General features: G+C 38.5%; 13 protein-coding genes and 1 long non-coding RNA gene across 22 annotated transcripts in view; 4 read left to right on the top strand and 10 right to left on the bottom strand.

Annotated features, from left to right (window-relative positions):
* Positions 1-27580: 27580 nt before the first annotated feature.
* LOC131017194 (uncharacterized) lies at positions 27581-29701 on the bottom strand. Its single transcript, XM_057945930.1, has 2 exons — positions 28923-29701; positions 27581-28834 (listed from the first exon to the last, which is right to left on the bottom strand). The coding sequence occupies exons 1-2, from the start codon at positions 29661-29663 to the stop codon at positions 27719-27721; spliced, it is 1857 nt and encodes a 618-aa protein (XP_057801913.1). The 5' UTR covers positions 29664-29701; the 3' UTR covers positions 27581-27718.
* Positions 29702-58780: 29079 nt separating this feature from the next.
* On the top strand, positions 58781-66773 carry LOC131018197 (uncharacterized). Its single transcript, XM_057946921.1, has 9 exons — positions 58781-58911; positions 60115-60811; positions 60914-60978; positions 61108-61248; positions 61371-61448; positions 61564-61635; positions 61724-61837; positions 62139-63092; positions 63445-66773. The coding sequence occupies exons 3-9, from the start codon at positions 60945-60947 to the stop codon at positions 66771-66773; spliced, it is 4722 nt and encodes a 1573-aa protein (XP_057802904.1). The 5' UTR covers positions 58781-58911; positions 60115-60811; positions 60914-60944.
* A 269-nt stretch (positions 66774-67042) lies between these two features.
* On the top strand, positions 67043-67904 carry LOC131017193 (replication factor A protein 1-like). The gene is made up of 2 exons (XM_057945929.1): positions 67043-67198; positions 67293-67904. Exons 1-2 carry the CDS (start codon positions 67052-67054, stop codon positions 67569-67571), a joined length of 426 nt encoding a protein of 141 aa, XP_057801912.1. The 5' UTR covers positions 67043-67051; the 3' UTR covers positions 67572-67904.
* LOC131018196 (uncharacterized) lies at positions 67688-69096 on the top strand. The gene is made up of 8 exons (XM_057946920.1): positions 67688-67698; positions 67847-67974; positions 68060-68138; positions 68222-68351; positions 68422-68585; positions 68666-68786; positions 68861-69051; positions 69093-69096. Exons 1-8 carry the CDS (start codon positions 67688-67690, stop codon positions 69094-69096), a joined length of 828 nt encoding a protein of 275 aa, XP_057802903.1.
* A 6353-nt stretch (positions 69097-75449) lies between these two features.
* Positions 75450-76226, bottom strand: LOC131018195 (F-box protein At3g07870-like). The gene has a single exon (XM_057946919.1). It carries the CDS (start codon positions 76224-76226, stop codon positions 75450-75452), a length of 777 nt encoding a protein of 258 aa, XP_057802902.1.
* Positions 76227-78046: 1820 nt separating this feature from the next.
* On the bottom strand, positions 78047-80093 carry LOC131017191 (uncharacterized). Of its 2 annotated transcripts, XM_057945927.1 has the most exons (5): positions 79934-80082; positions 79470-79554; positions 79169-79250; positions 78625-78672; positions 78047-78580 (listed from the first exon to the last, which is right to left on the bottom strand). In XM_057945927.1, exons 1-4 carry the CDS (start codon positions 80008-80010, stop codon positions 78638-78640), a joined length of 279 nt encoding a protein of 92 aa, XP_057801910.1. In that variant the 5' UTR covers positions 80011-80082; the 3' UTR covers positions 78047-78580; positions 78625-78637. The 2 variants fall into 2 exon arrangements, with proteins under 2 accessions (XP_057801910.1, XP_057801911.1); XM_057945928.1 differs by having other exon boundaries at positions 78047-78672; positions 79934-80093.
* Positions 80094-84043: 3950 nt separating this feature from the next.
* On the bottom strand, positions 84044-87362 carry LOC131018194 (probable disease resistance protein RF9). Its single transcript, XM_057946918.1, has 2 exons — positions 86456-87362; positions 84044-85758 (listed from the first exon to the last, which is right to left on the bottom strand). Exons 1-2 carry the CDS (start codon positions 87360-87362, stop codon positions 84044-84046), a joined length of 2622 nt encoding a protein of 873 aa, XP_057802901.1.
* A 5135-nt stretch (positions 87363-92497) lies between these two features.
* Positions 92498-98575, bottom strand: LOC131017189 (uncharacterized). Of its 2 annotated transcripts, XM_057945924.1 has the most exons (5): positions 97400-98575; positions 95871-96045; positions 94898-94951; positions 93211-93357; positions 92498-93111 (listed from the first exon to the last, which is right to left on the bottom strand). In XM_057945924.1, the coding sequence occupies exons 1-5, from the start codon at positions 97468-97470 to the stop codon at positions 92734-92736; spliced, it is 825 nt and encodes a 274-aa protein (XP_057801907.1). In that variant the 5' UTR covers positions 97471-98575; the 3' UTR covers positions 92498-92733. The 2 variants fall into 2 exon arrangements, with proteins under 2 accessions (XP_057801907.1, XP_057801908.1); XM_057945925.1 differs by lacking the exon at positions 97400-98575 and having other exon boundaries at positions 94898-94955.
* Positions 98576-99104: 529 nt separating this feature from the next.
* Positions 99105-100476, bottom strand: LOC131017190 (disease resistance protein RPP13-like). The gene is made up of 2 exons (XM_057945926.1): positions 100321-100476; positions 99105-100212 (listed from the first exon to the last, which is right to left on the bottom strand). Exon 2 carries the CDS (start codon positions 100098-100100, stop codon positions 99450-99452), a length of 651 nt encoding a protein of 216 aa, XP_057801909.1. The 5' UTR covers positions 100101-100212; positions 100321-100476; the 3' UTR covers positions 99105-99449.
* An 8695-nt stretch (positions 100477-109171) lies between these two features.
* LOC131018193 (F-box/kelch-repeat protein At3g23880-like) lies at positions 109172-109981 on the bottom strand. Its single transcript, XM_057946917.1, has one exon. It carries the CDS (start codon positions 109979-109981, stop codon positions 109172-109174), a length of 810 nt encoding a protein of 269 aa, XP_057802900.1.
* A 2107-nt stretch (positions 109982-112088) lies between these two features.
* Positions 112089-113041, bottom strand: LOC131018192 (F-box protein At3g07870-like). The gene has a single exon (XM_057946916.1). It carries the CDS (start codon positions 113039-113041, stop codon positions 112265-112267), a length of 777 nt encoding a protein of 258 aa, XP_057802899.1. The 3' UTR covers positions 112089-112264.
* Positions 113042-123136: 10095 nt separating this feature from the next.
* Positions 123137-124303, bottom strand: LOC131017188 (F-box protein At3g07870-like). Its single transcript, XM_057945923.1, has 2 exons — positions 124093-124303; positions 123137-123993 (listed from the first exon to the last, which is right to left on the bottom strand). The coding sequence occupies exons 1-2, from the start codon at positions 124188-124190 to the stop codon at positions 123207-123209; spliced, it is 885 nt and encodes a 294-aa protein (XP_057801906.1). The 5' UTR covers positions 124191-124303; the 3' UTR covers positions 123137-123206.
* An 11785-nt stretch (positions 124304-136088) lies between these two features.
* LOC131017187 (uncharacterized) lies at positions 136089-138970 on the top strand. 7 transcript variants are annotated; one of them, XR_009099467.1, is made up of 7 exons: positions 136206-136345; positions 136502-136631; positions 136884-137052; positions 137271-137366; positions 137447-137538; positions 137822-138193; positions 138294-138970. It is a non-coding gene; the product is annotated as an uncharacterized LOC131017187 (long non-coding RNA). The 7 variants fall into 7 exon arrangements; XR_009099464.1 differs by lacking the exon at positions 136206-136345 and adding an exon at positions 136089-136199 and having other exon boundaries at positions 136904-137052; positions 137447-138193; XR_009099463.1 differs by lacking the exon at positions 136206-136345 and adding an exon at positions 136089-136199 and having other exon boundaries at positions 136894-137052; positions 137447-138193.
* Positions 138971-142797: 3827 nt separating this feature from the next.
* LOC131017186 (disease resistance RPP8-like protein 3) overlaps positions 142798-144179 on the bottom strand; it is a 2589-nt gene continuing 1207 nt past the window's right edge. Inside the window, exon 2 of the mRNA XM_057945921.1 lies at positions 142798-144179. This exon is cut by the window's right edge and continues 474 nt beyond it. Coding sequence (XP_057801904.1) covers positions 142939-144179 — 1241 coding nt within the window. The 3' untranslated portion in view covers positions 142798-142938.

The following is a 144179-nucleotide window of genomic DNA, read 5'->3' as shown; positions in this document are numbered from 1 at the left end:
ATTTTCCTTGTGTTTTGTGTTTCTTGGAGGACTAACCATGCAGAAGAGTTGAGCTGGATCCTATGCATTGAAGATCATAATCCACTTTGCGAAGCAAAGTGTGTAGGTGGGGCCGGTGGAGACAGGAAGGTGGTCAAGGGATTACCGCATCAGCAGTATGATTGGTCAGGGTCTGCCCGACTGGAAAGACCTTTGCATTTTGAAGGATCGGGAAATTCATTCGCCCACTCTCCACCACTCCATAGCTGCTACACATGATCTCAACGCCATACTGAGGTCAAGAAAATTTTGTTGGATATTTGGGATGCATTCCACCGAGTCCTCACACTCCATGAATAAGTTTTCTCTCCCTAGTAATCTTTGTTTTTCTTTTGAGTCTTGAGTTAGAGTCTGTCTGCACATGTTGTTGGTATTGGTGATTCATGCATGCTATTTGATTTGACTGGTTTGTTGGTATGATGAGCATGATCACATGATAGCAGTAGTGAGCATACTGAATACTCCCACCGGTGAGATCTGAGCCAAAATTGCATTTATTTTCTGTGTGACTATGCTGCTTGGTAATCCTGGAACTTGTTTATGGATTTTAGCTAGTTGGTATAATTTACATGATTATGGCAATTTTCTTCAAATTAGAGCCCCAGAATTATTTCCTTGAGCATTAAATGATAAACCTTTGCTAAACCACTTTGAGACGAACGAAATTCTTTTGTAAACCCTTGAATTGAAATGAATGAAAAGGTGTGCCTTCCACACCATGCAAAAGATAAAGGGAAGTTTATTGCTCTAAGTGTGTAGTGACCCGCTCTTTTATATATTTTAAATCCAGTAATGAGTGTTTATTTTTGTTCATCAGTGAATGAAAACGGTTATTATCCTGATATGAATTCAGCTTATGATCCTGAATTTATATTGTTAAAGCAGTCAATGATATTATTTCAGAGTTATAACTGACTTAGCAAAGTCACGTTATTTATTTAAGCGAGATGAAATTTGATTTTATTTTTACTCAGATCGTGAATTATTTCCGACTCAGGAAGTTAATTAAATCTGCGGATTTAATTTAGATATCAGAACAACGAACGAATTAAATCTACGGATTTAATTTAGATTCATTTTATAATTTATCGATTTTAGCGAAAAATCACATGTCGAAATACAAGATTTATTTAAATAAACAGTACCAAGCAGATACGAGCACGCGATCCATTTTACAATTACAGAATCACCGAGACATAGAAAATACATCATTAATCCTACACTACATTATTATTATTATTTTTTATCTTCCACTACTTTGCTCCCCACTACTTTGCCCACCACTATATTTTGCCCACCACTATACTTTGCCAATCCTCTATTAATCATCATCTCCACCATCCTGCAATTATCGAAGAAAGACTTCATTTACTACTGCCAACTTCAAAGGAGTTCCAATTCATTCAACTCAGCAACAACAGTCAACCAACAATTATACTTCAAGGTATTAATTCTATACCAAATATTCATCCAGTTCGCATATCATCCAATAAGCTTGATTAATTAGAAAGAGCAGACTGTATAGATGTATATTTGCATAATGGACTTAGCAAAGTCACACACTTATGTAATCTAGAATGAGCTTGAGTTAGTACAGAAAGAACAGCATAATCGGTAGTCACCTAGAACAACCAACAACCTATAAGCTTCCACACAATTCAATTGCATTGAGAATTTGCATAATCAGTAGCAAAACCACAGCATTTCATAACAAGAGTATTGAATAACCAAGATTTCACGAGCTATGAGAATAGCAGCAAATCGAAGAGCATAATATATGATCGAAAATAGAATATCATAGGATTGTAGAACATAGCTTCGAATGGGAAGGGGGCGACTGCCCTGTTTAGTCGAGCTCAAGGAAGACGACGGCGAGCTGCCTTGTCGGAATCTGAGTTACAGCAGCAGCCGACCTGAACCATGGCCGAGAAGGGGCTCGAGCGCAGCAGCAGCGGACGCTCGGCAACGGCGTTCTGCCCTTTCTGAAACTTAGGGTTCGACGACGGAGAGAGATTTTGAGGGCAAGGGAGATGAACGGCGCCGCTCCCAGGCGTCGATATCTCGCCGGAATTTCAGAGCCGCGGAGGCGCAACTGATTTTATGGGAGCAAGAGGCGGCGAGATTTCTGGACGGAAGTGGCCGAGTGGTCTTTGCCGGGGAAGAAGAAGCCGAGTGACGACCAGCGACCGTTCGCCGTTCTTCCATGGGCGGCGGCGATTTTGATTTTGGGCGAAGAAGGGTTAGGGCTTGACCAAGTTGGCTGATATGGTGAAGTGAAGAGGAAGCGAGGCGAGGGGAGAAGGTACATCTCGCCGTCGACCTCGCCGGGCTCCGGAGCCGCGGCGGCGGACTCCTTGGCTGAGAACGAGAGAGAGAAGAGAGGGAGGGAGCCGATTTTGAGAAGTATAGAGAGAGAGAGATCGAGTTTGAGGGGGATGAGAGTTGGGCTCCTCCCTTGGGCTTTAATTAATTCATTGGTCCTTTATTATTTATTTAAATTGGGCTTCTCCTTATTTTATTTTAACTGGGCCTTGTCATAACTTGAGATGTGGAGTTACTGTAGACTTTTCTCTCAAGTGGAGTTACTGTAGACTTTTCTCTCCTCCGCGTGCTGCTTTGCGTGACATCCGGTTCCGCCGACCCCGAGGCGATCTGCTGCTCTCCTCCGCGTGCTCCTCCGCGTGCTGCTTTGCGTGACATCCGGTTCTCCGAGCAGCAGCAGCAGAGAGGCGATCGCACGTCAACGGCGGCGATTGGGGAGCGGAGTCGAGTCGGCGATTGGGCAGCAGCAGCGATCCAGCAGCAGTATCGCCGATCCAGCAGAGAGATCCAGCCTCATCGCCGATCCAGCAGCAGTTGAGAGAGCTCGCCGATCTACGGTCTGCCGCCACCACAGACGACCGGCACGCGTTCGGTGCAGCACAGCAGCGTCGGCCTCCTGGTCGAAGAAGAGCAGCAGCAGCGCGGCTCTCCGGTGAGAAATCGCAGTCAACGCTGCGCCCCGCCTTCTCCGGTTGCGCGTAGCCACGCTCGTCATCTCTCTCCGGTCTGCCGCTGCCACCAGATCGACGAAGATCAGTCATCCGGTGCAGCAAGCAGCATCAGCAGTGGCGGCTTCCAGGAGTTCGGTGGCTTCAGCAGCGTCCGGCGAAGAGTTCTGCGCGGCTCGTCCGTCCAGACGACCCAGGTTGTGGGTGTTGGCTGGTGTTTCTGGTGGCCCAGCCACCTGGCGTTCGCCACCTCCGCCTCCGCCCTGCAGCCATTGGTGAAGGTCCGCCCCTTCAGGAAAATGGATTTCTTTGCTGAGATCGCCGGCACGCCGTCGAACGACCAACCGATGCCGCCAACGTCGACGAGCAAGTCATCGACGCCAACCATGCAAATCAACCAACAACAGTTGTCGATAATGGTTGATAAGTCAGGGCTGAATCTGCCGAAAGTTTCCAATAATTTCTCTAGTCATAACCATGGAGAATGTCACGACAAAGAGAAATTTGCTGCTGAATCTACTAAGGGTGTGGCTGAGGAATCTACGCCGACGACATCCAATACTAGGGTCCCGAATTTGATCAATGAAAACAATTCTAAGAATGCATCGGCGACGGAGCTTCATCGGCCGAGCACCACTTCTTTTGCTTCGCTTCTGAGGAGACCCCGACAAATTGAACGTACGCCGGATGTGCTTGTTCATCGCTTCACTTCGCTGCAACCGGATTTCTCTGGTGAAATACCAACGCTTAGGGTGCCAAAAGAGCATCTGCTGCCCAAGATAAATCAATTTGAGCATGCTTTAATTGGTCGTCTTCTTCTTAGGAAAGGAGAGAAGCCGCGTCTCCTCACGGATCTTAAACGTGATCTTCAGGTGGCTTGGAATTTTGACAATGATTGGCAAATCATCCCCATGGGAAAGAGCTTCTACACTATTAAATTTAATACCGCTGAAGACAAGGCGTTAGTTCAGAAAAGCACCTCTTGGGAGTTACCTTTCGGAACCATGCGATTACGCGAATGGGTAAGATTCTTCGATCCCTATAAAGAAATTTCCTCACTTTGTGAAGTTTGGATGCGCATTTATTATTTGCCCTTAGAATTTTGGACTCTGGATGTCATTACGGGTATTGGAAGGGCGATGGGATCGCCTATTAAAGTTGATGGGGCTTCTGCACGTGGTGCTGCTGGTCATTATGCTAGAATTTTGTTGGAAATTGATCTCTCACGTCCTCTTCCGGAGGCTTTGCTGGTTGACGGGGAAGAACGTTCATTTCACATCGAATTTGAATTCGAACAACTCCCGGCCTTCTGCTCTAAGTGTAAGATCACTGGACATTCTATTGATAACTGCAATAGAATGAAGAACAATTACAAGGAGGACAGCAGGAAGGGGAAGGCCAAAGACATGCCGCTGGGTAAAGACAATGAAATAATTAATAAGGGAGCTGCCAAGGATGTTAGGGCACCTAACTGGAAGCCTAAATCTTGGGACCAGAATAGGACTGCCCAAGCTCACAGACCGCAGATTATCACTGAAAATCAGTTTGGGGTTTTGGAACAGGTGGCTGTCGAAGAAGAGCAGATTATAAATCAGTTGGGGGTTTTGGAACAGGTTGCTGTTGAAGAAGAGCAGATTCAGACACCGCGGGAAACAAAGAACCACAATCAGTCGTTGGCTTTAATTGATAGGAATATTGATTTTGAGGATGTCAATGGAGATAGATTGACATCGGGTCCGGATATCTTACAGGCGATCACTATGCCGGTTATGGAAGAGAGAGATTGGGGAGACGAGTCTGATGGGCAGTCGGATGTTGGCAATACACTGCCTGAAGCAAATTCACAACAGATCGTTATTTTTGAAAGTTCGGACAATCAGGATAAAAATTGGGAGAAACAGGAAAGGATGATGGAAAGCGCTATCAAAGCTCAGCGGATAGTGGAAACTTTCAGGAATTGTGAGGCGGAGGCGCAGGTGAAAAAAAGGGGGAGACCGCCGAAAGATTTGGCGGCAAAGAAACCGATGATTCGTGGGGAAGATAGTATCAAGAGTCGTCTCCGAAAGTCGGTGGAGCAGCAACCTAACCAGCAACCTAACCAACAGGCTGAAGATTTCATCAAAAATAAACTTTACAAAGCTTGGGAAGCAGGAGATAAACCTCGAGATTTCATTATTACGTCAGGGAGCTCGAAGAATGATAGAGCCCTGAATAATGTGGCGGCCAAGAGTTGGGCAGCTGAAGTGGAATCGGGTGAAAACCCGAACACGAATTCTCAGTCTTTATGATGAATGTCCTCGTATGGAATGTCCGGGGCCTTACGGACGAGTCCAAACGAGTTTTAAAGGAGCATTGCGACTCCTTCTCCCCTGTGATTGTTGGGATTATTGAGCCTAAGACGAATCTCAAGAAGACTTATTCAAGATTTTGGCGTTCTCTGAATCTTATTCCTTGTTTTCAAAATTCAAGACACAACATGAGTTCGAATATTTGGGTTTTTTCTCATCCTTCTGTTATTCATGATGTGATTTTCTCCTCGGAGCAGGTGGTTATCATGAACTGCAGATGGTCGACGTGGAATTTTAAAATCGCGGTGGTGCATGGCGTTAACACGTATGCTGGCAGACGTCGTTTGTGGTTGGATCTTCTGGATCATATTGATGGTAATGTTGTCTTTATTGGCGATTTTAATGCGGTGAAAGGCGCCCATGAAAGAAGTAGTGACTGTATGCCTAACTCTACTTCTTGTGCGGAGTTCTGTGATTTCATTGAAGCCTCCGGTTTCATTGAGGCGCCTACGGTTGGTCTGCATTATACGTGGTCTGGTCGTAGATTTATGCCAACCCATGTGGAGTCTCGTCTGGATAGAGCAATTTATGCTGACTCTTTTGCGAATCTCTGGAGTTCAGTTTTTGTTCAAGCTCTTCCACGTATTACCTCGGATCATTCGCCGCTTGTTCTTCATTGCATGGTGGATGCTCCTCCTCGCCATCGCTTCTTTAAGTTCCTTAACATGTGGACCTTACATCCGGATTTTCTCAATACGGTGGAAGGGTCCTGGCATATGGATACCGAGATTGGTTGCCCGATTTTTAAAGTTATGCATAAATTAAAGCGTCTTCGGCAGGTTCTTCGCGAGTGGAATCGGAATGTTTTTGGAAATGTGGATTCTTGTATCATGAATACTCAACAAGAGCTTTTGGAGATTCAAGATCAGATTGCCAGGGATGGTTACACGGAGGATCTCTTTGATAAAGAAGTGGAGGCCCAAGCTAAGATCAACGTTGTGCTTTCCAGGCAGAGCTCGCTTTTACAGCAAAAAAGTCGGGTGTCTTGGCTCCAAGACGGAGACAGGAACACGAAGTTCTTTCATGCAATGCTTAGGTTTCGTCGTAAACCTAACATCGTTTCTCACATGGAGATCAATGGTGTTATGAATTATGATCAGACGGCTATTGGAGATCATATCGTGGATTTTTTCTCTTCTTTATTTTCGACTAGCAGCCATTCTAATACTGATATTACGGCAGTAGAGGCGGTTATTGAGGAGATGGTTGAAAATCGTTATAATAATTCGCTCATTCGTTTGCCGGATGAAGAGGAAATTTCTGCTGTGGTTTTTCAGATGGAGCCGAACAGCTCACCAGGGCCAGATGGTTTCTCGGGTAAGTTCTTTCAGCATTGTTGGTCGATTATTAAAGTGGATATTTGGTGTGCTGTTCAAGCTTTTTTCAGGAATTCTTATCTCCCTCAAGGCTGTAATTCTAATACCTTAGTGTTGATCCCTAAGAAAGATGTCGTCAATTCGGTCTCGGATCTGAGACCGATTGTTTTGTCCAACTTTCTTTACAAGATTATTACTAAGGTGTTGGCGTCTAGACTGAGTCAGGTTGCTGCTGTTTATGTTTCCCGTCATCAGTTTGGTTTTATTAGCGGCCGTTCCATTCACGATTGTATTCTGATTGGATCGGAAGGAGTGAACTGTATGCATCGTACGAGCCGTGGTCAAAACATGGCTTGCAAGATTGACATCAAAAAAGCTTTTGATACTCTTAACTGGGACTTTCTGCTTAACGTTCTTCGTGTTGCTGGCTATGATCCAAAGTTCATTAGTTGGATTGAGATTCTGCTTCATTCGGCTAGGATTTCTATTCTGTACAATGGTCAGCTTAAAGGCTATTTTGCGTGTTCAAGGGGTGTTCGTCAAGGCGATCCTCTTTCTCCGATTCTTTTTGGAATCGCCGAGGATGTTCTTGGTAGGCTCTTTGCAAATTGTGTTAGCGCGGGCACCCTTACACCGATGCAAATGAGACAGGGAATTAATTTTCCCACTCATCTTTTATATGCGGATGATATTCTGGTTTTCTGTCATGCCACGGTCACGAACGCTAATACCATTCAGAAAATTATGGAGTATTATGGTCAAATTTCTGATCAAATTGTTAGCCAGGATAAGTCGCAAATTTTTTTTACTAGCAAAGTTCCATCTCAGACCTGCAGGGCTATACGGAGCATATTGAGGTTTTCTCAAGGCAATTTTCTGATTTCTTACCTTGGGGTTCCTATCTTTAAGGGCCGTGTGCGTGCTTCATATCTTCGACCGATACATGATCGTGTGATCAACAAGTTCGCGAGATGGAAGGGATTACAGTTGTCGATGGCTGGGAGGATGTGTCTGATCAGGTCGGTTATCCAAAGCTCCCTGACGCACTCCATGATGGTTTATAGATGGCCGACAGCTCTTATTAAGGAGCTCGATGCGTGCTGCCGTAATTTTCTTTGGACTGGCAACATCAAGCAAACGCCGTCTTGTTCTGTGAGTTGGAAAAGGGTCTGCTCGATTAAGGAGGAGGGCGGTCTCGGGGTAAGGTCGTTCGAGCTCATGAATAAGAGCTATCTCATGAAAATGGCGTGGAAGGTGGTTGGTGGGCGTGAGTTCGGATATGATTTAATTAGAGATAGATATCTCGATCGCTTTGGGTGTAGTAAATCTCTAGTGGCTGCTTCTACTATCTGGATGAGCTTACGTGAGGAAATTGATGGTTTGGTGGCGGATTCGTACTCGTATATTGGTGATGGCGCTTCTACTTCGTTCTGGTATGACGACTGGCTTGGGTATAATCTTTTGAATAAATGCGGTATTCCACATTTCATGCTTCCGTTTCTTACTCAATCGGTGGCAGATTACTTCTATGATGGAGTCTGGCATTTCACGCAAGCCTTTGTTAATGCTTTTCCTGAGATAGTGTGTGATATTTTGCTCACTCCTCTGGGCACTGACGGAGATGTGCGTTTCTGGAAACCCTCGTTGCACGGGAATGTCACTACTGCGCTGGCCTTCAACAAGCATTGTCATCATTTTCCGAAGGTGTCTTGGGGTTCTTGGCTTTGGGAATCCTTTGTTCCGATTCGACGTTCCTTGATATGTTGGCGTCTTCTTCATAATAGAATGCCGACTTATGATCGCCTTATCCGCTACGGCATGATCACGCCTAACGTTTGTTTGCTTTGCTTAAAAGGAAGTGAGTCTCAGGATCACCTTTTCTGGAATTGTGAGCGTGTGAAGAATATTTGGGTTACGTTCCTTGGGTGGTTCAATTTCAATCAAGGGTTGCAAGAGAGTGATATTCATAGTTTTTTGGTGGTAGCTTGGCAGTATAAACTTAGTCCCCTCATCGGTAATTTCTGGAAAGCGGGTATCATCACGGTCATCTGGGCCATTTGGATGCAGAGAAACAATTGTATTTTTGATAATCAAAAGTTCGAAGCACGTCGTGCCATCCACACTGTGAAAGTTGCTTTCAAAGAGATTGATAATAACTTTGCTAAATTAGGCTACATGTGGAATTCTTGGTCGGATTATCTGATTCTCCGGGCAGTGGGTGTTAATACCAGGAGTGCTCCTCCTACGGAGTTTGTGGAGGTACATTGGTGGCCACCGGTGGCGCCGTGGATCAAAGTGAATACTGATGGTTCAGCGACGGGAACTCCGGGCACTATTGCTGCAGGTGGGGTGTTTAGAGATAACTGGAATGTGGTGCGTGGTTGTTTTCACTTCAAAGGTGGCTCGGGTTTTGCCTTTGAAGCAGAGCTACTGGCAGTTATCTCGGCGATTCAAATTGCTCACAATCGTGGATGGCACAGACTTTGGATTGAAGCCGATTCCACCTACGTGATACTCATTCTTAATTCTCGTTCTTTGAATGTGCCTTGGCGTTTTAAGGCGGCGTGGAATAGGATTTTAAAGATGTTAGATGATTTCTCGCTGCAGGTTTCTCACATCTTTAGAGAAGGAAACAAAGCGGCCGATTTAATGGCTAACCAACAACGTTCGGAAGGGTGGTGGCCGCACGAGATTGAGGAGATTAGGGCTGCGGTTCGTCTTGACATGGCTTCGCATAGCCATCTGCGTCAGAAACGGTAGTTGGGGCTGATGTGTGGCTGTTTGGTTCTAACCGCCCGTTTAGTTTTTTTTCGTGGGGTGAGAGCCGGGATAGTTTGGGGACGATGGTTAGGCCGGAGTTCCGGAAACTTTCCCTTCCGCTCTTCCCTACTTTCGTTTTGTGTTTAGACGAGTACTCTTTTTCCTTTTCACGGTTTTTCCCTCTGGGTTTTCAGTGAAAAGGTTTTAATGAGGTTCGGCCCTTAGTCTGCTCCTTCTGTGCTTTCAAGGGTTTTTTTTTAGGTTTTTTCTTTCCTTTTTTTTTTTTATATATAAAATCGTCATTTAATAATTTTAACTGGGCCTTGTTGTATTTATTTTCATGTGGGCCTTTTTGTTATACTTCTTCTTGGGCCGATTTTAAGGTAATTCGAATGGGCCGACTGTTGGGGAAGTTTGGGCCTTTGTTATATTATTTCAGTTGGGCCTTATTTATTTTACTCAGATGAGCCTCTATTACATAATTTCATTGGGCCGAATTTATTTAAATTGAGGCCCATCTATTTTATTTAATTGGGCTGTTATATTCTTCGTTGGGCCTCGTTTGATTTATTTAATTGAGCTCAGCTAATCAAATTATTTATTTATTGGGCCAAGATTTATTTAATTACTTGAGCCGATGAATTATTTCAATTAGGCCTCTCATGTTAATTATTCAAGCCCACTTTTACTTAATTAATTATTAGGCTGCCTTATGTTGAGCCTTTTAATTATTTAATCTTATAACATTACTTATTCTTATTTATTAAGCCGATTAATTATGAGGTTATAAAGCGAATAAGCTGAAGTATTTATTTATTTTCTATTGACTACGAGGAGCGGGGTTTATTTAATTGACGGATTAGAACACCCCGAAGAGAACGGATTAATTTTTGTTAATTATCCGGCTTCATGAGACGAGACTTAGCTTTTGTTTAAATCCGATAGCCTGGATTAACAATAGAAATTCCCTGATTATTATCTCAGAATAATAGTTCATGCATACGAGATTCATGCATAGTTAAATTACGCATTCTCATTTAATTGAGAATTTTCCCTCGATTTAAAGTCTTACGTTATTTTCTCGGATTAAAGGTCGAGCGCAAGAATAAGAGCTCGTCAAGGAGTCACTAATCTGTAGCAAAGCTTTGCTATCAGGTGGGTTTACTTTCATATATATCAAATGAGTTTACTGTAATGTTTGAACAATTATTTCATTGAAAAATCATTGAACTGAAAATTATTTCAACTGTTGTCTTGCCATAAATGTTTCAATGTTTGGTATGATATCTATCTGATGTGGCTTTGCCAGTTATTATGCAATCGAATTCGGGTCCTGAGCAGTTGATAGCTATCCTGCCAGGGCTAGTGTACACCAGTGACCGTGAGTCATCTAGCGGGTTGGCCGGTCAAGTGTCCGTGAGAGGTGGCCACCTCTCCGGCACACAGTTCCAGATATGATAGATTACAAGAGAACTTAGTCTGCAGACGAACTTTAAGAATCACAAATGAATTTAGTAAGCTTGGGCCTTTTTAGCGAAAAACTCCCTTGCTGTACTGTTTATGATGGCATGACAATTTACAACTTTACGAAGCATGTTATATTTCATAATAGGCATATGTGCCCACTGAGTACTTTTGTACTCAGCCCTGCATATATTTCTAAATGTGCAGGTTGAGCAGCTGCCGATGGTGATGAAGTGACGAGCGGGACTCTTTTGTCTTATTATGTATTAATGAACTCTAGGGTTACATGTCTTCATACATGTAATCAGAACCTTATTTCGCTGCGTACTCAGAAGTTTTATGTTATTTTGGATAAGTCGGAGTTATCCGAACTTACTAGTTATTTGAGTCTATACGACTAAAACTCCGTTATATTATAAATATCCCTGTTGTTAACAATGATACTGCGATCCTTTCTTGTTTGATTATTCCCCTTTCTACCCCGCTTCTAATCTCCCTCCATTAGTCACGGTTTCCCCGGCTTAATTATCCTTAATTATGTCCGGTCGTGACAGAGTGGTATCAGAGCAGTTATTTGCTCTGAACCCTAGAGTTAGCCCATTTTTCTAGTATGATCACTAGTATATATGAGTCAGTCAGCCAAAGCTCATCACTTCATCACATCGTCATGCTCAGCAAGAAAGAAGGTGGTAATGATTTTAAAACATTGAGAAGTTCACGTTTTATATGAATGTACTGATGCTTACATTCAAGTTTTATGCTTTATTGATTGATTAGATATCTCAATGAACTTAGATGCGTTAAGAATGCATGATCACTGTTACGAGAAGAACAATAGAAGCTAGAAACTCAGTTATATTTCACTATAGCCATGGTGAAGAGCTAAGAAAGAAAAAGAGAATCCCATGAAAGCAGTGCAAGCGGAGTGCCACGCACGAATCACTGAAGCAGGCATAGTTCTTCATTCAGGTTGTTCACGAGTGACAGAACACCGAATCGACTATTGCCTTATTTGATGATAGATCACGTGAGTCATTGCTCGTAGCGACGAGTGTGACTTATGTAATCAGCTAGCTATCGCATAATGAGCTAAGACTCATTACTAACTCTCGATTATCACCAGTTATGGCATGAAGAGAACCTTCATGATTTATGTTTGAACTTCAGAGTCGGACTCATATGCAGTTATAACACTTTGTGTATGATGTTATAACATCGCGATTAGAACTGCCAGCTTACAGTTTCAGATATTCAGAACCTTTATGATTACAATTACCTATTATATTACACGTGAGCATGATTTAGAATCCCTATTGATTACGATCACCTGCTACAAATCGAAAGGAGGATAGGTGCCATGGGTAACTAGAAGTTACCAACCATTATGATTGACTAGAAAAATCTATACAAGTGCGTAAGACGGGAGGAGTTCCTGAAGATGGTTTGGAGTTTAACAAGAGCTAGAAATATCGACAATGGTTCGATGTTAAAGTTAAGAGATTGAGATTATGATGAGAGACTAAGCAGGTTAAGTATGCATACCTTAGTCGATCAGAGACATTCCCCAGTTAGAACATTTTAGACCAAACATTCAGTTTAGTAGCCAGAATGCAAGCATTGACTAAGGTCATTCCATGACTTAGAATTACACATGGGGACACATACCCTATAAAGGTACTCAGATGAGCAAAAGCTATTTCCTTATTGAATGCGTGATGATTCAGAAGGTCTTTTGCAATAACACGGAAGAGTGCTTCAAATTATATGGTTGCATTTCAAGAGCTATGTGAAGGAACACTAAGTACTAGAAGTACTACAGTAAGATCATATAGAGGAACATTGTTGAGTAAGGTCGAGCCTACCTTATTTCACCTATAGAAGATGTTTAAGGATTGCATTAAACTAGGAGGCAGACTCCAAGTTTGAGAAGCTCTAGAATATTCTCAAGGACATGTTCAAGATATTAAGAAGAAAGTAGTGATTTTAGACCAAATATACCTTTTGCAGCCAAGGAATAAGAGTTTCCAAGTTCGGAAAAGTATTTCCGAGTGACAGAGAAGTAGTTATGTCGGACCTGGCCAGTCCACATGGCCAAAATCTCAGTAGTCGTCATATATGGGTCTTTAAACCTATATATTTTAAACCTTCATCTGAAAAGCCAAACGGGTTCAGACTATTAGGTCATTTCGTTTCGACCTTTCAGTCAATTCATTTCTACCCTATGGTTATTCATTTTCAATTATTTGGCAAATTATTGAAACACTTTGCCTAATTGCCATTTGTGATTTGAATCATTGCGATATACTAGCTATTGGTAGATTTTCTGTGACCCAAGGACAAGCAGATACTCATCAGATTAAATCAGTCAAACACGTATGCTTCAATCCAAGGGTCAAGCACGTAATGCATACAGACATTCTCTTGTGCATTTAGTAGGACGTTATTTGTGTATTTCAAAAACGATGATCATTTCGATGCTTTTGTATGCCCCTATGTTGGCTTAGTTATTTTGATAAGTATTAGTACGAAAATGCTGGTTCATAGGGCATTTCGGAACTGAGCTCTTTCATGATGACCTTGCTAGATAGCTAGTTCATCGTGTATAATGCTTGGATAGATCACCAGATCTATATTCAATTGTTGATGAAATAGTCCTCATTGATACTAATTTCCCATGTCTATGTAGCGACCCTATCAGTCTTTTGCGGCAAGTTACTTCCGCTATGTTATTTATATACTTTCATGAGGAAGAGTATGAGCGAGATTTGAGAATCAAGAAAACAATTTACAGAATCGATGATATGCATCTGTGTATTACATTGGTGACTATATGTCGACTCATCGGAATGCCAACAAAGCAAAGGTGTCCGAGAGAAGTTGGATAGAACGATAAGAACAATAGTATGCCTTGTGATGTGGCATTAACAACTTGTGTTTTGACCTAATAGAATGCCGCCAAAACGAGGACGACCAAGAGGAGGGGGCAGGATTCCCCGAAATGAAAGAAGAGACCCAGAAACAGGGCCAGAACCAGAAACTGAAATAGTTCAACCACCTGTTCAGCCAAAACGATAGATTGAAGAATTATTCTTGCGACAGAACCCACCTACCTTCAACGGGACAGGAGACCCGGCAGAAGCTGAAACTTGGGTTCGCGCTATTGAACGCATTTTCAACTTCCTGCGTTGCACCGACCAAGAACGTCTGACTTGTATGTCCTTTCAGTTGACTGGGTCAGCTGATTTCTGGTGGGAAGCAAGGATGAAAACGATGACAGCAGAGCAGTTAGAAAACCTGACTTGGGAACAATTCAAAGCCGGTATATATGACAAGTATATACCCAAGAGCTACCGCAAGAAGAAGGAAGCTGAATTTTACAATCTAAAACAAGGGAAGATGTCGGTAACTCAATACGACAGGATGTTCTGCGATATGTCTAGATATGCGCCGGAACAAGTTGACACAAATGAAAAGATGGCTGAAAAGTTTTGTGCCGGTCTGAGGCACGAAATTAGGATGGCTTTGGCAAGCCACGAAGGATTGTCTTACACTGAGTCGCTCAGCCGAGCGTTAGACATTGAGGCAGCCATGCCAGGAGAAAGACTTGCAATTGTACCTGCGCCAGCACCTCCACATGATCAAAGATATAATCAGAATTTCAAAGGAAAGAGGAGATGGGACAACAGTAACCCGAACCAAGGCGAGAAGAGGCCATGGCAGGGACGGGTCTTCCAGTCACAGGGCTATGGAGGTCAGAGTGCACCGAAACAGATGGGAAATAACCAACAGAGGGCCCCACATTGCGCCAAATGTAACAAAAATCATGTGGGAATCTGTAAGGCCGGCAGTGATAGTTGTTATATCTGTAACCAGAAGGGGCACTATGCAAACCGGTGCCCGAATAAGCAACATGGAACGAGTTCAAGGCCAAACCCACCTATCCAGGCTCCGCATCTGCGAGCAATTCAAGCTTTGCCCCAACCATACCCAAGGCAGCAACCACAGTATCAGCAGCCACAGCAGCACCAACAGCTACAGTACCAACCACAACCTCAACAACAGTATCAGCAACAGGCCCGCCAACAACAGCAGCGACAACAGAAACAACATGAAAAACCTCGTCATGCTAGAGCCTATGCTATGAGGCAGAAACAGCCCGAGAACAACCAGGGAAACCTGGCAGGTATGGGCATGCTACTTAATACCTATGTCGTACTTCTGTTTGATACGGGCGCATCGCATACTTTCATTTCAAGTACATGTGTCGACACCTTAAAACTTAAAATGGAAAGAGCTGACCAGGAGTTGAGTATATCATCACCTATAGGAGGGATGACGATAGTCAAACATGTGTGCTTGAACTTAGAATTGAACATAGGATCACTCAAGATGGTGGTGCACAACTCATATGTTATACCGATGAGAGACGTGGACATAATTCTAGGAATGGACTGGCTGGCTGAAAATTACGCCACCATCCTATGTAATGAAAGACGGATATCATTTCGACCCCCAGGAAGGGAGCCGTCACATTTCCACGGAATTAGCATGGGAAGAAGAAAGATGATCATCTCCGCTCTACAAGCAACGAGAATGATGAAGAAGGGATACCCAGCTTACCTCGTATACTTGCACGGAGAACCGGGAACTGAAAGGAGCATAGAAGATGTAGCAATTGTACGGGATTTTTCAGATGTATTTCCAGAGATTCTGCCAGGGCCACCACCGGACAGACCAATTGAGTTTACCATTGATTTGGAGCCCGGGGCAGCTCCCATTTCGAAGGCACCATACCGGATGGCTCCTAAAGAGTTGGAAGAACTCAAGATACAACTGCAAGAACTTTTGGAACTTGGATTCATTAGGCCAAGTGTATCACCTTGGGGTGCACCCGTATTTTTTGAAAAAAAAAAGGACGACACATTGCGAATGTGCATAGACTATAGAGAACTGAACAAAGTGACACTCAAGAACAAATATCCTTTACCAAGGATAGATGACCTCTTCGATCAGCTCAAGGGAGCCAGCGTGTTCTCGAAGATTGATTTGCGATCTGGTTATCATCAGCTGAAGATTCGACCAGAAGACGTACCTAAGACGACGTTTAGAACTAGGTATGGCCACTACGAATTTGTAGTTGTGCCATTCGGGCTAACCAACGCGCCAGCCGTATTCATGGACCTCATGAATCGAGTGTTCCATCCGTACTTAGACAAATTTGTCTTGGTATTCATAGATGACATCCTGATCTACTCGAAGAACGAGAAAGACCATGAGGAACATCTGAGAATTGTCCTAGAAACGTTGAGGACGGAGCGCCTTTATGCCAAATTCAGCAAGTGCGAGTTTTGGCTCAGCGAAGTCACTTTTTAGGACATATTGTGTCATCAGAAGGGATTAAAGTGGACCCTGAGAAAGTGCAAGCGGTGCGCGAATGGAGATCGCCTACTAACCCTAATGAGATAAGAAGTTTCTTAGAATTGGCAGGTTACTATCGGAGGTTTATGGAAGGATTTTCCAAAATTGCAAGGCCAATGACGCAACTACTCAGGAAGGGAATAAAATTTTCTTGGACAGAGGAGTGCGAGAAGAGCTTCCAAGAACTCAAGGAAAAGTTGACTACGGCACCAGTGTTAGCCGTCCCAGCAGCTGACAAGGAATATGTGATCTACACAGACGCGTCCAAAAATGGACTTGGTTGTGTGTTGATGCAAGATGGAAGAGTGATAGCATATGCGTCACGACAGCTTAGGCCACATGAACTGAATTACCCGACTCATGATCTGGAGTTAGCTGCAGTGGTGCATGCGCTGAAGATTTGGAGACACCACCTATATGGAGTTAGGTGTGAGATATTCACATACCACAAAAGCCTGAAGTACTTTTTCGAGCAAAAGGACCTTAACATGAGACAAAGGAGGTGGCTCGAACTAGTGAAGGATTATGACTGCGGTATTAACTACCACCCGGGTAAGGCCAATGTAGTAGCTGATGCATTGAGCCGTAAAACTCAATCTATGTTGGGATGTCTTGTCACCCAAAAGAATGAGCTCATCAAAGAGTGGTGAGGAGCAATATATACAGAGTAGGGAGAGAGTACAAATCAGAGGAGCCCTCTCCTCCAAAGAAATCATCCACGCTGGAAAAGTCGTCATCGTCGGGGAAGTCATCGTCATCAGCAAAGCCAATTCCATCAGAGAAGTCATTACCGCCAGAGGAGACGCCCTTGCCAGAGAAGACGTGTTTACCAGAGGAGTTCTTCATGACAGAGAAGACGTGTTTACCAGAGGAGTCCCTCATGCCAGAGATGTCAATATCACCAAAGAAGACGCCTTCGCCAGAGAAGACATTTCCCTCAGAGGAGCCAATGAATGCGCGGGAAGGTCTCCCGCGTATTATCGAAATTACCAACGTACCCCTCCTCCACGCAGGACGCATGCACCGAAGATGTTTTTACTATTTTACCCCTCCGCTTGTAAATCTATAAATAGGGCCCGAGCTCGTGTATTACGCTTACGCTATCTCATATTTTGAATACAACTGCTATTTTCTCTCCTGCGCAAGATTTCCGATCAGCCATTTTTCATTCTTCTCGACTAGGTAGAATTTACGATTGCTTTCTATAGATTTAGGTGTTGGTTCCGTAAACACCAACTGGCGCCGTCTGTGGGAAGGCTACTGAATTAAGACGTGAGGTTACGGTCGCCGGCGTACGCAGATCTGTAAATCCAATCGGATTTGTGGGCGTCGGCACCGATGGGTCCGATAATCGGGACAACTAGTTGTTTTTGATTGTTTAAATTGTGTTTTCCGGGTCAATATGTCATTAATTTTCTTTAATCTGCGCTGATTTATGTTTTGAGTGCATGAGGAAAGGTGGCGACGGGTATGAAACATGAATCGGGGAAAATTTACGATTATTTACCGTTGATCCGGACTAGTTGTCCGTGAATAAGGGGTTCTCTCGTAGAATTGACGTTTTCTTCACCGATCTAGTGTTTTGCATGAAGAAATTATAACTTGGTGCTCTGTTCCAGTTATGTTCGTCGTTTTCTTATGGATCTTCGATATCTTGAGTATATGCCGCTTGTGTATGGGTGTTTTACGTGTCAATGTGATAATTGTGGGCGATTTATGTGTTTCCTCCGATAATCTTAGAATTATACTAGGGATTTACCGAATGTTGTACTGTTTTCAGTCAAGCGTGTGGCTATTACTGTTAATCCATGGGTTTGCGTCGATAATACGTCGATTAGTACTTTACTTCTGTTGTGCTTGGGTTCGTGCTGTTAGATCCGTGGGTCTTCTTTGCTGGGGTTTGATAATTACCGTTACTCCCTTTGCCTGAATGACAAATCTTCATTCTATATCGGTGGATTGGAGTTGATGCTCTGTTTTTGCTATATTGGCTCTGTGCCGGGGGTTTATAGACGTTTTTCGTTTAAGGGAGGGGGTTTATGGGTGTTTTTCGTGATTTTCGTGGCTAATCTTCGATTTCGAGGGTATTTACCGTCATGGATGCGTATTTGTTGTGGTGAGATTCGCATTGTTGTTTTGGGGGCGGTCTTTACTTATGGGAAATGATTATTTATGCTCTCCATGTTTTCCTTGACTAATCTTCATATTATAGTAGCATTTTACATAATTCCTTCTGTTATCATGTTTAATGAATCGTGCTAACATGTCTTCTGATGGTTGCCCTGCTTGTACTTGTCTCTGGGTACCTTGCATCTGTTGGATTTTACTGAGGGCTCTGTTTTCTCAATCTATACTCTGGGTTTATTTCTCAGAGTGTAGGGTTACTTGGAAGGGAATGTTCTAACGGTCTTCGTACCGGTGATTGGGATTTTTTATTGGGTTTCTTATACCGGAATTCCCGTCGGTAGCGGAGGGTTTTGTTCTTTCGTCCTCGATATCATTTCTCACTTTGTTTACATGTAGGTACCATGGGATCATCAGATGCTCACCGCAACTTAGAAAGGGAGTTCGACTCCGCTGCTCTCACCACTGAGATGCCACCTTCATTGTTCCCGGGCCTACAGGGCAATGCTACCTTCACTGCCCCACCAGGATTTCAGGCTATCCCCGCCACTCCGTTGACAGGGTTGAATGCAAGCCTCCAGAGATCTGCTCTGGTGACTCCAGGATCTGACATGCCATGCGTAACTCCCGCGTCTGGAGCGGGACAACTCACGTTTGGATCGGTGGAACAGATGATGGCGCTGCTTCACTACTCCGCTGTGCGTCAGGCACTAGGAACTCCCATGTTGTCCACTGTTCCCACTATAGCTCCACTGGTGGGAGCGGCTACTCCGCAGGGCGCTGAGGCCCTACCTCCCGCTGCTCAGGAGGTAAACACTTTAGCAATCAACAAACAAACTGCGATGCCTCTGGAAGTGCAAGGGGACCCGGCTGACAGGGAAATGGAAAGAAGACCAGAGGGAAGCCGAGTCAGACTCAACAGTGTTGTGAGAAAGGAGAGGGTTGACGAGTCTGATAGTCAATCCGTCTCTTTGGTGTTCGAGGAGGAGAGACCGAGGGAGAAAGCTCGGCTAAAAAACCAAGTGTCTCAGCTGAAACATCAACTCCAGGATCTGGAGGAATCACTGAGGGAGAAATCCCGAAGGGAGGACAGGGAACAAAGGTCAGGAAAATCGCACCGGGTGGAGAAGTCCCATCGATCGGAAAAATCGCGCTACACAGAGAGGTCGGAGGAAAGAGAGCCGGAGTATTCCTCTGGCAGACATGAATATAGAGTCCACAAGCGCCACGTTCATGAAGTACCCAGGGACAGGAGGGAACAGGGGAGGCATAAGGGGGACAAGAGAGCTAAGACATCGAGGTTCCACCCGATTCACAACCGCAGTCCTTTCTCGGACGATATTTTGGCAGATGCCTTACCTAGAAGCTACAAGCCCATCTCACTGGATTACGATGGCACTACCGATCCGGAGGTACACCTCAATCGGTTTGAAGGGTTGGTTACGTTGCACATGTACACGGAGGGCATCAAGTGCCGGATCTTCTCCACTACCCTTACCAGACCAGCTCAGTTATGGTTTGGGACGCTGCCCCCAAATTCCATTCACTCTTTCGAAGAATTACAGACTCGTTTTTTGCGTCAGTTCGCGAGTTCACGGAGGGTAGGGAAGTCAGCCCTTTCGCTGATGGATATTAAGCAGGAGCAAGGAGAAACGCTTCGGGAGTACACAGCAAGGTTTAATCTTGCCGCTCTGGAGGTGCCAGAGGCGGAATCGCAAATTAAAAACTGCGCCTATGTCAGAGGACTCAGGCCAGGAATCTTTTTTGACGAATTACAAATTCGACCAGCAAGGGATTTTGATGACATCATGGCAAGGTTGCCAGGTTATCTACAGTTGGAGGACGCCAAAATGGCGAGGAAGGCGGAAAATGAGAAACACAGAGGCAAGAAAGCTGAGGAAGCACCCGAACGACAGAGACAGCAAGATAGGGCCCCATTCAGAGGGTTGCCTCCTAGGATACTCCCGCCCCAGGGAGGAATACCATCTAATCAACAACGCACAGTGAATGAAGTAACGCGGTTTACCGAATACACGCCCTTGATTAAACCACAAGAGGAAATTTTTCATCTGATAAAGGATCAGCCGTTCTTTAGGGCACCGGGGACCTACCGGACTGGGCCGCCGCAGGAAGGGCCTAACAATAAGTTGTGTGAATATCACAATTCCTTCGGGCATTACACGAAATATTGTGGACATCTTAAGCACCAATTGGAGTTATTGGTGCGTCAGGGATGTCTCGACCACTTCATCGACAGGGGAAATGAAGGACAGAGGAGGACTGATCAGAGGGATCAGCGGGATCAGAGAGATCATCGAGATCAGAGGGATCAAAGAAATAACCGGGATCAGCGGCGAGAGCAGGGGAACAACAATAGAGATCGCAGGATCGATGATAACCAGGATAATCGCAGAGAAGGGGCGGATAGACAAAATCTTCCTCCCCCCCATATAGAAGGGAAGTTCACATGATTTGTGGGGAAAACGGGATGCCCACATCAAATAGGGCTAAAAAGCAAGTCGTTAGAGCAGTCAAAGCAGGGTATTATCCTAAGAGGGTCATGGAAATCACCAGCGCGGCAGAAGAGCCGGCAATCACTTTTGGAGCAGAGGATATACGCACATTAATGTATCCACATGATGATGCGCTGGTCATCACGGCAGACATCGCCGGCTGCATTATTCACCGTATCTTCGTGGATTCGGGCAGCGCTGTAAACATCTTGTACAAGGAATGTCTCCAAAATATGGGAATTAACGCTCATGTTGAGCCGACAAATGCTCCTCTGTTTGGATTTGGAGGAGAGATGGTCATGCCCCTAGGGTATGTAGAGCTGCCGTTGATTCTTGGCAGTACAGTGGCGGGTAACAAAACAAGGATGGTACGTTTCTTAGTAGTGGATATGCCTAAACCCTCGTATAATGTCATACTCGGCCGGCCCGCCTTGACGGCGTTCAAGGCGGTTATCTCTTTGTTTCACCTAAAAATGAAGTTTCCAATCGAGGGTGGAAGAGTGGGAGAAGTTTGTGGCGATCAGACGACATCAAAAGCATGCCACGTGCAAATGCTCACACAGTCAGCGGGGCAGAAAAGGGAAAGGTGGACAGAGGGGTCGAACGCCCGGAAGAGGGGAAAAGTGGGCGAGGTGCATGCCCCAGCAGAGGAACGCCAAGAGTTGGCGGATTTATTAAAAGACAGAGACTCCACAGAGAAAACCGCGCTGGTGTCCACTAGCGATGTTTGCAATATGATAGAGCTATTTCCAGGGAAAGAGGGTTTCCAGACTAAGATTGGATCGGCCATGAGTGATCAAGTCAGAGAGGAGCTCATTGGTTGTCTCCGACGAAATGCGGATGTGTTCGCTTTCAGCACCGCAGATTTGAAGGGAATCGATAGAGGGTTGGCGGAGCATTGCCTCAACGTTGACCCTAAGGTCAAGCCGGTAAAGCAACGGACAAGGAATTTTGGGGCTGAAAAGGACGCTGCCATCAGAGAGCAGGTCTATGAACTATTGAAAGCGGGGCATATTGTGGAAGTGCAATACCCAGAGTGGATCTCAAACGCAGTGATGGTACCCAAGAAGACCAACACCTGGAGGATGTGCGTGGACTTCCGAGATTTAAACGCCGCTTGTCCGAAGGACCACTATCCTCTGCCGAGGATTGACCAATTGGTGGACTCCACTTCAGGATGTGCTTTATTGTCCATGATGGATGCGTACCAAGGGTATCATCAGGTGAGGATGAACAGGGGAGACATCGCTAAAACGGCCTTTGCCGTCTGTTGTGGCGTATATGGGTGGAAGAGTATGCCGTTCGGTCTGAAGAATGCAGAAGCCACATATCAGCGGATGATGGAGAAAATTTTCAAAGAACAGCTTGCTAAGAATATCTCAGTATACGTAGACGATATGCTCGTGCGGAGTAACAGGGCAGAGGACCATGTGGCGGATCTGGAAGAAATCTTCACGCTAGTCAGAGATTACGGACTCATGTTGAACCCAGCCAAGTGCACTTTTGGGGTCACAACAGGGAAATTCTTGGGGTATAAAGTCACACCAGCAGGGATTGAGGTCAACGCCGACAAGGTCAAAGCTATTTTGGAAATGACACCACCTAGAGGAATCAAGGAGGTGCAGACTCTGAACGGGCGTATCACTGCCCTAAGCAGGTTTATATCAAGATCGGCAGAACGGAGCATGCCGTTTTTCAAAGTACTGAGGAAGGGAACCAAGTTTTTGTGGACAGAGGAATGCCGCGCGGCATTTGAGGATCTTAAAGTATACCTAGCGAAACTCCCAACCCTGACCAAGCCGGTCCCGGGAGAAACGTTGTATTTATACATAGCTATGGGGGAGGAGTCAATCAGCTCTGTGCTAATCAGAGAGGAAGGAAGTCATCAGAGACCTATCTATTTTGTCAGTAGAATTATTCAAGGCCCTGAGCTCAATTACACAGAGATCGAGAAGGCGGCTCTGGCGGTCATGATCACGGCAAGAAAGCTGAGGCCTTATTTCCTTTCACATCGAGTGGTGATACGCACGTCTTTACCCTTTAAACAAGTTTTGGGGCGCGCGGATTTGTCGGGAAGAATGGTCAAATGGGCTGTGGAACTAGGGGAATATGATGTAGAGTACGAGCCACGAACGGCGATCAAGGCGCAAGCATTGGCAGACTTCATACAAGAAACAACTCGTCGTCCCATACCAGAGTTCTGGGTGGCTTATGTGGATGGGTCAGTAACAAAAGAGGGGTGCGGAATCGGGGTTTATATTACTTCGCCAGGTTATGGGACGTACCAGTTTGCCATCAAATTCACCTGTCGGTTATCTAACAATGAGGCGGAATATGAGGCCGTGGTCAGAGGGGCTCATATCCTGTCAGAGCTTAAAGCTGAGTGCGTCATTATAAAGACAGACTCCCAGTTGGTTGCACAACAATTCTCGGGAAGTTACAGTGTCAAGGATCAGAGGATGAAGGCGTACCATACCAAAATCAGTGAAATGAAAGAAAAATTCATGGAGTTTAAGCTCGAACAGATTTCTCGGGAGGAGAACACGAAGGCCGACCTACTGGCGCGCATGGCTAGCGCAGTAGAGCAAACTTGGAGCGACGAGATCATTTTACTCTGTGATACCAGAGAGATGGAAACTTCGCAGGTGTTCTCGGTAGAGATCAGAGATGATTGGCGGGCTCCGATTATACACTTTCTGAAGACAGGGGAACGACTAAGCAGAGAATCCAACCAAAGGGCCCGCTATGAAAATTACTGCCTAATCAATGATCAACTCTTCAAAAGATCTTTTACTCAACCTCTGCTAAAATGTTTATCGCCAGAAGAAGCTAACTTTGCTCTGAAAGAGATTCATGCATGTTGCTGCGGCGGGCACACCGGATTTCGAGACCTTGTACGCAAGATCATTCGGGCAGGTTTTTACTGGCCTCACATCAACCAGGAAGCCAGAGAGTTTGTACGCAAGTGTGAAGCTTGCCAGCGACATGCCGGGAAAATCAACATACCAGGGGAGCCCATGGGTGTAATGTACGCCGCTTGTCCGTTTGATAAATGGGGCATTGATATAGTTGGGAAGCTGCCTACAGCACCTGGAGGGAAATGCTTTCTCATTGTGGCAGTGGACTATTTTTCCAAATGGGTCGAAGCTGAGGCCGTGAGCAAGATCGATGAAGTTACAGTGGAACGTTTTATCTGGAGGAATATTTGCTGCAGATTCGGAGTGCCACGCATCATCGTGTCTGATAATGGGACTCAATTTACAGGGCAACGGGTTGCGGACTTCTGCGATCGAATGGATATCACACAGCGTTTTGTCTCGGTGGCTCATCCACAGGCAAATGGACAAGTAGAATTGGCTAATAGGACCATATGTGAGGGCATCAAGAAGAGGCTAAATCAGAGCAGAGGGAAGTGGGTGGAGGAGCTGGATACCGTTCTTTGGGCTTACCGAACTAGTCCAAAAACGGCGACAGGGGAGGCACCATTCACACTGGTGTATGGATCCAATGCTGTGATACCAGCAGAAGCACGACTAGAATCATACCGGATTACCACGTACGACACTGAGCACAATGAGGAGCTCCGCCGAGCAGAGCTGGACTTGGTGGAGGCACAGAGGGAGGAAGCCCGTGTCAGAGCGGCCAAGTACAAAGGCATTATCAAGGCAGGATATGATAAACGGGTCAGAGTGAGGAAATTGTCGAAGGGGGATTTGGTGCTCAAGCGAGCTGATGCATTAAAGGCGGTGGGTAAGTTCGAAGCCAATTGGGAAGGGCCATACATCGTTACAGAGGTTTTGGGAGGCGGTGCGTACATATTGTCGGATTCAGACGGCAGAGCTCTACCCAGACCATGGAATATAAACACACTCAAAAAGTTCTATGTATAACTGCTTCTCAGCAGGAGTAATCACTTGTAGACCGGATACTCTTTTTCCCCACAGGGGTTTTAACGAGGTCCGGGGCCATAATATCAATAAAACAGATATGTGGTTCTAGGGAATTCCCTGGTGTTGTGTTTGTTTATTTCAATTTTTGTTTTCTTACATTACATATGCTACCTAACATGTTCGTGCAGAGCACTGCACATGTCACCAGAGGGGGGAGTAGGGTGTATACCCATAATCCTCAATTTTTAAATTCAAAATGCAAACTGCTTCTTAGCAGGACAAGGGAGAAATAAATACAAAAATTGCTTCTTAGCAGGCCAAAGGGAAAACAAGCATCAGGGATGGACGTCTCTCTTTCCACGATCCAACACTCCGAGTTCTTCTTCGTGACTGGGACACGCTCACCTTTCAGACCTACTCCAACTCCACTCTGTGTCTACAAAATACCAAGGAAAACAACAAGTCAAAAGGCCAAAAAGAAAGAATACAGAGGAGGAACAAACTAAAGGCCAGATCTGAGGAGCCAGCGCTCAGATCCGGAAACCCAACGCCCAGATCTGGGAAATCAACGTCTAGATCTGAGGAGCCTGGTTATAAAACACTCAAGCAAGGGAACTCCACTCGTTACAACCACAAAGTTAGAGATCTACACCAGAAGCACAGGGGAAAAGGCGGAGCCCTCGGGGATGTGAGTGTTTAGAGGGGAAATTCCCTTACTTGAGTGCCTTACAACCGATCTAGGGAGGCAAAACATCAACAGATCCAGGGTTTGAAGAATCGGAAGAGGATATATAAAGAAGCGATACTGGGATTAAGAAATGGGCTAAGGGGTAATGGGCCCGCATGAGCTTATGGGCCGGAGAAGGGAGTAAGAAATAATTGGGTCAACATGTTCATAACAGAGTATTGCACATGTCACCAGAGGGGGGAGTAGGGTGTATACCCATAGGTCCCAATTTTTAAATTCAAAAATTGCTTCTCAGCAAGACTAGGGCAAACCAGAGGAATTACGCTCCACCAGAGCAGAGGGGTCATGCTCAACCAGAACAGAGGTTGCTGTTAATCGTAAGCCGCGAAAGTTGGTTGTGCCGCCCGGGCCCTCCATGCTCCGCGCAGAGATAGCACTTAATCATAAGCCGCGAAAGTTGGTTGCACCCCTCGGGTTTTCCATGCTCCGCGCAGAGGTTGCTTTAACCGTAAGCCACGAAAGTTGGTCACACCCCCCGGGTTTTCCATGCTCCGTGCAGGGTGTTCCTGTCAATCGTAAGCCGCGAAAGTTGGTTGCGCCACCCGGGCCCTCCATGCTCCGCACAGAGATAGCACTTAATCATAAGCCGCGAAAGTTGGTTGCACCCCCCGGGTTTTCCATGCTCCGCGCAGAGGTTGCTTTAACCGTAAGCCACGAAAGTTGGTCACACCCCCCGGGTTTTCCATGCTCCGTGCAGGGTGTTCTTTCAATCGTAAGCCGCGAAAGTTGGTCGTGCCAACCGGGCCTTCCATGCTCCGCGCAGAGGTGGCACATAATCGTAAGCCGCGAAAGTTGGTTACACCCCCCGGGTCCTCCATGCTCCGCGCAGAGGTTGTCCTTAACCGTAAGTCACGAGAGGTGGTGTGCACCCCCCGGGTCTGCCAAGCCTCGTGCAGGGTGTCCACTTAACCGTAAGCCATGGAAGGTGGTGTGCATCCCCCGGGTCTGCCAAACTCCGTGCAGGGTGGACCTTTAACCGTAAGCCACGAAAGTTGGTCGCACCCCCCGGGTCTTCCATGCTCCGTGCAGGGGGTTACTATTTAATCGTAAGCCGCGAAAGTTGGTCGCGCCATCCGGGCCTTCCATGCTCCGCGCAGAGGTGGCACATAATCATAAGCCGCGAAAGTTGGTTACACCCCCCGGGTCCTCCATGCTCCGCGCAGAGGTTGTCCTTAACCGTAAGTCACGAGAGGTGGTGTGCACCCCCCGGGTCTACCAAGCCTCGTGCAGGGTGTTCATTTAATCGTAAGCCGTAAAAGTTGGTCGTGCCACCCGGGCCTTCCATGCTCCACGCAGAGGGTTACTATTTAATCGTAAGCCGTGAAAGTTGGTCGTGCCACCCGGGCCTTCCATGCTCCACGCAGAGGGTTATTATTTAATCGTAAGCCGTGAAAGTTGGTCGTGCCACCCGGGCCTTCCATGCTCCACGCAGAGGGTTACTATTTAATCGTAAGCCGTGAAAGTTGGTCGCGCCACCCGGGCCTTCCATGCTCCACGCAGAGGGTTACTATTTAATCGTAAGCCGCGAAAGTTGGTTGCACCCTCCGGGTCTTCCATGCTCCGCACAGAGTGCTCAAGCATGGAGGGGAAGCAGCGTGGATGGGAAGCACGAAATCGCCAGCAAAGAAATCAACCAAATCCTCGTCAGAGGAGGCGGTGAAATCCTTTCCAAAGGAATCAAACAAATCCTCGTCAGAGGAGGCGGTGAAATCCTTCCTAGAAGAGTTAACCAAATCCTCGCCAGAGGAGTCATCTCAATCCTCGCCAGAGGAGTCATCACAATCCTCGCCAGAGGAGTCATCACAATCCTCGCCAGAGGAGTCATCAAAATCCTCGCCAGAGGAGTCATCAAAATCCTCGCCAGAGGAGTCGTCAAAATCCTCGCCAGAGGAATCACCTAAAATCCTCGCCAGAGGAGTCATCAACAAGCAGCAAAAACAATATAAACAATAGAGATAAAGGAAGCGAGGAAGGGAAGGAAATTTCATTAAGACAAGCCCGGAAGGCAGAACTATACATCAAAAATGGGAGGTAAAATGTTCAGTTGGTACAAATTAAAAAGTTACAAAAAATTCTTTCTGATGAAATCAGGAGAGAAGTAAGGAGCATCAAGAGGGAGGGATAGAGGCAGCTGGGGCAATAGCAGAGGAGACGGGAGCAGAGGCAGATGGAGCTCGGGAGGGCACACCACTTGCAGAAGCACGACCAGAAATGGTTTTCTCTGAGAACACGGGCAACAGGCCAGTTTCCTTCACTTGGGGAAGACGAACTCCCAAATCCAGCAACTTTGCAGCCTCCCGCACATACAGATCCTCATTTTGATACAGGTCGAACAGTTGTTCCACTGCAGCAGGGGAAGAGGCGGAGTCGGTGAAGACAGAGGCCGTTAAGTCAGAGGGCAGAGGAGGCTCCAGGCCAAATTGGGAAAATGCTCGGGAGCTTTCGCCAGAAGGATCCCGCAGCCGGTTCACAAAGTGCAACAGGGAAGCAGAGAACGCCGGTGTATACACGGGAGCAGAGGGCAGCGAGTCAGATCCAATCCCAAGAGAAAAATAGGGAATGGCTTTCTCCAGTACTGGGTACCACCACTCTGGCTTCTTTGGAGAGTGTGCAGGGATCCCCATCCGCTTATTTATCTCCTCATCCTGGAGGTTATCCATCAGGGCTTTGAAATTCAAAGTGGCAAGTTGCTCTGGGGTGGCCCCCGCCATCTCCAATGCCTTGGAAGCTGTCTGCTCTATCACATAGGCAAAGAGGGGTCCGAAATCCTCCAAGTATTCGGGAGTCTTTTTGAAGGCCTCCAGAGTGCCTTCCAGCATCAACCCCAGGAAATGTTGACCCCGCGGAGACAATAAATACTCCAGGCGTTGATCTCGAGCCCCCAGGACGAACGCGCGGTTCTGAGCTTCCACAAGTATTCTCTTCCAGCCCTGCCTGGCTTCCCGGTAGTCTCTTTCATAACCAGCTTTGAACCTGGCTAAGCTTTCGTGGCTCTCCTTTGTGGCTCTCGACAACTCGGAGGCCAAGGACGCTCTCTCCACCTCCACCTGAGCTAATTTATCCTTCAAATCAGCGATCTCCGCTTCAGCTTTACTCAGGCGCTCTACTACCCCGGCAACATCATCATCACGCTTGGCGATGTCCGCCTGTTCTTTCTCCCGTTCTTTCTCTGCCACCTCGTAGTCATAAATGCATTTAACAGCCCCCCATATCCCTGACTCCGCCTGCAAGAAAATAAAACGGGTTATAACAAAACGATAAAGGGCTAATAATTTAAAATTTCTTTAACCAAGAGTATAAAATGCAGGATACCTGAAGAGCCAACCGACAGAGATGAGTAGCTAGAGCTGGCCGAGACAGTTTCTCCATTTTTTCCTGATCCTTCGAGTGGACACGGGCTATCAAGGCGTCAATCAATTCCTGCCCCGATAAGCTCGAGATCGGCCCAGGAACAAGATCCTCTGGTTCGTCAGTCGGGGGCACTACAGCTTTGCCCTTACCCTTTCCACCAGCAGAGGGGAGAGCCTTGGAACTACCAGCTGGCTTCTTGGCTGGCCCCTTGCCCTTGTCCCCAGCAGAGGGGAGAATCTTCACACCACCAGTAGACCTCCTCGCTGGCTCTGAGGACTTGCCAACCTTTTTTAGGCCCTCCTGCCTCTCCTTCTCACCCACAGAGATCAGGGAACCTCTCTTCCTCTTCTTCGAAAGATCGGCAAGGGTGGCATCGGGAGCCGAATCAGGCGAAGGGACCTCATCGGTAATATCCACGACTTGGACATCTTCTTCACGGGAGCCAGCAGCATCACCAGCACTGGAGCACCTACTTCTGTAAACAAGAGCCCCCACATCGACTTCCTCCGCATCAAAGGAGTGCGAGGCTTCCACATTCCCCTCTGGGATTTCAACCACAGGGGGAATGGGGATCAGTTGAGAACCAGCAGGCTGCTCCGAGGGACTTGTTCTGGAAACAGAGCCGCTTGGGCCATGTGCTCCGCTGCCAGCAAGAGAGGGGGTGTCAGGCAAATTGTCCCCACATTTCGATCTCCAAGACATATCTGCAAACCAAAATTACACATCATTAAAAGCAGGGTAACAAAAACTAATGTGTTTTCTAATGTATTTTTTTTTACCTATTGATCTCGCTGGATACAGGGGAAACAGACCATTATATGCCAAAGAAGAATTGTTCTCGGCCAGATACCTACAGTCTAGAGGCTGGGCCTTATTCATGGCATTAAGATGAGCTATAATACTCAGGTCGCGAGAAGAAGGGACTTCGGGAGAGGCTGGCTTATAAGTAGTGCGACTTGTATGCCATTCTAGTTCCAAAACGTGATAGTCGCGCCAGGTGCCGAGAAGGGTGCGCACATAACAATAATACTTCAGGAAACCCTTATCGAAAGAATTCAGAGAGGAAAGGAAGGTGGTAGGATATTTCGGGTGAGCAGCAAAGCTATACAAGGGATTGCCCTGCATACGAAGGGTCTGGGTCTGACAGAACAACTTGGCGGTGTCCCCAACACCGTGAGCCCGGCACAAAACATGAAAGGCATATAATCTCCGAATAGCAGAAGGAGCGACTTGAAAGAAAGGGATGTGAAAATAGTTACAAACGTCAACCAGCAGAGTAGGAGGAGGGAGCCTTAAACCAGCATCTATCTGAGCTTTCCAAACAACTATCACCTTGGGATGACGAAGGCTTTCAGGAGGCGTTGATTCCTTAGAGAAGGCCTCGAACTTCAAACCCTCAGGACGCCTACATTTGCTTTTTAATTTTTCCACCTCCGCGACATTAAGGCGGGATGGAGGAACTCTTCTGGGAGGTTGGCGGGGCTTTTTCCCTTTTTTCCTAGGTGGAAAAGGAGGGGGTGCAGTTTGAGATTCGTCAGAAATAGAGGGGGAAGGAAGATTTGCAGGATCTTGCCGCGATGGGGAGGAAGATGAAGGGTCTTGGGCAGAAGGAGAGGGCGAGCGAGAAGGTTGAAGGGCGGAGGTACAGGCCATAATGGGAGATGCCAACCCTAGGGTTTCTAGCACGCTCAATCAGAGCACCAACAGTTATATCACTACACTACGATTAAACGCGAAATTACAGTGAAGAGGATACGCGAGTTACCTAGACCAGGGAAAGATGGACGGTAAAACCTGGGGCAGAAGGGTCGTGGGAAAACGCCGGAACAGTGAGGAAATCGCCGGAAAATGCAGAAAATTCGCTCGGAAAACTTGGAGAAGAAGAATAGTGAAAAAAGGGGAGTTCGAATCGACTAAGTAAGGTTGTACGCGGGTAACTACCAGCACGCGGGATGAACGGCACGTGGCATACGGAAGAAATCAACGGATGGGAATTTATACGGAAAGGCGAAAGGACACAAAGGTTAAAAGTAACCTCGGGTACGGGGAAAATACTGTAGACGGGGCAGACATTTAATGCGGATGACGTCATCCACACGGGCGAGTCCTCTGACCAGTTGTACCTCTCCAGAGTGAACTAGCCAGACCAGGGAGCGGGAGTAACAGAAACACCAGAGAACAGTTTATAGGGCTCCTTTTTATTTTTCTCATAATGTCAAAATGCTTATGTCTTTATGATTTACAGGGGCCAAGGAAAATAACAAAGCTTTGATGCTGATAACACACCACTGGTTGAACACGAAAAATATCCGGTTCAACCAGACTAGAGGGGGGAGTGGTTGGTGAGGAGCAATATATACAGAGTAGGGAGAGAGTACAAATCAGAGGAGCCCTCTCCTCCAAAGAAATCATCCACGCTGGAAAAGTCGTCATCGTCGGGGAAGTCATCGTCATCAGCAAAGCCAATTCCATCAGAGAAGTCATTACCGCCAGAGGAGACGCCCTTGCCAGAGAAGACGTGTTTACCAGAGGAGTTCTTCGTGACAGAGAAGACGTGTTTACCAGAGGAGTCCCTCATGCCAGAGATGTCAATATCACCAGAGAAGACGCCTTCGCCAGAGAAGACATTTCCCTCAGAGGAGCCAATGAATGCGCGGGAAGGTCTCCCGCGTATTATCGAAATTACCAACGTACCCCTCCTCCACGCAGGACGCATGCACCGAAGATGTTTTTACTATTTTACCCCTCCGCTTGTAAATCTATAAATAGGGCCCGAGCTCGTGTATTACGCTTACGCTATCTCATATTTTGAATACAACTGCTATTTTCTCTCCTGCGCAAGATTTCAGATCAGCCATTTTTCATTCTTCTCGACTAGGTAGAATTTACGATTGCTTTCTATAGATTTAGGTGTTGGTTCCGTAAACACCAAAGAGTTTGGAAAAATGAGCATAGAAGTGGTTAAACCACCAGGGACGATAGCAAGCGTTGTTGCAACAATACCTAGCTTGAGAAAGATGATTGTAGAAGCACAAAGAAAAGACGAGAAAATGGAGAAACTACGGGAAGCAGTAAGGAAAGGAGGAGTCAAGAATTATAAAGAAGCATCAGATAATGCTATCCTCTTTGAGGGAAGAATATGCATCCCCCACGATGATGAGCTTAAGGATAAAATCATGAGGGAGGCTCACGATACCCTTATACTGCCCACCCAGGGAGTACTAAGATGTATCAGGACCTAAAGAAACACTTTTGGTGGGAAGGCATGAAGAGAGACATAGCGTCATTTGTGGAGAAATGCCTGGCATGCCAACAGGTGAAGGCCTTACACCAAAGGCCATATGGAAAACTACAACCGTTGGAAATCCCAGAATGGAAGTGGGAGCACATAGCAATGGATTTTGTGACCAGTTTGCCCAAAACAAAGAAAGAAAACACTGCCATTTGGGTAATAGTGGATCGACTTACAAAATGTGCTCATTTTATACCAATACCGATCACACATGGGTCAGACAAGTTAGCTAAGTTGTATGTTCGAGAGATTGTACGCTTACACGGTGTACCCGTGTCAATCACTTCAGACCGAGACTCAAAATTCACATCTAGATTTTGGACAAGCTTACAGAAAGAGTTAGGCACGAGGTTAAATTTCAGCACCGCCTTCCACCCGCAGACAGATGGGCAGTCTGAAAGGACAATTCAGACCCTCGAAGATATGTTGAGAACAGTGGTGTTAGACAGGGGTGGAAGTTGGGAAGCAGTGCTGCCGTTGATTGAATTTGCCTATAATAACAGTTACCAGGCGACTATCGATATGGCACCATATGAGGCATTATATGGAAGAAAATGTAGATCACCGCTTTATTGGGATGAAGTGGGTGAGAGAAAAGTTTTAGGACCAGACATGGTCAATGAGATGGTTGAGATAGTCCGCCAAATCAGAGGGCGAATAAAGGAGGCGCAAGATAGACAGAAATCTTACGCTGATGCACGCCGAACCGAATTACAGTTTGAAATAGGAGACAAGGTCTTCCTAAAGGTATCTCCTACCAAGGGGATAACTAGGTTTGGTGTCAAGGGAAAACTTAGGCCCCGATTCGTAGGACCTTATGAGATTTTGGAGAGAATAGGCCCAGTAGCCTATAGGTTGGCGTTACCGCCAAGCTTTGGAAACGTTCACAATGTTTTCCACGTATCACAACTCAGAAAATACGTTTTCGATCCAAAGCACATAATCCACCAAGAAGAGATGATCCTTTGCCCAGACTTGAGCTATGAAGAGAGACCAGAGGTCATTCTAGATCGAAAAGTACAACAACTCAGGAATAAGGCAATCACATCAGTGAAAGTCTTATGGAGACACCACGGGCAAGAGGAAGCCACGTGGGAGTTTGAAGACAAAATGAAGGAGAAATACCCCGAACTGTTTTAGAAGAAATATGCAAATTTCGGGACGAAATTTTTGTTAAGAGGGGTAGTATGTAGTGACCCGCTCTTTTATATATTTTAAATCCAGTAATGAGTGTTTATTTTTGTTCATCAGTGAATGAAAACGGTTATTATCCTGATATGAATTCAGCTTATGATCCTGAATTTATATTGTTAAAGCAGTCAATGATATTATTTCAGAGTTATAACTGACTTAGCAAAGTCACGTTATTTATTTAAGCGAGATGAAATTTGATTTTATTTTTACTCAGATCGTGAATTATTTCCGACTCAGGAAGTTAATTAAATCTGCGGATTTAATTTAGATATCAGAACAACGAACGAATTAAATCTACGGATTTAATTTAGATTCATTTTATAATTTATCGATTTTAGCGAAAAATCACATGTCGAAATACAAGATTTATTTAAATAAACAGTACCAAGCAGATACGAGCACGCGATCCATTTTACAATTACAGAATCACCGAGACATAGAAAATACATCATTAATCCTACACTACATTATTATTATTTTTTTTATCTTCCACTACTTTGCTCCCCACTACTTTGCCCACCACTATATTTTGCCCACCACTATACTTTGCCAATCCTCTATTAATCATCATCTCCACCATCCTGCAATTATCGAAGAAAGACTTTATTTACTACTGCCAACTTCAAAGGAGTTCCAATTCATTCAACTCAGCAACAACAGTCAACCAACAATTATACTTCAAGGTATTAATTCTATACCAAATATTCATCCAGTTCGCATATCATCCAATAAGCTTGATTAATTAGAAAGAGCAGACTGTATAGATGTATATTTGCATAATGGACTTAGCAAAGTCACACACTTATGTAATCTAGAATGAGCTTGAGTTAGTACAGAAAGAACAGCATAATCGGTAGTCACCTAGAACAACCAACAACCTATAAGCTTCCACACAATTCAATTGCATTGAGAATTTGCATAATCAGTAGCAAAACCACAGCATTTCATAACAAGAGTATTGAATAACCAAGATTTCACGAGCTATGAGAATAGCAGCAAATCGAAGAGCATAATATATGATCGAAAATAGAATATCATAGGATTGTAGAACTTAGCTTCGAATGGGAAGGGGGCGACTGCCCTGTTTAGTCGAGCTCAAGGAAGACGACGGCGAGCTGCCTTGTCGGAATCTGAGTTACAGCAGCAGCCGACCTAAACCATGGCCGAGAAGGGGCTCGAGCGCAGCAGCAGCGGACGCTCGGCAACGGCGTTCTGCCCTTTCTGAAACTTAGGGTTCGACGACGGAGAGAGATTTTGAGGGCAAGGGAGATGAACGGCGCCGCTCCCAGGCGTCGATATCTCGCCGGAATTTCAGAGCCGCGGAGGCGCAACTGATTTTATGGGAGCAAGAGGCGGCGAGATTTCTGGACGGAAGTGGCCGAGTGGTCTTTGCCGGGGAAGAAGAAGCCGAGTGACGACCAGCGACCGTTCGCCGTTCTTCCATGGGCGGCGGCGATTTTGATTTTGGGCGAAGAAGGGTTAGGGCTTGACCAAGTTGGCTGATATGGTGAAGTGAAGAGGAAGCGAGGCGAGGGGAGAAGGTACATCTCGCCGTCGACCTCGCCGGGCTCCGGAGCCGCGGCGGCGGACTCCTTGGCTGAGAACGAGAGAGAGAAGAGAGGGAGGGAGCCGATTTTGAGAAGTATAGAGAGAGAGAGATCGAGTTTGAGGGGGATGAGAGTTGGGCTCCTCCCTTGGGCTTTAATTAATTCATTGGTCCTTTATTATTTATTTAAATTGGGCTTCTCCTTATTTTATTTTAACTGGGCCTTGTTGTATTTATTTTCATGTGGGCCTTTTTGTTATACTTCTTCTTGGGCCGATTTTAAGGTAATTCGAATGGGCCGACTGTTGGGGAAGTTTGGGCCTTTGTTATATTATTTCAGTTGGGCCTTATTTATTTTACTCAGATGGGCCTCTATTACATAATTTCATTGGGCCGAATTTATTTAAATTGAGGCCCATCTATTTTATTTAATTGGGCTGTTATATTCTTCGTTGGGCCTCGTTTGATTTATTTAATTGAGCTCAGCTAATCAAATTATTTATTTATTGGGCCAAGATTTATTTAATTACTTGAGCCGATGAATTATTTCAATTAGGCCTCTCATGTTAATTATTCAAGCCCACTTTTACTTAATTAATTATTAGGCTGCCTTATGTTGAGCCTTTTAATTATTTAATCTTATAACATTACTTATTCTTATTTATTAAGCCGATTAATTATGAGGTTATAAAGCGAATAAGCTGAAGTATTTATTTATTTTCTATTGACTACGAGGAGCGGGGTTTATTTAATTGACGGATTAGAACACCCCGAAGAGAACGGATTAATTTTTGTTAATTATCCGGCTTCATGAGACGAGACTTAGCTTTTGTTTAAATCCGATAGCCTGGATTAACAATAGAAATTCCCTGATTATTATCTCAGAATAATAGTTCATGCATACGAGATTCATGCATAGTTAAATTACGCATTCTCATTTAATTGAGAATTTTCCCTCGATTTAAAGTCTTACGTTATTTTCTCGGATTAAAGGTCGAGCGCAAGAATAAGAGCTCGTCAAGGAGTCACTAATCTGTAGCAAAGCTTTGCTATCAGGTGGGTTTACTTTCATATATATCAAATGAGTTTAATGTAATGTTTGAACAATTATTTCATTGAAAAATCATTGAACTGAAAATTATTTCAACTGTTGTCTTGCCATAAATGTTTCAATGTTTGGTATGATATCTATCTGATGTGGCTTTGCCAGTTATTATGCAATCGAATTCGGGTCCTGAGCAGTTGATAGCTATCCTGCCAGGGCTAGTGTACACCAGTGACCGTGAGTCATCTAGCGGGTTGGCCGGTCAAGTGTCCGTGAGAGGTGGCCACCTCTCCGGCACACAGTTCCAGATATGATAGATTACAAGAGAACTTAGTCTGCAGACGAACTTTAAGAATCACAAATGAATTTAGTAAGCTTGGGCCTTTTTAGCGAAAAACTCCCTTGCTGTACTGTTTATGATGGCATGACAATTTACAACTTTACGAAGCATGTTATATTTCATAATAGGCATATGTGCCCACTGAGTACTTTTGTACTCAGCCCTGCATATATTTCTAAATGTGCAGGTTGAGCAGCTGCCGATGGTGATGAAGTGACGAACGGGACTCTTTTGTCTTATTATGTATTAATGAACTCTAGGGTTACATGTCTTCATACATGTAATCAGAACCTTATTTCGCTGCGTACTCAGAAGTTTTATGTTATTTTGGATAAGTCGGAGTTATCCGAACTTACTAGTTATTTGAGTCTATACGACTAAAACTCCGTTATATTATAAATATCCCTGTTGTTAACAATGATACTGCGATCCTTTCTTGTTTGATTATTCCCCTTTCTACCCCGCTTCTAATCTCCCTCCATTAGTCACGGTTTCCCCGGCTTAATTATCCTTAATTATGTCCGGTCGTGACAAAGTGAAAAAGCATAACTTGAGAAAGGAAGGTCTGGGCACAAAAATGAAATAATAAATTTGCTTGAATTGAAGAAGTTAAATTAATCCCTACTGAAAATAAAGGGAGAAGATGAAGCGGGTGTGTTAGTACTGAAGAAGATAGGTCGGTATGACTGGAACAAAGTTTTAAGCTAGTTATCCAGAAATCCTTACCTCCACTCCGTATGCCCCACTACAACCTTTAAAAGACCCTTTGATGAATTATACCAATTTGAACACTTGCTACGAATTCGTGATCAAGCCTATAGGTGAGCTAATGCAGCATAGTATGATAGTATACACTTAGCCATACACTTGAGTGTGTGAGAGAAACTGCTATCTCTACATGTGATTTTTCTGCTCAATGGTTTGCGGTATAACATTACGGATGATGCATGCATGTTTGATCTGAACTGATAACTGTGCAGTTTCGTGTCTTGAGTCTTTATTTCTTTTCTTTCTTCTCTTTTCGTCAGTGTCTTTTGTGAATCCATCTGCACACTTGAGGGCAAGTATGGTTTAAGTATGTAGGTGTGATGCGTCTTCGACTTTTGGGCCATTTGGCCCTATTTTTCTCTTTCTTTTGTTTTGTTTGAGTCGTCTCTGGGAGAAAACAGGTATTCAGGAGGAGGAAGCTTGGAAAAGGGCATATGCACGAAATGTGGTCAGAATTCCTACGGGGAGACGAAATGACGCAAAGGTTAAAAAGTAACCTCGAAAAGCAGAAAAGTACACTGTAAAAGGGGACGAGCATTTAATGCGGATGACGTCAACCATGCGGACAAACACCCTGACTAGGTTACTCTGCTCCAGAGCGAACTAGTCAGACCAGAGGGGGGAGTAGCTGATGAGGAGTAATATGTGCAGAGCAGAGGAATGGCCTTAGCCAGAGGAACGGGCTTGACAGAGGAGTGGGCTTCCGCAGAGAAGTCAGAGGGATGGGCCTTATCAAAGAAATAGGCTATGCCAGAGGAACCACTTTTGTCAACCACTTTTGTCAGAGGAACCACCTTCGCCAGAGAAACGGACTTCGCCAGAGAAACGGACTTCACCAGAGAAACGGGCTCTCGCAGAGAAGTCAGAGGGATGGACTCTATCAGAGGAACGACCTACACCAGAGAAGCCGCTCTCGCCAGAGGGATGGTCTTCGCCAGAGGAATCACCAGAAACGCGGGAGAATCTCCCGCGTGAGGGCAATTTTACTATTATGCCCTTGACACGCAAGGCACATGCTCCAGTGATGAATTTACCATTTTATCCTTTACGTGTAATCTATAAATAGTTGCCCCCGTGCTCTTTGTAAACTTACGTTATCTTCACTCTTAATACTACAGTAGTTTTCTCTCGGGCTCTGAATCTTACTTTTCTCTCACAATCTTCAAGCAACATTAGGTATAATTCGTAGTTTTACAGTAATTCTCCGGTAAAATCCGTCTCCGTTTAGTCATGCTTCACCAGAAGGAGATTCTCAAGCTGTTGGAATTGGGGATCATTTACCCCATATCCGATAGCCAATGGGTAAGTCTCGTCCATGTCGTACCGAAGAAGTCAGGAATACAGGTTGTGGAAAATGATCAAGGCGAGCTAGTACCCACCCGTTTGCAGACAGGAAGGAGAGTTTGCATCGATTACAGGAAGCTGAATGAGGCAACCAGGAAGGATCATTTCCCACTGCCCTTTATCGACCAGATGCTCGAAAGACTAGCTGGTAATGCATATTACTGCTTTCTCGATGGATATTCAGGGTACATACAAATCTCTATAGCACATGAAGACCAGGAGAAAACCACTTTCACCTGTGTATTTAGAACATTTGCATACCGAAGAATGCCATTCGGATTATGCAATGCACCGAGAACCTTTCAACGGTGCATGATGAGCATTTTCTCCGACTTACTTGAGAATTGCATTGAGGTTTTCATGGATGACTTCACAGTGTATGGAAGCTCCTTTGACACATGTTTAAAGCATCTAGAGCTCGTGTTGAAAAGATGCGTGGAGAAAAGTCTGGTCCTTAATTATGAGAAATGCCATTTTATGGTAAGAGAAGGAATAGTGCTGGGGCACGTGATCTCGAAGAGGGGGGTCGAAGTGGATAAGGCAAAGGTCGATTCTATTGCCAAATTACCCTATCCGACAACAGTAAAGCACATACGGGCATTCCTAGGTCATGCAGGATTTTACCGGCGTTTCATCAAAGACTTCGCCAAGATTGCTCAGCCCATGACCAGACTTCTTCAACAAGATGTGCCGTTCAAGTTTGATGACGATTGCAAAGAGGCATTCACAATTTTGAGAGATAAGTTGGTGTCAGCTCCCATTATTCAACCTCCGGTTTGGGACTTACCATTTGAAATCATGTGTGATGCCAGCAACCATGCCGTTGGAGCAGTACTGGGACAGAAGAAAGGAAAAGAGAGTTGTGTAATCTACTACGCATCTAAGACTCTAAATCCAACACAGTGCAGTTACACCACAATCGAGAAAGAACTTCTATTGCTGGTAATGACTTGCGTGATTAGGGCACATTTCTTTGATTAGGGCCCCAGATTTTTCTTTGTTGATGAATGTGATAAAATCCTTTGTTATGCCAATTTGAGCCGAACTTATTCTGTTTTGAGCCTTTCTAATTTCTATATCTAAAAGAAAGAATTGTTAGGGTGCATGAAATGGTAAAAAAACAACTGGAGAAAAGAAAGAAAATCTGGGCACAAAAAAAAAATGAATGAAAAATATTGCCAAAAATCAAAGAAATGGTGAACCCTATTAAAACAGGGGAATAAAAGGTTGGTTGTAGTTTTACTGAACATGTATGCTGAGTAAGGGTGATACTGAATTAGCCACTGAACCATATTTATCCCACCTTTGCTCCGTATACCCCATTACAACCAAACAAAGACCCTCTGATGAGTCATACTAGTGTGTTCCACTTGTAGTTTTCAATCAAACTCTTAGAAGAACTGGTACAGCAAAGTAAGAGTGTATACACTTAGCCCGGTACTTGAGAGAGAGAGAAACTACTATCACACTTTATGCATAATCATTACTCTATGATTTGTGGTTAGACTGAACTGAATGATGCATGTTAATATGATATGATCCTGATGTTAGTGCCAGTTTCGTGTCTCGTAGTTTTATTTCTTTCCTTTCAAACTTTTCGTTCGTGTCTTCTGTGAATCCACCTACATACTTGAGGGCAAGTATGGTTTAAGTGTGTAGGTGTGATGCGTCTTCGACTTTTGGGCCATTTGGCCCTATTTTTCTCTTTATTTGTGTCAGTTCAGGTCTGTCCAGGGGAAAACGAAGTTATTGAGGAAGGAAGGTCCAGTGGAGCGGAAACGGAAAGAATGTGGTTGGAATGGGCATTACCAAGTCCAGATTGCTATGTCATGTTTACCAGCATGGAGCTTCGGCCGCAGTACCTCTCCAATCTAACTTGGGGCATGGGAACCTGAAGCAACCCACCTGGTATGAATCAAACCGAAGGAAGCAATCCGTCTGACCACTACCATGAGAAGCAGACAGCCAAAGCCAGAAAAGAAAGGTAAATCTCGGGGATTTGGAGGAAGCAAAGAGAAGAAAGAGGAAGGAGCTAGAAGCATTAGAAGAAAGGGAAGGGTTGACTACAGCAAGCAGCTGGAAGCTATCTTCAATCAGATCAATCACGGATTGAGCTAAAGAAGGAAAGAAGATCTCGTTGAAGATATGAAGCTGGCACAGCTGGGGTTGGACCTTTACCATGCAGCAGTATATAAGGAGGATGTGTGCAGCGTGAAAGGACTCTTGGCCCTTTTGAAACTCTGTTTTATTTAGTTTACTACTTTGATCCTGCCGTGTGTGGCATTAAAACAATCTACAATCCAGTATTATTTTCTATTTCCGTTGTGTTTTTATTCGAACAAGATTCAAGGCTCGAGGCCGTAGGTACCATTTCTATTAATCAAGTATTTCCTTTTTGTTACATGATGTGTTTTATTCATTTTGCATTTATGAATTCTGCTATGTGTGAGTAATCCCTTAGGTGAGGTTTTAGGGGTGGAAATAATTGTTGTCGACATGTAAACATTCGTGAGGCATTTGTTCTTTCGGTTGAGTCTCGTGGTTCCGGAAGGATCTGTTCGAAACCATGGGCAGTAGGGGCCTAACGGGTGATCTCCGTTCGGTAAAACGCTGCCCATGTCAAGCAAAGGCCAGGGTGTACCAGGGCGTGACAACCGGTATACCCAAGACCGAGTAGCTGAGCAGCGTCAACAAAAGGCGTTGTAGATCCGGAAGGTGGGGAAAGGATTGATGGGATACACTGTCCCTCCTCAGACTTGGGCTTCTCTAGAGACTATCCATCAACTGTGACGAGGCATAAAGCCATGGTTATCGAACGAGGAAGGTAACTTCTGCGCTGTAGCATGTCTATGACTGGTCGGCTAACAAGCCGGAAATGGTTGTGTCCAGGAGGCATGTGTCACTCAAAGTGCAGAGTTGGGGACCTCGGGTGAGAAGGTTGGTGAGGGTCATACTTGGTGAGTAACGGGTATGACTACCATCTAAGGAGAAGTGAAGCACTGCCTTGTGACCGGGGAATGTGTGACCTTCGGACCAAGTGACCACAATGGGATCAACCATCCTAAATGTGAAGTATACCCCCTTGAAACGCCCCAATGTCTTTGGGCCACGCCTTGGGTTTATATGGATCATGGACGAATTATCCGTATGCCTATGACCGAAAAGAATGTTGACAACAGTTATGACCTAACCGAATAACCTCACCCCTTTGTTATTATTGATCTTGTTAATTTCTTGTGCAGAGTATACAGATTGAGACTTGTGACACCTCAGTTTGTCGTTGGAGAACAAAGTAGTTCCTCACTCTCTGCGGGATTCGACCCTACAGTTGCCACTAAGACTGAGTTCTTATTGTGAGACGTAGGAGCGTGTATCGTCTGTACTAGGCATACACAAGTATTTTGCCCGCACCGCACGACGGGTGCATGTCACAGGGTCGGCCCGCCGGTCCCGGTTGAACCGTAGCATCACTAACCCAGACAATCAACTTTCAAACTACAAAATCAGACAAGCTTCTTAACCCTCATCACGATGCTTTAGTTATTTCTATCTATATTGCCAATTGTCTTACAAAACGGGTATTGATTGATAACGGCAGTTCCGCCAATATCATGTTTATTAGTGCTTTCAGGGAGATGGGTTTAAGCGAGTCCAGCATAACAAAGAAAACTGCCGTCCTCATATGATTCAGCGGCGAGAGCAAGACAACCATCGGAGAGATCGACTTACCCGTCTATGCCGAAGGAGTCAATTTGTCAACAAGATTCCTAGTAGTTGATGCCCCCTCCACATTCAATGTTATCCTTGGTCGACCATGGATCCATGACATGGAGGCAATCCCTTCCACCTTCCACCAAGTAGTGAAGTTTCCGACCAAATGGGGCATCAAGGAGATCAGGGGAGAACAAAAAGACTCTAGATCCTGCTATCAAACTACCATGAAGTCCAAGCAGGCCTTATAGCAATTACAGCAAGATCGCTCTTCTTTCCCAAGAACGGAACAACCTCCCCAACCGACACAACATGTGCAACCGGACCAACCCAAAGAACCCGACAAACGGAGGCGGCCCGCTAGTTTTGCAGAAGAGGAAGCCGTAGAGATAGATAAAATCCAAGTCGACATAGACCACCCAGATCATAGAGTCTGGATAGGAGCTCAACTCGATCCTGAACTAAAAGAGAAGCTTATCTCATTCCTCACTGAACACTATGATTGTTTTGCCTGGTCCCATGAGGACATGACAGGAATTGATCCAAATATTATTGTTCACAGGTTATAGGTAGATCCGGACTACCCGCCAAGAAAACAAAAGCGAAAAAAATTCGCTCCTGAGAGGAACCAGATCATCAACGAAGAAGTCACCAAGCTCCTCCGAAACAAACTCATCCGGGAGGCTCATTACCCCGAATGGCTTGCCAACGTGGTAGTAGTAAAGAAGAAGAATGGTAAATGGCGGGTGTGCATCGACTTCACGGATCTCAACAAGGCATGCCCGAAGGATTCATTCCCTCTACCACACATCGACATGCTGGTAGATGCGACAGCCGGACATGAACTACTAAGCTTCATGGATGCATACTCGGGATATAACCAAATCCGAATGCACCCTGACGACGAGGAGAAGATGGCATTCCTGACAAGCCTTGGACTTTATTGCTACATCTTCATGCCATTCGGCCTAAAGAATGCAGGAGCTACATACCAGTGCCTAGTCAACAAGATGTTCGAGAATTTAATTGGGCATACGATGGAGGTCTACATCGATGACATGCTCGTCAAATCCATCCATGCACAGGACCATATCGATCATCTCCGACAGACATTCAACATCTTAAGGGAGTATAATATGAAGTTAAATCCTACTAAGTGTTCATTTGGTGTAACTGCAGGCAAGTTCCTAGGCTATATGGTGACGCAAAGAGGCATAGAGGCCAACCCCGCCCAGATTGATTCAATCCAAAGGATCCCGTCTCCTACTTGTATGAAGGACGTCCAGAAGCTCACCGGGAGGATAGCCGCACTCAGCTGTTTTATATCAAGGTCATCTAAGAGATGCCACCTATTCTTCAACACTTTGCGAAAATCCAAATCGTTCGAGTGGACAGAGGAGTGTGAAGCCGCCCTACAGGAGCTCAAGCGGTACCTGACCAGCCCGCCTCTTCTGGCTAAACCTAAGAACCACGAAACCTTGATGGTTTATTTGGCCGTATCCGACACAGCCGTGAGTGCGGTGTTGGTCAGGGAGGACGATGAGAAACAATCTCCCATTTACTACGTGAGCAAGTCTCTATTGGATGCGGAAACACGATATAGTCAACTAGAGAAGCTAGCCCTCGCACTAGTACAAGCCGCAAGAAAGTTGCGACCTTATTTTCAGTGTCATCCAATACAAGTCATAACCACCTATCCCCTCAAGGCCATCCTCCACAAGCCAGAACTCTCAGGCAGTCTGACCAAGTGGGCAGTGGAATTAAGCAAGCATGACATTACATTCAAACCACGCACGGCCCTCAAATCTCAGGTATTAGCAGATTTCTTGGTTGATTTTACTCCTAACCTTACCACGCAGGCCGACAAAGAACTTTGTTACATGACCGAACAACCTGACCAAGCTGAAACATGGAGACTATATGTGGATGGATCCAGCAATATGCGAGGTAGTGGATTGGGTCTTGTCCTCATATCACCACTAGGCGACGTGATAGAACAATCAATTCGATGTGAGTTCAAGGCGACCAACAATGAAGCAGAATACAAAGCCATGCTAGCCGGACTTGGACTAGCAAAAAAAATGGGAGTCAAGCGAATTAGTGTATTCAGCGACTCCCAGCTCGTGGTTAACCGGTACAAGGCGCCTACCAGGCCAAGGATGCCAAGATGGTTGCCTATCTAGGCAAGATCAAAGAGCTTCAATCCAACTTCGAGGAGTTTACTGTAACTCAAGTGCCTAGAGGCGACAACAGCCATGCCGACGCCCTCGCCAATCTCGGGTCATCCATCCAAGTCACAAAGCCTAAGACAATACCGATCATTTGCCTCAAATGGTCAGCTATTCAGAAGGACAAGGAGGACTAGGTCGTGGAGGTATCATCTGAGCCAAATTGGATGACTCCCATAATGGAATAATTGGAGCGCGACAAGCTACCGGATGACAAGAATGAAGCTCGTCGGCTTAAGGCCCAGGCCGCCAGATTCTCTATCATTCGAGGTAAGTTATACAAACGTTCTTTTACTGGTCCATACTTGAAATGCATTAACCCTACAGAGGTGAGATACGTCTTGTCCGAGCTACATGAAGGAGAATGTGGAAACCACTCAGGTGGAAGAAGCCTAGCTCATCGAGCCTTAACCAATGGTTATTATTGGCCGTCAATGAAGGCTGACTCGGCTGATTATGCTAAGAAGTGCGACAAGTGTCAACGGTTCGCTCACGTATCTCATCTACCCCCGGAGCCACTGACCGCCATTACATCACCATGGCCATTTATGAAATGGGGGATGGATATCGTGGGTAAACTACCTACTGCACCCGGACAGAAAGTATACATGCTAGCGGTGACGGATTACTTCAGCAAGTGGATAGAGGCGGACTCATTCCACCAAGTACGAGACAAAGAAGTGAAAAGGTTCATATGGAGAAACGTCATATGCCGATATGGGGTACCAAAGGAGATCGTCATGGACAACGGGTCACAATTCATCAGCGCAGACTTCCAAAATTTCTGTAAGTTCTGGAATATCAAGCTGAGCTTTTCCACCCCAAGGTACCCTCAGGCAAACGGACAAGCAGAGTCTTCCAACAAGACCATCATGAACACGCTAAAAAAGAGAATGGAAAAGGCTAGAGGAAAGTGGGCGGATGAGCTACCCGGCGTACTCTGGTCATACCGAACAACCACAAGAAGTTCGACGGGAGAGACCCCCTTCTCGTTAGCCTACGGAATGGAAGCGGTAATACCTACCGAAAGTAAAGTGCCTACCGCTAGGTATGAGCTCACCGGAGATGTCGACAATCCAGAGGCTATGTGCCTTAAGTTAGATCTACTTGATGAGAAGAGAAACAAGGCGAGCATCAGATTGGCCTCGTATCAACAATGCGTCGCCAAACACTACAACAAGCACATTCGTACCCGAACATTCCAACCAGGTGATTGGGTACTCCGCAAAGTATTCCAGAACACCAAGGAAGCAGGAGCAGGCAAACTCGCCCTGAACTGGGAAGGCCCCTACTTGATCACTAAAGTAGTTGGACACGGGGCATACAAGTTGCAAACGACAGACGGACGCGACATCAATAATAGCTGGAATGCCATCCATCTCAAACAGTACCATGTCTAACTCTACACTCTGTTACTTTCTTAGGTCTCACGAGACCCATTCGACATGCTACACGATTACTGACCTTTCTATGCAGGTCAGAACTACATTTGGGCTTGATCCCCTAACAGGGTATGTAGGCAGCTCAGAGGAGCGCAGCCCCCCTCCCTCTTCCCTCCCCCATTCGACTCTTCCATCCCTGATATATCTGCGAATGATAGAAATTTAACCCTAGTAGCGAATAACTAAGTCATTTATTCCTACTACCACTAGAAACTACGCCTCCAAGAAGTTATGAGTTAGTTTAAGCTTTAATACTACATGCCCTACCTAAACTGGGGGACATATATACCCGACCTTCGGCTCGATGTATAAAATCTTAGCAAAGATATCAATTTCACAAGTTTGTCTACACTTAAATATACCAAAACAAATGCCACACTCACATAAGACATAATATTCAAGGGCAATAACCCCCGACCAAGTCGCCCATACCAGAAAACATCAAACGAAAATACATAAGTCTTAGAAAAGTCACCAAGTCAAACACGAATATAACATAACAACATAGTCTAAGGGCACAACACGCCCATACATAGTCGAATAATATGAAGACAGACGATGCAGTCACTCGCCACCAACATCATCGTCACCCTCGGATACAGTGCCATCACGGATAGCCAAATACTGATGATATTCATCCACCCACGCATCGATATTCCACTGGCTCGTATCCCCGTTGCGGAACTGCTCGGCCATCTGCCCATGGAAGGTGACGAGAGTCCCGACACAAGCATCCTTCATTTCCTGCGCGAATGAGGCCTCCCTCGCAGCCATAGCAGCCTTCACCTCCGTCAATGAGGCCCTCGCAGCCTCAAGCTCCTGCTCCTTGGCAGATAACTGGTCACGAAGAAGACGCTCCAAGGAGGACCACTCCTTCCGGGCCTTCTCCTTCTCCAAGGCAAAAGAGGACCTCTCCATCTCCAGCTCGACAACCCTCCTCTCGCCCTCCTCCAAGGCGTTCATCATGAACAGAGAGTGCTGATAAGCCTACACACAAGGAAATATAAGAAAATATAACAAGTATGTTAAGGAATAAATTAGTATCCTAAAAACTTAACATACCGCCATGGAATGACCACAAGCCATGCGCGCCATCCTGGACGACGTGGAAAATCCGGCCAACCGAGCCTTATCCTCATCCAAAAAGAGTTGCCCGAGCTGCCCGGACAAAGCGTCATACCCAGTGTGAACAGAAGCATTGGCAGGAATGCTAAAGTTGACGGATCCATCTGTCCAAGTGGGCTCGCTCGACTCAGCAGTCCGCTTCCCACGTCTCTGGACAATCTGAGTGAGCGGCAGCACATCATCACTTACAGTCTCAACCTCGTGAGAACTGGAAGTCATAACCTGCTTCTTCTTCTTCTGCTGCTGCTTCTGTCTTTCCAGAAAGCCCTTGTACGATTTATCATTAGTGCAGTCAACTTGATACTTGGGGTTCGACATCCAACGATCTGCATAAGCCCGCTCATCCGGTGTCAATTGACCCAAGGTGGGATGATGGAGAATTTCCCCGTCATTCATGATTTCTAAAGCCCTATGACATAATACAACAGTAGAAGCATGGCGGGTAGGGGGAATATAGGTACCTTCTCCACACCCGGCCTGATGGTCCCAAATAGACGTCCGGCGTAGGTTATCGTCGACTAGGATAGCCTTCCACTTACGCTCGGCGATGGGAAAGCTAAGAAATCGGTCAGCCCGTTCAGCTAGTCGTAACGAGATAGGCGGATCTTGTTTCAATCGACCTATAGAAAAGAAGAACGAAGGTGTTAGCACCACGAAAAGGATAAACATGATACGACAAGCAACTAAAACAACTAGAACTACTCACTTTCATCTCTCCACGCGGACGGAATAGACATGTCAGCAGGCACACCCAAACTATCATAATTCACAAAAATATACTTTGATGCCCAATTTTTTTCACCATCACCCAACGGTGCAATAAGGGCGTCCTTGTTGGGTCTTACCTTCATACAATACCTACCCGTACCATGATTTTCGTATACAGAATATGAGTATAACACATCGTATATGTTGACATCAAAGTCGTGTAGCTCTGCAAATACTTGGATACACAATAGTAGTCACTATGCATTAGGCATGAGTTGGCCCGGAGACAGGCAGTGATAATCGCACAACTCCAACACAAGTCGTGGTAGTGGGAGCCGACTCCCCTGCGCGAAGATAAACTCGTAGAGACACACCATGTTCTCAACATGATAGTTGGCGAGCAGAGTTGCATCCGGAGCATGCAGTGTAACCCAGTAAGGTATCATATATTTTCTGCGAATCTTCCTTACCAGACCAGCCCGATTTATGTCCGATGTCGGATTCTCAATGCTAAGAAACGAAGCCATAGGAATAGCATCCAGTATAGGTCCCTCACTATCAACCCCGAGGCCCGAACCTCCAGACGTCCCCTGACAAACAGAGCTACTTCATCGCATCCGACCACTGGGGATGGGATACCCGACGGAACTTCTATATCGTTATCCCCCCTTCATCCACTAAATTATACATTCCGCTAGCAGATGCTGTCGACCATCCCCGATTTTGCGACATAGTGGTTTGACCCTAAAGTATGGCAACATCTAGGTTTAGTCAATCCAGACCATCCAGATCCAACCCGACAGTACAAGCATATCAAGTGAAAGAGAGGATAAAGTGATCTAGACCATCCCGATTCAACCCGTCGCATTATCAAATAGGCACGCAAGCTAACAGGACATACATGCTAAGTATACACGACCAACAACATCGATAAATAGAGCATATATGATTACAAGAACAAAGAGGTCCATCCGTATCTCTCCGACAACCCGGACCACCCCGGCAAAGCATTTAAAGGTCTAGATAAGCATACTCCAACAAACGTCATATACACAAACAATGAAACACATACGGATCAAATCATCTCTTACAAAAATAGTAGATCGAAGCTATCCTAAAGCAACACATAACATGCGACATAAAATCATGATCGAAGATATGCGAAGAACGGTCGAAGAACAGTAGAGAGAATACCAACCTTCCTCGAAGCCTTCAAAAATGCTCTCTCTACTCTTGACCTCTCCAAAGCTCCAAGCTCTCCAATCACTTTCAAAGTGTTTGTGAAAAATGAAAGGCAAGTCCCCCATTATATAAATGAATGGGAGCCCCGAATTTGCGACACTTGTCAACCATCTACAATGAATCACAATAATCGAGCTCTTCAAACTAGCTGTCTAGACCATCCAGGACGTCCAGGATAGCTAAGACTCCAACATAACTCTAGCCACATAGAGCATCCAGGACATCCAGGATGTCTAGGATTTCAATATATCACAATGACTCTAGCTATCCAGAGCACCCAGGACGTCCAGGATATCCAGGATAGGTAAGACTCCAACATAACTCTAGCCACGTAGAGCATCCAGGACATCCAGGATGTCTAGGATTTCAGTATGTCACAATGACTCTAGCCATCCAGAGCACCCAGGACGTCCAGGACATCCAGGATAGGTAAGACTCCAACATAACTCTAGCCATCTAGAGCATCCAGGACATCTAAGATGTCCAGGATTCAATGGCTCCAGCCATCCAGAGCATCCAGGACTACCCGAACACCCAGTACATCACGAACACACGCATAGTACAGAGGCACCGTGCCACCCCGGATATGCTGAATTACACACATAATTTTGATGACTGGGCGTCTAGGATTACCATGTCATCCAGGACTACCCGGACGACTAGGCATCCAGGATTCCCCCGCCATCCAGGACATCCCAAATATCCCCAAATTATACAACACATTTGGTGACTGGGCATTGAGGACCACCCAGCCATCTCGGACTGCCCGGACATCCCATAAACATCTACATTGCAAAACACGAAATTAGAGTAAAAGGACAAATAGTCCATCTATTCCATACCAACACTTTTTACGAAAAGTTGAGTCAACTTCTAATATCCATTAACAAAATACATCTTCATGAACAAGATAAACAAAAATCAACAGAAATACAAGCAAATTCGGTGAAAATTCAGCAACAAACGAAAGAAGAACAACAAATTTTTTAGCTTCATATATTCTTGATTACTACAACTTTCCAGAACACTTATCAACACCTTCCCTCAAAACTGGGAAATACACCAGTAAAAGAAGAAAACATGAACAAGAAGAAGAAATTCCTCAATTTCCCAGCAACTCTCAGCCGTTCTTCCAGCCAAGTTTCCTCCCCTTTGCAGCATACAGTTCTTTTCCTCGATTTTACGACCAAACTTCGACATTATCAACCACACACCTCAACTCCATACAAAAATCTCACAATCTCGACAGCTAAAAAAAAAAAATGAAAGAGGGGGTGAAAAGTCTCTGGAATCGCGCACAGATCGTGGGAAAGCCCTTTTCCTCTTCCTCGAAGCTTCGCTCATCGTCTCCCCCAGATGCCCGGCGGACATCGTTGCGTCCGACCTTTGAGCCGCCTTCTGATCTCCGGCCAGATCCAACAGATAAAGGGCGTCCGCTTTTGTTATCCGGACGCCAATGCTTCCTCCTTCTTACAATCGCCGTCGTCTTCTAAGTACAATACCTCAAACCGTCTCATCTTTTTCTTGTCCCGTCGAGCCGCGCGAGAGTGGCTTGAGATTCGCAGCAAGAGAACCTGCCGCCGCCGCGACACCACCGCCGGAAGCCATTGTTGCCTCAGTCGTCGATCTCCCCCTCAGACCGCCACAACAGCCACTTCAGATCTGGAAAGACGTCGCTCCCTCCACCTCAAGAAATGCCACCGCCTCCATGAACGACCCACCACCGCTGCCTCTGAAAAAGCATGGAGGCCGACGGCACTTCAAGCCACCTCCTTTCTCTCTTGCTCCGTCGAGAGCAGCACGAAAAATTGCAGAAGATTCGCCGCTGCCACCAGCCGGACCGCTGGACTTCGTCGTCCGCTCCAAAGCTATCGGAGCAACCACCGCCGATAGCCACCGCCCAAGAATACTCCACCTCAGCTTTTCGCCCTGAAGCGGCGCTTCTAGGGGCTGAAGTTCCCCCTTCATTTTTGTGTGAAACCCTAGATTCTAAAAAGGGTGGATACTAGGCCAAAGACTTAATTACTAGCATGGGTCATGCCCAACACATTAAACTTGAGCCTACGAAATCCACAAGCCCACCATTGTTAGGCTAAAGAGCCATTGAATATTTTTAGTCCAAATCAATGTACATAATTGCAATACAAATTGTACCAACAATATATTTTGGAGTACATACCACGTTGAATCTCCAGATCCATATAATATTTTTACTGATTCGGGGAAATCCCCGCTCGATAATTTATACATCATCTCCCGACAACGAAGTAAATTATCCCATAATTTTACTCTCTATTTTGATAAATACCAAATTAGAGAGTGGGGGACAAACTGTAATGGGAAAAATTCGTATAGCTCATTTAAATAAATATCATAGTCCAAATAATCAGCCCAGTCCAAAAATCGAGTTAATTCTAAATTAATTCGGCCCATACGCCAAGTTATTAAGGCCCACCCGCACTAAACCCTAAAAAGGGCAGCGACTGGGAGGAGAAAGAGGGGAAGAAGACGAGCCCAGAAATATCGGAACAACTAGGGTTTCACGGACGTCCCGGAAAAACCCTAGCCGTCAAGACACCATACTATATAAGAAAACCAACTAGGTCACTCGGCGCATCCAATCATTCACGCCTTAACACATTCTCTCCGCCTTCTCTCCTCACGTGCACTACTCCGCCTCCACGCTCTCAATCTAGGATCTCAGCGACCAGTTGATCCAGGACGCCCCGGCGACCCCGGCTGATCGCTGAACGACTCTCTGATCCACCAACCCGATCGATCCGATCTAGTCGTTCTTTTTAATATATTTCAATTCTTTTCAATACGATTTCTTGTGTTGTTACTGACTTGAGCGTTGGAGGCCCTTCCATCGACACCCCCACCGGTGTTCCTAGAAGGGCTCTAACGTATCTGTGGTTTCAGGTTGCTAGTGCCCACCGTCCAGGACGACCCCGACGTCCTTATCCGTAGTTGTTGGACGTACCCCCAACATATATATATATATATATATATATATAGGGGGGGCGGTTATTCCGCAAACCCCTCTTAGTATATAAATTAAGAACTTATATTAACATTAGATCTTATACTCTTTAACGGCTGAGATCAAGTTTTATAGATACTCCTTAATTCATTTTATGTCAAAAATGAATTCACGCTTAATTTGGTACGGAGGGTAAATTTGGCATCACCAATTGACTTTCGAAATAGCCAATTACCAATTTCCGAAAAATACGTCTAATTTATTTCTAAGAGATATTTGATGTGATTGTAATCTATTATTGCGTGAATTAAATGGAACGAATCTGTGTAAATATTCTTAAAAGGTGGGATATGATTCATTGGTGAAATTTAATGCATATCTACCTAAATCAAGATAACACATACGTGAATCCCAAATCAAGGGCGGTGGAACCTATTCACTCTCTAATCAAAAAATTGAGGAAAAACTAGAGGGGACGACAAAAGAGTTGGGGCGGCGCATATGTGAATCCCAAATCAAGGGCGGTGGAACCCGTGAGATAACCCTGTTTACGCAGTTCCGACGATGGCACGAACTAGGGCAGTGGAACAGGTGAGATTTGCACGGAACGTTGATTTCATATGTTCTTTATTTATTTCTTTGTAGGGAATCCTAACAACTGAGGAAAGGGGAAAGCTATGACTGAAACTTCTGATTTTGTCGAGGATAGTACAGTCTAATTACTTGAATTATTTTCTTTCTTGAACTAAGAATATTGTGGATCGAATATATCAAGAAATGTATGAATTTGGGTTAATTTGTGCATGAATTTTTCTTTTAAATGGAGTTATTACATATTGGTATATGTCACAGTCATACGATGGGTTAGTTAATTGAACATATTATTGAAATTATAATGCTGAAGTTATACTAACATATATGTTATTTATGAATTATTTTAATTTTTGGATTAAAAAAACTTTTAGTTTATTTTGATAAATGTTGTTTAAAAATGATTCTTGTATGATTGATTAGTGACTTAAATCATGTTTGTGCTGAGATTATATACATTAACTCTGTAAGAACGTATTAATATGTATTACTAATGTGAGATTTTAATGAGTATAATGCATGAATGATTTATATTCGTCATTGTTGTATGATTGATTAGAGAGAGTTAAGGAAAATTTCGTGACTTAGATCCTGCTTTGTGCTGAAATTATATGTTTTATCTTGTTTTTTAAAAAAACAATTTTATATATTTTTTGGTGATTAATTTGCCAAGTTTTAACCCTATTTGAAAATTTTGAAATGTGTAGCTAGTGGTAGAGCTAAGGAAAAGGGTAAGGCAATTGTCGATGGGTCTGAGGTAGCCGACGGTGGCGCACCTGTGAATGAAGGTTATAGTTATTAAAATTGTTTTGACATTTATTTAATAATTGTGTTTTGCTTTGATTATTGAACTATGTGGTAGTTGCAGAATATGTGACGTATTCTGCAGTATGTATATTTGATGTAGATTCATGAATTCGTATCAGAGTGAGAGTGAATTTTATATAATGTCGTGTGAATTGTAAGTATATTGCGTGTGACTGCTTCATGTATTCATGTCTAGTGAAATAAAATTCATGTACATATGCTGAAATAATAAGTTAAATAATTCCCTTTTAATTACGCATGTTATGTATGTAATGAATCTTATATGTGTGCATTTTGTAATATGTCGTGTGAATTGTAGTTATGTTATGCATGAGTAAATCATTAATTCATGCTAATTCAGAAAAAAATTCATGCAGCAACAGAAGGAAGCTGTGTCAACTTTGGGATTCAGTCATTTGATTGGTCTCACAATTCAGGAGTTGCCTGGAAAGTTAGATTATTTTGTAGTTGATTGCTTCAATGCCATGAGGTCACAGATTGTGCTTCCATCGGGCAAGTCAATAGAGATAACGGAGGATGATGCGTACAGAGTACTTGGGTTTCCTCGCGGTGATAAGGAGATTGAACTTTTGTCAAAGGATGAGACCACTGATTTATACGATGAGTGGGTTAGCTATTTTCCATAAAAACATCGCAAGAACATAAAGATTAGCGATGTTAAAGATGCAATGTTGGCCTCCGTTGATGGTAGATGTTGGTTTAAGATCCATTTCTAGGTGATGGTTACCCACTGCCTCATCGAGAGCACAAAAAATGGAGACGTTATACCTAGAGTAATGTTTGGTACTATATTTCTCGTAGCATTTTGGCATATACATTGCTCATACTTGGTTTTTTAATTGCAAATTTCTATGGGACATAATAAATTTAATGTTTAGTGGAAAGTTATTTTATTGATGTTAAGCATGTGTTTTTCTGCAAACACAGTTACATGATGATTCTGATAGGTATCATAATCATTCATACAAATAGTACAAGCATAGGCATATTTTGAGTGTTATGAAAGAATTTATTCATTTTACGCACATATGCTGAGGAATTCATGTAGTTATAGAAATTTATTCGTGCAATCTCTGTGAATATCTTAATTTTATTCGTAGTGTAAAAGTGAATCTCTATAGTATGCCCATCATTAGGCATTAACAAAACAAAAACGAAGACTGCATAGGTGTATTTTGCCAATTATGCTGCAATAACTTATTGTAAATATGAAGGTAAACTGAAATGTTATACATGAATCTATATATTAAAAGACAAAAATGAGCATTATTATTTACTATCTTTGAGGATATGTAATTATATGGACTATGCAGCTTTACAAAAGGAATAAAAATTCATTTTCTTTTCCTCTGTTTTTGTGTGAAGAGGCTGTAATTCACTTTTAGAAAAAGTATGGAAAAGTGTCTCAATTGTGAAAAAAATGTTTTACTAACTTCCGGACTTTCGTGAACTAATGTGCTTGTTAATTTCAATTTATATGAATTTTTTGGGGGTCAAAACTTCTGCCAACGTCAATTTTACATAAATTAATTATATGAAACCTTTTATTTTATTAATAAAAGTAAAATAAGTGTCTTTTTAAAGTAAAATATGTGAAATTCTATATTTGTTTAAATGCACACAAAAGTAAAGATAGTGTCAACCAAAATATAACTCATTTATCCTCTTAAAAAAATTCCTCAATTTGTACGTGAATCAATATGGGTATCCTCTTAGATCATTTTTTTTAATGTTGTTTCTGTGTTTGCGTGGGGTGTTCTATAGAAAAAAAATATAAAATCCTTAATTGCAAATGAATAGTACAATCCCTTTAATTAAGGAATGGATTATAACAAAAAATTCACAAATTACTTTTCTATCCCTTTAATGTAGTCAGCGGTATTTTTAACGTAATTGTTAAGATCAAATCTAGCCATAGATTTAAATTGATCCATTGGTTATTAATGGTTCTTAATTTATATTATAAATCTAGTTCTTATTTTAGCCTAACCCTATATATATATATATATATAGGGTTAGGCTAAAATAAGAACTAGCTTTAGGATATAAATTAAGAACCAATATAAACCATTAGATCTTAAATTTTGGACGGTTAGATTGTTCCTATAATTAAATTAAGAATCAGATGATGATTTCATATTAGGGGTTAAAGGTAATTTCATGTTTTGGTGTAATTATTCTTTCCTTAATTTAAGGAATCGTGGGATTCAGTTTTAATCCCAATTCTTTTCTATCATTCATACGCCGGCGGACTCTATACTAAGAACTTAAAAAAAAAAAAAGATTTGTCTGCCCAAGAATTCAGAGAAGTATTCTCCCAAAAAAAAAATGATACCAAGGCTGTTCTTAGAGTTCCAGAGTTTCCACATGGAGAATGAAGGTACGTGATTATATTATATAAACTCCATTCATAAATGGTGCTCTGGGAGTTGTAACCTAAATTCAAATATTAGGTAGAATTTAAAAAATTCATGCACATAACCCATATTGATTCTCACACGATTACATTATATTCACGTAAAAATTCATGCACATAACCACATTGATTCACACACGATTACATTATATTCACGTAAAAATTCATGCACATAACCACATTGATTCACACACAATTACATTATGCCTATATAAGTTTAATTATGCACATTAAATTAGTGCGGATAAATTGAATGGTTCAGGCAGCCATTTCGATATACAAATATTGTAAATGGTGCTTTGGGAGTTATTTCATATGTACAGGCAGCAGTAGTAGCCTAACTTCAAATATTAGGTATAATTTAAAAAATTCATGCACATAACCATATTGATTCACACACGATTACATTATATTCACGTAAAAGGTGTGAAATGTTTTTTGGCGTAAATGGGTTATATTTTGGTTAACACCATATTTACTTTTGTGTGCATTTAAACAAATATAGAATTTCACCTGCTTCAAGGTAATTAAGACAATTTATTAGGTGGTATTAAAATAAAAATAGATTGAATATTTAAGTAAGAATACAAACATTTTCGAAAAACTACAATTATAGAATTATTAAAAGCCAATTATTTTTCTTGTACTAAATAACATACATGAATTAGTGATTTATTCGCCAATTCATATAATGGGCATACTATAGATATTCACTTGTCCATTACGGAAAAAATGAAGATACTCATACGGATTGCACGAATAAATTTTTATCAATACATGAATCGCTAAGCACCGGTGCATGAAACGACTTAATGACTTCATAACACTCAAAATATGACTATATTTATACTATTTGTAAGAATGACTATGATATCTGTAAGAATCATCATGTAACTGTGTTCGAAGAAAAACACACGCTTTACATCAACAAAATAATGGATTATACGCCATAAATAAAATAACTTTCTACTAAATATTAAATTTATTCTGTCCCATAGAACGCTTTGAACAGAACGCATGGGATGCTACGAGTGAAAAGTGAAGGGTAATCGTCGTCACTTTTCACCACCAACTTTTTGTAGTTTTTTGGTACAAGTTTGCGCTTGTCAATCCTTTTCTTCTTTGTAGGAACTACCGGAGAAGCTAAGCTAACAGCAGGGAAAACTGCATCTTCAGCCTGAACTGTGGTAGATGTCACCTTGTTCTTCAGTTTATCACCTAATTGAACAATAAATATGAATTGAACAGTTAATCCGAGGCCTAAATGAAGGTGCACGTTTCCTAAACACAATACTATGAATTAATTTAAACATAATATGACGTACCATCTACCATCAATCGCAAAAACTCAGACAAAGTTGGATCATTTCGAAGCTTCGTACGCACTTAAATATTCACACATAACACAATTACAATTCAGATAACATTATATAAAATGCATGCATATACAATTCATTACATACATAACATGCATATAAAAAAGGGAATTATATTTAACTGATTGTGGCATAGGTACACGAATTTTTTCTGAATAAGCATGAATTAATGAAATATTCACACACAATATCATTAAAATTCACACGACATTATACAAAATGCACGCTCAATGCGATATGAATTTATGCCTCTACCTACAATATCCATATTGCAAAATATGTCACCAATGTCATCTAGTACCACATATTTCAATAATCAATGCCAAAAACAAGTCTTAAATAAATGTTAAATCAATTTTAATAAATCTCACCTTCTTTCACAGGTGCGCTACCTTCACCTTCCGCAGACCCATCGACAATTGCCTTACCCTTTTCCTTATCTCTACCACTAGCTACACATATCCAATTTTTAAAATAGGGTTGAAACTTGACAAATTAATCACAAAAAATATATATATATATAAAAAATTGTTTAAGAAAAACCAAGAGAAAAGCATAGATATAAATCAGCAATACAGTATACCCAACAAGATTGTCGCAGTTCATGCCACAACATAGACCCAACTGTTATTCCCAATTTCGTCACACGAACTCAACATAAATTTTGATCCACGCAATAAACAATACCATCACTGTAATGCGTGTGAATAATTAATAACTACAACATGAACCGAAAATAAACAGCAAAAGATACACATCAAAAGGTTCAGCAACAAAATTTTATATTAAACCCCATTCTTAAAGCAGACAACAACATATTTCAGCAACATAGTGATATACTCAATATTAAAAAATTCATGCACAAGTGATGACAAATTCACTTAGAGACCACAAAAACAGTACCACAAAAAAAATTTAGTACCCAACATACATTAATTCATGTTAGTACAACTATAAGAACACACCACAAAGGTTAAGGAGATTAGGTTAATCTCACACAAATCGAAAGAACAACACAGATGATCTATAAAATTAAATCTAACCTTGTCGATTACGTTTAGTTCTCTCCATTCCTAAGTTCAGTTGCTATAATTGCACGGACGAACTAGCCGGAGAATCGAAGGAACCCTAGGATTTGAGCCTTCGTCGCCTCACTTGTGTCGCCGCTGCAATTTTCTACAAGAAATCTTGTGTTTTCAATCCAAATCAAATCATAAATTGGGTGAAGATTCGGACGCCAAAATCGGAGGTGTTATGATTGATATATGAAAAGTCAAAAGGCCTATACCATTTATACCCTTATGTCATTTTAAGAGTGAATTAGATGTTTTAATTAATTGAATTATAAAATGCTCTTAGATGTAATCCCAGCCGTCTAACCAAGCGAGATCTACGGTCCAAAGAAGTTCTTAAGTTATATGCTAAGTGTGGTTTATTGAATAACCGCCCCCTATATTTAACAATCTTAATAAGAGAGAACTTGGCTACTGTTGATAGGAATAGTATACTGTAGAAAAAATAGTGCCCCATGGTATTTTGGTAATTTTTTTTTCATTCGTGGGTTTTTTGCAAAAACAACAAAAAAATATCTGTTTTTCTTTATCTCCTCTGCACATTTTCGTTTTTCACTTTTTACTTTCTATGTTTACAGTTTCGCAAGAAAAAGAGAGAGATTTCCTGTAGAATCTTTGCCCGGTGAAAGTGAAAAATCTGATCTTAATCCAACAAAAGATCACACTAGACAAATCCATTATACCAACAAAACAAGGAGGTGAGTTTGATTTCTGCACCCTGCTTTTTATCATTAATTTTTTAAATAACCCTAGAATTTTTACAAAAAACAAAGCTCACCATAACAAAATCGAATTAGAGTCTTGTGCCTGGGTTTGTTGCTTTGTTGTTTGCTTTGAGAGTACCGATCGGGAACAGAGAGTCTTGGCTGAGTTTTAGCTGATTTGTGGATCAGTTTCTTGTGTCGTTGTTCTCTGTTTTGAGAGTATTGGCCGGTGTCGGCGAGTCTTGTGGCTGGGTTTCTTGCTTTGTTGTTTGCTTTGAGAGTACCGATCGGGAACAGAGAGTCTTGGCTGAGTTTTAGCTGATTTGTGGATCAGTTTCTTGTGTCGTTGTTCACTGTTTTGAGAGTATTGGCCGGTGTCGGCGTCGGCACCGGCATCAGCTTTAGCTGAGTTCTGGCAGTTTCTTGTGTCGTTGTCTGCGTTCAGAGTACTGGCCGGCGTCGGCATCGGCATCAGCAGCGGCTATCTTAGCTGTTCATAGTCGGGCCAAGGTGAGAAGAGTGGGTCGACGATGGGGAAGACAGTGAGGTCTACGAGAGAACAAGCTATTTTTCTGGTTATTCATTGGAAATTAAGAAAAAAGGGGAAAAAGAAGAAGAAGAGGGCTTTGGGGTTGAGATATACTCTTTATTGCAAATGTGAAGTAAAGAGAGAGATGAAGGTGAGAGAGAGAGTAGAGAGACCGAAAGAGTTACAGGGTATAGAGAGGAAATTGTGGGTGCAAGTATGCATAAGAGAGAACGCATATGGAGTATATTAATTGTGTGGATTTTGACTAGGGCTCTATTTTTAATTGATAATAATAATGTATGGTTGGGCTTGCTCATGAGTGCACGTGATGGTCATGAAATATGATTGGAGGCATGGGCCTAGAGTTTTAATTTAAACTTATTTTAATTGATTAATTGAATATAACTGATTTAATAATGTATGGTTGGACAAGCTTCAATGCATTTTTCTTTCAAATTAATTTGAATGTGGATTTATTTTTGTTGTCTTATTTGAAAATTACAATTTAAATACAGTAAATAAGTAGGATTTTGATGAAACTTTTACATTCTTATTTTTTCATGGGGACTAATTTTTATATAGAATAGTATTAATATGATTTCCTTTTTTTTTTTTTCTATGTGTAATTTGAATATTCATTCTAATTTTTTTATCTAAATTATTATCAGACACATGCTCGTTTATTGACATTCACTTCTTCAAGAGTAGTGAGTATTCTCTGACACTTGAGTAAGTCTCCACAACATGGATTTTCTCTCTTATGTCTTCAAATCGCAGTAAATTAAAATGTATTAGTTTTTAGGCTCAATGTTAAAAAGTATAAACAACTTGAGCTTGCCTATGAAACATCATTTTTTTCAACACACCCACATATTATGTACTAATGCACCATCATAAATATAGAACTATAGTTCTTGAGAATTAAATGTATAAAACTATAGTTGATTCATCATTAACACACCCACTTATGATCTCCAACATTTTTTTTACTCTCTAATTTTGTGTTTTTTCTCCCTTTTTGTTTCTACTCCAAGAAAGCTATTCCACCTCTCCAAATTCAACGGTGCGCTTTGTTTTGTTCCATTATTTTTTTTTTGTGTTGTGATCTTTTTAAAAGTCATATCGCAATGTTTCTGTTGTAGTTATTGGTTTGAAGTTTAGAGAATGGGGTTCATTATTCTAGGATTAGGAGCAGATTGGGTTATTGCTTTTAGCCTCTAGGTTTTTTAAGGATTTGTTACTTTTTGCTATACGGGATTATTATTTTCGATTTCTGGTTTTCGACGGGTCCCCTCGGGGTCCACTCGTGTTTGCTCCCATCAAATTTCTGTGCTGGAACACTTCCATCCATTTATTGCAGCTTCGGTGAGTCGCTGCCCTACTTTGATTTCATAATAGTATTTTTGAGTTTCATTTTCTTTTCATATTTTATATCACCAGCTAAATAACTGACTTCTCATGTGTCAGGACATTGACCGCATTTTTCAGATATTTTATTATGGCAAAAAGAAGACGTGTGCTTTCAACGGAAGGTTACTTACTATTGATTCTATGTCTCTATGTGTGTGTGTGTTTTTTTTTGTAATTCATTTGTATTACTTTCCAATTCTTTGTTGCTTTTATTTGTTTTGAAACAAATTTAATATTATGTTTGTGTTCAGATGGCTCAGACGGCCCTGTGACAGCTTCAAGACGTTTATTTTTTAGTTTACCTCCTCCGTCTGTAACTGATATGGCTATGCCAATTATCTTTGACCCTGAGTGTTCGCATGCTCCAACTACTGAGTCGAGAAGTTTGCGAGGTGCAGAATATTTGTTGGATTGTGTCTAGATTTTGCACAATTTAATTTGACATTATGTGGCCTTGCTTAGCAAGTGATGTTGCTATTACTTTTTTTTATTGACTATGGTTCGTAATTTTCAGATGAGACTTCACAAAAAAGAAAGAGGCGTGTTCTCGTTGTTGACACTGATGGGAGTGTTCCACTCTCGCAAGTGACAGGTTTATGATTTTTCTTGTATTTGTTTGAAATTTCTTTAAAGCTTTTAAGAATTTAGCATATATTTGAAAAATTGATGTGTTTTGTATTAACAATCGTTTTGTTTTCATTTGCTAGGCTCTTCTTCTAAAAGTGGTCAAGTTTTCTTTGGCCCAACAAATGCGATCCCTTGTTCCATATTGTCAAATGGTATTGTTATAATTAATTTTATTTAGTGTTATTGTTTATTTACTTATCTTGACTTTGTAACTACTCTTGCATTTTGATGGTTCCGCAGGCTGCTTGCGCCGATTGGGTTCCGATGTGACGCAACGGCCTTTGTCTAATAATGTTAATGTTTCACGGTCTAAATGTTTATCTAAAGCTTCTTGTGGACAAAGGCGCTCAAAACGTATGTGTTTATGTATGTTGATTACCTTATTAAATTATTAACAGTTGCACCTTTGTTTATAATGAATATTAGTGGTACAGATTGGATGATGTAAAATTTTTCCATATTGCTTGTCTGTAAATTAATGTGCCTTTTGCTCAAAATGGATAGTCAGATTTTTCAAGGAGAATGCTAAAATTATTCTCAATCAAAGGCTTTCATTCTTTTTTATGTTTCTTGTTGTTTATTTAATTTTTTTATTATAATTTTGATAAGCATATTGCTCACTTCTGATTTTTTTTTTTCATTATTGCATAATTAGGCCGCACATCAACTTCACGCTCGGTTATGCAAAAAGATATTGAGATGTTCAGAAGATTAATTGAAATACCCAATAAGGCTTATGAACTACCGCATAAAGACCCTTGTCAGCATTGTAAAGCTATTCGATTCGCTAATGAACCTCCCGCCTTCTGTTGTGCATCAGGTAAAATAAAGATGCAGTTGCCCAAAATGCCAGATGAGTTATGGAACCTCTATGTAAATGATATGACAACTTTGGGGGTCGAGTTCCGTCGGCGTTGCAGGACATATAATAATTCTTTGGCATTCACATCTATTAAGATGACTTATGATGAAGCTTTGGCTAAAGCTAACAAAGGGGTTTACACCTTCAAAGTGCAGGGTATTGTTCGGCATTATATCCATGAACTAACACCCAAGGATGGTGTGCCGAGGCATTTGCAGTTATATTTCTATGGCACTGAGAGAGAGTTGGATAATCGTGTATCTCAATCTGAAGGATTAGACCGTGTTATAGTTTCATTGTTGGTGAACATCTTGACTAATAATCCATACCATAATTTCTTCACCAATTTGCAAAACAAGGATGACCTGGATAGTTATGCTATAGTGTTGCGTGCCAATCCTAAACTTGACCAACGTGTTTATAATCTTCCAGTAGTTGACCATGTTGCTGCAGTTTGGAACGAGGGTGTGGGAACATCTATGGAACAACCTCGTGATATTAGGGTCAACCTAAGACCAGGTGGTGTTCGCTATGTGCACTATTACTATGGATGCTATGATCTTCTCCAGTACTGTCTAATCTTTCCGTATGGCGAGCCAGGTTGGTATGCTGGAATACCCAAAACTATTGACAACGTTGATTTGAATTTGGACCAAACTGAACAAAATACTGAAGATCATGAAAATAATACTGTTGATCCGCATATGCACGAAGAAGCTGACACCCTACTTGTTGCCGAACAAAATAGTACGTGTTTAATCGTTTTGATGTATGTTCATTTGTTAGGTCTTCTGCAATGTGGTTTATGTTTCTCTACTACTATATTTTTCATATTATTTTTTGCATTCTATGATGTGTTGCATTGATTTCATTATTAACTTAGTATTATGTCTTTGTGCTTATATTAATATACTAGAAAATTTTGTTGCTTATATGGGAGTTATTTAGGCTGACTTTTTTTTATAGAACAATAGTTTTTTTGTTGTTGATGAAAAAAGGTTGGTGCATGAATCAATTAATAGGAATATTTATTGATAATTTTGTGTTTTATATTGTTTGTTCTACTTTTTGATAAGGACTTATCTATCATTCCATGCAGATTTGTTGAGGAATTTCAAAACTCCTTCATGTGTTGCTATGAGAGAATATTATTGCTATCTGTTTCAAATACGCACCGACGATATAACAAATATCCTTAGAACTGGTCGAGTAATTCAACAGTTTCAGATTGATACTTATGTTAAGATCGAGACACAAAGATTAGATTTTTTTCGTCATAATCAGTTAAAGTTTGAAATGAGGGCTGAATCGTATCAAGGGATAGTTGAGAGTATAACATCTAATGGTGTTATTAGTGCAAAATCTGTTGGTAAGCGTGTTCTTCTTCTTAAGACCTTTATAGGTGGCCCGCGTGATCTACGTTGTCGCTACATGAATGCGCTGGCACTTGTCGCGAAATTTGGACGCCCAGATATTTTTCTCACAATGACTTGTAATCCAAAGTGGGTGGAAATTCAAAGTGAATTATTTCCTGTTGAGAAGAGTCATAATAGAGCTGATTTGTATGCAAGAGTTTTCAGGGAAAAAAATGAGGAACTAAAAAAGGAAATTGTAAAAGACTCTTTGTTTGGGGTAGTTGCAGCTTATTTTTATGTGATTGAATTTCAGAAAAGAGGCCTTCCACATGTTCATTGGTTGATAATATTACAACCACGATATAAGGTGACTTCAACTGAGGCTTATGATCGATTTGTATCTGCTGAGATTCCAGATCTTGACCTGACTCCACATCTACATTCTTGTGTTATTAATCATATGATGCATGGGCCATGTGGTGAACTCAACCCAAAGAATGCATGCATGATAGGGGAAAAATGTAGAAGTTATTATCCTAAAGAGTTTAAGTTAAACACTGAACATCGGTTGGACTCATACCCTGACTACAGGCGTAGAGATGATGGAAAAAAGGTTTTGGTGCGTGGCAAGTGGTTGGATAACAGATGGGTGGTCCCTTATAATGCTTATTTGTTGGCAAAGTTTGATTGCCATATTAATGTCCAAGTTTGTACGGATATTAGATCAGTGAAGTATCTTTACAAATATGTTTGTAAGGGTAATGATCAAATAGCATACAATATTGTTGATGTTGAATCTACAGAGCCAATAGATGAGATTTCTGATTTTCAAAAGTCACGGTGGCTTTGTGCTCCGGAAGCTATGTGGCGAATTTATGGATTTGATATTTTTGATATGTATCCATCAGTTTTGCAATTACACGTGCATTTGTCGGGGTATCAACAGGTTTTCTTCGCGGCCAACCAATCTCTTCCGAAAATTGTAGATTCTGATCGTGCTAACAGGACACAACTTACAGAGTTTTTTGAGATGAATAAATTTGTTGAAGTTGCAGCACTAAATTTATTGTATCGGGAATTTGTTGAACATTTTGTATGGAGCTTACAAAATATGAGGTGGACACCGCGCTCTAGGTTAGGGACAATTGGTAGACTTGTCTCTGTCAATATTACAGAAGTGGAGCGTTTTTATCTAAGGCTTTTGTTGAATCATGTTAGGGCTCCAACATCTTTTGAAGATTTGAGAACATCAACTGGAGTATTGTTTTTGTCTTTTCGGGAGGCAGCTCTTGATAGAGGCTTGTTGGATTCTGACAACGATGTTAGGCATGCGATTCACGAAGCTGCAACTTATCAAATGCCGTCTGCTCTGCGGAAATTATTTGCGATTATACTTGTTTTTAATTCCCCTTCTGATCCCAAAAATCTGTGGATTGAATTTAGAGATGCTTTATCTGCTGATATAATGCGGGATTATCTATTAGACCATGTAGAGGGTTATCGATTATCTCTACGGTCCATTGATTCTTTTTTGCAAATGATGGGTCATGGGATCGATGAGTACTCTGTGGTCGATTATATAGTTGGGTTGACTCGTGAAGAGATAAATAGTCGTGAATTTGCAGCTGAAATTAATATGCCAGTTGCAGAATTTGATTTAGCTTCGGTGGGTCGTTTTAATGAAAGACAACGCTTTGCTTATCTTGAGATAATGTCCAGTCTTGCTTCACCAATTGGCTCAGGCTTTTTCATTGATGGTCCTGGTGGCACTGGAAAGACATTTTTATATAAGGCAATCTTGGCCACTGTTCGTTCAACCGGTGACATTGCACTTGCAGTTGCTTCATCTGGTGTTGCAGCTTCTTTGTTACCAAATGGTCGAACAGCTCATTCTAGATTTAAAATTCCGTTAAATTTAGATGAATCTATGTCATGCTCGATAAGCAAGAATACTGCGCCTGTAAAGTTAATAATTGCAGCCAAGCTAATATTATGGGATGAGGCATCGATGGCAAATCGAAAGGCAGTTGAAGCTTTAAATTTATTGTTGCAAGATTTGATGGAAAACCAGTTATTGTTTGGTGGGAAAACAGTTGTTCTTGGTGGAGATTTCAGGCAAACTATACCGATTGTTCGAAGGGGTTCTCGTGAAGAGATAGTGGATGCTTGTTTGGTATTTTCATCCATATGGCTTCTTATTCGAAAAATTCATTTGACACAGAATATGCGGGCAATGGAGGATCCTGTTTTTACAGATTTGTTATTGAGGGTTGGTGAAGGCATAGAGCCAAATGTTCATGACGATTATATTAATCTTCCTGATGATATGTGCCTTTCTTACCATGGTTCAGATTCGCCTCTTGACACACTGGTCAAAGAAATATTTCCATCATTTGATGCATATTCTAGCGGTTCTTCGAGCCTTATAAATACCGCTATTTTAACTCCTAAAAATGAATGTATGGGGGAAATTAACGAATCATTGATTGGAAAATTCCCAGGCAACATGGTTGAATATGTTAGCACGGATTATGCAAACGATCCAAGTCAGCAACAATACTATCAAGATTATATGAATGCAATTAGTGTTGGTTCATTGCCACCACATGTTCTTAAATTAAAGGTTAATTGTCCTGTTATGTTACTTCGCAACTTAAATCCATTGGAGGGGTTGTGTAATGGAACACGTTTAATTGTGCGTGATCTTGGTAGGCACGTGATTGGAGCAGTCATTGTTGTGGGGACCCATTCTGGTGAATATGTTTTAATTCCAAGGATTCCATTGGAGTTGGATGATACACACATATGTCCAATTACTTTTAAGAGGCTGCAGTTTCCGCTAAGATTGTGTTTTGCTATCAGCATCAACAAATCTCAAGGCCAAACATTGGATCGTGTTGGTGTTTATTTGCCTCATCCTGTTTTTTCACATGGACAGCTATATGTTGCTTTATCAAGGGTCAGAACATCAAGTTCAATAAAATTCCTGATTCGACCGCCAGTTGCTGATATGGATTCAACATGTGAAACAAGAAATGTTGTGTACACTGAAATTTTGCAAGCGGCGACATGATGATAAGTTTGGGTACTTTGTAGAAGGCATGTATTTATAAGGGTGTACTCTTTTTTGGGGTAGTCTTAGTTTGAAATAGAGTATAGGATAGAATTAGTGAAACATTTAGGATCTTATAATATTGAATTCCAATTAGTTAAGATTACTATTTTGCTTGAATTTGTACTATAAAAAATATATATTTGAATCTGTTTATTTGATCTAACTGTTATTGTTTGTTTTGTAATTAAAATGCTTTTGTTACTTACTGCCATGATCCAATTAGGTTGTCAAAAGAGATGGAAGAGCGTTTGATCCCAATGAATGAGATTCTCCCAGGAATGAAGGAATGGAAATGCAAGGTGAGAGTGATCAAGAAGCTAGGAGCTAAGCAAGCTAACAATAATCCTAATAAATTTCAGAAACTAATCTTGGGTGATGGCTTGGTAAGTTAATGAGTATCACTTACATTTAAGTTGTTGTAGTGAGTTTTTCTTACCTATAAAAAGTGGCATATATTAATTTTTTTGTTCTTTTTAGGGCCACACTCTTGATGCTGTGATATTCCATGATAATATAGATAGGTTCAAACATGTGCTTCAAGAGGGTAATGTTTACATGGTGAAAGGAGCTTATGTTTCTGATCCAAAGCAATACAGGAATCCAATTGTGACATGTAATTACCAATGGACGTTCAGAAAAGATACTTCGGTGAAGGAAGAACCAAATGATTCTATACCTGCCGGGGGACTAAGTTTTAGAACAACTCCAAGTTGCGAGTTCCACAAATTCCTCTCAACAAAGACATTGATCAGTTAAGCTAAGCAACTTAGTTATTGAAGATTTGTGAATGATATTTCTATATTTATTTTAGCAATGTTAATTAATCATTTTCTTCTCTTACTTAGATACTGCTTGTGTCATTATTGCTACCCATGAACCTCGGGTAGTCACAGTCAAAGGACAGGGTAAAGTCATTCGTGAGTATGCTGCTATAGATACAGAGTATGTTAGATACACGATGAGTTTATATTTTTGTATTTCTTTACATATGTTTAGTTTAGTTTAAAGTAACATATTACATGGAAATGTAGGCTGGAATCGTTTGTGGTGACATTTTGGGAAGATTCTGTATCCGATGAGATCTATGCTAAATTGGAACCTATTTCGAATAGGATACCATTGTTGTTGTTGTTGAATTTTTCAGTCGTGCCATATTACGGTATGCATGATTTTACTTGGTGAGATAAATTATACATACATAAATTGTTAGGCACAACCAATGATGGTTTGTTTTTAATGTTCAGGATTGAGTCTGACCACCAATGCTCAGTCAATTGTCTTGGATGGCTTTGAGAATGAAATACTAATTGAACTAGAGAGATGGTATTGTATAATTTGTATAACAATTAAGAACCTTATCATGTGGATATTTTTGTTCTTAACTTGCTTATAATTATCATAAACAGGAAGCAAGAGAATGAAGAGGCCATTAACATCTTAATACAAACTGGTGGTTTTTTTGAAAAGAAAGTGTTGCGCTCACCCAAGCAACCTTTGCAGATTACTAAAGTGGAACAAATGTTGCAGAATCAAGAGGTGACTTACTTTATATTGTACTTGCACAAGTAACATGAATTTAACATTTTTTTTTTAATTTCTTTTCCAGAATACATACTTTAATGTAAAAGTTAAAGCAAGATTGGAAAATGAATACCAAGACTACTTTTACATTGGTTGTCCAATATGTTCCACAAAGACAGTTGCATCATATGGTACGGAGTTCATGTGTTACTCAACTCCATGCAAGAACATGAGAATAGCAAATCGAAGGTGCTAATCTATAATATCTCTTTTCTTAATTTATATAGATTTGTACAAGTGTGTATATTGAACACTTGATTTTACAATAGCTTCAGATTTAGTCTCATGGTCTTTGATGCGTCTGGACAAGTGGAAGTCACTTTTTTGGGGAAAGAAGCTCAAAAACTTCTTGACCTAGATCCTTCCGAGTTTTATAAAAAACAAAATCAGGTGAGTATTCTACTATACAATGATCGATTGTTATCACATTTACAAAAATGAATAATACCCTTTTAAAATTATAGGGACCCATAACGCAGGTGGATTTTCTTAGGCAACGCCTATGCAATATTGTCTTACTCTTAAAGTTAAAAAGTCGAATATTTAAAGATGTTTGTACTTTCACTGCGGATGCTATTGAGATTTTACAAGATGATGGTGCAATACCATCTGAGAAAAGTAGCATTGAACCTGAAGCTCATCTGGAGCAAGGTTTGTATAATTTTTTTCTTCTATTCTATGTATTATTAAATTAAGATGATAATAATTTAAGTATTTTATTCTCCAGGGGTGCTAAAAAGTGCGACGAGACAATTGGTTTTTCCCGAGTCATTAGGTGAAATATTTCCAACTAATTTTGTGATAGCAACCAATTAATATTTGTTGTAATTAAATTTAAACATTTTAGTTAAATTAAGTTAAAATTTATTGTGATTTTTTGTAATGATGATTGTTGTAATTAATATAGATAATGATGAAGACATTCGAGCAAAGGATGCTGCCAAAGCTAAAGGCAAGGGGAAAATGTCCCAAGAAAGCCATGTTGAATATATCAAAGGTGAAAATGATTATGATATGCTATTCTTGCTTGAAAAGATAATAATTATATAATTTTGCAACAACAGACACAATTGGAAGCTCATTTGAAGATAGTCTTTCTTCTGATGATGATAAACCAATATCAGGTATCACATCCACTGTTATAAATAGATACTTGATATTAATTGCAAATTCATTTAATATAACTATATTGCTTCTCCATCACAGAAGTCTTCAGAGGTAAAAAGAAAATTTGCTCTATTGTTCTATCCGATGATTCAAGAAATGATAGTCTGAATTGCGTAGTGGAATCGGCTGAAAGAGGTGTGTCACCAAAATTTAGAAATTTATTTTCAAAGAATCTTGGTTCGACGTGTATTTGATTTTTTACATATATAATAACAAAAGTGTATGTGATGAAAAAATGCACGCACCCAATAAGAAATTTTCTAGATTTAATTTTCATATTTTATTCATCTAAGAAATCGGGTTCAATTCATATACTATATCAGGTAACATTGGAAAAATCAAAAGAAGATTTGTTAGCAGAAGAAAAAAAGTCGTGCACTTTGATCTTTCTGATGAAGATTCAAGTATCCAATTATTATTAAACGATTAAGTGCATTTTGCTAAAGATTTTCATGATATGTTTTCCACCAGAAAATGATAATCATGGCTTACTGAAAATGAGGATTCTTCTTATCACTTTGAACAGATGTTGGTGAAACCTTTTATATTCTTTTCCATGAGTAGTGAGTGTTTTACTTTTTATTGCAATAGAGAAATTGTATAACTAATATAAGAATAATGATTGATCTAACAATATTATATTGGTTTTGTAATGTTAGAGGATGTTGATACACCTGAGAATTTTGATGATGCACATTTGGATATGCCTCTATCACGTAATAGTTAGAATTTATATCCAGCAAATGATGAAATATTATTGTGTCATTGTTAGAAATTTCAAAAATAAAAAAAGAAAGTTAAAAACATTAGCATGAGGCCATAAAGTCAGGTGAACATGAAGATCAAAGATCCTTAAACATGTGCATCTAAACATTCTAATTTTAAATTGATATCGTCTATGTTTATTCTATTCATGTTTTGAACTACCACTTGTTACTATTGTGTAATTACCATGAAATCTGAACCAATACACATGTGTGCCAGTTACTTGCTTAGCTCCAACAACTTATAAAACGTATACAAATATAATTAAGGAACTTTATTTGTAGATGAATTTGTGGCGAGAGCAACCGATGGAAAAATTGTCGAAGATTCTCATATGCAGTCATGTCTACCTTTGGCAGGTAATTATTCAACCAATTAGATAAACTTTTGTTTCTATTATTCTTCGTTGTTAACAATATTAACTCAATCATTTAGGGACACTATACCAAGAGAAACAGGACCTTGTGGAAGAAACATCAAAGAAGACTAAAATAACTCAAGCTAAGGACAAACAAGTAACTAAGGGTACAAAACTGAAATACTAGAGAAAAACTATTGTCATTACATAAACACTTAATCTTTGAAATGTGTTCTTGTATGATTGATGGGGGTTTCTGTGCAACATTATCAGCAAAGAACGCGAAGAAAATGAAGTCTAATAGCATATCTGATCCATCCCACCAACTTACTGAAGTGGTTGTCGAGCATAACAAAGGTTAGTATTCTACATGAGACAATGGTGTTAATAGTTGTAAATCAAATCATCAACGATATAGGATATTGTGCAAATACATTATGTATGTCATTAACTAATTTTATTAATATTATCATCAACTTTTAGGCAAAAGAGTTCCACAAACACCAACACTCAAGTCAAGGAGTGGCAGAACAATCAGGCGAAGAATATTGGACTAATGAAGTGACAGATTTTATGAGACTTTGAAGAAACTTTTGTATGTACTTTGTACAATTATCTAGCTATGACTTTTGGCTCTACTAGCATTTTGAGGTTACCTTTTGTATGTACATTGTATATGCCTCGATGCAGTTTTTGTTTAATGTGATATGTATATATAACGCGTAATGTCTGAAAGGATACTTGAATAGTTTATATATAAATTATGTTGTGTAGATTGTTGCTCCTAGCTATACAAATTAAATACTCCTAACTGTATTACAATTGTGACCTATAAGTCATAGTATAATATGTTAACACTTAAAAATGATTCGACCAGCAGTGTTATTGGTCCCATAATTCACGGAGCAATTATGGAAACACCGCGTCCTACGCGGTGCAGAATTTCTAGTATATATATATATATATATATATATATATATATATATATATATATATATATATAGGGTGTGGTTCTAGAGAGAACTACATTATTTGTGAGAACGGGAGAACCATCAAATCTAATGCATTCACTATAAAAATTAATGCATCCGCTGTTAAAATTAATGCACTCAAAAAAATTAAAAAAATGTTCCCTTCAGGATTCGAACCCAGGATCTGCATTCATCCAACAAGATGATGCATCCACCATAGATCTTGATGATCGAATGGCTGAAAATGGTTCTCCGGTCTTCTTTTATTTATGGTTCTTTTCTGAACCTCTCCCTATATATATATATATATATGTATATATATGTGTGTGTGTGTGTGTGTGTGTCTATATATATATATATATTATGAAATAATTATTATGAAATAATTAATCATCTAACTTGATTTTTACAAAAAATAATCAATCAATTAACAATATTTTATACATAACAATTTAATATAAATACAATAAATATTAATACATCTATGATGAAAAATAATCTAAATAAGGTCGTGTTATAATTGAGAATAAATTGAAACTTGGTGTATTTTCTTGTCAAACTATAAAGTCATGTTATAATTGCGATTAAATTGAAAATTGATGTTTTTTCGGGTCAAATTATAAAGTCATGTTATAAACCAGAAAATTGACAAACTACATGTATTTTTCGGCAATAACCCCATATGAAAATGTAAAAGATACTTTAATGTTAAAAATAGTAATTGCATAATTATATCAAGAGAAGTATACTATGTGGGAGATACATGTATATAAATCAAACAGCCAAGTTGCTCAATTCATAGTCAAATGCCAAAAGTAATGAAAAATGCAAAAGAGGCTTGAGAAATTAACCATAACCCAATTTTTATTCTCACTTCATTCTCAACACTTGAAAGATTAAACTTTTAGGGAAATATTCTATAGGAAACGTAAACCTAAAATTTCTATCTAGAAATTAAAGCAACTTAATATGAAATTAAACTCAGTTTGGTCATCAATAAAAGCCATTAAACTCCTTGTTAATTGATATGACAATTCAGACTAGATCGAGAAATAATCACATCAGATAAGAGAATATCCACTATGTTTTTTTTTTTGTATAGAGACATTGAATTATTCAGTCCAAGATGTGAACACAAGTTCTATAAACTATATATATATATATATGGAGAGAAAGCAAAAAAGCTTCAATTCTCAAAAAAGGCTACAATACCAGACTTTATTTCCATCTTTCATAAATCTTCTGGCGAGACTAAACTTTCAACATAGACATGAGTTGAACGGTAATCGCAACAAACCTTGGGACAACGGAACACATTATCATGGCGATCAAAAACCAACAAAGTGGATACAAAATTTACCAAAATCTCAACGTTTGGACCCTCCACCAATGGTGCTGGTTGAAGAAGCTCAACAAGATGAGAAAGAGTCACCACTTTCTCCCAAGACTCCTTCATAACCCAAACTTGAACGACTTGTTAAATGATGAAACTTGAACGACTGTTCGGGTGAATTTCACTTGGTTTGTCGAGAATGCAGAGCAGCCCATTATAGCACCCCACAATTAGAAATCGCATCAGTAATGTACCAATATTCGTTGGAGCAGCTAAAGGAGATAAAGAGGTAGGATTTGCTGGCTCACTCATAACCGACAGCAGAGAACATTGCACAGGCCAATCATTAAAATAATCAAACAAATAGTTCTTTAAAATGAGCCTTTGTTGGGGGAAAGATGGGTTTTTAATTGAATTTTGATGATGGGTTTTGATGAAACGTTGGCTATCAATTAAAGAGCCCCATGATTTCGAAACGCACCTGAACTTCAAAAGTGAATTCACCGCAAGTCTGGATAGTATTTCTTCAATGGTTTCTTCGGGAAGATGGAGAGATTTTCGACTACTTTTTCTGATCTCCATACCCAAACTTCGATATATTTTTTAGGGATTTAGGTTTTTGTATTTATTTCGAGGTTTCAGAATTAGAGAGTGATTCGGTTTGTTTGTTAATTACTACTCCCTCCGTCCGCCAAGATTATGTAAAAATTACTATATTTGGCGTCCGCCAAGATTATGTCACTTTCCTTTTATGGCAATGGTCCCACCATCCTCTTTAATATTTTATTCTTACTAACACTCTTTATTTACAAAAAACCCACTCAAAATTCAATCTCAACCACACATCTCATAAAGTGGTGGGACCCTTTCTCCACTACATCAAAATCATCACCAATTTTATTAAATCTCGTGCCCAAGCAATTTTACATAATTTTGGCGGACGGAGGGAGTAATTAATATTCAATTAATTTTTGTAATAACATTAATTTTTTTCAGTACTTAACTTTTAATTAATTATTGGTCACAATTTCTTTTTATTAGTAATTCATTATTGGGACTAGTTATTCCGTAATTAAGGTAGGTTTTATGTTGTTGCGAAACTCTACAATTTATTTCTATTTAAATTCTATTTTTTAGTTTGGAATTTGTAGTTGTATATTTAGACATTTCCATCTTGAAGGACGTGAACCTAGGGATGGCAATGGATTCTGGACCCGTTTCAGATCCGCGGATCTAGATCCTTTTTTTAGGATCTAGACCTTATAAAAGATGGACCCGTTGGATCTGGATCGGATCTGGGTTATTCCTACAATTTTCGGATCTGGATCTTGAGCAAAAAATCTTAGACCCACTTTTATTAGAAATTTGGCATATTTTCAAGAAGACGTCTACCGGATTTGATGCACAAAATCTCTTGTACACTCAAGTGTACCCAGATTCTAATACCCACAACCCGCTTAAAAAAAAAAAAAAAAAAAAAAAAAAAAAAAAAAAAGAATCACTAAAACTCTACGGTTTCTGCCCCTTCTCTCGGCCGAATCATTAAAAAGTTATGGGCGGCCATGACCACAGCAGCATTGCTGCCTTCTGCGTCTCTCTCTCCCGGTCGAGCGACAGCAGGCTACAGTACCACCGCCATCGCCGCCAGCCCTTCTACTTGACCGACGAGCAGCGACAGTCCCAATTAAGCAGTCGGCTTCGCCCCTTGTCCCTCGTTACTCCCTCGACCGACAGGATATGGTCCATATGGAAACGTGTTTTCCGGCAGCTGGGATGCTTCTGTGTCTGAACGAGAGTGTGAAAGGGTTGGAGACGACAAAGCTGTTGTCGATTAAAGCAACTGACATTTTTGTTAAGCACTTCAGTATTATTAGTGTTCTTTGTAGAACATGAAAGTGTTCTTTATAATAGTATTAGTGTCATTTTCATATAGTATCATTTGTAGAACATAATAGTATTTTTTTTAAAAAAAATTGATAATAGTGTTATTTATATAAAACGATAGTGTTATTTTCATATAATGTCATTTGTAAAACAAACTAGTGTCATTTATGTAACATGATAGTGTCATTTCCATAATTCACGGGCGTCCTATGCGGTGCAGAATTTCTAGTCTTATATATGCGCCATATAGTAGAAAGTAAATAGAACTAGAGCACAATTATCAAATATTGCTAGTTGATATTGCCTTACTTAACCGAATTCCGATCTTAATCGTGACATAATTTTTTTCTTGGGATAAATGAGGTTAATATGAACTAAAAAGAAATACACTCATAAGAATTCTTTTTCTTCATCAATCTAAAAAAGTATCAGCTGCCAAAGTAAACTGCCCAATGAAATATATAAGAAATTAAAGACTAAAGATTCTTTCGAATATTTTCTTCCTACAAAGCCTACTACTTCAAACTATTCTGATAGAATTTTATTTATACTTTTATGAAGAGAGTAACCTGCAATCAAATCGCTCGGCACAGATTCTTGTCGGGGACCGGAGAGACTAAACTTTCGATGTAGAGATGCGTTTGCAAGGAATCTCTAATTTTCTTCATCTGCGAATGCACATCATCTCGTGCTTGATCGTAGAGCTTAAAATTCGACCCTCGAACTAGCCGAATCTCCACCTCGTCGACTGCGCAAAATGGGGCTACGGATGGAAGAATTTCACAAGGCTCATAAACAACACCATCCCTCACTTTCACCCAACAATCCTGCTTCATTACCCACACATCAAAGTCTGTTCTCTTCTTTTCTAATATCATGGTAAGGCGACCCTCGTTCACGCCCAAGCGCACTGATTTTGCGCCACGTGGAAGCTTCATCACTCCAAACTCCTCCTTCTTCAAATCAAATGTAGCAATTTCATAATTATCCGTCTCATCTGTATTCTTAATGTGAAGCCAATGAAGCTTTCCACTCACAAAATGCGCCTTACTATGTATCAAACCGATATCAAAAAACTCGACTGTTTTCCATGAATTTGTGTTTGAACTATAAACTCTACCCATAAACTTTCTACTGCTACGCAAAACCACAAACACCTTGTATGCACCGCTCGATTCATTCCAACCGAATCCGGATATGGACGAGGGCCAGTCTCTATTCTCTAATACCAATTGTGGTAATTCCATGGAGATTCTGGTGGCAGGATTCCATAGTAAGAAACGCCCTCTCCTGAGATCAATGCAGCAGCAGACCAGCCCATTACAGCACCCCACTATACGGACGGACTCCATATTAATGAGCCTGTGATGGGAAAAAGCAGTGTTTTGGGATGCATTTTGGAGGTGGGTTTTGATGAATCGTTTTCTGTCAATCAAAGAGCGCCATGACCTCGAAACGCACCTGAATCTCAGGAGAGATTTCACTGCAAGTCTTGACAGTATTTCTTCGGTGAGTTCTTGGGGGAGATGGAGATATCGGCGAGTGTTTGGGGTCTCCATAGCTGGCGGCGGCAGTGGCTTTCGAGGGTTTGAGGTATTTAAGATAAAGGGTATTGGTTGCAGAGTTATAATTGGAATAGAGTTTTACTATTTCACAAGGGTTAGATATTGTCAACCATTATTTCAATGTAAATCCATATTTTACTAGTTTAATACTCATATTTATTATATAAAATATAAAATTTCTAATTAGATAATAATTTATAACTAAAAGATAAACTATAAATCACTGTTTTATCAACTACATCTCATGGTCTAATTCCCCCCACCCAAAAAAAAAAACTACATCTCATTATCATGATTAAATGACCTGAGATTGCTCAATATTGAATTAGTTCGAAATTGATTTTGTTATAAAGGGATACCAAGACTTATAAGGCCAGACTAATTATATAAGCGACATTGTTTCGAGTCTAAGAGGTGTTTGGTCGAGCTTATAAGCTTTTTAAAACAGTTTATAAGGCCTTCAAATTGTTTGACAAAATAAGCTTCTAAACAACTTTAGTTATAAAAATAAGTTTCAACAACTTATAAATTTTCAAAAGCATAAATTTCTATATCCTAACATATTTTTTCATAATATTATACTCCCTTCGTCCACAATATCGTTTCCACTTTGTGGACGACACGAGTTTTAAGAAAGTAGCGAATAGTATGTTGATAGTATTGAATATTGTTGTGAGTGGAGCTTGGGTCTCACTATTGTTGCAAGTGGAGTTTGTGGACCTTACTATTATAAATGGAAGTGGAAATGATATTGTGGACAGACCAAAATAGTAAAAGTGGAAACGATATTGTGGACAAAAGGAGTATGCAATAATCAGTTTACAAAAACTATACAACTATGATTTGTTACCCTACTAAGTTCATCTCTCTTCGATTTTCTCTCTAATAAGGATTTTCTCTATTTAGTTTATAAGCTCAATTATCCAAACATTTAGACAACTTATAAGCTAATGAGAAACTACATATTATAAAAGGTTATTAGCGCCTAAATACACCAATTTTGGGAGTAGTTTGGTTTTGTATATGAACTTTGAAATGTGTAAAAAATACATGAACTTTAATATTGTAGCAATTTTATCAAAAATTCAATTTCTAGATGTTCAAACTCTATAAAAATCCTACGATTTAGAGGTTTAGAGATATCTTATACAATATCCTTTAGAGATGTCTTATACGATGCTATTTTTTAAAACGTCCAATGAGTAAACGTCGATATTTTGACTTGCCACACATAAGCTTTAATTTGTGTAAAAATTGAATTTGTGGCAAAATTACTACAACAATAAAGTTCATGTATTTTCTTACACCTTTCAAAGTTCACGTGCAAAACCAAACTATCCCCAAAGTTTGTGTATTTAGACGCTAATAATCCTATTATAAATTCTTCAAATATTTTATAAGATATTGGAGCTTATAAGCTTAGCCAAACAACGCATTATAAAATTAAGTTTTGTCTATAAAACTATATATCTTGTCTAATCCATCAAACTAAAAACAAACCCCCATATAAAATAGTAGGGCATGTTAAGTCTTGCCAACAAATGAACTTATCCGAAAGTAGAAACCGATCACACCAAGTAAAGAAATACAAAACCACACTTTATACGATTAATAATTACCTTTTTCCAAATAAAATATAACTATTTCCTTACCTGTTTTATGCTTATCTAATACACTTCCTTCCCCACAAACACATACAAAACTTGAAAATCGAAACGAGCAAAAACATGGTCGGAATTGGAAATAGCACCAATTCTACAAATCTTAGTAAACTAGAAAAAGAATTCGGACTTCGGGCTGGGCCGGATGCCTTATGATTACGGGCACTGCGGGCTTTTTCTTGATGTAGTAACAATTCGTGCTCTCGGCCAAAGTTGATATATCTTGGGCCGATCTTAGACTATTGTCGGAGTCAACGATCTCTAGGTTACGAAAATAGCTTGCTTTACCGAACCCAGCTTCCACGCAATGGCCCAAGCCCATTTGGGTCGACGTGTGTTGGTCGTTGCCCCGGGAATTCACGACCTCGCCGCTGCACTCGACCATCGTGGCCCGGCCCGTTAGATGGGTGAATAGCTCGGTGGGCCAGTAGCCCACTAAGGTGCTATCACCAAAGCCCATCCACCAATTTCCCAATTTGGGATCCTATTTTCAGACGACGTCGATCTTCGCGACTTTTCTATGCTCAGTTTGACCTGTTAGAGGGCACTGCATCTAGGAACCATTGTTGCACCTACACAAGTTTAAAATGCATGATCTAAGGCCAAACAAAAGATGCTTAAACGAGCACGAGAAATGGAAGATTTGAACTAAATGGAAAACCAAGAACGAGGTTATTAGAATTGTTTTACAAGCTGTCAAAATTAAGACTACTTACTAATTAAGACTCCTAAGCATAATAGGCCTAACCCACGGGATTAATAATATAACCCAACTAAATAATACTATTAACTAATAAGCTAGAGATAAATTAGTAATCAAAATAATAAACAACATAAGCTTCTTTTTGCATTGAAAGCAAGTTGAGACGAAAAGAACAATTTCAGCCTCCCGTCTATATGTTCCTTAGAGAGGCTATAACGACAAAGGCTGGTGATATTATACGAAGAAAAGTAAATTATACTTAATAATTGGAAGTCATCCACAATTATTAATTGATGAAACACGTAGCTGCAAAGGTAGCCAAGTGAGCAAGTTTCAATAGCATAAACAGAGAGAGAAGTTTGTACCTGCAACATTTTCTGCTGAAACAACACCAAGTTCATTTTTTGCAGTCGACAAATAATAAGCTCGAGCATCACCAAGGGACAGCTTTTCAAGGGAGAAACATTAAGGATAACATAACAATGACATCAAATAATAAAATCAGTGTATCAACTCAATTGGTAGACTGAATTTTAAACCATTTCAAAGATTGGGATCGAGAAAAACAGAGAGTAACACGTGTAGATTTGATCTAACAAAGGTTTTGCATATAAAAGTGTCATCATTTATCGAAAAATAAATATGTTGGTCTGGTATGGAGGATACAACTAAAGCTTTGACTATGTCGCCAGGACGGAAAGAGGAGTGCATTTCTACTTTGTCAATCTCCGTCGCTCTGACATCTTGTTGCCTGTCGTATGTTTAAAAATTAGTGACAAACACCCTCGGACTTCTTTCAGTGATTCCAAGACAAGGTACTCATCATCCATAGCACTCAAATAAAAGCAATGCCAGTAATTGAAAAGTGAAAAAATCGCACTGAAGATATCATGCATAAACTGTCTTCTTTCGAGTAAATAAATTATCCCGTGCCTTTGGCCTGCGCCTTTACCCCAGAAGTTTATTTTGAGAGATACTTTTTTGTGCCCTATCCCCGCCATTTTTGCTTCAAGTTGACCAATTGTCACATAGGCCGGATGAACCGGGGTAGAATTGAGAAAAGGTCTCAATCACAATTAGTCGAGAGAAAAGCCAACAATGCCTAAAAGAGTAAAAGTTATTTCACATACCTAATGATGCCCGTGAATTTTTCTCGTACGGACTTGGGCCCTACACATACTATATCTGCGGAAGCCATTTTAGCCATCACCTTCGTAACCTGTCACAAGGACAAGGAATAAACATAAGCATAATCAGAACCGTCTCAAGTTTGCACAACTTGCAATCAGCAACCTCTTCTTAACTATGATCGCTTTCTAAAACCAAAGCGCTTAACAAATGGATTCAGCCTATAAACTCGTGGAATGCATATAGAATAGAACTAGGGATGTCAATGGGTGGGTTTTATCCGGACCAGAACCAGAACCGTTCATTACCCGTTGAGCTATAAGCAATGGTTCTGGTTCTGGTTCTAGACCCGACCCATTTAGACCCTAAACCTGACGGGTCCAGATCCGACCCGACCCGTTTGTTATGGGTCCGGTCCGACCCGACCTCTTTTGCCGCTAACCCACTACCACCCACCCCCACCCATCCAATAAAAATTAATGGCATTTGATTACCGGGTCGTCGGAGTCGGGAGAGGCAGGAGTGAGAGAGCGGAATCCAGTGAGAGAGGCGTATATGGCTTTATCGGGGGACGAGAAGTAAGCGCCGGCGTCACGAAATTCTCTTCTTCACTCTCCTTCATTTTATTCTTTTCCTTAGAGAGAGAGAGAGAGACGGAATTCCTCTTTGCAGGTGGCGGTGGCGCAAACGGAGAAGAGCTCAGAGAAGCAGCAGATTTGCCGCTCTTTGCTTTCTGTATTCGCTTGTTTTGTTTGGGCTTTTCTTTAAGGGTTTGTTAGAAATTTCTTTAAGAGGAATTTGGGCCAGATTTTGTTGAGGTGGCCCACATTGATATATTTTTTTCGAGTGATTATAAATGTAATCCACATTTTATGTATTTTGTAGACATTTCATTAGCTTTCTTCCACTCAGTTCCATATGGAGTCGACTCTGGACTTACTGCTAGCTAACTTAGTTGTAGGCACATGATAAATTTATTTGCACGAAGCTCAAACGACAGCTTCGCCACACACCAATCGATCTTCTCTACTGGCAAACTCAAACCGCACAAATTTCTCTTCGCACTATAGAAGTCGTCGGGACAGTTGTTATCCTTCGGTAAAGCCTTTTGAAATAGCAAAGACGACTGATTGAAACATCTCTCTGACATGTGGTTTTCAACCTTTATGTTCATGAATTGTGTCATAAAGGATAACTGTGAGTAAGTATCACAGGCTGGGTATAATGGATTATCAGCTGAGTTCAGCATGTTATAAATTTGTTGAGCGACAGGATTGGGCGACTCCTTGAGATTTGGAGGATATTCAATATTACTAGAACCAGTATGATCATACACCATCCTTGCGTAGTTATTGTATGACTTATCATCCTCATCCATTTTAATAGATTCTGGCGGCCTATACACTGGTGCTTGCTCATGATAAACCCATGTTATGTAATTGTGGACAAACTCACGCCTAGTAACATGTTATCTGACTGTAGACACAGATAAACAAGCCTCGTGTTGACACTTTCTACACGAACACCTAATATTACCTACTCCATGTGTGTAAGCCATTTGATTTATCGCATATTCAAGGAAACCCTCAAGTCCCGTTTCAAATGCAGAACGACCATTGTATCTTGCATGCATCCACAGACGATAATCACTCATTCTTGTAAATTCTAATTGAAAATAAATAAATAAAATATCATAAATTACTTTAATCAAACGAAATTTCAGCAACATAACTCCACTATCATAACTACCAAGTACTCGACTCTACCAGCAGCTATGTTAACCACAATGGTTCTAATTTACTAGGTCTACCCGACTCCTAATTGTTCAAGCAATACAATATAAAATAAGCAATAAAAAAAATAATAATCAAATTAAAAGCAATCATTTGTTAGGAGAAGATCCGTAAGAAGTAGTCAATTTCTATCTAAAGGGAGAAGATCCTTAAGAAATTGATTAAATCTATCCCACAATATAGTAGCATATATGTAATCATTTTATCTTAAACACATACTAGCATATACTTAAACACTTATCAACATACTTATTCAAATTTATAACAATAAATATACTTATCTAACAAATTTACTTATTCATACTTAATCATACTTAATCTAACTAATTTATCTAAAATAAATAAATTAATTTAACAAATTCATACTTAATCATATTTAATCTAACAAATTCATACTTAATCATACTATAAATTAATTAAAATTTACTTATTCATATTTAATCTAGCAAATTTATCTATGAAGAATAATAGTAAATAAATAAATAAAATTGGCGAGAGCGTACGGTGATCGGGGGTGGCGCGACGGTTGAGGGGGTAGCGCGGCTGCGGTGGTGGCTGGACAGAATAGAGAGAGAGTGACCAGGAGAGAGAGAGAGAGAGAGACAAAAGGGAGGGAGACTTACCTGGCGGCGATCGACGACGACGGCGACAGAGACGAAGACAGAAAGGAGGGAGGCGCGGGCAGTAATGTGCAGGTAGGGCACATTCTGCCCAATTTTATCTCGAAAATTACCGACGGCATGTTCCGTCAGTACCAGTCGACCCGTGTCAAGATCACCGACGGTAGCCCAGGCCGCCGGTAATCACCGACGACAACCGCCATCGATAATATTAAAACACAATAATTAAATGACAAATTAATACTCACCGAAGGCGATCCACGCCATCGGTAATCACCGACGGCGGTCGTCGTCGATAAGTGTATTATATCTGATCCGTCTATTTTGTCGCCGGTAAATAGTCGGTAATTACCAAGGGTCGGCGTGTCCTCGATAATTTTTCTCGGTATTTGCCCCTTTTTTGTAGTGTAACACATTTAACATTATATTATAGGGTTAATAAAAGTTTTCACTATGAACAACACAAACCAATTTTTTATTTGACCTGATATTAAGGAAGTGACTGATTTTATTCAAAGGTCAATAACTAGATTTACACTTTATAGTGATTTTCTATCTTAGTTTAAATATTACTATCTTACATTTTGGTGATTTTAAAATTTTTAACTGGCCTTAACATTTTGTTGACTACTGATATTTCTAGCGGTGCTCAAGATTTGAAAAATGACAAGTGGTTCAATACTTCTTTAGTGAGAACCACTAAAGAATTTGTTAATATATCAAAACTTTAAAATAATTAGGTCAAAAGATATTCGTCGAATTTCGACGAGTTATCCACTAGTATGAGTAATTCTACTTCTGGACCCTATTTTTGCTCTCACAACGTTCCCCCAATTACAATTTATCTGTCAAGTTTAAGAATTAAATTATTTTAATTATTTCAAGACCTATACATGGCATTGGAAAATCACTTTAATCTAGTTTCTAAAAATAAAAGAGCTAAAATAATATTCCCTCCGTCCTACGAAGTAAGACCAAGTTCTTTTCGGCACGAAAATTAAAAAATTGGTATTTTGTGTGTTAAGTGTGATAGGTGAAAAAGTGAAAAGGTGAATAAAGAGTAAATTTTTTGTTACTTTTAGAAATTGGTCTTGCTTCGTGGGACAGACCAAAAAGAAAACTTGGTCTTGCTTCATGGGACGGAGGGAGTAATATTTATAGCAAATTGTAATTATTTTAATGCTAGTATATTATTTCTATACGAGAATCTGAAATATGTTTAACCAAATTTAAAAATTAAATTATTTTTTTGAGAGAATACAAATTAAATTATTGTATTTGAAAGTAAATTATGATTTAAAGCCACATGAATTTAGTTCTATGTTATTATACCAAAACAGCCCATTATTATTATTCTCATTCAAGTTTATCACATTTTCAAGAAAATGTGATTTGTAATATTCTGATATTCTTCAAATGGTTCGTTTCTTCTCATCACCCCTAATATTATGTCATTTTTCAGTGCCACCATAATGGGTGATTAATTAAGTGGCTCGTATTTGATTCCCATTAATAATGGGTGATTAATTGAAAATCAATTACCATGCGTTAAGGTTAATTTGGGAAAAATAAACTTTCCTTGATCAATGTGCAAAAGTGTAGAACACAAATTAATGTTTCAACAAGCACAAGACACTCCATTTCTTGTTACACATAGACACAAGAATAAGAGAAGATGAGTAAAGTAAACTTGATCAGTTTATTGAGTAAATATGTTGATGTGTTGCGGTAGATTCCCAGTGTTCAGAATGGGGCAATGACGGATTCGGAGATGTTTGAGCTTCGGCATTCCACCTTCTTTTATGATGACGCTCTTCAGTCTACGCAAATCTCGAAAAACCAGGGCTTCGAGGCTGGGGAACCCGTCGCACAAAACTAGCATCGTTTCACCCCAGTAAGCGTCGTACTGTATCTTGAGAAATAAAAGCTTTGGAAGCTTACCCAGCTCTGCCATCGGATCATCATGTAGCAGGGAATGCGTCAACGTGAGGTGAGAAAGATTTGGAGGGAACATACTCGCAGTTGGACATTTGGACATATTGGACATCTCACCATCCAGTTTAAGTTTGGTGAGATTGGCGAGCTGCGGCACAGCTAATGCTATGTCAGTAGCATAATAATGCGGCCATATTAAGTGAAGTATGACAAGATTCTGCATCTTCTCCAACGACGCTCTCACTTTGATCAACTCTTCACGCTCTATTATTTCTTCATCAAAACGTATGCCTAATTCACGAAGATGGCAACTACTCGTTAGAGTTGACTTCATCCAATCCTTGTGCCTTATTCCTCTCAAACACTCAATATTTTTATTCCACATGTCTTTATTTGTCGGTCCACGGCCAATAGCTGCGCTGATGAAGTAACGTAGCTTGTCCATTTTCAATGAAACTAGTCTTGGAAAATATACCAAGCACCTTTTCAGGTCAACAACCTCGAGGTTTCTAAGATGATCAAACCAGCGTGGGAGTTTTATGTCGGCTACATGATTTGCGTATATTCTCAAGCACTTCAATCCAATCAATAACCGAAAAGAGTTGGGAAATCTTTTGAAGGCAGCGGCGTCAAGCTCGACTGTCTTAAGGAGCTGATAGCCCTTCCAGTAATGAGATGGAATGGTTATATATCTATAATCATCATGGAGGTTAAGTAGGAAAAGAGAGCGTACATGCTTATTTTGATTTGACGAGGAAGTCTCAAGATTTTTGGCATAGACAACACGATGGCGAGGCTTATTGGATGATTCTGATGACATCCCTCCGTCCCCCTTTACTATCTCCAGACCTATTTCCTCCTTTGCTTTTCTTAAGCAAACGTCACGGACAAGATCATGGATGTGACAACTTTTCACTTGATCATTGGCGTGTAGATCTTGAATTTGAACCATGCTTCGATTGATCAGCTCATTTAAATAACCTCTTCCTATCTCATCAATACTTCTACTTTCTTCCTGTTGGATCAAGCCTTGTGCATCCCATAGCTTTACTAGCCTTTTTGTTCGGATAGTAAAGTCTTCTTTGAAAAAGGCTAGGCACAAGAAGCATGATTTCAACTGGGGAGATAAATGCTGATAACTCAACTCCAAAATTGTTGATACGCCGCTTTCGGGCCTTCCCAAATAAGAGTTTAATTGGGTAAGAACTTGTTCCCATCCATTCTTGGTTTGTGTTTGCCTGAGTAAGCCTCCTACCACGCTGATAGCTAATGGTAGACCATCGCATTTTTGCAAGATTTGTGTGCCCACACTCTCGAATTCTTCTGGACATTTGCCAATTGTGCTGCCAACGAATGCCTTCTTCAACAATAATTCCCAGCTTTTTTTGGAGTCTAAGAGACTCATATTGTGGACGTATTGATCATACTTTGTGATAATCTTGTTGCGGGTGGTAACCAACAATCTACTTGCTTTATTATCTGTCCATCAGAGTAACGACTGATTAATTCAAAAAAACTCAACAATAATATTTCGAAATGCTACTATTTTTATATTTTTATCTATATGGCTATAGTTTTTATAACTATTATACTAGTATATTTTTTGCTAAAATAGGGTGTTGCCTCAAAAGAGTGTCCAAATGGCAACTAGAGTGAACATTATATTCAATCATTTTCATATCATTGTGAAAGTAGATTTAGGCAATAATCTATGAAGTTGCGAGCTTGTCTTATGTACACCCATCCACACCGTGAGGATTGGTTCTACCCAGCCCAGATAGCCCGACCAGATCGAGTCCGGCCTGCCCCCACTCACAACAAATGATAGTTTTATTAACAACAAAAATGACACTTTTATCAATAATAAATGAAATCAAGCACATAAAATACGATAATTATTTGGACCATCATTTGGGCTTTTTCTCCAAAATATTTCACCCTAAGGATAATTATAAAACGATACCCATTGGCGCTTGTTAGCTAGCAAAAATAAAATTAAATATTAAAATAATTACATTACCTTAATTGGATTGAATAAATTGTTTAAAACAAATTGAATTGAATAAACCATAATTAATTATCACAAAATTAAAGCATACAAATTGAAAGTGGAGAAGAAATATCCAATAAAATAAGATTTAAAACAAATTAAAATAGGATAAATGGTATAGTTTACCTTGTTGATCTGGGAAAGCAGTGATGAGAGATTCCAAATGTTCCTTCTCCCAAACATCATCCAGAACTATGAAATATGATTTGCCCTCCAATTGCTTATGAAGCATTTCTTTAAGCTTTTGTAGGAGATATATCTTGTCCTTGGTTGACTCCTCCAATTCACGCACCTTTTGTTTGTCAGAGCCCGGCAGCTCCAAGATAAGCTGCTTGATGGTCTCTTGTGGTGTAAATTCACTCGACACCACAACCCAACAACGATGATCAAATGGACCAGCAACGACGTCGGGGTGGTTGTATATTTCCCGGGCAAGTGTCGATTTCCCGATCCCACCCATGCCCTCTAAAACCACAATGGAAAGCCCTCTCTTCTCATACAGAATTGATTCTTGCAGCAGCTTTTTCACATCATCTTCAACGGCCACCAGATGTTCGTCCTTTTGCCAAGGACACAACCGCCGCCGCAATTCAACTTCCGATCTTGATGACGACTCGGCTGCCTCTCCGAGATCCTTGATCCCGTACATGTCGCGACTTTTTTTAATTTCATCAAGCTTCTTTAGGATCGACTCAATCTCATCTCCAATTCCGTAGAGGTGATACATACGCTTCGGGAAGGTTGTATATCTTTTGAAGAGCCCCCAATTCTTGGCACTCTCAACGTTGAGAAGGAAGATCTCGATGGTATCTTGGGCATCTTGAGCCAACTCTCTGATCTCCGAGATCCAATTACGCACCCTCATGTCTTGAAATTGCTTTTTGTTGGCGTCTTCCAGAAAGGATTGCATCCTCTTGAACTCGGCTTTCAGCGACTCCACCTTTCCCTCGACGCCTCGCAGGAATTTAACCTTCTGGATGAGCTGATCGCCCAGTAGTGAGACCAGAGATGAGATCGCCGCCTCCGCTGCCATATTTGATAGATCTGAGATAGAAACTATCGTTTTGGTTTCTTCAAAAGTATGCAGTATCCATTCATTTAAATTGTAGTAAAAGTCAAGGCAGAGGCAACAACTTGCTAATTTTTAAATATATGTTGCTATTCACACTCCACGGCCGCCTTTCTTCTTAATAATCAATTTGGGGTCGTCCTCCATTAAAAAAAAAAAATTAAATTGGGCCCAACCGCCCAAGCCCAAATACAATCTGAAAATAGAGAATCAGAGAGGCTCGCTATTCTCACGGTTAGATTATTGGGGGTACAAAATACAGTAAGCCCACGTTTGGTTGGGTGTTTTTAGAGGTTGAAAATGGATTTAATTAATTGAATCAATTACTTGTTGTTTGGTTTGAGTAATGAGTTAACCATTACCCTTACTTGAGGTTAACTCAATCACTCAATTGGTTATCCCTCAAAATAGAGGGGAAACAAAAGAAAGGGAATCCCTTACTAATAATTCATTTCCATTGTTAAGCCAAACACTGAATAAAAGTAATGCTTATTGTTACCATTCCACTCCTTTATTTGATTCCATTCCCTTTTCATTCCTCTACTTGAACCAAACGAGCACTAAATAATACTCCATGTTTAATACATATTACTCTTTCCGTCCACGCAATAAGTACCTATATTTTCTTTTTATATTAGTTTGTCAATGAAATAAGTATTCATTTTCCTTTTTAGCAAGTGTACCTCACACAATCCTTTAATTAATTAATACTCTCAAAAAGTGAGACCCTTATTCCACTAACACCACACTCAATACATTTCTAAAAACTCGTGCCGTCCACAAGGACGGAGAGAGTATATAATATTATTTAATAAAAAGAAAAAGAAATTGCAGTGCTAATTTATTTGATGCATATACTTATATAATCGTGATTTTCGAAAACTGTTAATATTTTTAAAATGGATATTATTTAATAAAAAGAAAAAGAAATTGCAGTGCTAATTTATTTTATGCATATACTTGTATAATCGTGATTTTCGAAAACTGTTAATATTTTAAAAATGGTTTAACGAGTATTGGGTTATTTTTTTGGGTTATTAGCTTGTAAATACACGAACTTTTTATATTTTCTGAAATTGAATATGACTTTTATTTTTAGCCCATAAATACACGAACTTAGCATTTTTTCTGATTTTTGACATCGACATGAAAAAACTCTATTTATTGTTGAGGTGGAGGCCGGAATACATGACGTGGACTATGAAATATGCACTTGAATAGAGTAATTTGATTCATTATTTTGATTAGAGAGTGAATGACATGGTATACCGGCCTTCACGTTAATAGTAAATTAGAATTTTTTATTGTCGATGTCAAAAATCAGAAAAAATGCTAAGTTCGTGTATTTGTGGGCTAAAAATAAAAGTCATGTTAAATTTCAGAAAATATAAAAAGTTCGTGTATTTACAGGCTAATAACCCTATTTTTTTCTATGAGTGTTAGGCTAAGGAGGGTAAGTAACTAGGTTGCTCTTTTGAGTAGATATCTCGATTTAGAAAGTACGGTGATATTCAAATAATTAAATATACTATATTTAAAAATAATTAATTTCTAAATTTTTTAATTTTTTAAAAATCTAATCAAGTGTTAATTGAAGTAAGATAGGAACCATATTACTCGATAATCAATTGAAGTAAGATAGTAATTATTTTATCAATTGAATTGCGTTTTCTTATCATACGAGTTTTGCTCCTATGCGATGCACGAGAGACAATATTCTTTTAACAATAAATATTATTTTAAAGTATTTTTAATATTTAAATTATGAAAATAATGTTATATGAATGTTAAAATTTTATGTTATACAAGAAACGGGTAGGAACAATTATTGCTCGTTATATCAAAATAAAAATGATCGCAGATGTTGTTAGAATAGGACGTGTAAATGTTTGAAATGATGTCTATTATTGAAACTTTAGATGCATTAAGCAATGCCAATGTACACTAAAGGAGATCGATAGATGCATAACAATCATTAACACCACCATTTGTTAAATCTCTAATACATATACTTACTAAATATTTTTTTTACATTTACTGAACATGTGTGATCATTTAATACAAAAATATGTTATTATTTCATTTAAAGTCTATTTTAATAATATATATTACCAATATAAATTTTCATAATATTATAAACTTTGGTTGGACAATTTATTTACATTTATCCGTAAGACTAACAAATATAAAATATTAAAAAGATAAAAAATTAACTAATAATTTAATTACGCAATATGAAAATTTTTCATAATATTATAAACTTAGGCAATATGTTACTATTTATGTAATTGGTTGAGCTTTCATATATATATTCATATATATTATATGATTTATTTACAAGAATATATATATATATATATATATATATATATATATATTCTTGTATGTATGCATAGGACGGGCTAAAATAAGTACACTTCTTAAAATATAAAATAAGAATTATTTTCAGCCCTTAGATCATCAAGATCTACGGTTGATTTGTAACCCTGTTGCATGAATTCGTGGTCCTGAGTTCGAATCCCAAATGTAACAAAAATTTATTTTTCGCAATTCGTAACTCTGTTGGATAAATTCATACGTGTTCTGCATAAAATTCGTACATTAAGAAACGTTTATATTTTATACACTTAAGAGTGTTTTTATTCTAGCTCACCCCTATATATATATATATATATATATATATATATATATATATATATATATATATAGGAGGGCTATCGTGAGAGCGCCTCTTAAAATAAAAAATAACAACCTGAAATAATGTATAAATTTAAGAGTAAAATTTTGGAATAGCCAAAATGAATCATAACACACAAATTATGGCCACTCATTGAAAAAACATAAATTTTGGCCATTTTTATAGCTTTGGGACGTTTTTGCCCTTAATTGGGCGGACTGGGTAGGGTCAGGAGCGCGGGTCGCGTGCCGGGTAGGATCAGGCACGCGGGTCGGGTTAGGCACTTATGGCACTATTAGTGCCATAAGTGCCAACGAATTTTTTTTTTACTCCCCCTGCCCTATCTACCCCCAGACCCCCGACCCCACCCACCCCACCCACCCCCAAGCCAAAAAATTTTACTTTATTATTTTATTTTATGGAAGTGCCAACGAAAATCCAAAATAAAATAAAGTAAAATGGTCTTTTTAGCACTTATGGCACTATTAGTGCCATAAGTGCCAAACATGCAGAATAAATATAGAAACAACAGCATCATCTAAACCCTAAATGGAACATTTAAACCCTAAATGGATAATCTAAACCCTAAATGGAATATCTAAACCCTAGGGGAAGTGTTTAAAAAGTTCCTTTTGGCTTGGGGGTGGGTGGGGGGGTAGGGTCGGGGGTCAGGGGGTAGGCAGGGCAGTGGGAGTAAAAAAAAAAAATTATTGGCTTGGGGTGGGTGGGTGGGGTCGGGGGTCTGGGGGGTAGACAAGGCAGGGGAAGTAAAAAAAAAAAAATTGGCTTGGGGGTGGGGTCGGGGGTCTGGAGGGGTAGACAAGGCAGGGGAAGTAAAAAAAAAAAAATTGGTTTTGGGGTGGGTGGGTGGGGTCGGGGGTCTGGGGGGTAGACAAGGCAGGGGAAGTAAAAAAAAAAATTGGCTTGGGGGTGGGTGGTGGGGGGGGGTGGGGTCGGGGGTCTGGGGTAGACAAAGCAGGGGAAGTAAAAAAAAAAAATGGCTTGGAGGTGGGTGGGGGGTGGGTGGGGTCGGGGGTCTGGGGGTAGACAAGCAGGGGAAGTAAAAAAAAAAAAAATTGGCTTGGGGTGGGTGGTGGGGGGGGTGGGTGAGTGGGGGGTGGGTGGGGTCGGGGGTCTGGGGTAGACAAGGCATGGGTTAATCCCTAAATCTGGATCCGGGTCAAAGGAAGTTGTTGGATCTATTGGGTTAAAGGGTAGATTAGGTAGAGCACATAAAAGATGGTCAAATATTGATATTTTAAATTTTGTGGACAAAATTTAAGTTTCAATCACCAATTGGGCCATCCTGCCCTATTGTTTCTAAATTTAAAGTAGAACACATATGAATTCGCTGTATAAAGGTATAAATTGCGAGAAAAAAAAATTGCTACTTTTGCGAATACTTTGCGAGTCCATATGTGCTTAATTAGATTACCATTGGTTTGTGACTAAACATCACACATTTTCGTTATGGTCACATCCTAGTTTGTGAGGTTTATTAATAGAGCGTTCAAATTTAAAATGTGAGAGTGAGATTAAAATTCATAACCTTCTCCCCCCACCCAAAACAAAAAATATAAACCTACATCTCATTATCAAGATTAAATTAGTTCAAAATTGATTTTGTTATAAAGGGATACCAAGACTTATAAGGCCAGACTAATTATATACGGGACATTATTCCGAGACTAAAAGGTGGTTGACTGAGCTTATAACCTTTTTAAAATAGTTTATAAGGCCTTCAAATTATTTGACAAAATAAACTTTTAAACAACTTAAGTTGTGTAAAAATAAGTTTCAACAACTTACTCCAAAAAACAAAAAACAAACAAAAAAAAAAATCTATCCTAATATATTTTCATAATCTTATACTCCCTTCATCCACAATAGGGTTTCCACTTTGCATGTGGACAACACAAGTTTTAAGAAAGTGATGAATAACAGTGGATATTGTTGTGAGTGAAGCTTGAGTCTCATTATTGTTGTGAGTAGAGTTTGTGGACCCTATTACTATAAATGAAAGAGGAAATGATAGTATGGACGGACTAAAACAGTAAAAGTGAAAACGATATCGTGGACGGAGGGAGTATACAATAATCATTTTACAAAAACTATACAACTATGATTTGTCACCCTACTAAGTCTATCTCTCTTCGATTTTTGCTCTAATAAGGATTTTCTCTATTAAGCTACATCTATTATAAATTCTTCAAACGTTTTATAAAATATTGGATCTTATAATTAAGCTTAGCCAAATAAGGCATTTTAAAATTAAGTTTTGTCTATAAATTAAACTAAATCTTGTCTAATCCATCATATATACTAAAAACAAACCCCCATATCAAATATATAGTAGGGCATGCTAATTAGTCTTGCCACCAAATGAATTTATCCGAAAGTAGAAACCGATCACATCAAAAAAGAAATACAAAACCACACTTTATACGATTAATAATTACCTTTTTTCCAAATAAAATATAGCTATTTCCTTACCTGTTTTATGCTAATATATTACATTTCCTTCCCCACAAACACATACAAAACTTGAAAATCGAAACGAGCAAAAACATGGTTGGAAATAGCACCAATTCTACAAATCTTAGTAAGCTAAACAAAGAATTCAGACTTCGGGCCGGGCCGGGCCGGGCCGCCTTATGATTACGGGCACTGCGGGCTTTTTCCAGGCCCGCCATAGTAAAAATGTGTGCCCCACTCCTTGTTGTAGGCACTCTTGATGTTGTAACAATTCGTGTTCTCGGCCAAGGTTGATATATCTTGGGCCGAGCTTAGGCTGTTGTCAGAATCAACGATCTCTAGGTTACGAAAATAGCTCGCTTTCCCAAACCCGGCTTCCGCGTAATGGCCCGAGCCCATTTGGGTCGACGTGTGTTGGTCGTTGGCCCGGGAATTCACGACCTCGCCGCCCCACTCGACCATCGTGGCCCGGTCCGTTAGATGGGTGAATAGCTCGGTGGGCCAATAGCCCACTAAGGTGCTATCACCAAAGCCCATCCACCAATTTCCCAATTTGGGATCCTATTTTCATGAATGGGTTAGGGTTAGGGTTAGGTCAAAAATATTCAACTTTTTTTCTTTTTGCAATTTAATCCAAAATTTGTGATGAGTGAATCTAACCTTCCAAATGAGAATGGTGATGTCGAATTGATTTCCGCCGGTCGAGGACACCGGTGAGATGGCTGCTCCGATGGCTATCCGGCTATTCGTTTGTATGAATCCAGAACATAGGAGGTTGTAGCATCCCGTTGCTTGATATGAATCGCTCTAAAAAATGATTAAAAAGAAAAGAAAAGAAAAATGAGAGAATAATTATAATAGTATACTTGCCTATAAAAGGTAGTAATGTATAAAATTCCTTTTTAACTATATATCCGCAACCGTTACTTCAAACTCACATGACTACGTTGATAAGTAGAAAAAGGTTCTTCACTTTTTGGTTATGTATAATTCCATTAATAAAGTTTATTTATTAATTATTATCAAGAATTTTGTGAGTATATAATTATTAGGAGCCCATAATGACTAATTAATGCAGTTTGCAAATGCATGCACATGGGAGGGGAATAGACCATTTTGACCTTTCATAGATGTACGATTCATCAATGCTTAGGCAGAAGATTGGTAAGGTAAAATAAATGCAGTCCCAATTATTGAAAAATCTCATTTCCAATAGATTCCAATTCCCTTATTTATGAATTATATTTTGAGTTCAAGAATTCACTGAATCTCTCAAAAAGAAAAAATCCAAGTTCTTTATAATTTATGTGGACCAAGAAACATTCACATTGATGCAGGAGGATGAAATGTCCATTTTCGTGAATTATTATTGCTATTAAATATATGGTCTCTTGACAAGTACAAAATTTAAGTTCATGTCTTTGGGCCCCTCTTTACAAATCACAAGTCTCTTTAGTTGAAAAATTCATCTTAATTTGTTGCTAAAATAAAAGAATTTTGATTAATTCAATCCTCTTAATTAAGTGAAGAAATTAGTGAGTGTGTGTTTAATTTATTGGCCGCACAAAGAAAAATCAACTCCTTGTATGACTGGATTATCAATTCCAAAAAGGGAAAAATATCTTAGATCAATAATACAAAGACATATTATCATGTGTAGATTTATGATGTCATCGTATACGCGTGATGTATCTACGTGCAATGAAAATAGAAGATGCGATATAATTCCAAAATGTCAAGAAAGTTCAAGGTTGTGCCTCACTAAACCCAATTTTTTTTATTTTAGAATATTTTATTATACTTGCTATTAGCTATTAATCATGAGTTAAAGTAGTTATTTCAAGGTTGTGTGGTAGGTGGGCATGAATTTCTTAACGAGACTTCTGAACAAAGACAACTACTAAAATAGAGATTAGTTCTTGCTTCGCCTACTAATTAATAAATATTAGTATTAATACACCTAATTAATTTGACTTTTGAAGTTATGATCCAATGTAGTTATATTTAATTATAATCTTACCTTGGTATAACTAGTGGGTGTGTTAAATTAAGGTTTCACATTTAAATTCAAATTAAATTGATTATACTAGTTATGATCCAATGTAGTTATATTTAATGTCCAGTGTAGATATATTTAAACCTTAATTTTTAATATGAGATCTCATATTACTAGTGGGTGTGTTAAATTAAGGTTTCACATTTGAATTTTACTAGTTAACGGAAATAAGTGGCTATAATATAATGAAAATAATATAAAATACATCACATTTAAAAAAAAAAATTAATGATTTGAGAAAAAATCATATATAGAAAGTAAAATTAAGATTGGAGAGAATTAATTACTAACCGTCCAATAAGTGAAGAGTCTTGGCCTGCTATCACCATACAGCTCCGGACTAACCTGACTAGTACAACCCATCAAAGCTTCAGAATTTCAACCTTTTTAAAATAAATTAAAATAAAATTATATACAAATAATATTCCATAATTTCCAACCATTAGTAAATATTTGATTATCTTCATATATAATCCACATTAAGAAAACAAATCCTTAATCAATTACCAAAGGGCAAAAAAAGAGAGGAAAAAAGGACTCATTTCTTTAGATTGACTTATCAAATTGATTATAGATATGCAATATGAATATTCTATTTTATTGGTCAGTAGATCTAATTATCCATGCACGTGCCAAGTGTGTGCACGTGAATGTGTAATATCTATATATATATAATTAGTAGTTATTGGGTATGATTGAAAATTTGAAACTAAAATTAATTTCTTATTGTAAGAATTACAAAAATTTATATGATCGACGTAGTTAATTGCACGCAACTTGTATTAAATTGACTTCGCGTACTCAACAAATATCGCGAATTCACGTATACGTACGCCATGAAGTTAATTTATTTCACAATGCGTACAATTTATTGCACTGAGCGCTGTAAATTAAACTATCGCCGTTCCCACGATACGAAAGCTCTTATATTTGAACCATTTCTAATACATATAGGGGTGTAAGTTCGAATGAGAGCTTTCTTATTATGAGAATAGTAAGAACTGAAGTAACATATATGGTCATTGCACTAAATTATATGCACGGTACAATAAATTAACTTCGCTTTATATGTTGGATATGCGAAATTAATTCTTTATTGCACAATGCGTTCAATTTATTGCACTGGACCTACAAGTTACCGCAGTTTTTACGATTCTCACCACAGGAAAGTTCTCATTCCAACTATATATATATATATAGATGTGTATGTATATATAGAATAGAACACACAGAGATACGTAGGGGTGTGTGTGTTTTTGAGTACCTGCCAGCCAGCTTCAATGCTGTTGAGATTGGAGCCATCAAAGGAGCCGGAGAGAACCCAAACTTGGGAGAGGCTGAACTCATTCACCTCTTCTATCGATAGGTCCCACACGTTAATTGTTGCTTTTGCCCCGTACACCTCTCCCGATCCCGTCGTGTATGCTATCGCGCGCGTGCTTCATTCATTAATTAACCACAAATTATTATATTAATCACCAAATTAATTAGAGTTAATGCATCACATAATTGTCCATCTTATTATTATAAAGATAGAACCCAAAAAAAAAATAACTTTTAGCTTAAAGTACAAATTTGCCCTTAATTCGCGACTAAAAAGCTTCATAATTGTGAATGTAACTAAACTATGGTCGACTTACGGCTGATGAATTTCGTTATTGTAAATTATTATAATGTAAGAATGATTAATTTTTTATCTTCTTTATCTTAATGAGTAATTTTTTTATCTTTATTATAATAACTATGTTTTTTTAGTTAATTCAATTGATTATGTAGTAGATAATTTCTTTCGTGTAATTGTTTATAATTCCCATTTTTTCCCCCACACAAATCTCACTAGTAAATTCACATGCATATGCAATGATATCTTTATTCGAAAAGATGTTTCATCGTTTATTCAAACAATCGCAATATGTATAACCTGTTGATGATGTGAGAAACAAGATAGAACAATATTTTTAGAAATATATAGAAAAAGTGTTCTTTTTGTGTGTCCATAATAAACTCAATCTAAATATAGTATATGCTTATTTAAATGTAGATAGTGAGAAGTCAATCTCAACTTGAACTTCTCAACTTGGACCTCCGGTGTGAAATAAATAGATTAATTATAAACTACTAATTTATTAAGAAACTTAAAAAAAATTAATAATATAACAAATTTTTACTTTGAAAGTCAAGGTTACATATTATAGAACCTACTCATTTATTATCTTTATATTTTCTTGTAATATAAGAAAGACCCTAGCTAAAGCATTTTTTTTTCTATAATGGCTAAAAATTTATACAACATATGAATTTCATAAATACTCCGTTCTTCCAATTAAATTAGTCATCTATTCTTTTGGGGATATGTCAATTCCATTCTCTTAATTAATTCTATTCGTCCCATTATATTAGTCATCTATTCATTTTGGGATATGTCAATTCCATTTTCTTAATTTGAATTTAAAATTTTCTTTTACTAAATTCATTTTATTTAATACTTATAAAAATAATATGTGTAATAAATAAAGATATGAAATATATTTTTTTAAAGAACATTAATTAAATGTATTTTCTTGATCTTAGTGAAAAATGAAAGAGGATTATTTTAATTAATGAGACGGAAACAAATAATACAAATTATTTCCTAACGACATTTTGGGTGAATTTTTCCCCGATTTCAAGCTTCAAGATCAAGAAAATGGAGAGTTCACATACACACGCACATGTTTGACTATTTTTTTTTGCTTAATATATCAATGCATGTGCAATGCAAGTGGAACTAAATTCACACACGCACACACATACCTCATGGCCGTTGCCACTAACAACATCAGGGGCGTCAGCGCGGCGGCCGGCGGCCGCCGTCGCCGCGTCATATCTCGATGATTTCTTGCCGAAATGATAGAGGGATTTAGCCCTCAGCACATCATGCACCATGCTCCGCCGTATCGGCACGGTGCCCTTCGGGCAGCGCCGCCTCTTTTGATGCCACATTTGCCACGCGCTTCCGCTGCTGCTGCCGTTTTTTTCCCTATAAGGTGTTCATGATAAGATTGAATACCCGTGATGATATCACGAATAATCTCAACATCTTCTCCTCGCTGAATATTTGTTACGAGGGCTCGATTGTTCCAGTTGAGCTCGTCTATTAAACGAGTAGTTTCTCTCTCCAAATTTTGGAGTGAATTCCTGTACATAATACATCTCGGACACTCGTCCGGATCCATAAATTTTTAATGGAGTCTCCTCACACATAGGTTAATTATAAAATAAAATAAATATAATATAATTTCTCAATAAAAACCCGCTCTGATACCATTTTAACGGCCCGTCTCTTATCGAGAGGTTCCCATCAAAAGGCACCTATCAGTTTGCCACCCCAATGCACCAACCTAGAGCACGAGTGTTTTGCACAGGTGATAGGCTCGACAAGTCGATTTGGGTGACTTACAAGGGACACCTCCTACGGAGAGCTGCGCTTCGGGAACGACCTCACGCAGTAGAGGCTCGGAGTTTTTTATAGGCTCTGATACCATTTTAGGCGAGAAGCGTGGGGTCATTTGATTAATGATTAAAAAGAAAACAATTTAGATAGGTATTTCATAAGATTTTGAATATGCTGTCCTTTTCTATACAATTAGCCTCAAAAGTGGGGTTTTGTATAATCATTTCTGAAATGGGGTAGTTTCCAAATTTTCAAGAAATTGGGTAGTGGGGAGATTGAACAACTATCAAAGGTTGTGATAAAATTTGGATTTTTCAAATCTCGTGGGCAAAATGGATTTGGGCTAAAGGTTGTGATATTTATACGCAATTATCCATTTTTAAAACAAACGTAATTATTGATATGAAGAAAAGTAATTTTATTTTCAAACTATAATTTTTATTTTTAGCTATTTGATCAAGTAATTATTGTCATTATAAAAAATAATTATTGTTACAATGAAATGTAATATTTCTAAATTATTACGTTTGTTCACTATAATTGTTACTTTTATTTTTTAGAATTAATACTTTTAGTTATTTAATCAAATAATTATTATTATAAGAAAAAGTAATTATTGATTGATATGTACAAAAGTAATGTGGATGAAAAGTATTGTTTCATAAACATGACATTTCTTCATGTTAATAATTATTTTTCATTATAATAATAACTATTTTAAATAACCTAGAAATAAATACTAGAATAAAGAAAAAAATCAAATAATTATTCAAGTAATCATTGTCATAAGGAAAAGTAACTATTGATATGATGTAATGTAATGTTTCTAAATTGTTATATTTGTTCACGATAATTGTTACTTTTATTTATGAGAATTTGTACTTTTAGTTATTTTCTCAAATAGATATTTTTGTAAGTAAAAGTAGTTATTGATGTGAAGAAAAGTAATATTATTTTCACTCATTAATACATTTATTCTTAACTATTTGGCTAAGTAATTGTTGTCGTAACAAAAAGTAACTATTGTTACAATGAAATGTAATGTTTCTAAATTATTGAAAAAAGGAGAAAAAAGAAAGACACAAGAAAATGTAAACTAAGGGGTTCGAATCCTTACCATTGAGAATTTGAGATAAGCTTACAAGTCACACTCATTGCCATTGCACCACACCACTATTTTGTTTTTAATTACCAAACTCTATTATATATATGCTGATGCAAGACTAACTCATGAGTAAATAGTGTAAGTTAAAAGGATAAAATTGTAAAAATTATATGTGAGATAATGTCTAAAAATAGGGTATGCATAATTTTGGAAGATGGAGAGAGTATCATATAATTTAAATAATAATTTAAAATAAATTCCCGTTGAATTTCGTCGGATTGCGCACTAGTAAGATCTAAAACTAATTAGTATAGGAAAATTGTAGATGATTTACCTTGTTGATTTGGGAAAGCAGTGATGAGAGATTCTAAATGTTGCTTCTCCCAAACATCATCGAGAACTATGAAATATGATATGCCCTCCAATTGCTTATGAAGCATTTGTTTCAGCTCCTCTTGGACAAACAGCTTATCCTTCATAGACTCCTCCTGTTTCTTGATTTCGTCAAGCAGCTCTTTTTTATCTTCCTCAGACATTTGCAGCTGGAAGATAAGTTGCTTGATGGTCTCTTGTGGTGTAAATTCACTCGACACCACAACCCAACCACGGCAGTCGAATGGACCAGCAACGACTTTGGGGTGGTTGTATATTTCCCGGGCAAGTGTTGATTTCCCGATCCCACCCATGCCCTCTAACACCGCAATGGAAAGCCCTTTCTTCTCCTCATAAAGAATCAATTCTTGCAGCAGCTTTTTCACATCATCTTCAACGCCCACAAGGTGTTCGTCCTTTTGCCAAGGACACAACCGCCGCCGCAATTCAACTTCCCATCTCGATGCCGACTCGGCCGCCTCTCCGAGATCCTTGATCCCGTACCTCTCGCAGCTTTTGTCAGTGGCATCAAGCCTAGCTCGGATCGACTCAATCTCATCCCCAATTCTGTCGAGGTGGTACATACGCTTCGGCGAGCTTGTACATCTTTTGAAGAGCCCCCAATTCTTGGCAGTCTCAACGTTGAGAAGGAAGAAAACCAGCTACCAAATCAGCTCACAACACTCTTGATGAGAACTGAAAGAAATTCAAGAAACGTTTTATTCACAGATCAACAAAGTGCAAATACAATACAATGAGAATAATTGGCAGAAATCATAGAAGCAATCACAAGCTCTATCTCACTTTCCTCTCCAATTCTTCTCTCTCTCTCCTCGTGTTGTAAACTGATAATGAAAAACTATTTCAACTAACTACAAAGAATTAGCTTATATATCAATCAAATGGACTCAATCTCAGCCCTTCAATCCGAAGAAGATCAGAGTAGAGTTCCTCCCCTTTTCCCGGATAGGAAAGGGTTAATAGTGTTTTATGTCCCGAACTTTTTTTTTCTCCTAAAAAACCCTGAACTTTCAGCGTTTTCAATAAAATATCTCGAACTTTCGTTTTCTTCTAAAAAACCATGAATTTTCAGTGTTGTATATATAATGTTTCAAACTTTCGTCATATTCCATAAAATGTCATGTTATACAAAATCTAGTAACCGAAAAATGTCTCATTTCGCCAGAGAAGTCTCAAATTATCATGCAAGTGGTAAGAGTCCCGACATTTTATGGAAAACGTTGAAAGTTCAAAGTTTTTTAAGAGAAAATAAAAGTTCGAAATTTTTTATAAAGAACCTGGAAATTCGGAACATAAAACACTATTAACCCAGAAATAATTTGGAATCGTTCAAAACATAAAACACTATTGTTTGCTTTGGTGATGGATGTGTAAAAGTGTATGTCGGAGATAAGGCACATCTTTATGCACATGGTGCTGCACTAATTGGCCCCAAGAAAATGTTAAAAATATACTCCCTATAAAGTAAAGGGAAAAGTTGTTTGGCCATATCTAATCATAATATGGCAGATAATCACAATTAAATTTACGTATTTGATTTTTTGTGTTTAAAATAAAAATAGTATTTGATTATTTTATTTTTTACACATTATACCTATTTTTTATTTTTTTTTAGAATTTTTGTATTTTTTTAAAAAAATTGCAAAATAGATTAAAAAAATTACAATGTGTACTTATAATAAAGGGTCAAGGTGCAAATGTACCCCTAAGATAGACACCCTAGAGCATATACCCTCATACTCGATATTGGATCAAATAAACTTCTGAAGTCCACAAATTTAAACAATTAAATTCACATGGCAGACAGTATTGTTACCCGTCCGTTAGTTCTATAATTTTTATTATTATTATTTCTAATGTGGGTCCCACATTTTCAAAAGTCCAATAGCAGAAGGCCATGTGTCCCCTTCCACTCCTCTTCCTCTTCACCCTCTCCAAGCAGACAGCCATCACCAGGGTCGATTCGCCCGGCACCACTGAAATTCAGAGTTGGAGATCTGTACAACAACTGCAAATTGATCGAAGCGCCATATTTGGAAATTCTAATTTAATTACTTAAATTTGTTGGACTTCGAAGACTTATTTGATCCAATATCGAGTATGGAGAATTATAAGATGTAGGAATGTCTACTTTAAGGTACATTTACATCTTAACCCTATAATAAAACTAGAAACGTATTTTTTATTTTAAACAAAATATTTAGCATATGCGTACTAAATATGCCACTAAAGTCACCATATTCTGCATAGGGAACTGAGCTTAATTATTTAAGTCAGTGGCCGACAAATTTAAAGGTATGATAGTGACATATGAAAAATAAAAAATATAAAAATTCTTAAACGTGCAACCACAAAAAATAAAAAGGTAAAAATATAAAAATTCAACAAAGGGATCGAAAGGCCCATTCATCAATACCTCAAACTTCCATTAAACAGCTCGAATAAGGGCCCAATCCAAAGTCCTGCATAATTGTAATATGAGAGAATATGAGAGAGAAACAGACAAAGAATAGAGAGTGAAATTGATGCAACTTCCCAACTTGATTAAACAAAGCACCAAATTCTGATTTATGAACTCAAAATTATAATTTCAAATACACTGACTTTCAATTTTAAGGAAACTTCCAATTATTTTGATATTTCGCATAATTGTTAATTTTTGATAAATTATCTCCAAATTAATGTTGAGGTAAGAGTTTGAAATATTTACATAGCTTGAAGGATCGATGTATTAAACAATATAGGTGAATGTCTATATCATTTAGCTAGCCACGATAATTTAATATGCAGTGGCAGTTCCAAGATTTTTAAATTATGAATATGAAAAAATAATCTCATAAATATAAATATAAAAGATATTTTAATGTTAAAAATAGTATATCGTAAAATATTGTTCAAAGATACAAAAGAAAATATTATATATGTAGTTTATTTTTCGACAAGTCTTCATTTCTTCAAAGCGTTTGACAATCTCATCATCGAAAACTTATAGAAGCATATTTTTCTCAATAAAAGTGACCAAACAATCATTTAAAACTTGATTTTCCATTTCAATTGTGCAACTTATTCTTGACATAAGTCTTTTCACAAAATACTCTCTTTACATTTGAAACGGCAACCGAAAAAATCAACACCAACTTAATTAGCAAAAACATCGGTGGATGAGTTATAGTATGTCTTTTTGTCTCAACAAACTTCATATAAAGAGAACTAATATTATCCAAATTTTAAAATTCATAATCTCTTCTCATATCTTTCATGAATATATCAAATTGATAAATCAATACTTGAAAATTTGAAGGATAAAAAATTGTAAGTTTAACTACTTTTTATCTTTATTAGTTAATCTATATATGCTACTATTCACACTCTATAGCCGCCATTTTTCTTAGGGTGCCTTTATTTTGGTTGTAAAAATTTTATTGGAAAAGAATGGATAAGCAAATGTGAAAAAAAATATTATCATTTTCTTATTTTTTTTATTATATGTTTATTAGAGATGAAAAGATGAGAAAATGTTGAAAAATATTTTTGCACCCCTACCTTGGGATAATATTATCCAATATTGGAAAGAAAATGATTGAAAAGAGGCTGCCTGAGAAAATATTTCATCTTGTCCGAAGAAAATTTTCCATCATAATAAACATGTGAAAATAATAAAAAAATATTCTATTATTTTTTTTCTCATTTTTCATCAAAATAAACACACGCTTTAATAATCAATTTGGGGTCCTCAATTTAAAGAAATTAAAAAATTAAATTGGGCCCAACCGTCCAAGCCCAAATACAATTTAAGAATGGAGAATTAGAGGGACTCGCTATTCTCACGGTTAGATTATTGGGGATACAAAATACACTAAATAATATATTTAATATAGATTATATAATATTATTAAAAAAAGAAATTGGGGGATACAACTATACCCCCACCACCTCATGGTGGATCCGTCATTGTTAATAAGTCACTTCAACTAGTTATGATAGTGTAAATTCACCGAAAATTAACAATTGTGTGATAAATCAAAATAATTGAAAATATGTGTATTTGGAGGTTGATCTTTTATTTCATGTGCAAAACTAAAATTTGATAAAAGTATGTGTATATAACAATATTTAACAACATTACCCCAATTTTTCCCAATTCCTTTTACTAGTATTTTTTTTTTAATTTCATTTGCATTGCTAATTTATTTGATGCATATACTAGTATGATCGTGATTTTCGAAAACTGTTAATATTTTAAAAATGGTTTAACGAGTATTGGGTTATAATTTATCAATTATAAATTGTGATTATAAAACTTATATTTTATAAAAGTGGGCTATAAAAAGATTTCCGTCTATTTTTCCCTATCAGAAGTTGGGAATGGGGGGAACAAAATTCTGGGAACATAGGTGGGTGGGGAACAAACCTTTGAAACTTTCTTTTCCTAGACTTTACAACCTTTGTTCTCAAAAGGAAGCTTTCATTAGTGATTTAGGTTCTTGGCTGGGGAACTCTTGGGAGTGGAATTGGAGGTGGAGGAGAGAACTTTTCTATAGAGAAGTTCAGTTGGTGAATGATCTGTCCGCTGTTGTTGCCAATGTCAATCTTTGTGCAGGTGTGGACGACAGATGGAAATGGACTGCAGATAAAGAGGGAGTTTTCACAACGAGGACAGCTTATAAAATAATTAAGGAAATGCGATTGGAGGAGACAACAACAGCAAGCCTCAAGGAGAGATATGCGAAAGCATGGGAGATTCGCGCTCCCCAAAAGGTGAAAGTCACAATGTGGAGAATCCTGAGAAACCGACTGCCTACCTGTGACAACTTGGTTAAACGGAGGATCCCACTTGGAGAAGAGGAAGTTTTTTGTAATGCATGTTGCCAGAAGGAAGAATCAGCTCAACATCTTTTCCTCTGATGCCCGAAGACAGAAATGGTGTGGAATGAAATCCAAAAATGGGTGGGAGTTGACTCAGTCCGACCCGACAATGTAGAAGCACACTTTGAAGCCTTCTCAAACCTTGGGACGAGGAAGATCAGTTCAAAGTTCCTCTCGGTACTTTGGGCGTGTACCACGTGGCTTATCTGGAAAGGGAGGAATGAAAGTAGATTCGAGAGCAAGAATTGGGAGATGGATAAGATGTTAGGAGGTATTAAAGCTAGATTGTGGAGTTGGAGCAAAATCTTCGACCTGTTGGAGGGCGAAGTTAGCTTTCAGGATTGGATGACAAAAAGCATTTCTCTTCTCATTTTGTAACTTCCGGTACCTCTGGTACCTTCACTTTTTCTTATAATATTATCTTTTTCTGATTAAAAAAAAAAAGTTGTAGGCTAAGGAGGGTACTAACTAGGTTGCTCTTTTGAGTACATATCTCGATTTAGAAAGTGCGGTGATTTTCAAATAATTAAAAGTACATATTCCGATGCTAGCTTTGCAAATATTATAAATATTCTGATAATATATATATACTTTTTTTTTATTATTGAATCAAAGTTTGGATTTTTGGAATTGAAGAAAATGTTTACTGTTTGTATAGGACTATATATTAATTAATTCATGTATACGAATACTTTGCGAGTCCTTATGTGCTTAATTAATTAGATTACCATTGGTTTGTGACTAAACATCACACATTTTCGTTATGGTCACATCCTAGTTTGTGAGGTTTATTAATAGAGCGTTCAAATTTAAAATGTGAGAGTGAGATTAAAATTCATAACCTTCTCCCCCCACCCGAAACAAAAAATATAAACCTACATCTCATTATCAAGATTAAATGATCTTGAGATTGCTCAAGATTAAATTAGTTCGAAATTGATTTGATTTTGTTATAAAGGGATACCAAGTATTATAAGGCTAGACTAATTATATACGGGGCATTATTCCGAGATTAAGAGGTGTTTGACTGAGCTTATAACCTTTTTAAAATAGTTTATAAGGCCTTCAAATTATCTGACAAAATAAACTTCTAAACAGCTTAAATTGTGTAAAAATAAGTTTCAAACTAGTGGAAACGATATCGTGGACGGAGGGAGTATGCGATAATCATTTTTAAATTTGATAATAGTGTTATTTATATAAAACGATAGTGTCATTTGTAAAACAAATTAATATCAATATTTATGTAACATGATAGTGTCATTTCCATAATTCACGGATCAATTATAGAAACACGGCGTCCAATGCGGTGCAGAATTTCTAGTCTTATATATGCGCCATATCGTAGAAAGTAAATAGAACTAGAGCACAATTATCAAATATTGCTAGTTGATATTGCCTTACTTAACCGAATTCCGATCTTAATCGTGACATAATTTTTTTCTTGGGATAAATGAGGTTAATATGAACTTAAAAAGAAATACACTCATAAGAATTCTTTTTCTTCATCAATCTAAAAAAGTATCAGCTGCCAAAGTAAACTGCCCAATGAAATATATAAGAAATTAAAGACTAAAGATTCTTTCGAATATTTTCTTCCTACAAAGCCTACTACTTCAAACTATTCTGATAGAATTTTATTTATCATTTTATTCCGAATCTCCGCCTCGTCGACTGCGTAAAATGGGGCTACGGATGGAAGAATTTCACAAGGCTCATAAACAACACCATCCCTCACTTTCACCCAACAATCCTGCTTCATTACCCACACATCAAAGTATGTTCTCTTCTTTTCTAATATCATGGTAAGGCGACCCTCGTTCACGCCCAAGCGCACTGATTTTGCGCCACGTGGAAGCTTCATCACTCCAAACTCCTCCTTCTTCAAATCAAATGTAGCAATTTCATAATTATCAGTCTCATCTGTATTCTTAATGTGAAGCCAATGAAGCTTTCCACTCACAAAATGCGCCTTACTATGTATCAAACCGATATCAAAAAACTCGACTGTTTTCCATGAATTTGTGTTTGAACTATAAACTCTACCCATAAACTTTCTACCGCTAAGCAAAACCACAAACACCTTGTATGCACCGCTCGATTCATCCCAACCGAATCCGGATATGGACGAGCTCTATTCTCTAATACCAATTGTGGCAATTCCATGGAGATTCTGGTGGCAGGATTCCATAATTAATAAGAAACGGCCTCTCCTGAGATCAATGCAGCAGCAGACCAGCCCATTACAGCACCCCACTATTAATGACGGGCCCATATTAATGAGCCTGTGATGGGAAAAAGCAGTGTTTCTAGATGCATTTTGGAGGTGGGTTTTGATGAATCGTTTGCTGTCAATCAAAGAGCGCCATGACCTCGAAACGCACCTGAATCTCAGGAGAGATTTCACCGCAAGTCTTGACAGTATTTCTTCGGTGAGTTCTTGGGGGAGATGGAGATATCGGCGAGTGTTTGGGGTCTCCATAGCTGGCGGCGGCAGTGGCTTTCGAGGGTTCGAGGTATTTAAGATAAAGGGTTTTGGTTGCAGAGTTATAATTGGAATAGAGTTTTACTATTTCACAAGGGTTAGATATTGTCAACCATTATTTCAATGTAAATCCATATTTTACTAGTTTAATACTCATATGTATTATATAAAATATAAAATTTCTAATTAGATAATACTCCCTCCGTCCACGAAAAAGAGTCCTGTTTCCCCTCTTTTTTTTGTCCACAAAAAAGAGTCATGTTTCACTTTTTGTACCATTATACCCTCCATAGACTTCAATATTTACTTTACTTTGCCATTAATACATCTACCTCAATAACTAAAAATAATTGAGTTAATTCCTTAATTAAAACCTAATTAAAACCCACGCACACACTCACAAAACACACACGACACACACAGAGATGCAGCGCCCCCCTCCTTCCTCACCGGCGTCGCCGGCTCTCCGGGCACCACCATCGGTGCACCTCCCTTCTCTCACCTCTCGCCTCACGCCCTCTCTCTCTTCTCAAACTCTCACGCACCCTTGAACCCAGACGCCGCGCCGCCTTCATCTACTGCCGGCGAAGGTGACAACAGCGAGGGCTGCGGCCGCCGCGGTTCCCTCTCCGGCGAAGCCGCGCCTGAGCGCCGCTCCCCTGGCTTCACCTCTCTCTCTCACCACTCAGCCCTAAATCCCCAAAATCCAGAATCTACCCTAAATCCCCTAGCTTCATCTCTCTCTCTCTCACCGCTTCCCTGAGCGCCACGACCGGAAGGCCACCGCTGCAGAGGCCAGTCACTTCTCCGTTCCCGGCCGAACAGCCATCGCCGAGCCCATCGTCTGAAAGCACTGCCTCACTGATCCCGTTGCCTCGCTCCCTCTGAGATCGAAACCCTAAGGCGCCGCCTCGATTTGGTCTGTAATTTCTTAAATTTGTTGCTCGAATTGATTTGTTGAATTTGTTCGAAATTGTTGCTGTAATTTCTGAATTTGTTGCTCGAAATTGTTGCTGAATTTTCTGAATTTGTTGCTGGATTCAAGTGAATTTGTTCGAAATTGTTGCTGTAATTTCTGAATTTGTTGCTCGAAATTGTTGCTGAATTTTCTGAATTTATTGCTGAATTTGTTGCTGGATTCAAGTGAATTTGTTCGAAATTGTTGCTGGAATTTTCAAAATCGAATTTGTTTGATTTGTTTGAATTTGTTGTTGAATTCAAGTTAATTTACCATCTTAAATTACATTGAATTCGATCATTAAGCTGAATCAGTAATGAAAATGGAATTCTGAATTGAATTTTTAATTAAAATTATGTTAGAAGTGTATATTGAATTAATTTCAAAAATTAAGTGTTCAATAATTTTATTAAATTTAAATTATGAATTGTCATCAAAAGTTAATTGAGAATTAGGGACTTTAAAAGTCATATTAACACTACCCCTATAAATTTATTTCTCTCTCCACTTACACCTACTTTAACAACTTTCTTAAAACCCGTGCCGAGTCCCAAATGAGACTCTTTTTCATGGACGGAGGGAGTAATTTATAGGGAAAATTGCACCTAAATACACAAACTTTGTCGAAAATCCACTTTTGACGCGATTTCAGGATTTTACATTTTAATACACCAATTTAAGAAGTTGTTCAATTTAAGAAGTTGTTCAATTAAATTAATGCACTAAAAAAATTAAAAAAAAATGCTCCCTTCAGGATTCGAACCCAGGATCTGCATTCATCCAACAAGATGATGCATCCACCGTAGATCTTGATGATCGAATGGCTGAAAATGGTTCTCCGGTCTTCTTTTATTTATGGTTCTTTCTTGAACCTCTCCCTCTATATATATATATATATATATATATATATATATATATACCTCTATATATATATATATATATAGGGAATGGCTAAAATAAGAGCATTTCTTAAGATATAAAATAAGAATAATTTACAGCCCTTAGATCATCCAGATCTACGGTTGATTCGTAATCCTGTGTGATGGATTTACGGTCCTGAGTTCGATTCCCAAAGGTAGCAAAAATTTATTTTTCACAATTCATACTTTTATACAGCGAATTCATACGTGTTCTACATAAAATTCATACATTAAAAATTGCTCTTATTTCTTATTTTAAGATGTGCTCTCACGGTAGCCCACCCATATATATATATATATATATATATATATATATATATATATATATATATATATATGTGGAGAGAAAGCAAAAAAGCTTCAATTCTAAAAAAAAGCTACAATACCAGACTTTATTTCCATCTTTCATAAATCTTCTGGGGAGACTAAACTTTCAACATAGACATGAGTTGATATGTAATCGCAACAAACCTTGGGACAACGGAACACATTATCATGGCGATCAAAAACCAACAAAGTGGATACACAATTTACCAAAATCTCACCGTTTGGACCCTCCACCAATGGTGCTGGTTGAAGAAGCTCAAGAAGATGAGAAAGAGTCACCACTTTCTCCCAAGACTCCTTCATAACCCAAACTTGAACGACTGTTCCACAATAATAATGATTAAAATGTAGCGCGCAAAGGCAACCACCAAGCACACCCAATAACTTTTGAGCGCGATACTCTTGATCAATGGGAAGCTCAGTCCTTCCAAACACCTCACTCTTCAAGTCTAAGAAAATAATAACTTCTTTATATCCTTTATAATTCGTCCAGTAAAGCTTCCCACCTGCAAACACACCCTCTTCGCAACGATATGTACATAAATCCTTGCAGTGCTCTATTGTTTTCCATGATTTTGTCTTTGAACTATAAAGTTTACCGGCCCGCTTCAACTGGTAATTATCAAGCACACTCACAAACACCTTGTACTCACCACTCGATTCAACCCAACCGAATCCAAAATCACCAACAGATCCGACATTAGAAATTTCTGGCAGTTTCTTGGAGATTCCTGTGGATGGATTCCACAAGTGAATTTCACTTGGTTTTTCGAGAATGCAGAGCAGCCCATTATAGCACCCCACAATTAGAAATCGCATCAATAATGTACCAATATTCGTTGGAGCAGCTAAAGGAGATAAAGAGGTAGGATTTGCTGGCTCACTCATAACCGACAGCAGAGAACATTGCACAGGCCAATCATTAAAATAATCAAACACATAGTTCTTTAAAATGAGCCTTTGTTGGGGGAAAGATGGGTTTTTAATTGAATTTTGATGATGGGTTTTGATGAAACGTTCGCTATCAATTAAAGAGCCCCATGATTTCGAAACGCACCTGAACTTCAAAAGTGAATTCACCGCAAGTCTGGATAGTATTTCTTCAATGGTTTCTTCAGGAAGATGGAGAGATTTTCGACTACTTTTTCTGATCTCCATACCGCAAGTCTGCAAGCTTCGATATATTTTTTAGGGATTTAGGTTTTTGTATTTGAAGTGGCGAGGGTTTTGGTTTTTGTATTTATTTCGAGGGTTTCAGAATTAGAGAGTGATTCGGTTTGTTTGTTAATTACTAATTAGGGTTTACTAATATTCAATTAATTTTTGTAATAACATTAATTTTTTTCAGTATTTAACTTTGAATTAATTATTGGTCACAGTTTCTTTTTATTAGTAATTCATTATTGGGACTAGTTATTCCGTAATTAAGGTAGGTTTTATGTTGTTGCGAAACTCTACAATTTATTTCTATTTAAATTCTATTTTTTAGTTTGGAATTTGTAGTTGTATATTTAGACATTTCCCTCTTGATGGACGTGAACCTAGGGATGGCAATGGATTTTGAACCCGGTTCAGATCTGCGGATCCAGATCCTTTTTTTAGGATCTAGACCTTATAAAAGATGGAGAGTTTAAAATTATTTAAGGCCATTATCTTAGGGCTATAATTTGTAAAAATAGGCCACTATTTTTCGGACTTACAAAAATAAGCCTATTATTTTAGTTTTTGGTATTTTTAGGTCACATATGTACCCAATCAGGCTATTTTGGGCCACATTTTGACCCCAAAAAGTGGCCTATAAATGCTGAATTGAGCTCAAATGTGGCCTAAAAATGCCAAAAACTAAAATAATTGGCCTATTTTTGCAAGTCCGAAAAATAGTGGCCTAGTTTTGCAAATAGCCCTAAGATAATGGCCTTAAATAATTTGGACCGGATCTGGGTTATTCCTATAATTTCCGGATTTGGATCTGGAGCAAAAAATCTTAGACCTACTACACTCGAGTGTACCTCCGCATCCTTTTTTTAGGATCTAGACCTTATAAAAAATGGACATGTTGGATCTAGACCGAATTTGGGTTATTCCTATAATTTCCGAATTTGGATCTGGAGCAAAAAATCTTAGACCTACTACACTCGAGTGTACCATACACCTGGGTTGTACCATGCCCAGATTCTTATATCCACAACCCGCTTAAAAAAAAAATCACTAAAACTCTACGGTCTCTGCCCCTGCTTTCGGCTGAATCATTAAAAAGTTATGGGCGGCCATGACCACAGCAGCATTGCTGCCTTCTGTGTCTCTCTCTCCCGGTCGAGCGACAGCAGGCTACAGTACCACCGCCATCGCCGCCAGCCCTTCTACTTGACCGACGAGCAGCAGCAGCTCCAATTAAGCAGTCGGCTTCGCCCCTTGTCCCTCGTTAGTCCCTCGATCGACAGGATATGGTCCATATGGAAACGTGTTTTCCGGCAGCTGGGATGCTTCTGTGTCTGAACGAGAGTGTGAAAGGGTTGGAGACGACAAAGCTGTTGTCGATTAAAGCAACTGACATTTTTGTTAAGCACTTCAGTATTATTAGTGTTCTTTGTAGAACATGAAAGTGTTCTTTATAATAGTATTAATGTCATTTTCATATAGTATCATTTGTAGAACATAATAGTATTTTTTTAAAAAATTTGATAATAGTGGTATTTATATAAAACGATAGTGTCATTTGTAAAACAAACTAGTGTCATTTATATAACATGATAGTGTCATTTCCATAATTCACGGAGCAATTATAGGAAACACGACGTCCTATGCGGTGCAGAATGAATTTCTAGTCTTTTATATGCGCCATATCGTAGAAAGTAAATAGAACTAGAGCACAATTATCAAATATTGCTAGTTGATATTGCCTTACTTAACCGAATTCCGATCTTAATCGTGACATAATTTTTTTCTTGGGATAAATGAGGTTAATATGAACTAAAATGAAATACACTCATAAGAATTCTTTTTCTTCATCAATCTAAAAAAGTATCAGCTGCCAAAGTAAACTGCCCAATGAAATATATAAGAAATTAAAGACTAAAGATTCTTTCGAATATTTTCTTCCTACAAAGCCTACTACTTCAAACTATTCTGATAGAATTTTATTTATCTTTTTATGAAGAGAGTAACCTGCAATCAAATCGCTCGGCACAGATTCTTGTCGGGGACCGGAGAGACTAAACTTTCGATGTAGAGATGCGTTTGCAAGGAATCTCTAATTTTCTTCATCTGCAAATGCACATCATCTCGTGCTTGATCGTAGAGCTTAAAATCCGACCCATGAACTTGCCGAATCTCCGCCTCGTCGACTGCGTAAAATGGGGCTACGGATGGAAGAACTTCACAAGGCTCATAAACAACACCATCCCTCACTTTCACCCAACAATCCTGCTTCATTACCCACACATCAAAGTCTGTGCTCTTCTCTTCTAATATCATGGTAAGGCGACCCTCGTTCACGCCCAAGCGCACTGATTTTGCGCCACGTGGAAGCTTCATCACTCCAAACTCCTCCTTCTTCAAATCAAATGTAGCAATTTCATAATTATCCGTCTCATCTGTATTCTTAATGTGAAGCCAATGAAGCTTTCCACTCACAAAATGCGCCTTACTATGTATCAAACCGATATAAAAAAACTCGACTGTTTTCCATGAATTTGTGTTTGAACTATAAACTCTACCCATAAACTTTCTACTGCTAAGCAAAACCACAAACACCTTGTATGCACTGCTCGATTCATCCCAACCGAATCCGGATATGGACGAGGGCCGGTCTCTATTCACTAATTCCAATTGTGGTAATTCCATGGAGATTCTGGTGGCAGGATTCCATAGTAAGAAACGGCCTCTCCTGAGATCAATGCAGCAGCAGACCAGCCCATTACAGCACCCCACTATACGGACGGACTCCATATTAATGAGCCTGTGATGGGAAAAAGCAGTGTTTCTAGATGCATTTTGGAGGTGGGTTTTGATGAATCGTTTGCTGTCAATCAAAGAGCGCCATGACCTCGAAACGCACCTGAATCTCAGGAGAGATTTCACCGCAAGTCTTGACAGTATTTCTTCGGTGAGTTCTTGGGGGAGATCGAGGGTTCGAGGTATTTAAGATAAAGGGTTTTGGTTGCAGAGTTATAATTGGAATAGAGTTTTATTTCACAAGGGTTAGATATTGTCAACCATTATTTCAATGTAAATCCATATTTTACTAGTTTAATACTCATATTTATTATATAACATATAAAATTTCTAATTAGATAATAATTTATAACTAAAAGATAAACTATAAATCATAACCGGATTGTGTGTACTATAATCATTATCATTCGATCAGTTTTAGTTTCACTCATTTTGCAATTTTATGTCATGAACATAAATATATCACGGTTGTTATTATTACCCTCGAGCAATGAGAAGGAACTATAATCACAAAAACTCATGTGAAACTAATTTTACGATGAAACCGGCTTCACAATAATACTAATTCAATATACAAATGATACTTTAAAATTTTAAAGTATCATTTGTATGTTGAATTAGTATCATTGTGAAAGCGGTTTAACCATAAAATCGATTTTACAGGAGACCACTTCAATAATAATTGGGGAAGCCTGTTATTTACACAAAAACTTGGTGCACTGTACAACCGGATTGACCCGCACCCAAAATAGGGTCATTTATACGATTTGGGTTAGGACGTGGGTTCGGGTCAGGGTGCGAGTCAGGATCTAGGTGTGAGTGCAACCCAGCTGTATGGTACACCTGGTTGTACCCAAGACACCTGGTTGAAAATTACGAACCATAGTCAATAAAAAAAAGTAATAGCAACATCACTTGCTAAGCAAGCCAGCCCACATAATGTCAAATTAAATTGTGCAAAATCCAGACACAATCCAACAAATATTATGCACCTCGCAAACTTCTGGACTCAGTAGTTAGAGCATGCGAACACTCAGGGTCAAAGATAATTGGCATAGTCATATCAGTTACAGAATCAGTTACAGTCGGATGAGGTAAACTAAAAAATAAACGTCTTGAAGCTGTCACAGGGCCGTCTGAGCCATCTGAACACAAACATAATATTAAATTTGCTTCAAAACAGATAAAAGCAACAAAGAATTGGAAAGTAATACAAATGAGTTACAAAAAACACACACACACACAGAGACATAGAATCAATAGTAAGTAACCTTCCGTTGAAAGCACACGTCTTCTTTTTGCCATAATAAAATATCTGAAAAATGCGGTCAATATCCTGACACACGAGAAGTCAGTTATTCAGTTGGTGATATAAAATGTGAAAAGAAAATGAAACTCAAAAATACTATTATGAAATCAAAGTAGGGCAGCGACTCACCGAAGCTGCAATAAATGGATGGAAGTGTTCCAACACAAAAATTTGATGGGAGCGAACACGAGTGGACCCCCAGGGGACCCGTCGAAAACCAGAAATTGAAAATAATAATTCCGTATAGCAAAAAGTAACAAATCCTTAAAAAACCTACAGGCTAAAAGCAATAACCCAATCTGCTCCTAGTCCTAGAATAATGAACCCCATTCTCTAAACTTCAAAATAATAACTACAACAGAAACATTGCGATATGACTTTTAAATACAATGAAAAAGCCAAAACACATGAAGACAGAGATCACAAAAAAAAAATGGAACAAAACAAAGCGCACCGTTGAATTTGGAGAGGCGGAATAGCTTTCTTGGAGTAGAAACACAAAGGGAGAAAAAACACAAAATTAGAAAGTAAAAAAAATGTTGGAGATCATAAGTGGGTGTGTTGATGATGAATCAACTATAGTTCTATACATTTAATTCTCAAGAACTACAGTTCTATATTTATGATGGTGCATTAGTACATAATATGTGGGTGTGTTGGAAAAAACGATGTTTCATAGGCAAGCTCAAGTTGTTTATACTTTTTAACATTGAACCTAAAAACTAATACATTTTAACTTACTGGGATTTGAAGACATAAGAGAGAAAATCCATGTTGTCGAGACTTACTCAAGTGTCAGAGAATACTCACTACTCTTGAAGAAGTGAATGTCAATAAACGAGCATGTGTCTGAGAATAATTTAGATAAAAAAATTAGAATGAATATTTAAATTATACATAGAAAAAAATCATATTAATACTATTCTAATATAAAAATTAGTCCCCATGAAAAAAATAAGAATGTAAAAGTTTCATCAAAATCCTACTTATTTACTGTATTTAAATTTTAATTTTCAAATAAGACACAACAAAAATAAATCCACATTCAAATTAATTTGAAAGAAAAATGCATTGAAGCTTGTCCAACCATACATTATTAAATCAGTTATATTCAATTAATCAATTAAAATAAGTTTAAATTAAAACTCTAGGCCCATTCCTCCAATCATATTTCATGACCATCATGTGCACTCATGAGCAAGCCCAACCATACATTATTATTATCAATTAAAAATAGAGCCCTAGTCAAAATCCACACAATTAATATACTCCATATGCGTTCTCTCTTATGCACACTTGCACCCACAATTTCCTCTCTCTACCCTGTAACTCTTTCGGTCTCTCTACTCTCTCTCACACCTTCATCTCTCTCTTTACTTCACATTTGCAATAAAGAGTATATCTCAACCCCAAATCCCACTTCTTATTCTTCTTCCTCTTTTTTCTTAATTTCCAATGAATAACCAGAAAATAGCTTGTTCTCTCATAGACCTTGTTGGGTATCTTCGCCTAGCCGGAGGTTCACCTCTTGGTTCCCGACCGTCCTGCCGCCTTCACACGACACTCAAGTGCCAAGCTCCCTCTTTCAAGTATTCTTCTTCTTCGTCCTCTTCTTCTGCTCCTTCTCCTTCTTCTTCTTATTCTTGTTCTTCTGCTCCTTCTTCTTGTACCTGCAGAACACCATAAAAACAGCAAGTAAACAGAATAAAAGAAAGAAAAGAGAATAGGGGGAAACAAGAAAGAACAGAAAAGGTTTGAGGTGGGAAAAGTGTGTCCTTTAGGACACTTTGGCTCAGATTTTCCCACAGTAGGCAAGGCTTTTCCGGCAGCTCAATGATTCACGGCAAAGGGGAGATGGAGAATCAGTTCGGCACACAGATCTCGCATGCACAACCACCAAGATCAGGAATCCGATGGTCAGGATTCCGGCGGCTCACACACCCTCAGCTTATCACCAAAACAGGAGTCCGATGGTCAGGATTCCGGCGATACAAGCACTCAATCAGAGCAAAGTTCACACCCACAGTCACCAATCAGGAAACCACGAACAGGAATCCGGCGACACTTCAAGAAGGAATAGCTAGCAGAGCCTTCTGAGTTAAACAGTATGTGATACTTCCTTCGATTGAAAGACTTGCAGCAGGGATAAATAGGGGTGGAGCATTGAAGTCGGAGGTGGGAATCGAGGAGACGGGCGGCGGAAAAGATGGAGCGGCGCAGATGGGGGCGGATGGGTGTGGGAGAGAGAGAGATTTAGGGTTTCAGAGTGGCGCGGGGAAGTGAGGATGAGGGGAGTAAATCTGATGGGATAGTGGGCTAGGGTTTGGGAATGGGCCGGGTAGCAGATTTTGGGCTGGGGAATTAATGAGAATTGGGCCAACTCTCCACAGACCTCACTGTCTTCCCCATCGTCGACCCACTCTTCTCACCTTGGCCCGACTATGAACAGCTAAGAAAGCCGATGCTGATGCCGATGCCGACGCCGGCCAGTACTCTGAACGCAGACAACGACAGAAGAAACTGAGCCAGAACTCAGCTAAAGCTGATGCCGATGCCGACGCCGACACTGGCCAGTACTCTCAATGCGGACAACGACACAAGAAACTGAGCCAGAACTCAGCTAAAGCTGATGCCAGTGCCTACGCCGACACCGGCCAATACTCTCAACGCAGACAACAACACAAGAAACTGATCCACAAATCAGCTAAACTCAGGCAAGACTCTCTGTTCCCGATCGGCACCCTCAAAGCAAACAACAAAGCAAGAAACCCAGCCACAAGACTCTAATTCGATTGTGTTATGGTGAGCTCTGTTTTTTGTAAAAATTCTAGGGTTATTTAAAAAATTAATGATAAAAAGCAGGGTGCAAAAATCAAACTCACCTCCTCGTTTTGTCGGTGTAATGGATTTGTCTAGTGTGATTTTTTGTTGGATTATGATCAGATTTTGCACTTACACCGGGCAAAGATTCTACAGGAAATCTCTCTTTTTCTTGCGAAACAGTAAACATAGAAAGTAAAAAGTGAAAAAGGAAAATCTGCAAAGGAGATAAAGATAAAACACATATTTTTTTGTTGTTTTTGCAAAAAACCCACGAATGAATTTTTTTTTTTACCAAAATACCATGGGGCACTATTTTTTCTACAGTATACTATTCCTATCAACAGTAGCCAAGTTCTCTCTTATTAATTGTTAAATATATATATAGTTTAGTACTATATATATTTCAGTAAAAATTTTGTACTCCCTCTGTCCCACTCCAATAGTTCTATTTTTCTTTTTGGGACGTCCCACTCCAATAGTCTCATTTATATTTTTGGTAATGATTTTACACTACAAACAATGTGGTCCCACACACCTTTACTCACTTTTACACTCAAAAAGCAAGTTTATTAATCTACATGCCCAAATAAAATGGGACTATTGGACCGGGACGAAGGAAGTATAAGTTATTTTAATATAATGTGTATTATTGTCATGTATGTTTTGATTTTGACGAAATTAAAATTTTTGGGCAAATTCCAAAATTAGCTAATGTCTATGTATTTATATTACAACTTTATACAGTTAAAAAAAATACCAGAATTCACTAACAGTTTGTGAATTTCCAGTCAATTAACGCCTAAAAAAAATATATTGTGAAATACGAATCAGTAAAAAGTAATTAAAAGTTCCTATTATCCTTTCAAGACTATCAAAAAATTTGAAAGAAAAATATCTAGATATTTTGATAGAAATTTTGAAAAGATAATAATAATCATTAGATAAAAATATTTTATCACGATCTTGGTCATTCATTTGATATGCCTGCAACTATAAGATGGTTCCATCTTCATTTTAATGATATTATCTTTACTATAGCTAATTTATATAATAATATAAATAACTTATAGAATTTTAATTTCTAAATATAATATTCTTAAAATATAATTTCTTTTACTATTTTAATTAAGTAGATATCATTGTGCATCGCACGAGAGTAATACTAGTTAATTAGGAAAAGAGAGCGTACGTGCTTATTTTCCTATTAGTGCTACCAATATTAGCCTTCTTCAACAACAATTCTCAGTTTCTTTCGTCAAGCAGCTTTTTTTTATCTTCTTCATACCGTTGCAGTTGGAAGAAAAGCTGTTTGATGGTCTCTTGTGGTGTAAACTCACTCGACACCATAACCCAACCACGACAATTAAATGGACCAGAAACGCCGTTGGGGTGGTTGTATATTTCCCGGGCAAGTGTTAATTTCCCGATCCAATTTGAAACTGCAATACAAAGCCCTTTCTTCAACGCATACAAGGTGTCCGTCCTTTTGGCAAGGACACAACCGCCGCCGCAATTCAACTTCCCATCTCGATGTCGACTCAGCTGCCTCTCCGAGATCCTTGATCCCGTACATGTCGCGGCTTTTTTTAATTTCATCAAGCCTCTTTAGGATCGACTCAATTTCATCTCCAATTCCATAGAGGTGGTACATACGCTTTAATTTCATCAAGCCTATTTAGGATCGACTCAATCTCATCTCCAATTCCATAGAGGTTATAAATACACTTCACGAAGCTTGTACATCTTTTGAAGAGCCCCCAATTCTTGGCACTCTCAACGTTGAGAAGGAACATCTCGATGGTATCTTGGGCATCTTGAGCCAACTCTTTGAAATATCAATTACATTAAAAGTATATAAAAACATACTTTTAAGTTTTTTTTTTTATAAAAAAAGATGTTTCATCTTCGAAAATAATAAACTAATTTTCATTATTAATAGTTCATAATTTTACTTTTAATTTGAGGATTGACTCAAATTCAACATTAAAAATTAACTAATAAAGGAAAATAGAATAAAAATAACATAAATTTACAAATCAATGTACAATGTTAAGCAATGAACATGGATAGTTGGATACTATTGGTAAAATAATGTATTATACTTTTTCTTGTACTAGCGTCAAACCCGTCGAAATTCGACGGGAATCATTTTATGTCATCATTTATAATTATTTTATGTTATTTTTATTATTATAGCATATGAAATAGTTTATATATAAATTATTTCTTTAATTAATTTGATATAATCAAATTAAATTAATAATACAATATTTGAAATAATATTAATCTTAATCACTTTCGCCAATTAAATGTAGGTTGTGATAATAGAAATATATTTTTATATTAATATTCATTTGATAAAGTTTATAAAAAGTTGATGTCGGATTGAAGATTTTAGAAGAAAAAAATATGTAAATTTAAAGTATGATATGATGTACGATTGATGTGTCGCATCTGCAGTTAATCGTATATCGATAATATTTACTCTCTCTGTCCCTCAAACATTTTTTTTCTTTTTTTTTCTATTTTGGTTCGTCCCCAAAACATCTTCCTAACATATTTTTGGAAACAATTTCACTAATTATTATTCTTACAATTTCACTTTTTGTGGGACTCGTTCTCCACTTTCACTAACTATCACTCTTATAATTTCACTTTTTGTGGGACTCATTCTCAACTTATCAAATATATAACTAACTTTTATTAAAACTCGTGTTATCCTCTCTTAGGAACATGTTTGGGGGACGGAGGGAGTATTAAGTTTGTTCAAATTCTTTAAATTTGACGCATAAGAACTAATTTAACTAAACATATGTCATATGAGTATCATCTCATATGGACCTAATAAAACCAGATAATTATATGAAGCTCTAAAGACCACATATAACATTTGAATGTCAAAATTTTGAAAATCATATTCTTTGGAGTTTGAAATACCACATCTGAATTTTGAATGTCATCTTCTATGGAGCTTGAAGATTATAACTTATTTGTGAGTATCATTTTCTCTAGAATTTGTGAAACTATAATTAAGTTATGAGAATAATCTCGTCTCAAACTTTAAACAACATCGTCAAATTTGAAATCATATTCAATCATAATATATATATATATATAAACGTATTATATATATACATATAATTTGTGAGTATGACGTGATAAACTTAAACTAATATTATATAATAAAATAAAATACAAATATAAATCTTTTTTAGATATGGAAATAGATTAATAATTTAGAAAAAAAAAAAGAATGAATGAAAATTGAAGAAAATTAAAATAGAGTGATTATACGGCGCCATTTAGTTGAAGAATATATTTTCTAAAAACTAAATTGACATTTGAATTGATTGCTTTTCGTGGATTGATTTATTGGTATACTTTATTTAAGTTTTAGTCACACTTGGAACAATCTCAATTAAGTGGGTATAAGGATTCCTATTCTGAATGCCATCATTTTATTAAGTTCAATTTTCGGGTGAAAAAAAGGTGGATTGTGAGGCATGATGAGTTCTTGTTGGTCATTGAGTTTATATATATAAGAAAAGTTGGTATGAGGTTGGGAGGGATTTCAGGCGTTTGAAAACAGACAAATTCACCCTCAAAGTGCTAATGTGTTTTAATTTAGTTGGGTTCCGATAATCAAATGGATATGTAGGATTTATAATTGAATGAATATGTTGGATTTATCTAATAGTTTTATACAATTATTTAATAGTACATACTTTATCTAATAGTTTTATACGATTATTTAATAGTATAGAATTTATCTATAAATTCATATATGATTATTTAATAGTTTTTAAATGTATAAATAAATAAGAATGAATGAGAATTGAGGAAAATTAGAATGAAGTGATTATACGATGCCACGTAGGATATGATTTATTTTGCTATAATGTAAAAATTGATTAGAAATATATAAATAGATAAGAACGAATGAGAATTGAGGAAAATTAGAATGAAGTGATTATACGATGCCACATAGGATAAGATTTATTTTGCTATAATATATGTAGGATTTATAATTAAATGGATATGTTGGATATGAAGTGATTATACGATGCCACGTAGGATATGATTTATTTTGCTAGAATGTAAAAATGTAGTGACCTGCTCTTTTTATTATATTTAAATCCAGTAATGCGATAATTATTTATCGTTGCATCTTCCAGTAAATGAAACCCAGTTATTATCTATGATATAAATTCAGTTTATGATCCTGAATTATATATTATTGGAGGCCGAGTTATTGGTTTATCAGTATGCTTTTAATTTTGCGTGAGTAAGACCGCGATGTGAATTATTGAGGCTATCAATAATTATTGTTTCAAGCAATAACTGACTTAGCGAAGTCATGTCTTTTATTAATCGAGATCGAGTTTTATCTATTCACGTTATTACTCAAGTCGTGGATTATTTCTGACTTATGAAGTTAATTAAATCTGTGGATTTAATTTAGAACAACAAACGAATTAAATCTACTGATTTAATTTAGTATTCGACAAGACGAAGAGTCAAATAGCGAGCAGATATAGAATACGATGTTTAGAATTTGAAACCAGTATTTTATTTTACAACCGGGGGTTCAACTCGGCTATTTCCTATCTCCACAAGAGGATACTCCGACTTACAAAGAAAGAAAAGAGAAAGAAAAGTCAAAAAGGGGAGGGAAATGTGTGCTGCAGTGAGAATAATCTCTACACTCCCTCTTCCCAAGCCGACCACCCTCTCTGGACCGGATCTGGGTTATTCCTATAATTTCCGGATTTGGATCTGGAGCAAAAAATCTTAGACCTACTACACTCGAGTGTACCTCCGCATCCTTTTTTTAGGATCTAGACCTTATAAAAAATGGACCTGTTGGATCTAGACCGAATTTGGGTTATTCCTATAATTTCCGAATTTGGATCTGGAGCAAAAAACCTTAGATCTACTACACTCGAGTGTACAATACACCCGGGTTGTACCCTGCCCAGATTCTTATATCCACAACCCGCTTAAAAAAAAAATCACTAAAACTCTACGGTCTCTACCCCTGCTTTCGGCTGAATCATTAAAAAGTTATGGGCGGCCATGACCACAGCAGCGGCTGAATCATTAAAAAGTTATGGGCGGCCATGACCACAGCAGCATTGCTGCCTTCTGTGTCTCTCTCTCCCGGTCGAGCGACAGCAATCGAGCAACAGCAAGCTACAGTACCACCGCCATCGCCGCCAGCCCTTCTACTTGACCGACGAGCAGCGGCAGCCCCAATTAAGCAGTCGGCTCGCCCCTTGTCCCTCGTTACTCCCTCGATCGACAGGATATGGTCCATATGGAAACGTGTTTTCCGGCAGCTGGGATGCTTTTGTGTCTGAACGAGAGTGTGAAAGGGTTGGAGACGACAAAGCTGCTGTCGATTAAAGCAACTGACATTTTTGTTAAGCACTTCAGTATTATTAGTGTTCTTTGTAGAACATGAAAGTGTTCTTTATAATAGTATTAGTGTCATTTCCATATAGTATCATTTGTAGAACATAATAGTATTTTTTTTTTAATTTGATAATAGTGTTATTTATATAAAACGATAGTGTCATTTCCATATAATGTCATTTGTAAAACAAATTAGTGTCATTTATGTAACATGATAGTGTCATTTCCATGATTCACGGAGCAATTATAGAAACACAGCATTATAGAAATATGCGCCATATCGTAGAAAGTAAATAGAACTAGAGCACAATTATCAAATATTGCTAGTTGATATTGCCTTACTTAACCGAATTCCGATCTTAATCGTGACATAATTTTTTTCTTGTGATAAATGAGGTTAATATGAACTAAAAAGAAATACACTCATAAGAATTCGTTTTCTTCATCAATCTAAAAAAGTATCAGCTGCCAAAGTAAACTGCCCAATGAAATATATAAGAAATTAAAGACAAATTAAAGATTCTTTCAAATATTTTCTTCCTACAAAGCCTACTACTTCAAACTATTCTGATAGAATTTTATTTATCTTTTTATGAAGAGAGTAACCTGCAATCAAATCGCTCGGCACAGATTCTTGTCGGGGACCGGAGAGACTAAACTTTCGACGTAGAGATGCGTTTGCAAGGAATCTCTAATTTTATTCATCTGCGAATGCACATCATCTCGTGCTTGATCGTAGAGCTTAAAATTCGACCCACGAACTAGCCGAATCTCCACATCGTCGACTGCGCAAAATGGGGCTACGGATGGAAGAATTTCACAAGGCTCATAAACAACAACATCCCTCACTTTCACCCAACAATCCTGCTTCATTACCCACACATCAAAGTCTGTGCTCTTCTCTTCTAATATCATGGTAAGGCGACCCTCGTTCACGCCCAAGCGCACTGATTCTGCGCCACGTGGAAGCCTCATCACTCCAAGCTCCTCCTTCTTCAAATCAAATGTAGCAATTTCATAATTATCCGTCTCATCTGTATTCTTAATGTGAAGCCAATGAAGCTTTCCACTCACAAAATGCGCCTTACTATGTATCAAACCGATATCAAAAAAGTCGACTGTTTTCCATGAATTTGTGTTTGAACTATAAACTCTACCCATAAACTTTCTACTGCTAAGCAAAACCACAAACACCTTGTATGCACCGCTCGATTCATCCCAACCGAATCCGGATATGGACGAGGGCCGGTCTCTATTCTCTAAAACCAATTGTGGTAATTCCATGGAGATTCTGGTGGCAGGATTCCATAATAAGAAACGGCCTCTCCTGAGATCAATGCAGCAGCAGACCAGCCCATTACAGCACCCCACTATACGGACGGACTCCATATTAATGAGCCTGTGATGGGAAAAAGCAGTGTTTCTAGATGCATTTTGGATGTGGGTTTTGATGAATCGTTTGCTGTCAATCAAAGAGCGCCATGACCTCGAAACGCACCTGAATCTCAGGAGAGATTTCACCGCAAGTCTTGACAGTATTTCTTCGGTGAGTTCTTGGGGGAGATGGAGATATCGGCGAGTGTTTGGGGTCTCCATAGCTGGCGGCGGCAGTGGCTTTCGAGGGTTCGAGGTATTTAAGATAAAGGGTTTTGGTTGCAGAGTTATAATTGGAATAGAGTTTTATTTCACACGGGTTAGATATTGTCAACCATTATTTCAATGTAAATCCATATTTTACTAGTTTAATACTCATATTTATTATATAAAATATAAAATTTCTAATTAGATAATAATTTATAACTAAAAGATAAACTATAAATCACTGTTTTATCAACTACATCTCATGGTCTAATTCCCCCCCACCCAAAAAAAAAAAAACTACATCTCATTATCATGATTAAATGACCTGAGATTGCTCAAGATTGAATTAGTTCGAAATTGATTTTGTTATAAAGGGATACCAAGACTAATTATATAAGCGACATTGTTTCGAGTCTAAGAGTTGTTTGGTCGAGCTTATAAGCTTTTTAAAACAGTTTATAAGGCCTTCAAATTGTTTGACAAAATAAGCTTCTAAACAACTTTAGTTGTAAAAATAAGTTTCAACAACTTATAAATTCTCAAAAGCATAAATTTCTATATCCTAACATATTTTTTCATAATATTATACTCCCTTCGTCCACAATATCGTTTCCACTTTGTGGACGACACGAGTTTTAAGAAAGTAGCGAATAGTATGTTGATAGTAGTGAATATTGTTGTGAGTAGAGCTTGGGTCTCACTATTGTTGCGAGTAGAGTTTGTGGACCTTACTATTATAAATGGAAGTGGAAATAATATTGTGGACAACCAAAATAGTAAAAGTGGAAACGATATTGTGGACAGAAGGAGTATGCAATAATCAGTTTACAAAAACTATACAACTATGATTTGTTACCCTACTAAGTTCATCTCTCTTCGATTTCTCTCTCTAATAAGGATTTTCTCTATTTAGTTTATAAGCTCAATTATCCAAACATTTAGACAACTTTTAAGCTAATGAGAAACTACATATTATAAAGGGTTATTAGCGCCTAAATACACCAATTTTGGGAGTAGTTTGGTTTTGTACATGAACTTTGAAAGGTGTAAAAAAATACATGAACTTTAATATTGTAGCAATTTTATCAAAAATTCAATTTCTAGATGTTCAAACTCTATAAAAATCCTACGATTTAGAGGTTTAGAGATATCTTATACAATATCCTTTCGAGATGTCTTATACGATGCTATTTTTTAAAACGTCCAATGAGTAAACGTCGATATTGACTTGCCACACATAAGCTTTAATTTGTGGCAAAATTACTACAATAATAAAGTTCATGTATTTTCTTAGACCTTTCAAAGTTCATTTGCAAAACCAAACTATCCCCAAAGTTAGTGTATTTAGACGCTAATAATGCTATTATAAATTCTTCAAATATTTTATAAGATATTGGAGCTTATAAGCTTAGCCAAACAACGCATTATAAAATTAAGTTGTCTATAAAACTAAATCTTGTCTAATCCATCAAACTAAAAACAAACCCCCATATAAAATAGTAGGGCATGTTAGTCTTGCCAACAAATGAACTTATCCGAAAGTAGAAACCGATCACACCAAGTAAAGAAATACAAAACCACACTTTATACGATTAATAATTACCTTTTTCCAAATAAAATATAACTATTCCCTTACATGTTTTATGCTTATCTAATACACTTCCTTCCCCACAAACACATACAAAACTTGAAAATCGAAACGAGCAAAAACATGGTCGGAATTGGAAATAGCACCAATTCTACAAATCTTAGTAAACTAGAAAAAGAATTCGGACTTCGGGCTGGGCCGGATGCCTTATGATTACGGGCACTGCGGGCTTTTAGTTGATGTAGTAACAATTCGTGCTCTCGGCCGAAGTTGATATATCTTGGGCCGATCTTAGACTATTGTCGGAGTCAACGATCTCTAGGTTACGAAAATAGCTCACGTAATGGCCCGAGCCCATTTGGGTCGACGTGTGTTGGTCGTTGGCCCGGGAATTCACGACCTCGCCGCTGCACTCGACCATCGTGGCCCGGTCCGTTAGATGGGTGAATAGCTCGGTGGGCCAGTAGCCCACTAAGGTGCTATCACCAAAGCCCATCCTATGCTCAGTTTGACCTGTTAGAGGGCACTGCATCTAGGAACCATTGTTGCACGCAAGGGCCAAAATTAAGACTACTTATACTAATTAAGACTCCTAAGCATAATAGGCCTAACCCACGGGATTAATAATATAACCCAACTAAATAATACTATTAACTAATAAGCTAGAGATAAATTAGTAATCAAAATAATAAACAACATAAGCTTCTTTTTGCATTGAAAGCAAGTTGAGACGAAAAGAACAATTTCAGCCTCCCGTCTATATGTTCCTTAGAGAGGCTATAATGACAAAGGCTGGTGATATTATGCGAAGAAAAGTAAATTATACTTAATAATTGGAAGTCATCCACAATTATTAATTGATGAAACACGTAGCTGCAAAGGTAGGCAAGTGAGCAAGTTTCAATAGCATAAACAGAGAGAGAAGTTCGTACCTGCAACACTTTCTGCTGAAACAACACCAAGTTCATTTTTTGCAGTCGACAAATAATAAGCTCGAGCATCACCAAGGGACAGCTTTTCAAGGGAGAAACATTAAGGATAACATAACAATGATGCCGAATAATAAAATCAGTGATTATCAACTCAATTGGCAAACTGAATTTTAAACCATTTCAAAGATTGGGATTGAGAAAAACAGAGAGTAACACGTGTAGATTTGATCTAACAAAGGTTTTGTTTGGCAATTTTAAACCAAGAACGAGGTTATTAGAATTGTTTTACAAGCTGTCAAGTTTGGCAATCCTTCCCGTCTATGTGGAAGGAACCTGCTTCGGGAATGTAACAATAATTCACGATAAGCTCGTGAAGAGCCCAATCCCCACGATCACGCAAGGGCCAATTGTCAGACAGGCCAGGGTTTGGTCAACTAGAGCCCCCAGAAATTCCTCTGGATGAACCGGGGTAGAATTGAGAAAAGGTCTCAATCACAATTAGTCGAGAGAAAAGCCAACAATGCCTAAAAGAGTAAAAGTTATTTCACATACCTAATGATGCCCGTGAATTTTTCTCGTACGGACTTGGGCCCTACACATACTATATCTGCGGAAGCCATTTTAGCCATCACCTTTGTAACCTGTCACAAGGATAAAGAATATACATAAGCATAATCAGAACCGTCTCAAGGTTGCACAACTTGCAATCAGCAACCTCTTCTTAACTATGATCGCTTTCTAAAACCAAAGCGCTTAACAAATGGATTCAGCCTATAAACTCGTGCAATGCATATAGAATACAACCATGCAAAATCCAACTTCCCTACCATATCTCACAAAATTGCCATCTAAATCTCCACTAGATTCCCCTTAAAAACTCAAATTTCAAAAAACAAGCAAGTTGTGCACTAGGCATCCTAATCATTTCAGCAGAATTGACATAAGCAAAAAAATTGAATTCCTCTTTGCAGGTGGCGCAAACGGAGAAGACCTCAGAGAAGCAGCAGATTTGCCGCTCTTTGCTTTCTGTATTCGTTTGTTTTGTTTGGGCTTTTCTTTAAGGGTTTGTTAGAAATTTATTTAAGAGGAATTTGGGCCAGACTTTGTTGAGGTGGCCCACATTGATATATTTTTTTCGAGTGATTATAAATGTAATCCATATTTTATGTATTTTGTTGGACATTTCATTAGCTTTCTTCCACTCAGTTCCATGTGGATTCGACTTTGCACTTACTGCTAACTAACTTAGTTGTAGGCACATGATAAATTTATTTACACGAAGCTCAAACGACGACTTCGTCACACATCAATCGATATTCTCTACTGGCAAACCCAAACCACACAGATTTCTCTTCGCACTATAAAAGTCGTCGGGACAGTTGTTATCCTTCGGTAAAGCCTTTTGAAAATGTCACAGCCCGACCTAAGCTAAAGATATTTAAGTCGGGGGAAAATGTGACTGGGAAAACAAAGTAAGAAAATGAAAAAGAAAATAGATCTCAATAAAAATCACTAACCTGCTTAAACAATAATTTACCAAAATATTTGGTAATCATAAACAATCTTTTCTAAAACTCAAAAGCAGACAACTCACAATACATAACGACAAGTTGTCTAAGTATCAAGTGACATAATTCTGTAAGCTATTAGTTTAAAATCTTTGCAATACATCAATAAAGTAAAACGCACTAAGCGTTGCAGCGGAATAGCTTAAGTGGATTACATGTATGAAGACATGGAATCCTGAGCCTAATTTAGTACTTATATATCAAAAGCTTTGCTCTGCTGACATCCATCTGCATCACAGCTTAACTTGCACATTTAGAAAACATATGCAGGGCTGAGTACTAAAAAGGTACTCAATGATCACATGCCGAAATAACTTTAAAGCTTGCTCTTAGAGCTATATATTGAACTTTCCATCTCAAGCATCACACAGGAGTTTTATTTAAATAACATGTGCACGCCAAAACTGTAAAACTTCTCTCTCTCTCTCTCTCTCTCTCTATATATATATATATATAGGGTTGCGCTAAAATAAGAACTAATCTTAGCCTATAAAATAAGAACCATTATGAACCTTCGATTTTAATGGTTTGAACGGTTGGATTTTGTGCAGATTTTTACTAGACAATTCATGCAATATAATGGATGAGGCTAATAAGGTAATTCCGATATTATAATAAATCTCCCACCCCCTTAATCAAGGGATTTGGTATCTGCTATTAATTAGCATTCCACAACTACTTCCTCTCTCCATAAATCTCACGTGAAATAACTGAGCGGCAAGAATTAAAAAAAAAACTTAGGATTTCAATTAAAGTAACAATTGTTATACATAGCATCATACGTTAATAACATCAAATTCGTACATCATACATAATAAATTCATTACCTTTGATTTTGTATTTATCACTAGGTTAATCGCATATGAATTCTTTTATTGGTTGCACTGCATTCTTTATTAGGTCCACCAGAATAAATTCATACATCACACTTAATTCATACATTCACATGCAAGTGCAATCTGTACAAACCTACACATTTTGATCATCCAACTGAAATCACTAATTTGGACATTCACACATGTACAATTCCAATACTATATGATAACACGTGCATGTTTATCAAACATATAATTCATACATAAACTGAATAAATTCATAATATCCAACAAATAATTCATTAGAACATGAAATTACAAATGAATTTTTATATCTATAATACAAGGTTAAAGTAACAATTGTTATACATAGCATCATACGTTAATAACATCAAATTCGTACATCATATATAATAAATTCACTACCTTTAATTTTGTATTTATCGCTATGATAATCGCATATGAATTCTTTTGTTGGTTGCATTGCATTCTTTATTAGATCCACCAGAATAAATTCATGCATCACACTTAATAAATTCATACATTCACATGTAAGTGCAATCTGTACAAATCACCAATCTATGCATTCACACAATTCCAATACTATATGATATCACATGCATGTTTATCAAACATATAATTCATACATAAACTGAATAAATTTATACACCACACATACATGTAAGTCCAACAAGTAAAATCACTAATTTGGGCATTCACACAATTCCAATACTATATGATATCACATGCATGTTTATCAAACATATAATTCATACATAAACTGAATAAATTCATACACCACACATACATGTAAGTCAAACAAGTAAAATCACTAATCTGGGCATTCACATAATTCCAATACTATATGATAATATGTGCATGTTTATCAAACATATAATTCATACATAAACTGAATAATTCATACACCACACATGCATGTATATCCAACAAATCATTCATTCGAACATGAAATTATAAAGATGTCCTTGCGTTATATTTAACTGAAAAAACATACAACAACATGCAATAATTCATAAGATATAATACACGCTTTAGAAATTCAAGCACCCTATGAACATCGTCCTGTGTCACCGAAATTGATTGTCCATTAGGAAAAACAAGCTCGCATCGTCTAGCATTGAAGGAATCCGAAACCCAGTAGCTCAGCTTCCCGGGGAGATCTTGGATAGTTAGGTCCAAAACATGTTCAAATCCCAGATCATAAACAAAGTGGTGTTATAGATGGTATCTCAGCCATTGCCTTCATAAATGCACAAGGCGTGGTGTGGGTATACAATGAAGCATAATCCTCCGTCGGATTAATTAAAAGTTATTTGTAGTTAAGCAGGACTTCATTTCACTTCTCATAGCGAGTTTTCTTCGTTGCAGCTGCTGGAACTATTTGAGCACTAGGTGATACAATCAAGATTCTCCCTAATGACCACACCACATTACGTGCCCTGGATTCATTAAGTTTTTGTTTTCTATTAGCTCCTACAATTAACATAAACAAACTTAGAAAAATATAAATAATATCAGCCAACATATTTCATTAAGTTTTCGCTTTCTGCATGACTTATATTTTGGCTTGCATTTTTTCGCACAACAATTGCACCATCATTGACTGCCCAACAAAGTATTACAGTAATTACTTTAAAAATAATATGAATCTGAATAATATTCCACAGCTCAACTAGAACTTTGTTACTTACTAAAACGAACCATAATTTAGATAAAAGAACCTAAAAATATGACTACGTCAATGTGCGAGTCAAATTCACACACTAGTGTAATAAATGAACAAGTGCCCATTTCAGTACAAAGAAAAATAATAACAAGTTCAAACCCTAAATTCTGAAGGAAAAAAAAAGTACTCATCGAGATGTGGATGAATTAGAAAAATAGCAAAACAAATTCAAACAGAAAAATATTGTCATCAAACACACTGCCTAAGGTTTGTGAATACATAAATAAGTTTTTTTACAAAATAAACGTTCATAACAACTATGAAGAATGATCCGGGAAAAATATAGAACACGACATAGAACATCCTATTAAAATCCACGGTGTACTAATACAGAATTAGGGGGACCATCGAATCTATTGGTTGAATAACATGTCACACCAAATAAAATTACCCAACCAAAATAATACTACTCCCTAAACTAGTAGATCAAACCACCACACGAAAAATAAGTTACACATTAACTCATGAACCGAAATCCATTTTTTACATCAGAAACTTTTGCCATATTTATCGAAACATTTCACAAAATCATCGAATTTCTTGCCCGGTGGATCAAATTTCCTGCGCTCCATTGTTTGTAGATGAACTGAACCGGCGATGAGTACTATCTGGAAACTAAGAACTCTGTATTTCCTATCTTCCGTCGGCATTGATTTTTTCTAGATCAGAGAATATGATTCGATTTGGCTGAAATTTCATAGGGTTTTGATATATTTTAATAGATGAAATTAATTATATTCTTAATTTCAGTAAATATTTACTGATTTGATTCGACTAAAATTTCTCTTTAATTCATTTACTGCTCAATACCGTGTAGAATCAAAATGTGAATCATTTCAAATCTTAATTGTACAATTAATGGGCACAAAAATCGGAAATTTGTAGTTGGATAAATGGAAGGTCAAAACCCATTCTCAACTTTGCCCTTCATCCGAAAATCAGTATGAATTTTATCCATTTAAGTAATGAACCTCTAATTAATCTAATTTTTAATCGCAGCCATTGATTATCTAGTGATCTACGATCATAATATAGTCTTATATTATAGACTAAGTGCAGTTCATTGAATAGCGCTACCCTATATATATATATATATATATATATATATATATATATATCATAACATCTTATACGTCTGCAGACATACTTCGTTGTACTATACCATATCTACAATGATAACTGTGTGCCGAGAAGGTGGCCACCTTCTACGGTCACTGGCCGGCCGATACGCTAAACCGGCTCACGGTCCTAGGTCGGCCGATATGCTTGATCGACTCATGGTCCCTTGTGTACACTAATCATGTCTAACATCTGGATAGAACAAGATTCGAATTTGATTAACTTCTGGTGTCAGATAGGTATCATACAAGCTCATAAAAGTTTTGGCAAGTCAATAACTTTAATATAACCTTACTCATGTAAACATCATTAAATAGTGTGCACTTCACATTTGAGTTTAGAAAGCCCACCTGATCGTGGTCTGACGACACTAGTAATTCTGAACTATTGCTTTACCCCTGCTTGTATCCAACCTTCAGTATAAAAACTGACTAATAAATAATGAGGAAAATGATATGGACTGATTTGAAAGGAATACTTATTTTGGTCATAAGGTGATATTTCTATTGAAATTATTGAATAAAGTCTAGCTGCTATTTGGAAACTTATTAATAACTAATTCAAGAAACATTTAACTGTGATTATCATAACTCTACTCGCACTAATTGTAAATCCCTTATTTCCTCTTCTTTAGGAACTTGATTTTGAAATACTATATATTGTCTAATTTATGCATAAACGCATAGGATAACATCATAAATTAATTATAATAATTCTACATGTCTAGACCATTTAATAAATCAAACTAATTATTAGCTAATAGTTAATAATTTTTATACATAATTATAAGCTTAATTTAAAATAAATACAGCCCAACTAAATAAATATAACTTAATTAAATAAATTAAGGCCCAATCTAGTTAAATTAGATTTATCCTTTAATCAATTACCAAAGCCCAATAGATATGTTATTAACAAAGCCCATAAAATTAACTTTGTTTGAGCCCAACTGATGGTATATCTGATAAACAAATAGTTAGTCTTCTAAGAATTTAAAACAGATTTATCTCTCTTTTTTTCTCACGCAGAAGTTAGGGGTGTAATCGAGCCGAGCCGAGCCGAATAGTGTCTTGTTCAAGCTTGGCTCGTTTAGCTAATCGAGCTGTTTGATTAATTATCGATCGAGCTTTAATCGAGTCGAATACAGTGCCGAGCCTAATCGAGCTTTTTAAATTTAAATGTTTATTTAAAATTTTAGTTATTTTCCTAATACATAAGTTAATTTTGAAATATATAAGTTATTTTATTCACAAAAATATAATATATTTACTATTTTCTTGTAAATGAATGATGTTAATTAGATACTTAATCCAAATATTACTACATATAGTATAAAATATAGTAAGACATTTAATTAATAATCTTATGTTTTTAAGATAAATCACTTCACGAGCTTGTTCACGAGCTAACGAGCCGAGCATCGTCATGCTCAAGCTTGGCTTGTTTAGCTAAACGAGCTGTTCATTAAATTATCGAACGAGCTTTTATCGAGTCGAACGTCGAATAGCTCACGAGTAGCTTGGCTCGTTTACAGCCCTACGCAGAACACACTTTCTCTCTCTGCGTTCTGTTTCCTTCCCCCTTTCTCTCTACCGTCTCTCTCTCTCTCTGCGTTTCTCCGGCGAACATCGTCGGTTCTCGCCGCCTCCGACGTGGCGAGGCCGGCGCCTCATCTTCTCCTTCCTCTCTATTCCCTATTTCCTTTTCTAATTCTAAAATTCCCAATTTCTAGGGTTTTCTGCCTCCCTTTCCCCTCTGAAATTCGCCCCTCCGGCGAGTGCTGCCTCTGCCACCGCCGTCTCCGTCGCACCACCGCCACCTCTGTCTCAGGTAATCTATCTTCCTCCCTCTCTCACGATCGATCTCCCTCTGTCTTCTCTCAGCTCTCCCTCTCGATCTTCCCCTCTGCCCTCTTGCTTGCGGCGGCCGCGGCAGCGGCAGCGCATGCAGCGCCGGTGGTTGCCGCCGCCCTGCTCTCCTCTCTCTTTCGCGCTCAAACTCCCTCTTTCTCTCTGCTGCTGGCGGCCAGTGCGGACCGCCGTGGCGCAGCAGCGCCGGCGGTTGCCGCCTCAGCCGCGAACTGCTGCTGCCGCTTGTCTCTTCTTCTTGTTCTCTACTTTCCAGTTAAATATCCTATCTTAAATAAACTCCGTATTCATCTCCTAATTCAGTTTTAATACCTCAAACTAATAGTAAATCCCCTATTTTTTCTATTTCAGGAACTGATGATTTAAGGTGCCTCTCGGAGTGGCAGTCCGTCTACTGCTCAAGATCATCTTTCTATATGTTATAAGTCTATTTTCCTTTATTGCTTATTGTAAAACTGAGATTTTGATGGTGGGGAAACAATACTGTATCGTTACTATGCTTTATGTCTTTTCTGCTGTTCTTGATTGTTCCTTTTATACACAAGGAATTGATTGAATTGTATACAAGAAAACTACCTGCTTTGCTTGATGCTGCTATGAACTGTTTTGCCGGTGTATTTAAGATCTTGCAGAATGAGGAAAAAGGGTCAAATTAATCCTGAGGAGAGATTTTATATGGTTTGGAGTCGGTTTATCAAAAGCTGCATGGAAAGTTGAGGGATACGTGTTCTTCCAGTAGCTAATTTGGCTTGATAAATTAACTCTAATTAGAAGCTAACTGATTTGGGCTTGGGCTTCCTCATCCTTTCCTTCATATTCTTGGCCCAAATAAACAATTATTGGGTTGTTTTCTAGTTTAATAGGAAAAGTATTTGTGCTCGTAATATAAATTAAAACTTTAGCTCATCTCTATAATGTGTAATCTAATTTCTTAATATTTAATATCTACTTAATCAATTAATCCTGTATGAAACAGATTTGCTGAGATTCTCAACTCAATTAGTATATTAAAATCTAATGTCTCAACTAATTAGCTATATACTAACAGATAATGAGATGATTAGGGTGGGGCTATTACAGAAAAAGCAAAGACAACTGATTGAAATATCTCTGTGACATTTGGTTTTCAACCTTCATGCTCATGAATTGTGTTATAAAAGATAACTGTGAATAAGTATCACAGGCTGTGTATAATGGATTATCAGCTGAATTCAACGTGTTATAAATTTGTTGAGCAACAGGATTGGGCGGCTCCTCGAGATTTGGAGGATATTCAATATTACTAGGACCAGCAAGATCATACACCATCATTTCGTAGTTATTGTATGACTTATCATCCTCATCCATTCTAATAGATTCTGGCGGCCTATACACTGGTGCTTCCTCGTGATAAACCCATGTTATGTAATTGTGGACAAACTCACGCCTAGTAACATGTTATCTGACTGTAGACACAGATAAACAGGCCTCGTGTTGACACTTTCTACACGAACACCTAATATTACGTACTCCATGTGTGTAAGCCGCGCGTTTGATTTATCGCATACTCAAGGAAATCCTCAAGTCCCGTTTCAAATGCAGAACGATCATTGTATCTCGCATGCATCCCACATACGATAATCACTCATTCTTGTAAATTCTAATTGAAAATAAATAAATAAAATATCATAAATTACTTAAATCAAACGAAATTTCGGCAACATAACTCCACTATCATAACTACCAAGTGTTCGAGCTATGTTAACCACAATGGTTCTAATTTACTAGGTCTACCCGACCCCCAATTGTTCAAGCAATACAATATAAAATAAGCAATAAAAGATACAATAATCACTACAAAAAAAAAAGTTGAACTGCGACAGATTCAACGACGGAATCAAGTTCTGTCATAAAATTACAACAGATTAACGATGGATTAATGACAGTTTACATTTTCAAGAATTAACGACGGAAATTGTAACGGATTTGCTACAGAAATAATTTAGCGACGGAATTTCCGTCATAAATATTTATTACGGAATTATTCCGTAGTTAAAAGTAAGGAATAATTAATTATTTAAGTAATTTAAATTTAACTACGGAATTGTTCCGTCGTTAAAAATAAGAAAATATTAATTGTTTAAATAATTGAAATTTAACTACGGAACTATTCTGTCGTTAAAAATAAAAAATATTAATAATTTTTTAAATAATTTAAATTTAATTACAGAATTATTCTGTCATTAAAAATAAAAAAACATGAATTATTTAAATAAATTAAATTTAACTACAGAACTACTCTGTCGTTAAAATTTTAATAAGGAATAAGCGAAAGCAGGCCAATTTTCTAAAGCAACTCTTAAACCCTAAATTAAACTCATCGTCTTCTTCTCTCAACCTTCACTCAGGTAAGTCCATCCTTCGTATATTTCAATTCTTCTTCTAAGCTAATTAAATTGAGAGAGAGAGCACAGATCGAAGGCTTCATGGTTATAAACTAATTGAAAGCCTGTAGAGCTCAATTTCTCATTATCTCTGCAATCTAGAGAAGAATGTACGCTTGAATCTTCCTCGCGAGAATTGAAATTCACATTATTTGATGCGATTGTGTTGCTACTGCTTGGTTTTAATCGACATAAATTTGATGCGATTAATTGTTATGTGTTCGTATTTTAATTTATTCGTTTCTAATGTTTTTTTTTTTTTTCAGATCCTCTTTTTTTGCTGAATTTGATTGCGCTGAGAATGGTTGAACGATCGAAACTGTTACCCCTAAATATGCAGAAATAATTGTAATTCGTCACGGCGAGACGGAGTGGAATAACAATCATAGAAGTCAGGTCTGTGTTTTTTGCCACTTTTTGAGTAAATTGAGTGTGGTATTCACGTGATTGACGAAGCAAAGTGCATTCTGCGTTAAAATCTGGAGTTTTGCATTAGAATTCATGTCTGTGCTTTAAATTAGTCATAACTCTGTTGAATTTAAGTATGATTAGCGAATACATGTATCTGATAAGTTAGGAAAGTGAGTTTTATTTATTTAAGAATTGTAGTTGTGCTCATGTTGCTTAGTTTTACTATTCCACATTTAGGAGAATACAGATTCATGCAGGGAGCCGGGAGTTAAGTAAACTGAGGAATTTGAAAGAGCTAGAGCTCAGCAGAGTGCGCCAAGGCCTTCTGCTTTCCCAATTTTGCAGCGAGATTGCTGGGCTTAAGTGCTAGCTTGACGAGGCTTTCCATTTGTCATTTCTCCATAAGGTAGAACTAATGCTGATTATTTTGTTTGTTTTTACATCTGTTATTTCATCACAAACGCATCTTGTGTTATTTTATTCAAGCCTTCTTTTAATATATAGTTTGAGTTACAGCTGCACTAATTACTCTCTATCTCCATGCACCACTTCCCTTTGTGCCATTAGATGATTCTTAGATTCTTTTGGAGTTTTAATTAAACACCCTTTTATGTCTTATGATAGGATCTATAAGATGATGCATTTCTTTGGAGTTTTAAACATCCTTTTAAGGCCGGTGTACAAGGACTGGAAAACTGGTGTGTAAAAGCATCGGCTGAGGTAAATGATTATTCACAGAAATACTTATTAGATGATTCTAGAGAGGTCAAATTTCTTACATACTTTCCATCCTTATGCAGTATCAGTATGTTGGATCCTCGTGGGACGAACTCCAGCACATAAGACAAGCTATAGCTTTTGTATTCATGCAGGGAGTTCATAGAGCAAGCTGGTAGAGGGGTTCTATCTCTTCTTTCTTATATTAATATTATACAATATAATTTTCGTTGCATTTTAAAATATTATATTCAGGAATTATTTGTTTTATGAATTCTATTCTATTCTATAAGAAAGTTATGCATTTCCTATTTCGTTTCTGATTTCCAAACCTTTAATGTATTTGATCACATTGGATGATTGAATTTGATTCTCTGAATTCATTTGCTCTAATTTCTTACTTCAGTCTTGCTTGGATCATTTGTAGTTTTGATACAACTTTTTTGTCGAATTTCTAGATGACTAATATGAGAAGCTTTCTTGCTTCGGGCTCGTTGAATTGAGCAGCCTTTGTATACGATGATCCTTTATTTTGAGAATAGCATGTGGATAAATGAATTGGTTTTGAATGAAAATGGAGTTGGTTAGTCTTGAGGTTTGACGAGCACATTCTTTCGCTGTTTGATTCGTAGTTGGAGCTTGGGGTTATCTTAGAGCTTGTGGTTGTAGGCTCTGTCAAAATTTCTTGCTCTCTATTTCCACAGGAGACTAGCGGCATTAGTTTTAGAAAGCAGCTTGCAGCTTCACTGGCACAGCATACTGCAAGAGTTGACAAGGTTGGCCAAGCTCACCGGCCTCTGCCACCTGCTAGATGTTCTAGCGCAATGGAGGTATTTTTTTTATTACATACTGATCATATAGATTGAAGGGAACTGCAATTTTGTCGCTCTTGCTTGTCATGATGATAGGTTAATCTATCTTTGCTTGCAGATTGCTCCTCCGCATTGCAGTCAGTTCAAACAGTTCTGTAGTCTCAAATGGCAAATTTGGAGAGTCGAGTTACAGCCTCAAAACATCCACCGAGTTGCTTAAAGTACTGAATAAAATTTGGAGCCTCGAAGAAAAGCATGCATTGGATATGTAGTTGGTAAGAGCTCTGAAGAGGGAACTGCAGCAATCCCAGGCACGAAATCAAGAACTGATGCAAGAGAAGAAGAGAAATCAGAATTAAATTGATCATTTGATGAAGCAAATGACGGAGTATAAAGTTGCTTGAAAGAGGGAGCCGCAACGTATCAAGGATGCAGTGAAGTTAGTCGAAGACAAGTTAGAGGATGAACTAAAATTAAGGAGACATTCAGAGAGTCACCATCACAAGCCGCCTAAGGAGCTCACACAGATGAAATCCTCGTTCTCTAATGTTTTGAGAGAGCTTGATCGGAGGAAAGCTAGAAGACCTCTGCGATTAGTTTGCCAAAGGGATACACGAGATTATGAGCGAGATTATGACAACCTCTTGATTCCTTTTATCTTTAGATGTTGGAGCTTTGTGGAACTATTTTGAACAATTTGATTTTAACTTGTTTATGTTGGAGATTGAACATATGATATTTTGTTAAGTTGGATTTCAATGAATTAATGTGATATAAGACTTCTTTTGTGGTTTATATTTTATTGAATAAGCTACATTAATATTGCGTTATTAGGTTAAATACTTTTATATAAATAAAAGAAAAAAAATTCTACAAAATCTGTTGTCCTCAGCGACGGAATAACGACAAAATTTTTCAAACCAAAACTGCTACGGAATAAAATTTTGTCGCTATTAGCTACGGAATTTTCCGTCGCTAATCCGTAGTTATATTTAGACAATCAAACGACAACAATATTTTTAACGACGGACAATTCCGTCGTTAGTCCGTCGTTAAAGCTAGCGACAGAATACTTTTTCGTCGTTATTTTTGCTAGCGACCATGAATCTAGATTCGGAATAAATCAGTCACTATTCCGTCGTTAACGGCCTTTAGCTACGGAATTTTCATTTTTAGCGACGGAAAATTCCGTCGCTAATCGCCTGATTTTTTGTAGTGAATCAAATTAAAAGCAATCATTTGTTGGGAGAAGATCCGTAAGAAGTAATCAATTTCTATACCAAAGGGAAAAGATCTTTAAGAAATTGATTAAATCTATCCCACAATATAGTAGCATATATGTAATCATTTTATCCTAAACACATACTAGCATATACTTAAACATTTATCAACACACTTATTCAAATTTATAACAACAAATTTACTTATCTAACAAATTTACTTATTCATACTTAATCATACTTAATCTAACTAATTTATCTAAAATAAATAAATTAATCTAACAAATTCATACTTAAATCATATTTAATCTAACAAATTCATACTTAATCATACTATAAATTAATTAAAATTTACTTATTCATACTTAATCTAACAAATTTATCTATGAAGAATAATAGTAAATAAATAAATAAAATTGGCGAGAGCGTACGGTGATTGGGGGTGGCGCGGCTGCGGTGGTGGCTGGACAAAATAGAGAGTGAGCAGGTCAGAGAGAGAGACGAAAGGGAGGGAGATTTACCTGGCGGTGATCGACGACGACGGCGACAGAGACGGAGACGGAGAGGAGGGAGGCGCGGGCGGTAATGTGCAGGTAGGGCACATTCTGCCCGATTTTATCTCGAAAATTACCGACAGCATGTTCCGTCAGTACCAGCCGATCCGTGTCAAGATCACCGACGGTAGCCCAGGCCGCCGGTAATCACCGACGGCAGCTGCCATCGATAATATTAAAACACAATAATTAAATGATAAATTAATATTCACCGATGGCGATCCACGCCATCGATAATCACCGACGACGGTCGCCGTCGATAAGTGTGTTATATCTGATCCGTCTATTTTGTCGTCCGTAAATAGTCGGTAATTATCGAGGGTCGGCATGTCCTCGATAATTTTTCTCGGTATTTGCCCTTTTTTTGTAGTGTAACACATTTAACATTATATTATGGGGTTAATAAAAGTTTTCACTATGAACAACACAAACCAATTTTTTATTTGACCTGATATTAAGGAAGTGATTGATTTTATTCAAAGGTCAATAACTAGATTTACACTTTATAGTGATTTTCTATCTTAGTTTAAATATTACTATCTTACATTTTGGTGATTTTAAAATTTTTAAATGGCCTTAACATTTTGTTGACTACTGATATTTCTGGCGGTGCCCAAGATTTGAAAAATGACAAGTGGTTCAATACTTCTTTTGTGAGAACCACTAAAGACATCATAAACTCAAATGAGATAAAAATAATATTAATATCCATGGTTTTTAAGGTCATATTAATATCCATATTGAGGTGTTTCGATCATAATAGTATTACAATACAAGTATTTATCTTACTGTTTCTCTCTCAATTTATTGGTTGACACCTATGTAAAGGTACACTAATAGATTAATTAAATTGCATTTTTATAAAAGAACGAAAAAATGAGAAAACAAAAGCGAGAGACCTAAACCCTTGAGAGCACAGAAACGCAAAAAGTGTTTTTACCCCACAAAATAATGATACTACGAAACCTGCAGAAATAAAAGAGGCTATAAAAGTGTTTTAAAGGAAAGTAAAGTCGGATATCATTGCAAAAAGTGCAATAAGCCAATTTAACTAACATTATAATTTATAAGGTTTTCCTATTACTATTATTTTTTCTAAGTTAAAGCGTAATACTATTATATGCATTTAATGACTATTTATTTTATATCTCATTATTAAATTTTAAATTTGAAAAATATATATTTAAATTTGAATTTGAAATGTAGATATCGTCTATCGTCATTTATATGTTGATGCTCAAGCACGCACCTTTTCAAATTGCATGCGACATTTTGTGAAAACAAATTGTCTTTACTTTTTAATGTGATAAACAACGTTTGACTCACATGTACATGCCTAGTAGCAAATGGGATCCTCTGTCGCAAAATATAGTGTGTACCATCGTGTACCACTCTTATTATGTTATAATTTTTAATTATTTTTTATTCAATTTTAATTTATTATGCTTTTATATAATATAAAGATAATTAACAAGGGTTCATTAATTCAAAGTTAGGGTATATAATTTTTTAAATTTTAATTTTTCAATGATAAATACTAATTAGAGTTTATAATATAATAATAATTTTTATTTTTATAAAAAATAATTTATAAAACAAAGAAATGAAGAGTGGTACACGTGGTACACACTATATTCTGGGACAGAGGATCCCATCTGGCCTAGTAGACCCTTAACGTTGATATCTAAATTTATTTTATAAAAAAATAAGCAAGCAATTCTTAGTATACTTTTTTAGTTGTTTATCCGTATAAAAATATTATTAAATTTTAAAATATATTTATCTTCTTTTTGTTTCTTGCAAAAAATAGATGTCAAAAAAGCAACGAAAAAACTACTTTATAATATATTTTTTTATTATTGTCTGAAATGTAATGTAAAATTATTTTTTAATAATAAATTTCAATTATCATGACATTTATTTTAATTAAATGTGTTAATATTATCACTTTATAATAAATTATTTAAGAATTTGTTAATATATCAAAACTTTAAAATAATTAGGCCAAAAGATACTCGTCGAATTTCGACGGGTTATCCACTAGTATGGGTAATTCTACTTACGGGCCCTATTGTTGCTCTCACAACGTTCCCCCAATTACAATTTATCTGTCAAGTTTAAGAATTAAATTATTTTAATTATTTGAAGACCTATACATGGCATTGGAAAATCACTTTAATTTAGTATCTACAAATAAAGAGCTAAAATAATACTCCCTTCATCCCACAAAGCAAGATCAAGTTTTTTTCGGCACGTAAATTAAAAAATTGATATTTTGTGTGTTAAGTGTGGTAGGTGAAAATGTGAATAAAGAGTAAATTTTTTGCTACTTTTAGAAACTGGTCTTGCTTCGTGGGACAGACCAAAAAGGAAACTTGGTCTTGCTTCAATTCATGGGACGAATGGAGTAATATTAATAGCAAATTGTAATTATTTTAATGCTAGTATATTATTTCTATACGAGAATTTGAAATATGTTTAACCAAATTTATAAATTAAATTATTTTTTTGAGAGAATACAAATTTTGTATTTGAAAGTAAATTATGATTTAAAGCCACATGAATTTAGTTCTATGTTATTATACCAAAACAGCCCATTGTTATTCTCGTTCAAGTTTATCACATTTTCAAGAAAATGTGTGATTTGTAATATTCTGATATTCTTCAAATGGTTCGTTTCTTCTCATCACCCGTAATATTATGTCATTTTTCAGTGCCACCATAATGGGTGATTAATTAAGTGGCTCATATTTGATTCCCATTAAAATAATGGGTGATTAATTTTTTTTTTTTTTTGAGAAAATAATGGGTGTTTAATTGAAAATCAATTACCATGCGTTAAGGTTAATTTGGGGAAAATAAATTTTCCTTAATCAATGTGCAAAAGTGTAGAACACAAATTAATGTTTAAACAAGCACAAGACACTCCATTTCTTGTTACACATAGACACAAGAATAACAGAAGATGAGTAAAGTAAACTTGATCAGTTTATTGAGTAAAAATGTTGATGTGTTGCGGTAGATTCCTAGTCTCCAGATAGCGGCATCGACGGATTCCGAGATGTTTGAGCTTCGGCATTCCACCTTCTTCTATGAAGACGCTCTTCAGTCCATACAATTCTCGAAAAGCCATGGCTTCGAGGCTGGGGAACCCATCGCACAAAACTAGCATCGTTTCACCCAAGTAAGCCATATTCTGTAACTTGAGAAATAAAAGCTTTGGAAGCTTACCCAGCTCTGCCATCGGATCAACATGTAGCTGGGAACCCGTCAATGTGAGGCGAGAAAGATTTGGAGGGAACATACTCGCACTTGGACATTTGGTCATTAAACCTTCCAGTTTAAGTTTGGTGAGATTGGCGAGCTGCGGCACAACTAATGCTATGTCAGTAGCATAATTATACGGCCATCTTAAGTGAAGTATGACAAGATTCTGCATCTTCTCCAATGACGCTCTCACTTTGATCAACTCTTCACGCTTTATTCTTTCTTCATCAAAACGTATGCCTAATTCACGAAGATGGCAACTGCTCGTTAGAGTTGACTTCATCCAATCCTTGTGCCTTATTCCTCTCAAACACTCAATATTTTTATTCCACATGTTTTTATTTGTCGGTCCACGGCCAATACCTGCGCTGATGAAGTAACCTAGCTTGTCCATTTTCAATGAAACAAGTCTTGGAAAATATACCCAGCACGATTTCATGTCAACAACTTCGAGGTTTCTAAGATGATCAAACCAACATGGGAGTTCTATGGAGCCTACAGGATATGAGTATATTCTCAAGCACTTCAATCCAATCAATAACCGAAAAGAGTTGGGAAATCTTTTGAAGGCAGTGGCGTGACTGGCGTCAAGCTCGACTGTCTTAAGGAGTTGATAGCCCTTCCAGTAATGAGATGGAGTGGTTATATATCCAGAATCATCATGGACGTTAAGTAGGAAAAGAGAGCGTACATGCTTATTTTGATTCGACGAGGAAGTCTCAAGATTTTTGGCATAGACAACACGATGGCGAGGCTTATAGGATGATTCTGATGATATCCCTCCGTCCCCCTTTACTATCTCCAGACCTATTTCCTCCTTTGCTTTTCTTAAGCAAACCTCGCGAACAAGATCATGTAGGCGACAACTTTTGACTTGATCATGGATATTTAGATCTTGAATTTGAACCATGCTTCGATTGATCAGCTCATTTAAATAACCTCTTCCTATCTCATCAAATATAC

This window comes from Salvia miltiorrhiza, chromosome 3, assembly GCF_028751815.1.
Source record: "Salvia miltiorrhiza cultivar Shanhuang (shh) chromosome 3, IMPLAD_Smil_shh, whole genome shotgun sequence".
Taxonomy (NCBI): domain Eukaryota; kingdom Viridiplantae; phylum Streptophyta; class Magnoliopsida; order Lamiales; family Lamiaceae; genus Salvia; species Salvia miltiorrhiza.
This window is presented reverse-complemented; position numbering and strand designations above follow the sequence as displayed.

Coding starts and splice junctions, on each gene's coding strand:
- LOC131017194 (XM_057945930.1), bottom strand. CDS start 29,663: ATGTCTTGGAGATCGAAATGTGGGGACAATTTGCCTGACACCCCCTCT. Junction 28,835..28,922: donor TCTGTCGGTTGGCTCTTCAG/GTATCCTGCATT, acceptor ATTTTCTTGCAG/GCGGAGTCAGGGATATGGGG.
- LOC131018197 (XM_057946921.1), top strand. CDS start 60,945: ATGGCAAAAAGAAGACGTGTGCTTTCAACGGAAG. Junction 60,979..61,107: donor ACGTGTGCTTTCAACGGAAG/GTTACTTACTAT, acceptor GTTTGTGTTCAG/ATGGCTCAGACGGCCCTGTG. Junction 63,093..63,444: donor ACTTGTTGCCGAACAAAATA/GTACGTGTTTAA, acceptor CATTCCATGCAG/ATTTGTTGAGGAATTTCAAA.
- LOC131017193 (XM_057945929.1), top strand. CDS start 67,052: ATGGAAGAGCGTTTGATCCCAATGAATGAGATTCTCCCAGGAATGAAG. Junction 67,199..67,292: donor TAATCTTGGGTGATGGCTTG/GTAAGTTAATGA, acceptor TGTTCTTTTTAG/GGCCACACTCTTGATGCTGT.
- LOC131018196 (XM_057946920.1), top strand. Junction 67,975..68,059: donor TTCAGTCGTGCCATATTACG/GTATGCATGATT, acceptor TTTAATGTTCAG/GATTGAGTCTGACCACCAAT. Junction 68,787..68,860: donor TTTATAAAAAACAAAATCAG/GTGAGTATTCTA, acceptor TTAAAATTATAG/GGACCCATAACGCAGGTGGA.
- LOC131018195 (XM_057946919.1), bottom strand. CDS start 76,226: ATGGAGTCCGTCCGTATAGTGGGGTGCTGTAATGGGCTGGTCTGCTGC.
- LOC131017191 (XM_057945928.1), bottom strand. CDS start 80,010: ATGGCTAAAATGGCTTCCGCAGATATAGTATGTGTAGGGCCCAAGTCC. Junction 79,555..79,933: donor AAATTCACGGGCATCATTAG/GTATGTGAAATA, acceptor AACATACGACAG/GCAACAAGATGTCAGAGCGA. Junction 79,251..79,469: donor ACATAGTCAAAGCTTTAGTT/GTATCCTCCATA, acceptor TCCCTTGAAAAG/CTGTCCCTTGGTGATGCTCG.
- LOC131018194 (XM_057946918.1), bottom strand. CDS start 87,362: ATGGCAGCGGAGGCGGCGATCTCATCTCTGGTCTCACTACTGGGCGAT. Junction 85,759..86,455: donor TGCTTTCCCAGATCAACAAG/GTAAACTATACC, acceptor TCTGATGGACAG/ATAATAAAGCAAGTAGATTG.
- LOC131017189 (XM_057945924.1), bottom strand. CDS start 97,470: ATGACGCGGCGACGGCGGCCGCCGGCCGCCGCGCTGACGCCCCTGATG. Junction 94,952..95,870: donor GCATTGAAGCTGGCTGGCAG/GTACTCAAAAAC, acceptor TGTACTAGTCAG/GTTAGTCCGGAGCTGTATGG. Junction 93,358..94,897: donor GACTCTTCACTTATTGGACG/GTTAGTAATTAA, acceptor ATCATTTTTTAG/AGCGATTCATATCAAGCAAC.
- LOC131017190 (XM_057945926.1), bottom strand. CDS start 100,100: ATGTACCACCTCGACAGAATTGGGGATGAGATTGAGTCGATCCGAGCT.
- LOC131018193 (XM_057946917.1), bottom strand. CDS start 109,981: ATGAGTGAGCCAGCAAATCCTACCTCTTTATCTCCTTTAGCTGCTCCA.
- LOC131018192 (XM_057946916.1), bottom strand. CDS start 113,041: ATGGAGTCCGTCCGTATAGTGGGGTGCTGTAATGGGCTGGTCTGCTGC.
- LOC131017188 (XM_057945923.1), bottom strand. CDS start 124,190: ATGGAGACCCCAAACACTCGCCGATATCTCCATCTCCCCCAAGAACTC. Junction 123,994..124,092: donor AAATCTCTCCTGAGATTCAG/GTGCGTTTCGAG, acceptor TTCCCATCACAG/GCTCATTAATATGGAGTCCG.